The sequence below is a fragment of the Brachionichthys hirsutus genome, chromosome 14 (genome assembly GCF_040956055.1).
Source record: "Brachionichthys hirsutus isolate HB-005 chromosome 14, CSIRO-AGI_Bhir_v1, whole genome shotgun sequence".
Lineage (NCBI taxonomy): Eukaryota > Metazoa > Chordata > Actinopteri > Lophiiformes > Brachionichthyidae > Brachionichthys > Brachionichthys hirsutus.
This window is the reverse complement of record NC_090910.1, coordinates 11190387-11331887: the sequence shown is the minus strand read 5'-3', so window position 1 is coordinate 11331887 and position 141501 is coordinate 11190387. Positions and strand designations below refer to the sequence as shown.

Here is a 141501-nt window from a genome sequence, read left to right as displayed (position 1 = left end):
ATTTCACAAATGGAGCCTGTTCACATTGCATCTGGCCGCCTGCTCTCTTCCCGGAACTCTTTGGCGGTTCAAGATTTTCCATCTTATTTGCGCACTGTGTTGAATTCTATTTAAAATGAACAACACAGATTAACTTTAACGAACCGATTCATTTGCGGGTGCTCGCTGCTTTTCGGGGAAACTGAAACGAGGGATTGTTTCCTGACGCTCTCGCCTCCGTTTATCTGTGGAGGGGTGCCACATTAATGTTGTATGTCTGGAGCTGTGAGTCTCTCTCTTGTTTTCCTTTCCTTTATGTGTGTGTGTCTCTCTCTCTCTCACGCACACACACATAGAGACTTCACACAGGCCCTTTGCATAGCATGATAAAGGCTCATAACGTATGTTTGGCAACCTACCTCCACCTTTTTTAATGTGCTATATTATAAAAGGTGGTTCAGGTCATTTCAGACTACTTCCTGCTGTCGTGAGAAGTGAATCAGGTCGAATGCAAACCACAACAAGCGGTAGAACACCGCAAAACCTGGCAGGAGTCACAGCAAACAATGATATAGTTCCGCAGCAGCTTCCAGTACGAATCGCAGCGCGGAGACACGACTGTTCCGACAGATCCGAATGGAAAGAGCTCCGGTTTGCTTCCTGCAGCAGCTGCAGTACTTCCTAAAACTTCCATGAATCCCTAGAATGTAAATGATCCCCGTGTGAAGTAAAAACGACAATATCGCACAACAGCACGATCCAAACATGTGCATGAAACGGCACACAGAGAAGCCAGACGAGTTACAGGCTGTGATGGAGGAGCCATGGTCGTCGGCCATGACGACCACACCCAGGCCCAGCTGGAAACAACGAAGTCCTCTCTCTCCCTCTCTCTCTCTCTCTCTCCATCCAGCTCCTGTCCTCTACGGGCATCTCTTCTCAAAGCACCGAACAAACACTCCAGGATCTCCATCTTAAGTGCCTTTTTTCACCGCCTGCCTTTCTTTTGTCTTTGTTTATCAGACTGTTTTCTAATCCTCCCTGGGCCCCACGCTACAGAGAGGGAGTGTGTGTGTGCCCCCCCCCCCCCCCACATTCTCCGTCACCACAGTAAACACTCCGTCGACCGGTGAGCCATCCTCTCTGGCATGCATGCACAGGCCCCGTTAAAGAATGAAAGCCAAAGGAAAACAGTGAGGCAGGAACAGATGGATGTCAAGCCCGGCGAGGAAACTGATTGGACTTCTGTCAGCAATGCGATTCTGAAAAATAGCAAATGTGGTGCCATCTTCCTCCGGTGACCTCGCCCCCCTGGTGCCGTCAGACTGCTCTCATTTGTAATTCATCACTGTTGATTAGTCTATCAGGGCTCAGCCAGCCTCAGTCTGAGGACAACAGGTGCTCCGAATGCTAATGAGGTAGCATCTCATCAGCACCAGAACAAGAAAACTGTGCCCACGGACGGACACGGGACGGGACGGAAGATATTATTATTATTATCCTCATCCGAATCGCCGTGAGCCTGCGCTGCCTCGGCCAATCGCGAGCTCTGGCACTGAACGGCCAGCCAATGAATGCCACTTTTACTGCAGCGCCTCAGGGCTGCTGTGTGAGGAAAACAAGAAAATATGCCAAGCACAGGAAAAGGACACGTTTGTTAATAATCCTGAATGTTATTGATCCCTCCATCAGCTAAACGCGACAGAAGGACAAGCCGCTATTGACCGGATGACCGTCACACACCGGTGATCTCCGGATGCAGCAGGATTATGCTCCTCCCTCTGACCGCGCTGCGTGACGCAACAGCTTGTTTGAGTTTAGATGCGCCGTGCATCGCCGTGGGATGAGAAAAGGAAAAGGAAATACCCAGGGTGCTGAAGTCATTTATAGACTCACCTCAAGTGACAGAGCACACTTATAGACGGTAAAACACACACACACACACCCCCACTGGTGAGGCTCCTCCCACCACTGTCTGCATTGCACCAAAGAGAGCTGCGTCTTTCTCCTTCAGGAGACGCGGCAGCATCCACGCGCTCCTCTCTCCGATCCTCCTCCGTCTTCTTTCTCACCCTCTCCTTATCTTTTCTCTCGGTTCAAAGGAATCATGCATGTGGAATACGGTAGAAGAAAGGCTATTTTTTTTTATGTGCCATCCTGTACTGCGTTGCCATGGTTACATTCCAAGGACAAGGGGTTTCTTGGCTTTTCTGAGCCAAGCCTCAAAAATGTCTCTTCAGTCTGTCACCTGTAATTCTGGCACATGCACACAGACCTTTACAAAAAAAAAAACGTGCATGAATTTTATGTAAGTTTTGTACATATGTCGTATGTGCATGCATAGAGGGACACACACACACACACACACACACACACGCTGAGGTAACGTGAGGTGATTCATCTTTTTGTTACGGCAGCTTTTCACTACAAACTCAGCAAAACTGCTGAGGACCGCAAGACCATGACAGGAATTTATGACCACAGGCAAGGTTCAGTGGGAAAAAAAATACACAACCTGTTACTTAATCGTGTGACAACACAGCAGCAGTAGCCATGAGAGGTGTAGCTTACATGTATTCATACTGGGGGATCAATTGGGGCCGTTTTCTACTCTGATATTTGATTATTTTTCTTTGCTCAGAGTCTTAAAAGTGTAGGTCAAAGGTTTGAGTAGCTCGATCGAGTAGGCCTTCCCTCTGTGTGTAGACATTAACCTGTCTCAGTGGGGGGGGTACCATTATGGCCTCCCATCCAGATAAAGGCTTCATGCGTTACAGTCAATCATTAACAAGTACGTACTTGTCCTGTGTGCGATAATAAATAACACGGACGTTAAGGACAGAGAGCAAATGAGAAAGGTCAGTCCAGCGTCTTCAGCGGTGACGAATGATCAGACGGGGGCCACGGACACAGTTCTCAGATACGCAGTATCACACGACCCTTGTGGACGCTGCCTGGGACTGCATTGAGATGTCAAGCGAGCAAAGCGAATCCTTCAGACCGATGGATTTTACTCCTGAGGAAAGCGTACGAGGTGCAAGCGATACGATCGAGGTCTGGAGACGCTGTCATCGGACCAAAAGAAACTTACCATCAGGCTGCAGAAAGTTACAAATCAAACAATTTAACAGCATGTGTGACTAAAACTAAAAGGATGAGGCAGACAGGGCAGAACAAATATGTCCGTTTAGTGTTAAGGACACATTAGCCACACGTCTGATTAAAGTTCTGATGGACCAAATTAGAAGTTTTCGGACTTTTTCTTTCCCTCCTTTTTCCCCCCCCGCCTGTCTCACTGCTCCTCCGCTGCTTTCATATGCTAATGATCGCACAATTGTGTGCACAAATAGCCTGGAATTTCTTTACACAAAGAAGAAATGGAGATGGAAGGAGCGAGGGAAGAAAAGGACAGACGGACAGACAGTGAGTCCAGACAAAAGTGGGCCGATGCACATCAGAGGCCCAAATCACCTTACAAAGAAGGGCTCACGACAAGAGCACAAAGCACCGCAAGCTGGTTTCCTGCTCTGCCAGCAGTGCGTTGGTGCGCTATGCTAGTTTAGCTTCTTGAAAGGCTGCAGCAAATAATCATTTTAAGTTACTGAGCAACGGAGAGCGAACAAGGAAGCAAAAAAAGAAATGCAAACATTGCAATAAGGTGCATCAAAATGTAAGTAGTGTCTGTAAGCAAATTGAAGAAAGCAATGATCAACAAATCAACCGTCAATCAATCATTGAGAAACAGCTGATAGGATAAATATTCCTCCAATTACATAACAGAAATAGTTTAATACTGTCGTTTCTTGCTTGCCTTTTGAGTCTCTCTTGCAAAGTCCATGTGAGGCTTTTCCTGTTGTGATGGGTGCGGTCCGTTACTATGGAGACGTCATTTGAAGAGACTACCGATGCACAATGAGAAGGCCATCCCCCAGAGCCAGCGGCATCTAAACAAAGAGAGGACGACATCCAGCCAAACACCTCGACCCGACAACCCTTCAGAGACAGAGAGCAGGTGGGCCAATTAGGGACCCCAGAGGACCCCCACGCAGACGCAAGAAAAGGTCTGTATAATTGGTTTCTTCATCTATGAATTATTAATCCTGGTTGCTCTTTGATGGTTTTGACAGAGTAGGGTCATGACAGTGAACCTTTTTACACGGCCTATTGTTTAACCCCCTAGCGCCAAGTTATCGCTACAATAAGACACACACCAACCTGGGGTAGACCAATGGCATCTAGGATTGTTTTTGATCCATGATGAAACAGCCTCCAAAATCACTATCTTATAGCATCTCAAAGCATATTGTCCATTGTTTTCTGTATAAAAATAATTTTCAAATTGGTGCATGTTGGAAAAATATAAGGTGACGACTTGGTGACAGGAAGGACCCACTCAGCAAACAAGGGTCCAGCGGTCACTCGTACCGTGGAGCGTCAAACTCACGCCAGCCGCGTGTTGCAACAGATGGAACATCCACTTCCTTCAAGTACTGATGTGGACGTAGATTACCATGGCGACTGCGAGAGCTTCGAAGCATCTGCTCCACCTGAAATCTGTAAGCAATTTATATTGACGTGTGGCAATACAAAGCAGCAGATCCCGCTCGTTTAAGAAGTTCTGCTTATCCTGTTTTGTTTCACCGCGAGGAAATATTTCTCACGAGGATCCGACAAACCGAAAAAGAAAAGTGTTTTTGGCGAGCACTGCGGCCCTGCTGTTATTGGTAACAGCATTGTTGATTCCCTGGCCCGTCTCTCTCTTGGTCTCACACCAGGTGTCGGCCTGTAAATATTTCATGAGGCCAAATGTGCCGTGCCACCGGCACACAATGGCGGTTTTCAGCGCCTCAGACAGCAGAGGCTCTCTGGAAACAGAGGCCCATCAGTTCGGCTCGGGACGCGGACAATTTTCAGCACTGCTAAAATTAAATTAGTGGAAGGGGCCATGCCAGAGAGCGGCTCCGCCGCAATTCTTGACAAGACTACTTTACTCCTCACATCAGGCATTCCATGGCAAAATGAGAATGCAGGGGGGGGGGGGGTGTGTGAAACAACGAGCTGTCTGTGTGAGTTTCCAGTAAAAAGGCCGAAAATACATGTCAGAGCTATGAGGCATTAGTCAGGGCGCCGCGGCGACTTCTATGCAAATACATGCAAAGAAAAAGGCACCGCAGTGGGGACTGTACGATAAAGAGAACGTCCACATTCATCCGCTCCAATCCACAAAGCATTTGTCACTTTCTGAACATAGATTGGATTCAACCCGACAGCCTTTGAGCCAACGCTGTGTCTGAAGTTTGTAGTTTTATTCATTTGCCAATGGGATGAATAACTAAACATCGGATTGCGTCCGGGGGTCACGTGAGGCGGGATGCGTTTGAAAGAGCAGGGACACTCGGCGGTCAACGTGCTCGGCAATCCAGACTCTCCAGCTCCACGCCACGCTACCGAATGAGCGCCGGCTATTAATATACGAGATGTCAGGGATGCCTTTCCAGGAGAACTCCAGACAGCGACATGGGGGGCACAGGGGGGGAAGCTCAGAAAAAGGGTGAGGCAGGGTCACAGGTAGGAAAACGCAAAGAGAACCCTGCTGCAGTAACAACCATTTGTTATTACGCTGACGCGGTATCACCGCTATTCAGCCGGCGAGCTTTGCTGCAAGCACCGTTCTCACCGTCACAACCGATAAAAGGTTTCAAATGCCAGGAAGACTAATTCCGCTCTCGCTTTATCAGTCCTTCAGTTCAAATGCTTACCTGGCTGTTCCAGGCACAGTACAGATCACAGATCCGACTCCAGTTGTTGTTAAACATACAGTCCAGGGCTTTAACATTAGCCATTTTACACGGCAATTAAATAAATTATAATCCAATATGCCCCCGACACCTGCCCGTCCAGCAGCGGTTGTCACCCTCGGCTGTTCCTGGTGGATCCCTGCTGGGATGCCGCAATGCTACGCCGATGGAGAGGAGGGAGTACGGAGGCAACGGGGAATCCTCAACAGAAGGCAAGAAGTGCACGTCTGTCCCCTCGTGGGAGGCCAGCAGGCGTCCTCTCGGCTGGAGCAACCGTCCTCGCCACAGTCATTATCTTAGATGTAGCGCAAAAGGAAAAATGCATCAGCATCCTTCTTGAGAGAAAGAGAGAGAGAGAGAGAGCCAGTGGAAAACTGTCATCAGCACTTCAACCCGAAAAAGAAAAGTCCATTTAAGTATTGACCAGCAGAATGCTCACTAAAAGACGACGAGAGAATGTCCATTTCCTTGTCGTCTGCCTTTGCTCTCTCCGTCTCGTCTCCATCTGTGACGCCGTTTGGTCTCAGATGGCTGTGCCCGTTGACGCTCGTCTCCGTGGCGGTACCGGGCTGATGCAGGATCAGAGCGGCGCAGGCTCATCTGAAGCATCATTCATGGCGCCGAAACGCACGATGGCGAACCGTGTCCCAGAATGAAAACACGCGAGTCTTGTGACACACCGAGACGGTTTAGGTTGTGTGCGTGACGCCGCTGCATTTATCTGCGTTGAGCCGGCAATGCGGGACTCTGTCGCCGAGTTATTTATTTCATTACTCTGCAGGGTAAACCTTGCATCAGTTTGCTGCAGAGCAGGCAGCTCTCCTAAAGCAAGCAAACAAACATCAAGTTCAAGATGTCAAAGAAATGAAGTGTTAGTGAATTAGGATTCAGGGGGATTGATGCATGAAAATGTTCAACCAAAACCTGCAAAACTGACACACTATTCAAAAATACAGAGGTCAGGCAAATCTAACACAGCGCCTAAATGTAGGGCGACGATCCAGAGCGATAAACTCCCCTTTAAGTGAGATCTACTCGTTAAATCTACAAACTATTCATGACGCAACGTGCAAAGGCTCCTTCTCTCTGTACGAAACCACTATTGCTCCAAATCTGTGCAGCTGTTTGGAAATCGCTGGAGTGCAAACGACCTCTCGTTAGGTCATAACTGCAAACGACAGTAAACAGCCGTGACATCGTGCACAACCGTGCACGAGCTGCGGTTGCAAACCTGAACGCCAGCCATGTCAAAAGCGTGTGCACCCCCATGCCGCAGCCAATTAATTCCAATCAGGACTGAGTTATGGATCGTACGGCGCTCTCCGGACGGACGGTGCCGCGTAGCATCCCACGACATTCCGAACCACAGGGAGCACGAGCATGTTTCTGAAGACGTTGAGGTTCGGTCATTTCGTCTGTCTGGAAGGGAGAAGGCTGCCAGACGAGTTATAAAACCCAGAGGAAGAGGCTGTTAGTTGTTTTCGTCGACAGCTGTGCTCACTGGAGGTGGTCCAGTTCATTAACACAACTGATTTCATGTCGTTGGGATCCTTTTCGGGGTTCAATTTGAGGATTGATAGCATTTGAAAGTCATTTTTTGGGGGATCTCAAACTCAAAAAAACTGAGATTTAACTCACACATTGGTCTTCCTTTAGATAATACAACTCTGCGGTTTTTCTAGCAACGACGGTTGCAGGAACGACGGTTGCAGCAACGACGGTTGCAGGAACGCAGCTGCGCTCAGTTCAGAGGAATTAAACTTGAGGCCATTGATGATTCACTGCAAGTGAATTTGAGAAGCTTTCACAGCTGCTGACACGGCCGGCTAATATATGTCCTTATTACACCCGTAAAATCAGATAAATATTAACGCAGGAATAAGAAAGCTATTCTGAGGGAATGCAAATCTCACCTGAAATACCTGGACTGCCAGGTCCGATGGCTGCTGTCTGTAATTGTATTTGTAGTCAGTACATAGCGCATTACATGAGTTATAACAGTGACAGATGGTGAATAGCACCTCTATAAAATGTTATGTGGCTACACGGCGTTCTGGATGCCCCTCAGACACACGCCTGACTGGGGAACGTCATGTTTTGGAGCCAGAGACAGAGCCAGATGGGGGTCGAGTGGTTCGAAGGCGACGCCTCGGGCGTGCGTAATGGATAGCGCCTCAGCCTCACTGAGCATCAGGCCGGTTCTGATCTGCCTGTCGGCACCACCCACCCCTCCAAACCTCCGACCACGCTCTCTCTGCCCTCCCTTTAGGCTTCAGAGGGATGGGGGCATCAGGCAGAAACACAAATGATGGAACCCACACAAAAAAAAGGATGATATTAAAAAGGCGTGGCGTTTGCTTCAAGCATCCGACGCCCACCTCTCTGCAAGAGGGAGGAGATAAAAGTTTCGGTGACCCTGAATACGTCGCAGGACGTACTCAGTTTTCCCTTTTTGTCTTTTCCTGGATCGCTGGGAAGTTTGATTCGGACGAGAGATGCCAAAACACACAGACCGGTTTCAGTGCGGCGGTGCGAGGTGGATCCCGGCTTTTCCAAACCAGAGGAAATCCTTGAGGGAGAGCGTGTTACTAGTTATTCCCAAACCGCTCCCGCTCTCTGTGCGTGCGTTTCTGAGACAGAAGCCAGGCCGGATCCGGGTCAGAACCCTGATGTGCTGCACGACACACATTTGCCTTTCAAATGTATGCAAATCAAAAGCACGCCGCCGCTGATGGGTGGACTGTCATCGCTCTAAACCCCGAGGGCTGCGTAACTTCTCTCACAGTTCGGTTTTGTTCACTGTGAAAGTGTAAATTAAATCTGGTATCTTTAAAAAAAAAAAAAAAAAAAAAGGCGGTCGCATTGATATTAACTGGAGTTGGGATGGGAGACCTGAAGCGAGAGTTTGAGTACGCAGTGGAAAATCCATCTCTAAAACACAAAGCGACAAATACTAACACGGTCACTGCTTGTTACAGCATTCCAGAGAGAACAGACGTCGATCCCAGTTTTCCCTTCAGACCCACGAGTTAAATATAGCATCAATGAAAACACGCGGGCATAGAGGACGGGTGAAAGACAAGCATGCGGACGGGGGGGGGGGATTTATGGAATAGGGAGGGGCTACATTTACAGAGCAGCACAGAGCACCAGCAGCGCCGCCATCGCTCTCTCGCCCGCCCCAGCATGAACGAGGGATGTGATCGATGAAGGCTGAAGAGAGCGCAGGCCCCCCCCCCCCCCTTTATCCACATTTGGTGCCAGAAATGAGAGAGAGCGAAGAAGAGCGAGAGCAGACGTTATCCACGTGGGTGTTTGTCCCCTTGTGAGGGGGGGGGGGGGGGGGGGGGCAGCTGTGCCTAAATTACCCGGCGGTAGCAGGAGGGCGGGGCGGTGATGGTGGGTCTCCCTCATTACTGAGCCAAGATGATGCAAAGGGGAGGGGAGCCTCACCCCGCCGGGGATCTCAGCTCTCATTTGACCCAGTGGGAGGGGGGGGGGGGGGCACGCCGGTTTACAAGAACCCAAGTGGAGTTGGAGCAGATTTGTGTTTGCGGTGCACGAGGCATCAGGTGCATAAAAAGCCCCGCCCCCCTCCCACAGGCTACCAACAATCACGCTGAATCACAGGTGACTCACCTTCTGCGGAGACTTGTGCGCATTTATGCTAATGTTTAATAGCGTAGCTCGCCAAAGCTCCCACAGAGCCGGTCTCCCATCCTCAGCTAGTTCTGACCAAGCAAGAGGATTACAGATGTGCACACGCACACACACGCACACACACACACACACACACACACACACACACACATCTGTGTGTTGCCATTTGCTGATGGCGGATTAGTCCAAAACATGCCACCGCCGCAACGCTGCTGCGACCTGCATCAAGCCTGACGACGGCCGCGATGATGTAACCAGCGAAGGAAAGGGATGAGCGCTACAATGCGCCGTTTGTGAGTTTGGGCACGTCGACCCACAAAGGACCCAGTAAGATTAACGCCGCGAGAATAGAACTCTCTTTGTGCCCGTAAACAGTTGTCAGAGGAGGCGAACAAATGAACTTGGTCACCCTGAACACTGGCAGATGTTGTGCGCCGCGCAACGCTTAGCTCACGCTCGCTCTGTGCACGACGCTCTGCAACTCCTGCACCGCAAAATGAGTTTTCGGGAAACGCGGGAATACCTGATGAAGACAGAAAACGGTTCGGGAATGCTTCTCAAGCACCCACGTGACAGCGGGCGCGAGAGAATCCACATGCCGTGGACGTACAAAGAGCGCACTGTGTCAAAAATAGACACAAGATCGGGGGGAAAGGCCAAACATTTTAGGGTCATCATTCTTCTCTGCCACATTGCCAAACACCCCAAAGGCCAAAGGTCACCTACGATCTATTTAAGGTCAGGAGAGACCTGTAAAGCCATCGCGGGACAAACGGAGCCAGCGTCCTACCTCGCAGAGCGGCGTCACGGCTCTGTGTTTACGCTCTTCATCGTCCTGTTGTGAACGTTCTGCCATCGTTTCATTCAAGCCCGCAGAGGAGGAAGACAAAGTCCTTTAGAGACCACATTGAGGTACGAAGGCTGGAGCCAGAACAGGGGGGGGGGGGGGCTAGTCCACGCCGTCCTCCTTCTTCATCTTCAAACGAGGCTGAAGTCTGAACACAAAGTGCAAAACTTGTAATGAAGCCTCGATGAAACAATCACACGAAGACATCTGAAAAATACTACAGACATTAAACGTCCCTTCAATGCTCACCCGTTTCATATTTATAAAGAGCCTCTGCCATCTTTGAGTGAGGAAGACTGCCTCTATAGCTATATAAAGGCCGTTATAACACCTTATACCGATGTCATTTAATAACTGCGTTATTACGAGAGCTTTCAAAATAAAGTGCATTAAGATCAATAAGGTGAAATTCTGTGATTCTCATATTGAACGCGATGGTGGCAGGTGTTTTTAGGTTTGTTTGTTTTTTGTTCCGTAACTCTTGATTAAAAATAGAAATGCCTCTTTGCGATATTAATGTGCAAACAAGAGGAGAATACGAGACTTGCATGTCAAATAAAGGCAAACAGCCATGATGAAATAAGCCGTAAACTCATGTTAAGCATAAAGAGCCACGACAAGGCGTTAAAGGATATTTCTTGGGGCACAAATACAGCAAAAAAAACATATATATATATTTTAAAAAGAAAGCCAAAATGTTCTTTATTATTCGAGCACCTTGAAGGCAACACAATCTCCCGGGCTACGGAGGAGAAACGTTAGCTAACCAGGCAGGTTGTTTCTGAGGCTATAAATGTGTAAAATAAATCCAAACCTACCGGTTAGAAAGGAAGAAAACTATCACGAAATGACGAAAACAACACATATTCCATGTTTCCGGGGCGAACGGTGGGCTGGGTCGAAGGTTCCGCTGCTCCCGAAGATGGGTCAGAAAGGACAGAGCGGGACACTCAGCGCGGTTCGGAGCTCCGCTCCGCTACCTGTTAGGAAAAACACACCGACAGAAACACGGTAAACGCCCTTCGGTGTGCGTTCCCCCGTCCGGAGGACGGCCCCGGTAAATACCGACTGGTCTTCATTCATTTCCTCTCGTTTCCGAGCTTCAATTCGATGCTTAGACGGTCGAAACCGAGACAAAAAAAAAAAGAAAAGAAAAGTAATACGCACTCTCTCCTGCGCGGTCCCGTTTGGCTGCGCGCGACAATCTGTATGTAGATTGACGAATCTCCAGCCGAAGCCCCGCCCATCCACTGCCCGCCTAGCAGCGCGCTGTCCAATCAGATGGGCAGTTTAAATGTGGGATTTTAAAGCGGGCCAATTGGAAGTGTTGTTGCATATTAACTCTAATAAAGAGTGGAATAAGGTGAAATAAGGCACACACACACCTACACACACACACACACACTAAAGGAGCATGAAACGTTCCGTTTGTTTATTTCCACTTGCTGTCATTAACCTTTCCAGTGAGCAAATGGCACCGTTGCTGCTGAGGAAGGAACGTTCCTCCGCTCCGCGCACATGCTGAACACTCAATTTCCCAACGTTCACCTGGTGCAACATATTTGCCATTAACAACTGTAAAAGCAGCGTCCCTAACTTCATTATAGCGACATGTAGGGCACGGCAGCCACATGGAACTGCAGTGCGTGAACAAAAAGGCTCGCACAGCTGATCCAGACAGAGACAAAGGCTGCCAGTGTTCCGTTTGCCATCTACTCCAGCAGCACAATGGAAGATGGGACAATGGGACTCTTTTGACCTACGCTGTTGTAAAGTTCCCTGGTTTTAGAGCAGGGCTATTGTCTAAAAGAGCTGGTGCACCCTCAACCGGACAATGAGAACTTAAACAGATCTAAGTGCATGAGAGTCCTTTAATAAATGCATTTTGTTTATCAGATTTATACCTCTTTAACAATGCAGCGTCGCATCGATTAGATAACATCTTGCATTGGAAGCTAAATCAGACATATTCAGTTTTCTCAGGTGAGCACATATTGTGTGGAGTATAAATTGCATTTCAGCAAAAAATGATTAAATGAGCTCCTATACCTTTCTGGAGTACAAATGTGTGTAAAGAAAATGATACAAATGAGCCCTGCAAGCTCGCTGCGTGCAGGAAGACATCCATCACGGAGAACAAGGATGAAATATTTTTCATTCATAAAGTTTTAGCCGTCGTCCAATCGAACATTTAATAGGACGAGGATCGCTTCCCAGTCACGTTTGTATAAGTGGATCTGGCATTGGGTTAGACCGGATCGATTCCAGCGGGGATCAATCTGTCAGGCTCTCTGGCCCAGCTCGTCCCCGATTGGAACTCGATGGAGACCGGAGAGGATGCTCTTTATAGTCCAACAAGACGCATCGTCGAAACAGTAGATTTGGGATCAAGAGCGAACTTTCCTGAGAAGTTTCGTTAGGATTAGCTATTAGCTGCAGAAAAGCTCGTGTGTGTCGCTCTGCTCAGGATTGACCCCGGCCAGGAACTGTTTGGCTATTTTAAGATCCATCTTTCCCCTCAAATCAAAACACATTCCTTCTAATCTCGACTGCTGTGAACACCGTGAAGTAAAATCGGAACTGAAGGTTGTCGTGAAAGTTTACATTGTAAATACGGCTGCCAAAATGGATTCAGTCTTCAAACAGTACTAATATATTCTCATCTGACTCATGGCAGGGGGAAAAAAAAAAAAAACTTAATTAGATTTCCCAAAATGTCAAACTGTTCCTTTAAAGGCTGCTTAATGAAATAAAGCTTCCGGAGCAAACTGTGTGGTAAAGTTGAAATGTAATCCCACAGCTCCGTCTCTGACCACAGGCTTCAAATGTCAAAATCCATGCGTGGCCATTCAAATGGACAATTCCCGTTTTGTTCCTTTTGTGGCCGACGCCGTTTACCTGTAGCCTACTTCCCCCCCCCCCCCCCCCCCCCCCCCCCCCCGCCCTGCGGTTCCCTGACGGGAGCGAGAGACAAAAACGCAGCATGTGAAACCCACGGGGCTTTTTGTCCCATCTTGCTTTCACCAGAACTTGCATCAAGGTGAGAGACAATGGCCTCCGGGTTCCCAGGGCAGTGCAGGGGGTATTAGCGGCGGGATAAGCTAACCGCCGCCGCCGAGTGCTGGTGCTTTATGATGAAGGCAGACAGCCTTGGAGCCGGAGGTACAATGGAGGTCTTTGTGGTCGAGTCTGCAAAGATAGCAGTCGACCAAAAAGCTGTGTAATTTGTAGAGTTTCTTCCCCCCCCTGCTTATCTCGCCCCTCTGCACCTCAGGGGTCACGGACAAGTAAGGAAACCTGACTGGATCCCAGTTTCCTCTCAAAGTACCAGTGAGAGTGTTGTTCGCCGCCACAGATGTGAAACCGGAGCGCTCCAAACCTCCCAGAACTCTTTTGTTTGCGGTCACTCATACGAGCCGAATAGCAAGTCACTCGTCATCAGATCCTCGAACGTGGAAAAGGCCTCGGAGCCGGAGTCGGATTAGCTCTGGCTCGGAAGCACGTTTGTGGAGAGAGAGAGAGAGAAAAAGAGAGAGGGAAGAAACACAGTTTGCAGGAAGTGATATTTGATTTACTGGAATTAATCACTGCGCCATCTTTCATGTGTCCCATCCCAGCAGCCAGAACCTTTAAAAGCATCACATTCCCAGAATAATGCCTGTGTGTGTGCGTGTGCGTGTGTGTGTGTGTGTGTGTGTGTTTGCATTCCTGTTGTGTGATGTGGCGGCTGTTTGGAGTTTCAGCTGATTAAGAATCAAGAGTGCGTGTCCACATGATAACACTCCCCAAGTGCAAGTCAAGCAAGTTCTGGTCTGTTTGTCGACACGCACAATTGACTCTTCACCCCAACAATAGCAGCAGAATACACAAAATACCTGAGTGTGTGTGTGTGCGTGCGTGTGTGAATGCAGGGTGTAGTCGTCAGAGCAACATATAAATCTTGTAATAACACATTTGTAGTCGTGTGTTGGGGTTTTAATATGTAATTTCTAATTAATGTTGGGATACTATAGTCATATTTCATAAATATATACTAGCGGTATAATTGATTTGAATCAGATTTTCAATTTGTTGGTCATTTTGAACAATATTTATAATGATATTATTATTTCATTTGAAACGAGAAAAGCACTCAGAGAGCGCAGACCTCCACCAAGCAGCTCTCACGCAGGAGTTGATCCATAAATGGTTTTAATGTTAAAATGTAATATTGTTTTCCTCATTCTGCATCAGATCCCTCTCACAATTTAATGGGATCTGAGTTAGACCAAGACCCATCTTCAGATTTTGTTTTCATCAAGATCCTTCCAGCGGTAAAATCTTTTGTAATGTGTTGCAAAATGCTCGGATGAATTTTCCAAGTGAGGCCTGATCTAAGTTGGGAAAGAATGGAGGCGCTGCCTGCTGCACCTCCTGTGTCGTCATCCAGGCGGGGGCGATGCCAGCGCCCGTAAACGTCTTCTCCTCATGACCAGCATTCCCCATTTGATTTCTGTTTGTTTCCGACTTGCATCACGACAAATACAAAGACTCGGCAAACCATTCCACCACATTTGCTTTTCTTTTTTTATTAAGTTTCAAGAAGAAAAGCGCTTACAAATGTACTGCTGTATACAAATACACGCGTCCCACTTAAACAAAGGCGTGAACCTTCCATAGACTGCACAACAGTCGGCTTTGATTGATTGATCTGTTCCTCCTCAAACTTTGTATTTCAACTTTCCGGTCTGCTGATGACACAGATGTGCTGAAAGAAGAACAAGCGGGAGAAAGAGATGAAAAAAAATTAGCTGGTGTGTCTAAGATATTAGCGAGTTCCCTTCAGGGAACGATGGCGGCGATGATGATGATGATCGGCCAGCCCTGCGGGGAAAGATGAAGCCTGCAATCGTGTGAAAGCGGCGGGGAGGTAATCTATAAAGATACGATATATTAATCAATCTAGCTTTCGGCATCTTGAGGGTTCAACTCGTATTTCTGCTGCGGGATAAGAGCAGATAAGAGGGGAAGCTTTAACTCGACTTGATAATGAGGTCCTAACCCTCAACATTCCACACTTCCTCTTTCTGACTTTCATAATGAATACCACCCCCCTGTAGAATGTAAGAAACACACACACAAACACACAAACAGTAAAGGTAGATCACGCACCCATCGGAACACACACACACACACACAGCTTTGTGTTTCACATGAGTCAGAGGTAAAGCCAAGGCCACGTCTTTGCAGATGCAGAAATGACAAAGGTCACATAGGTGCGCGCTTTCAGCCTGAGGAACCTGGTCTGAAATAAAACGCCAGGGGTGCGGCAGAGGAAACAGGAATGGAATGCACTCCTCCAGGAGTAATCTGGGTTTAATCCAGGGGAGGAGGGGGACTTTGAGATATTTCACACTGGATCATAATGATGATATCCAAACCTTAATAATCCTGACTTCAGGGCCTCGTAAACAAAAGCTGGATGCAGATACGGGCTGTCTCTTATTCTGAAATGACAGATTGTCTCTATGTGGGTTGGCTGAAGATATGATGGAGGTTACAGGTAGCTAACGCACACACACACACACACACACACAGGTAGCGTCCACTCATGCAGCGAGGATGGCCATCCGGTGAGTTCAGGTTTCAGGAAGAGGAGAGCGTCGCTCTGATTTGTGACGTTCACCCCCCTACATCCTCTTTCATCTCGTTCTCTCAGCTCTTCCAAAGGTCACATGTTCCGTGCAGCGGCGGCCGCACGCTCTGGACTCACATTCAGGTCGCGGAAGTATTCGTTGTAGTCCAAGGCGTAACCCGACCACGAAGCGGTTCGGGATTTCAAACCCGACATCTGTCAGAGCAAACACAGACAGCGGAGGTGAACGATCTGCATGAGGCATTCAGGGTCCGCGTGTTCAAACGACATAGAGAACATATATTCTGTTCTTTAGGGCTGTAATGAAGGGAAGAACTCTTTTCCTGTCTTTCGGTTGATGAGAACTTCTTTCAGCTTCTCCTGGGACAGATGCTCGGGCATTTGGGGCAATTACCCTTGGAATTATCGTAATTTACCGGTGCCAGAGAAGCTGAGTTTAATCAAAGAGGAAGAGGAGTGTGGAAGCAGAGGCGGCCATGATGGATGGGCTCTGACACCTTATAATCAAGCGTCATAAACTCTGCCTCGACATGAGAAGAAAGACTCTAAATTCTTCCCTTCATGACAAAAGAAAGGTTGGAATTATATTTTAAGACAACAACGAAATTCATTTGCGCCGCTTGCGGTTATAAAGCAAGGCAAGATTATAACCTGTTATATAAACGGATATTTATGACTGGACTTCAGACGCCGCTCAATGAGACACCATTAAACCCGCAACGAGGACCAGGTGATGAGCGACTTACAGTCCGTAAGACTTCCAGGCATGTTGGGGACCCGCTTCACCAACAGACTGAAACACATGCAATAACGAGGAAAAAAAAAATATTAGACATTGACCCTTCTTCATCTGGGGAATCCAAAACAACAGAAGCACCCCCCCCCCCCAGACGCTAGAAACACCAGCTCACTCACCCCGCGACCTTGACCATCTTGGGTTCAAGGTCTCCACATGCTTCAGAAGGGCCTTCATGGTCTTTCCCGTGTCCACTATGGCCTGAAGGGGGGGGGGGGGGGGGGCAAAGGAAGAGGGGCAGATATTTGACTTTATGTTTCCACTAATTTAGTATATTGATGAAAACTCATTGAGTACATTAATTTGCTAAGTCGTTTGCGAAAGGTCCAAATAAGCTTCCAAAGGTCAGAAAGCAGAAACCTTCCCTGCGACATTCCCACTCTCCCACTCAGTTTTATGGATTAATATATCAAGGATTTGTGTGTAATCTACAACAACAAACAGAACTGTCGATACTCACCTCGACAATGAGCGCACTCTGTAGAAGAAAAGGAGAACTCGATCAGTGAAGTATCGGCTGCTCAAAGGCTTCACTGTCCTGTGAAATGTGCTTTATTACAGACGGTTTCTATGGAGACCATGTTGGCAGCATCTCTCAAACACAGCCGAATCCCCCCCCCCCCCCAGTACTGAACATCTGTGTTTCCAGCAGAGCCAAAAAAAAAAAAAAAGTCACTTCTAAGTGTCGGGCGTGTTGCACACGTTCCCCCGCTGCTTGGTTTCAAACGGGCCCTTGTTCCCCCCGGCGGGGTCTGTGGGGCTCTTTGTGAGCCCGGCGGAGTATCTATGGTTTGGGGAGCGCCATCGGAGAGAATGCAGGAAACCTGGCCAATGATCTGGAGTCGACGACACCTGAACGCTGTTACGCAAGCACGAGGAAAGTCAACGTTGCGTTAGCATCCTAGCTTTCCTGCCGGCCCTGGATTACAGCCTTTATGGGATTCCTGTAGCTCATCGTGGTTACGTTTTGGACCCGATGAGGAGCTCAGCTGCGATAATTCATCCAGTGGTGCCCAGTAATAAGTGGATTCCATGGCCATCTATCCAAAGGGAGCTGATTCAAAACAAGCTCGCTCTGATGCAATGTGAAACATCTCGGCCTCTTGGGAGCACCAATCAGCATATTTCAGACCATTGGTGGATTCTTGGAGTTGCGCCGCATTGCAGGGTGAACTGGAACGGGACACGATGGGGGTTTTTGTTACGGCGTCACATTTCAGGCTGCACTAAATCCAAACTGAGGAACTCAGACAACCACGATGATGGAGCCCAGAGATGATTGCGTTCAGATATTCCTGCGCTCACAAAGGCTAGCGGCTAATAAATGGTCTTTTGGGGATATATTATGCGGCTTTGTGGGAGGTTTTAGCATTTCCTGTGAGGTGGAGGAATGCAGCGCCAGAAAGAGGAGTGATTCATGCTTTCAGCACAAGGTGGTGGCCAGCCAGGCTGCTTCTAACGCCCACTGACCTTTCTACCCGCAGACAGAATGCGGCTTAACTCCAACACGCGCTGGTCTCTCGGTCGAATTCAAAAATGTGGCGTATTCTCAGGAGGAATCTGTTTTGCTTGTCGTCATAAAAGCGTCCTGAAAGTTAAAATCACCCCAACAGGAAGCGGAACTTTCCGTTTAGCCCACCTTCCCACGGAGGAAAGACAGATCCCGGCTTCCGATGATGTGCAGCTCCTCCGTGGATTGATCGTTCTAGGGATGAGAAGACAACAAGGTGAAGGAGAGCCGCCTCACGTTACCGTCTTTTTTCCATTTTGTGCCTTTTTTACCAGCTCATTTGACTGGGTTTGAATGGTTCTCGTGAGAACGTCGACTACCTGCAGGCGTGTTTTGGTCATTTTGAAAGATTGTCAAAGCAAAAAAAAAAGAATCTTTCTGACACTTCAGTGTGACTTCAATTTGGTTTAAACGATCCTGCAATGTCAAAAAAAGAATAATCAATAATTCAATTGAAATGGTTCACAGCGATTGAACCACCGTGAAGCCAGCGGTCGAGGTCGGAGTGGTGAATCCTGCCCTCTGCTGCAAAGGGAGGGAAGGAATGTTCTGAGAAATGTCGGTCCGAACTTTTAGAGTTTGAGCTAAAACACACAGAAGAAGAAGAAGAAGAATCGTTCATGTCGTTAATTCCTCAGGTTGGACTCTCCAGATGTTAGACCGGCCGGCCCGGTGTTTTAATGATCCGATTGTCCCTGAGGTGTCCTTTGAGAGGACGGGTTGTTAAACGTGAACAACAGTGACATCTGGTGAGCCTTCACTGAAGCGGGGGCAGCGACGCCACCACGGGACGGGGGAGGGGACCGGTCCAAACACAAATCAGGAACATCCTCTTCAAATAAAGTAAATGACGCCCATCACTAATTCTCAGATCACAGCCTGACAACGTAAAAATCAGGCCAGAAATCAGGCCAGAACCCAAAGACGCATCTCAAATTCACAAAGCGGGGAATCCACCTACCAAGTAGCTCTTCAGACGGATGAACTCCACCCGGGTCTCCAGGTACTTGTCGGAGTTGCGGCCGAGAACCTTGATGGACTCCACCAGGTCCACGCAGAACTTGAAGCCCCCCTTCAGGACGCACAGCACCATGATCTTGTCCCCAAAGTCGTCCATGATGTAGCGGGCCAGGCGCTCTATCCTGCAGGAGGAGGAGAAGCATCAGGACGGACAGAAAACAAGCTCACCCCGTAGGGGAATGGAGGCCTGTTTGTTTGTTTGACCTGTTCACGATGACGCCGTGGGGGATGTAGACGTTGTCGATGTCGTCACGGTAATGTTCAGGGAAGGTGAAGAGGTCCCGGCTGTGTCCCGGCCAGTCGTCTTTTATCTAGGACAGATAAAAAGAAAGGACATTTCACCTTTTTCAGAGCAGCGCGGCGCTATTAATGCACTAAAGGCAGAATTAATGAACATTTTCATCATCCCGGGCTCCGACTTTAACCACAGTTGGTGTTTAAAATGTGTTTTTAATCCACATGGTGGGAGGATAACAGGATTAAGTCATCTATAAGTAGATCTTTTCACCACCTGGGCTTCGTTCTCAGCTACGGCGAGGATGACTATGTGGGCAGAGGGTCCAAAACGCTTTACATTATGATCCTCTGGGTTTAGAATAAATAAATCTACAAAAGCTACTTAAATATGTGAATCAGGATTAGATCAACGGTACCACTATTCCTCTTTTTATTCCCACGTTGTCCATTTGCAGCCGAGCACAGCGGGGCACGGATGCAGATATCGGTGATCTTCAGTGGGAACACACTCTGAAAGGTTGAGGGAGGATAAGAAGTGAATTCACCTGACGCGGTTTTGGGATTTACAACACTTTAGACTAATAAATGATCTATTTAAGAATCGCATTGTGCCTGATCTGTTGCTATCGAAGCTGACTTACCGTTTTGCTGCCTCCTCTTCAGCGGGCCATTCACAAAGCGGATAGAAAAATAAAGGAAGTAACAGACATCCAGAGGAGTCCCCGTCCGACCGCATGTCCTCCGGGATCACGCTGAAGTCATTTGCGTTGCGAGGAGTGTTACAGAATTACAGAATTACAGAGATAATCAGCTTCATGTGACGCGACGCAGGCCTGTAGCCGAACCACAGGCCGCTGAAGCAGAGTTAAAGCCTACCGGCGACAAAAAGCTCGCTTTCAGAGTTCATGCTTCATGTTTATTGAGCCGGAGAGAAATTTAATTTACAGAACAATCCGGGAGGGACAAGTTGGAAGGTGAGAATTCAAAAAAGGAAATAGTAAAGAACTGATCTCAAGACTCAAGATTCAAGAGTTTTATTTTTATTATGCTAACATAACAAAAATCTGGAGCTACAGTTGAGCCTCTATGTCTGTGACAATAAAGCTGCATTATATTTGAAGGATTCCCTCAGGAACACACTGGGATGGGGGAAACAGGGAACATTCTGTTTCATCCACAGATAGACGACAGTCATTACGATATTCTTCCACAGATCTTCTCAAAAGAGAGATCCCTCACTCCTCCGGGAGTCCGGACGACGTGAGGCTCGCTTCCTTTTAACGTTCGTTGGGGATGAAGATGGTCTTGAACTTCTCAAATATCTGGATGTCGTCCTCCAGCTGCCTCATCGCCGCTTCCAGGCGGTGCTTGCGGGACCTCTTGGACACAGTGTCCATGACGAACGAGAGGCCCTGGTACTCCCGGTGCAGCTGGTCCCAGTTCTTCTTCAGGCCCTGGATGGTGGATCCGCTCAAGATGAAGACGGGGACACACGTGCACGTGTGTGTGTGTGTGTGAGTGTGTGTGTGCACCTCCAGCACGGCGCGTCGCTCCTCGTCAGACAGATGTTTCACGGCTCCCTGCTCCCTCTGTTCTCTCACAAAGCTGTTGTACTCCTCCTGAGCGCTCTGCTCTTCGTGGTTACGCTGCTGCAGGTACTCGGGAACTTCTCCATAATGCTGCACATCAGGAGAAGAAACATTCCACTTCATAAAAATGTTCGAGAGATTTGTTCCGGATGTTTTTACGTCTGAAAATGTCCTATTTTGTGTTGTTGTTGTTGTTGTATATAAGAGTGTAGAAAGTACCTTTTTCTTGATGTACTTTGGGACAAGCCCTGAATTCTCAAGGAGCTGTTTGTCTCCCTTCCTGGAGTCCACAGAGATCGGTTTGGGCTTCACTGGCACGGCTGTGGCCGTCTTTATGAAGTTCCTTTCGGTGTGAACGCCCATCGGTGGGACGTCCGCCCTGGTGGGAACAGGCGGCTTCCTCGTCGTGCAGGTATGAACTCCTTTGGAGCACCGAGTCTCTGAAAGACGATCAATAACGCAGCTCCAATACAGACCCGCTCGTCAATCCGGGAGCTGAGAGGAAACTCACTGTCGGCTGATTTGGCCTCCTTCGAATGCTTCTTCAGGAATGTGTCTGGGGACGGCATCTGGACTTCAGCCGGTCCCATCGTCTTCATCACATCCTTGACCGACTTCTCCTCGAGAAGGACCGCGGGCCTGAACTTTGACACGTACCTTCAGGTGAAGCACATTGGACGGGAAATAATCCGTTTGATTTCGATGATTTCACAAAGTCCAAAACATCATAGTTTATCTTTATTCCCAAGGCAAAAACATACCTTTTAAACCATTTTAAACCATGAATAATTATTTACCAAATAAGATTTATTTGCTCATTCTCACTTGCTTGTTTTGAATTTGTCAAATTTGAGGCATCCTTTGTTGGTGTTAAATGAAGTTATAAAACTTGCTCACTGGTCCAGATCGTTTCTTTCCTTTGACTAGCTTAGCGTTAGCTTCTTCCTTTTTTTTTTTTTTTTTAAATTCAAGCTAAGGTCATTTGTTTCAGACGCACCTCGGTGGTTTTTGGGAATGAACCTCGTCTCTTGGAAGAACGTTGTAGACGCTTTCCGGTGGATACACAACTTCAGACATTTTTAAGAACTTTAAACGGATTTAAAGGTAAATTAAAAACGCCTAGCTAACAAGCGATAGCGGTCGAGCTAACGTTAGCCATTTAAATTCTTTGGTGAGGGGGATTTGTTTGACAACGCGCTGCCGGACAGTTGCCAGGCAACTGTGGAGAAAATGTTGCATTGACGGACGGTTGTAAATAAGAGTTATTTTGTATTCTCAGCTGTTTATGCGCGATATTCCAGGTCTGGGTTTTGGGGAATCGTCCATTCGCTCAGTTCAGAAACAATTATGTATCGTCCAGTCAAAAGTGGGCTTCTTTTAAAAGCTGTGTGTCTCTCCAAACTGTTCAAAATGTCGGTATATATGCGTACAGAAGGTGTTAATAAAAACAAGTACATTGCGAGATGTTTGATTCTGACATCTTCTGTGATTACATTTTAAATAAAATTGATATCTTATAAGAAATGCAACCTACTTTGGGATTAGGAGTGCAGCCTCTGAATTTGGAAGTGGCTAAAATTCCGATAACTTTTAATGCAGCACCAACGTCATCGTTACCGTGCAATTCACGATACGCAACGATTCCGGTGTAATTTAATTATGTAAATTAAAGTCACATGCACGATGAAAATTATGGACTGTAGAAACATGCAACGTGGGAAATGGCATTCGTTTAATTAACGCAGGCCTCGGTGTACCCGTTTGTTTTCTAATGGGACCGTTCATCATTTTTGTCCCTTCGGGTCTACCGTAGCTACGTCAGCTCCATGCTTTACTGCGCTTCCGTGTATCATGCGACACGGAATCCCACTTTACCCTTCAAAACAAGCCATATAGCAATAATAATAATAATAATAATGATGATAATAATAATAATAATGATGATGATAATAATAATAATAATAATAATAATAATAATAATAATAATAATAAAAATGAATAATAATAATAATACTAATGATAATGATAATAATAATGATAATAATAATAATAATAATAATAACAATAATAAAGCGTTGGTTTTATATAGCGCTTTTCTGGACACTCAAAGACGCTTTACATTGTGCATTATTCATTCACTCCATACTTGGAGCGCTGCTCCAGGAGGTGGAAAGCATGATGTGGGAATCCTTCTTAAATGTGATGTAACATTCCTTCACCTGGAATCAGCATCAGAATTAATGATGGGAATGAAATACAGCAATATAACTTTAAAAATCAAGGTTAAATGTCACATTAATTCAATAATGAATGTCAATAAAGCCTTTTTTTTTTTTTTTACTTCCAATCAATTTTTATTGATCAATCCTCTGAGGGTCAAACTAAATGAACTATGACTCAGTGACTGGCTTTCAGTTATTGCCTTTTAAAACTCTCCGGTCGAACATTAACCCCTTATTTAAGAAGCAAACACACCATAAAATGATCGTTGCCGTCAGTTTCGGTCATCAATGTTGTCATAATCAAAGCCAATCAGATGATTACATTTCAGTACTTGCATCGTAAAGTAATTCCAGATGATTTCCTGTAAGTTTGGTTTTTACCCATCCTTTCTTCGGATCCCTCTTTGAAGCCATCTATTGCCTCTCTTATCATTTTATAGTCTCTACACGGCACGGCATTACCGTAACCTCATATGTTTCCCCAAACGTGTATTTCCTGATGTAATCATCAAGCCTTTACTGGACACGTTCCAGACGTAGGCGTGTGCGAGGATCCTTTAAAAGGTGCTTTTGTTGCACTTCTGCTACAAACCATCCTGCTTTTTAACAGTAAAATGGGCTGCAGACGCACAGATTGCCTGGAAAAGCCCCTGTCGGGCCTCTTTGAAACGCTTGGATCTGTCGTCGGCGCCCGTCCACTTCTCTTCTTTGTGGTTCCTCTTGTGCTCACGGCGGCTCTCGGCGGGGGCTTCGCTTTTCTCAGAGACAGGGAGGACAACGATTTGGAGCGGCAATTCACACCCAGGAATGGACCCTCAAAGACCACCAGAGCGTTCGTGAGGGAGAACTTCCCCTACAACGACTCCATGTTTTCAGAGGAGAGGATGTACGACAGCGGGGACTACGCGTCCCTCATCGCCGTGGCGACGGGCGACTCGGACGTGCTGGGAAACCAGGCCTTTGAGGACGTCGTCAGGCTCAACGATGAGATCCTCGAGATCAGGGTGCGCAACGGGACGCTGGGATTTAAGGAGCTGTGTGCAAAAGCCAACGGAGAGTGCGTCCCAAACGTCCTGGAGATCTTGCAGTCTGACCCGACAGGCGTCACGTTCCCCGTGTACGGACGCGGGTCCAGCTCGGTGTTCCTGGGCCCGGTCCTCAGCGGGGTCATCACAGAGGTCAACGGCTCCATCAGGAGCGCCACGGCCATGAAACTCTTCTACTATTTAGACAGTAGCAAAAGCGCAGCGGGCGCCTCGAAGCGGTGGCTGAGAGGCTTCAAAGACGTCTTTTCTGTCGAGACGGACAGCAAGGACATCGAGGTGAGTTTGTTCTTTGGTATTAATATTGAACCCTGATTATCTTTGGTAATCAGTCGTAGTGACGCTACAGCTGAATAAGAGGTTTAAGGAGGTTTACAGTGAATTTTGTCGTTTGTTTATTATTTGAATGTATTTATGGAACAAGAATGAAGCGGCAGCACGATGGCTCTATTGGGTCGTAATCTTTGCGTCCACCTTTACTTCCTTTACCCCCCCCCCCCCCCTTCTAGAATCCGGGCTGAGCCGTTTCATTACTCATGTCATCTTCTTGCCGCTGCGCTCTCCTGCAGGTGTCTTACTACACCTCCAAATCCAAGCAGGAGGAGATTGACAGTCACACCACGGACGGCTTCCCTTTATTCCTCATCACTTACGCCTGCGCTATCACCTTGTCGGTCGTATCCTGCCTGAGGTAAGAGCCGATCGCTGAGAGACATTTCCTGGACTGGAGGACGGAGAGACGAGCGTTTAGTGTTTATTTACAGTGTAAACAAAACTGTTAAATACTGCAAATCTGTCTATCTATTGATCTATCAAATGCAACGCTTTAAATTCAACTTTGATGCAAATCCATCCAACAGTCTCAGCAGGGCTTTCCAGAAACCCCCACCAGCTCTTCCTGGGGGGATCCTGAGGTGTTCCCAGGCCAGCTGAGAGACATAGTCTCTCCAGCGTGTCCTATAGGTCTTCTCCGAGGCCTCCTCCCTGTGGGACATTTCCTGAAACACCTCCCCAGGGAGGCGTCCAAGGGGCATCCGAAATTCAATGTCATTAAAAAAACGTTTGTATCCCAACTGCCGATTTCCACATCTCGGTTGGGACTGCTGGTGCATTTCCACGTCTGACCTTTCCTAAACCTGGAATCCTGCCTCGCCGTCGTCCGTGTTCTGCTAGCTAGCTAGCAGCCACCGTCTTTCCTGGAACGCTGCTGAGTGTCTTGGCAGGACTGGCTGTTCTGCACCAGCACGATAACAGAACGGGGGGGAACCGCACAAAAAACAATGCAGACAGCCGGCAAAAGTCTTGATTTTCTGCTGCCCTTCCCCCGTTTCACTGCTGAGGCGTGCCTCAGGGTGTGACGACAAACAATGAGATCGCTGCTGGGTGAATCGTGACCTTTGGATTTGCTGCAGCTGCACCCCATCTTTGTCTCCATGACAGGCTGGACAACGTGAGGAACAAGGCATGGGTGGCCGTCTTCGGCGTCTTCTCCTCCGGCCTGGCTGTCCTCTCCTCCTTCGGCCTGCTGCTTTACATCGGCCTGCCGTTCGTCATCACGGTTGCAAACTCTCCTTTCCTGATCCTGGGTGAGACCCTGCCGTTTTTTACGCACGCTGCGCGGTTGTCGAGGTTTTTGGAGCATTTTTAATTTTACACCACGGACGCATTTCTCCAGGAATCGGTCTCAACAACATGTTCGTCCTGGTGTCCGACTGGCAGCACACTCAAGTGAAAGACCCGGTGCCGAGGAGGATGGCTCACGTCTACAAAGAAGCCATGATGTCCGTCACGATCACCGCCGTGACCGACGTCCTCAAGTTCTCCATCGGCGTGACGTCGGACTTCCCCTCCGTGCAGTCGTTCTGCCTCTACACCAGCACGTCCATCGTCTTCTCCTACGTCTACACCATCACCTTCTTCGGCGCCTTCCTGGCTTTGAACGGGAGGCGAGAAGCCAGCAACAGGCACTGGCTGACCTGCATGAAGATAGCATCAGACAATGGCGATGACCGCAGCGAGATCTATAACATCTGCTGCGTGGGAGGCGGCTACGACGAGGACACCGGCGCAGAGAAGAGACACCCGGCCAGTAATTTCTTCAGGGATTACTACGGGCCGTTTCTGGTCAAACCGCAGGTCAAGGCGGTCGTGATGCTCCTTTATGTGGTTTACCTAGCCGTAGGCATTTACGGTTGCTTCCACGTCCAGCAGGGGATTGAGCTGTACGATCTGGCAGCCGATGAATCCCACTACACGACATACAACAGGAAAGACCGGCAGTATTTTTCTGACTTCGGTCCGGCCGTGATGGTGATCGTAAGCGAGGAGTTCCCTTACTGGGACGAGACGAAGAGGAGGCGACTCCAGGGATGCATGGAGGACTTTAAGAAGCTCCGGTTTGTGGACGAGGACATTTACACATCCTGGCTGGACTCTTATTTGTCCTATGGACGGGAAAGACATTTGGACCTTAATGTTAAGGAGGTTTTTATCAAAAATCTCCCTCGCTTTTTTGATTCGTTCCCTTTTTTCAGGCAAGACATGAACGTCACAGGAGATTCCATCCGCGCGTCCCGCTTCTTCATTCAGACCATCAACATCGCCAACGCCAGCATGGAAATCCAGATGTTAAACGGTCTTAAAAGCACAGCGGGCAGATGCCACGCCGCGTCTTTACTGCTCTACAACCGGAAATTCATCTTCTACGACCAGTACGGCGTCGTGGTGAAGAGCACCATCAAGAACGTCGGCGTGATCACGGCCGCCATGCTGGTCGTCTCGCTCCTGCTCATCCCGGATCCTCTCTGCTCGCTGTGGGTGACGTGCTCCATCGGCTCGGTGATCGCGGGGGTCACTGGCTTCATGGCGCTCTGGGGCATCACCCTCGATTCCATATCCATGATCGTTTTCACCATCTGCATCGGCTTCACCGTCGACTTCACCGCCCACGTGTCTTACGTTTTCGTCTCCAGCAGGAAAGCGCGTCCCGACGATAAGGCCGTGGACGCGCTGTCCAGTTTGGGCTACCCCATCCTCCAGGGGGCCTTGTCCACCACGTTGGGCGTGTCGGTCTTGGCGACGTCTGAGTTTCACACGTTCAGGACCTTTTTTAAGCTCTTCTTTCTCGTCATGCTCGTCGGGGTGCTTCACGGCCTCACCTTCATTCCGGTCCTCCTGACCTTGACGTCGTGCAATTCAGATAAAAAGAAAGACAAAAGCTTGGAAGTCAGCAAACTATGACTAAATTTCATTTTATAACAGCTTTAATTAGAAAACATCTGACTCATCTAATCAAAAGTAAGCATCTCTGTTTCAATAAAACCTTTTTCCATAATATTTCTGGAATAACTTTATATAATCTGGCTTGTTAGATATTTATTGTCTTTTTTTTAGTTTGTTTTATTTGACTTTATGCTTGATCTTTGTCTATTTTAGATGATTTTATGAACAGTTGTTTGCTATTTCGTTTTATATAAAGTTAAGTGTAGCTCAGGTTTAACTAAAAACTAAATAAAATAAGCATTTTAACAAGAGTCTACTGAACAACCGACAATGGAGTGAAGACGGCCCATGGAGTCTCAAGACACTGGTGGTGCTGGCGGCTGATGAATCTGCTGAGACCAATTGTGGCTGAATATGAAGTTTAGAAAGGTTTTCTGTCATGCCATTCGAAATGGTGTGCAACAAAAACTTTCACCTTATAACTCACAATGATAATTCAAGATTGTCAAGAGAAAAACGTGACGTTTCTTTCGGGTTTCATGAAATAGCCGAGGAGCCGAATATAATCCTAAATGTAAATGTTGAACCGCAGAAAAATATTTACCCACTCGAACCGCGTTTAATGAGAATAAATATTGATGTTTGGACAGACGTGCTATCGAACAGTCAGCTGCTGATGCACGGTTCTGTTTCTGCAGGGCTTTGAGCTGTTCACCTTTTGTACAGGGAGAAAATAGCGTTCTCGTATACTGGCTGCAGATGCACTGGGGGGGGGGGGGGGGAGTAATTGCAGTAATTGCCCCTGCTGGGTTTTATTTAGTGTTTGCTGGCAGCTAGAAAGATATGAAACAGTCTTGAGCTGCACGTCAAGAAAACTCAGAAGGTCTGCAGGTTCCAGTTTACATCCCAGTGCAACAGGAAGGCCCCGTCGCCCTCCGTCACGCCTGTCTTCCTCAGCCCCCCCCCCCCCCAGGATGAGATGCCTCTAAACCAGGCAGCATGACGTGACATGAGTCCACGGCCAGCGCAGAGCGAGGGACCTCTGCAGCTTGAACTGTCAACCGATGGACCGGGTTGGGGGGGGGGGGGGGGGGGGGGGTTCAACAAAACCCTGAGGGTCGTTTGATTGGTCAACTTATAATTATACAACATGTATTTCTCTCCTCCCTCAAGGCTCTTCTGATTGGCTTGCAGTAGGCGGGGCTTATTCCTCAATCCAATCAGTTCAATTCACTGTAATTCCTCTTTTTTTGACTGTCGTGAACAACAGCACACTAACACTTGTGTTTATTTCTAAACGGTTTGTTGCTTAAAAAAGTCTCTATCAATTGATCAGACTTAACAGCGATCGATCAGCCGATGCTGACGTCAGCTTCAGCCCTGGACGTCTCCTGAACAGCTTCATCAGCTTCAGCACCGGACAGCTCCGCCGCGGTGTCTGAGGGAATACGCGACCCAACGCGGATCAATGGCTCTTCTGGAGCCTTATGGGAGGATGAGGAGGGCGGGATGAAGGGCGCGCAGCTCCCGGTGTGTCTCCTACTTAATGCCCGTTGTGGTCAGAAGAGGGCGGAGCGAGATGTAAAAAAAATAAAATAAAACTCTAACGTGAAAGCGTTACCCCCCCCCCCCCTCCTCCTCGTTTTGATTCAGTGCGTGATGCCGACGCGCAGGAGGAGAGAGAGAGAGCGAGAGAGAGAGAGCGAGAGAGAGAGAGAGGTGGAGGGGGGGGGGGGGGGGGGGGGGGGGGGGCGGGGGGCGGATATTCAAGTCTGCATCTGTAGAGGAGCAGAAGGGATCTGGCGAGGCCGGCGAGGGGGTTCCTCACGTTCCCCTCTCCTCATCTTCCTTTTGATTTGTGGAGGCGCGACGCGACGCGTCTGCGTGGATTTCCGTGCAGCGCGCCCGCCCGACGGCACCGTAAGAATCCGCGGACGCGCTCCGGAGAGACATGTCTGTTCCCCGGCTGTCGCTGCTGCCGCTGCTGCTGCTGCAAGTTGCATTTGTGATCGGAGCGAAGCACAAATACGCGGAATGGACAACGCACGGGAAAGACGCCGCCGCGCCGGGCGCGACCCGCGGCGCGGCGGCGCACCGGCGGCAGCCGGCGCATCTCAGCGCGCCTCGGCTTCTTCCAGCGGTGACGGCGCAAGAGGAGCATCTCCCCCGGGTGGTCACGGCGTTTCTTCACACGGGGGACTCGAGCACGTTAAAGCACGCCAACTGCTCGCGGAGGTACGAGCTCACCTCCCTGCGGGGAAGGTCTCAAGCCGCCCCGCATCCCTCCCTGAGCGGCGTGCGGGACGCGGTGCTGCACGCCGCAAACTTCCTCAACGTGATCCTGCAAGCCAACAGGTCCAGGGAGCAGAGTCTCCGGCGAGACATCGAGTGGTACCAGGCTCTGGTCCGGAGCGTCCTGGAAGGGGACGACAGGATCCACCGGGCGGCTGTGACTTTCAGTGGGGGGTTGTCCCTGGCGGGGCCCCCGGTGCTTCTCCAAGCCACCAGGGCCGGTGGAGAGATAGTCCTCCAGGACCTGTCCGGGGTGGCCCACCAGTATCTGCACAACCGCTCCGCAGACTCAGAGTGGGACCACCAGGTGAAGAACCGGAGGAAGCCCACGTTCCACAAGCGGGTGCTGAGCCAGGATTTAGGATCAGCCGACAACTCTTTAAAAAGAGGCGAGAGTTTCACCGCCGATAAGAAGCACGCCAAATGGTCGGCGCCCTACCTGGAGTGTGAGAACGGGACTTTTGTTCCCCGTTGGCTTCTGACCTTATCAGCGGCCTTCTATGGCCTGAATCCCAGCCTGGCTCCTGAGTTCAGGTAAGAGACAGATGGGAGTGATGTGGACGGGCCGAGCCTCACCTTTACCTGCGTTATCAAGAGTGTAGATAAAACACTAAAGATACACGTTCGTGAGAGAGAATCCTCCTAAAGGTGAGCTCAGGTGGGCGTAGCCACCGCCTACACATCTCTGATGGGGCTTTTCTCCCAAACATACCGCAGCTAACCCCCCCCCCCCCCCTCCCACCTCCTCATTACACAAGGGGGGGTTTCTCCTCCTCCTCTATGACAAGGCAGCAGGATGCTAAAAATAACTCTGGATGTTACTGCATGTATCAGCGGCGAAAAGCTCCCGCTACAGGCCTTAATTTGTTTTTCAAACTGCTGCATGATTTACTACTCAGAAAAAAGAAAAAAGGCAATGTGCCCCCCCCCCACCACCACACACACACACACATTTCAAAGGGGGGGGGGGGGGGGGCTCTATCTGCAATGAGTCAGAACCTCCTTGAGATGAGAGGCAGCCAAATAGAAATGAACTAAAAGCGCAGCAGCAGCAGAGGCTGAGACGTGACTGGCGTTTGAGTCCGTGACCTCACGCCACCCCTGCTGCAGCCCTACTTGCCCTCCTCGTGTTTATGCCCCATGTGCTCCCGAGCGGTCAAGTGTAAAAGCTCCGTACGATCCCAACCGACATCTTCCCAATGAATGTTTCATCCGGATAAGGAGTTGCGTGTGTGAATTGTATTTTAGTTGATACAGCGGAGTTGCTCGCATGCAGGCTGGCAATCCTTGCAAACGAGAGCAGTAATTACACTGTAATAGACGATCAGCTGACCTGGTGTAATCCCATAGAGAGCCTCTCCTTCACTCACTTAGTCGCTGATATGAAATCAGTCGATCGACAGGCAAACCAGTTTCACACCAGAACTCTGGTTTACAGTTCATTTGTGGCGCCAGATTTAGATTGATTAGATACTTTATTGCCACTGACGGTGTTTCATAGAACAGTCTGACACTTTGGGAAATGTGCTGATTTAAACAAATCAATTTATTTGGCAAGAAATGCTTTTAGTGACTTTTAGAGAAACTAGGAAGTGAATTTTGCCGTTTTTGCTAGCTGTTTCCAAATTTTTATGCTAGGCTAACTAATCTGCTAACTTGCTGCATATTTAGTTCAATTCAGGAGCCGCATCCTCTGAAGTTTGCGTTTGAAGGCACAAATACATCATTTTTTAGGGGATCCATCCCAAGATTCATTGCACCTCTTGTAATAATATTCTCCACCCATGAACGATGGAATCTTACTATCACTGTTATTACTTCTACTTCCACTATAGCTTTTTACTATTGGGGGTTCGTGTTGCTAGGCGACAGATGTGACCCTTCATGGCTCATAGGTAAGGATGGAGTCTAGGACGGAGACAAAGCTGTCTATGATGCACTGCTAAGCTATCTTAGCCTAGAGTGCCGCTGGTATAAAGCAGGACCAGGTGTTTTACTGGTTTCATGCTATGCTAGCCTAACTAGCTTCTAAGCTTCCCTCCGAAAGACATCAAATGAAAAATGCCACAAAAGTCTTCATATTTAACTTGGAAATGTTGCTTCCTTCCTTCTTTATGTTCAGTCGTACTATTTCCATAAATCATTCCCCTCTCGGCGTCTTTCTAAACCGCCATCCTTCAGACGCTCGTTGTGCGTCCTTCCTGTTCCTCAGCACCCTGCAAAGATAAGAAACAGGAGAGGAGTGGATAATACAGACAAATACGCAATCAATACAACAATGAATTAATAATGAAAGATGTAGAGCAACAACGCTGCGAGGGCCTTCTTTGTCACTTCCTGTTTGGGGCGATGATGTTGTTTCGCAGCGAGGTGACTCGGTTTGAGTTCCTCTGTTGCAATGCAGGCGAACAGGAGGGCTGTTTGCTTTGCCGCTAAACAACGCCAGACACACAACGACAGGCCGACCTGTTTCTGTGAAGGTGTAAGAAATCGTACCTCGTGTACTTCACCTCCTCCTCCTCCTCCTCCTCCTCCAGTCACGGGGGAAGCAGCGTTAGACCACACAGACAAGACGTGCACTGCACATCTGTGTGTGATTGTTGGAGGTTGAGACATTCCTCAGGACGATACGTTCCGTGCTAATTGGCAAACCACTCAGACACACACGTCTAACAATTGCATAAAAACCAGTCTGAGCAAACACACAAAGTGAGAATCCACAGAGGAGGAAGGCGGCGTCAGCCGAACACACACCACACTTCAAACTCACCTTTCACAACGCGGCCCTTAATTGCCTTGAGGCTAAAGCTCAGGCAGCAGCGTCTCTCGCCGATAAGGCCGACTAATTGAAACTATCCAAAAAGTACAAGGAAATGTATATTTTTCAGTACATTTCTCCAAAGGCCAAACAGGTTCTAATTAGATGGCAGAGTCGTCTTCGTTTACGCTTGGCTTAGCGCCTCATTCTGCTGTATAAGCAGCTCAAGTCTGGACAGCGCGGGAGCCGTGAGACGCCCTGCCGTCTAGCAGATAGAGAGGCCCGGAGCGCCGGGAGGAGCCGGGAAGCATCTGCTGAGATGGATGCCATCCAGGAACAAATGGGAAGGAAAGCCTACAATTCCTGGGGCTAAAGCGATATAATATATGAAGTGGGATGCGAGAGAAAAATCCATCCGGGAGATTCAGAGCAGAGGAGTTCTGTGCGCTTGGCTTTCCTGCATGATTCAAGGAGACGATTGAAATCAGTAATATAATTAGTGCGAGTATAAACTAGATTTTCCACTTCCATCCTGATGCAAGGGTTAAAGATCCCTAAGGTGCTCCACCTCTCTCTCTCTCTCTCTCTCTGCTGACGTCACTGGGACTCTGCTGCTCGGCACGGTGGCCTGCCATAGTAAATGTCAAGAGAAAATCCACCTACCAGCAGCTCCGGCCTACCGTAAAGAGATGCTTTATTCCCAATAACGCTGCCAATGATAGGAATAATATCAGGGATTTTACCGGGATGTAATTCAGTTACCTCTCAAAGGATTATGAATCTGTAAATCATGTAGGTTTATCCTTTAGGGACCCGGTGTGAGCTGTTGTGCTGCAGAGGAGACCTCAGGATGGATGGAACTGTCAGACATGCCATGATGTCTGTCCATAAATAATCCAGCTATAAAACTAAAAAAAGCACTCGGAGAGCGCAGACCTCCGCCAAGCATCTCAGTCTCCCTATATTGTGATTCACAACAGAAATTCAGACATTTATTTTATATATATGTTTAGATTCCTTAACAGTAAAACAGCCCTTTAGCAATTGGATTCACATTATTAGTTTAGAAATTTAGAACCAACGTTGTTAGAAATCTCTATCTCTAATATTAAATCTAAAGTAGACCAAAACACAACCCCCCTTTTTAGAAAGATCTTGATAATAGCCCCAATCCTAATCCAATCCGGATGAAATTTGGTCGTAAAATAGAGATTACCACCTTACATGATTGTGCCATAAATTCCATAAACATGGGTCAATAATCAACAAAGATATTTAGGAACAAAGTTTGAAGCTCCATTGCCTCCAATATTATTGCCAATTTCAGCGATCTAGAATCCAGGATCTCTTCTGGATCATCACCAGAATTCAGTCATGTCTTCCTGGTACCATTCCCAACATTTCCTGAAAATTTCATCAAGATCCGTCTGTAACCTTCTGAGTTATCTTGCTAAAAGACAGTCAGACAGACAAACACCGGCAAAAACATAACCTCCTTGGCGGAGGTAATTAAAAGAGACAGAAAGGGAGAATTTTATTCAGTGCTGTTTTATCCTGCTGCTGTCAGCAATATTGTAAGATTATTAATTCAAGGACAAAACACAGAGAATGAAGTTGAACCAGACTGAATTATGCAAAGTAGCTGCAAAGTCACAGCTTTGCTAATTAATTGAAAATGGATGATATCAACTTTTAGGCCAGGAGGACGACTGGCTGTGTTTTACTTTAAAGCCTAAGCAATAATGTTTTAATTCGTATGAGGGTTGCCGTGAACGACACCGAACCGTCTGTTTGGTCTTCAGAGGAGCGCCTTTAATGACAACAGTGTCAAGAGCCCAGAAGTGCCAGCGCTCATAAAAAAAAGACATCTTTATTCGCTTTCTGTGACGGCTGCTGTGACGGAACTTAATAAAATACCTCGGGTTGCGCCGGAACGCCGGTGGACAAAGCAGCGTCACGCTCAGCCGCTACGTTCACGTTAAACTTCTACTTGTCCTGTCGGCTTGATGCGTCCCCATCAGATAGGAGACATTGTCCTCGGGAGGACTGCGCCCTTCTCAGAGGACGGCGATGTGTTCCTGTCGAGACACTGGGGCAGAAGTTCATCTTGGCGTGCGAGTATTCTAAGCTGCAGGATAATGTTTCAGCTTTATCTTCTTGTTGGTTTATCTGCACACCGCTAGTTCTACTGGAGACACCGGGGCTTGTTCATCTTCATTCTTTCATGTGCAAATACAGTTAATAAAAAATAAATAAAGCCTGCCCCTGCATTAAACACTCCAAAATGAAAACAGCTCTGCAGAATATTCTAATCGGCTGCTAATTTCACCTCCATACCAGCGATATATTCATTCTCAACAGGTTAGGAATGTGCAGTGTGCTTACGCTCATTCCGATTAATGTGTTGTTCACGCACGCCATTATTGACCTGCAGTGCGTTCGACAGAGAGACAACTTGCAGCGGCAATGAAATTCTAATAAAGCCAGACGGTGAAGAAAAAGCCCAATGAAAGGAATATAAAAACCATTACATCTCATTTGGCTTCTGCTTGTGAGATTTAATTGGGCTTTGTATCCCAGATTCATTGCTTAATGTTCAGAGCAGTCTACAGATTACTTTATAAAAAAGAAGCAATTATTTTCTTTGCTGAGTAAAGAGAGAGCTTTAGCTCGTGTTGCTGGACAGATCATTACTTTTTTGCACCATTTGGATGTTTTCCACTATCAAGGAACCGGGCTGTGATTGGGTGGCTTGTTATCTTTCATGTTATCTTTCACCACGCAGGCTTGAATTGATTTAGCTAAAGCGCTAAAGCTCGGACACCTAAAATAACAGCTAATAAAACTCGACATGGAGAAGCTAGCGTTCATTTATTGACTGTGAATGTGTGCTCTAGAAGCCACCGAACCCAAAGGAAGCTTCCTTGGGAAGCAGCAAAATCAACCTGAGGCCACTTCCTGGGCCTAAATAGCGAAGCTGAATATTCTTTTGTAGCACGCATGCACTTATCTAAATAAAGCCAGAGTGAGGTTGACAATGCCGGAGCTAACATTAGCACAGGCTAACCGGCCTGTCAGACAGACCTGGCCTTTAGATCCACGAAGGATGGAGGATGAAAGGAGAGAGTGCTCCGTTTCCTGGGGCACCACTATCTGCTGCTCTCTGTGATAATGGTGTCTTTATGCCTGAAGGGCTCGATGGCCACCACGAGGCTTCTGCGCCCCGGCCGCCAAACTCGAATTACAAGCCTTTCTTTTTTGCTGCACGCATTTCCAGTCCCATCACACGTGCCCTCTTTTTCGTTCTTTTTTTTTTCACAAGCTATTTTCTACGCCATATGCCCGCGGTGGCTGGGAGTCCAAACCCTAGCGTGGAGCGTTGGATGGAGAGGGGAGAGGAAAATAGCGAGGTCAGGTTGCCCCGAGGCAGGAGGCGCCGCTGGGAGCCGGGTAGCAAACCGATGCAGCTGCAGAACACGCCGCACCAGCAGCGTACGACTGCACAGAGCCTAGTGGATGTTGAGTGATGTCACTGATTGGGTTTAACGTCGTCTGCTAAATAGTACCAGGTCTTTTTTTTTTTTTTTGGTTTCTTAGTTCCGTTTAAAACAACAGGACGATAAGGAAAGCCCTTGTTCTCCTTGTGCCTGCAGATAAACAGCATCAAAGTCTACCTCAGAATATATTTTTAGTAAACACCTCGTCATTTTTTTTGAAACTCTTCTCTGTTCATGAATGAAATCCACGCGAGCACAAGCTCGTTTCTGAATATCCAATGAACACAGACGTGATGGGCAGCATTTTTAGCAGCTCTTTGTACCCGCTGCTGCTACGCCCAAACATGCATTCATGGCATTCGCTGCCGCGTTTCAATTCCCAAACCTTTATCCAGACCTGTGATAATGTGTTTCCATTCTCCGAACGGCTGCCGTAATGGCGTTCTGCTGTCTCTGCAGGGGCGTGGTGCGCGTTGACATTAATCTACAGGATCTTGATATCGACCAGTGCTCCACCGACGGCTGGTTTGCTGGAACCCATCGGTGCAATACGACCACGATGGAGGTGAGTGCGCCGAACGTGTGGATTAGGACGATTGATGCGCTCTGGGTTTTTGCTGCCACAGCTAGCAGCTGGCCTTCGGGTCAGCGCGTCTTCCTCGCGGGTTCATCCTCATCGTTGGGAGCGATAGATTTGGTAAGAGGCGCTGTAGATCAGGCTGCTTCATAATGCATGCGATGTAATGGATTGCAGCGAGCCCCTTTGAATAATTAATCCGTCTCTTTGTCTGAGCACTTCCACCTCTCCGTGGACAGTCAATGGCAGAGGCATCTGACATGGCGTGAGAGTGTGCTATGGATTTTAGCTGGGCTTGCACAAGCAACGATTCCTGCACGCTGCACAGTGCCAGGGTGTGTTAGGTTTGTGTTTGCTTGCAGCCGAATGATGAACCCTGGATGCCTCTGCGTCTCTACGTGGCTCATTACGGTCGGCTGGGTAAACGACACAGACAGGACAAGGAAGGGAGGAAGGAAGCATGGAGGTCACAAGGCTGCCGCGCTTCCCCCCCCCCCCCCCCCCCGTCTCGTAGCGCTTCTGTGCGTCATAATTGACATATTAAACGAGAAGAATGAAGATGAATTAGCCGTCTTCACTTCCTTAAAGTGCAACGGCAGGCGAGGACGACTGCAGCGTGATGGAACCCGCTGGGGTTCTGTTTGTGTGGTAAAAAATAAACGGTGTTGGAAGGGTTGCCCTGTATTTTGAGGCAGGGATTCATTTTGTGTTATTCTTATCACGGGGGGGGGGGGGGTCTCTTTGCTTATTGCCTTTATTTGGCCTCATTTTGATGAAGAAAAAGAGAACAATTTCTCCTATAATGGAACGAAAGCAGTTGCTTTAGCGATTCGTTCACTTAAGCATTGAATTGACACCCCCCCCCCCCCCGTCCCCCCTTGGATGCTCTTTTGTAGCAGCAGAAGTTTCCTCTTACGTGAAGACGCCACGATTACGCTTTAAACCCAGGATTTATCCAGCACCCGAGGATTCCTTTCCTCGCCGCCATTTCAGCAATTTCAGCTGACAAAATGCCGTCATTCCGGTCGGCCAGCCGTGTGGCTCCCTGGCCCTCCCCTCGTGTCCTGCCTCTCTTTGCCCAGCCAAGCATGCCTTGGCTGAGTTCTCCTCTCTCGCTCTCCCTCTTCCCGCCTCTCCTCTTTCACTAATATGACTTCCATTAGTGCGCTTCGCCATTCTTCAAAAGTCTACAACTTTTGCCGCCCCGGAGGCTCCGCTCGTAGAACACGGCTCTGGATGAGGATAAATGTTTCAATCAATTAGAGCTTATTGCTGAGAACGAGCGGTGGAACCCTGGGGGGGCAGCGTAGCCTACGAAAGACGGCGACACGTAACCTGAGTGATTGCTCGGTTCCAACCGGCATGACAAGGACTCCCGACTTTTCCCTGCTTCTTGTTGTTTGAGAAGAGTCTTATCTGTTGGAAAAGAATATACCGAACTCGAGACGGATGGGAAAACATCCGACTTTCCATCTTGTGGATCTATTTAAGAAAAGCTGAAGTGGATTTTCGTGCTCTGTCCGTCGAACCACTGCGATAACTTGACCTCGGTGTTCAGGGTCGCACCGTCTCAACCGCACGCTGATTTCTCCGCCGTGGGCTTTGTGTTGTTGAATTAATAACGCCATCGGAGTTACACAACCGCTGCTACCCTTCCGCACAACCCTTCTTTTCCTCTCGTGTGAGGACATTCTATTAACTCTCAGTCATTCCTCAGAGGCTTTATCCAACCACTAGTGGGTACAAAAAAAACCCACCCTGTCTTGAAAAACAAATTTTCTGCCGGAAAACAGTCCTCTTTGATGGAGGTGAAAATGGAAGGAACCCCTCTGGGAGGGCGCTGGCGGAGGGGATCCATCTTCCAGGATGAGAGTTGGTATCCTTGTTCATGCATAAAGAACATAAAAGCCAAATTTCCTTCTTTTTAGATTCTGGGCATCTGGTTCTTCATCTGCACCAGACCCCAGCTTGCCTCCCAGCAGCATCCCTCTAATCCACCCTCTTGATCTGGAGTCACCGAGCAGCTGTTCCTGCAGCTTCAGTCGCGAGTCCGATCGTCTGCTCTTTTTGCCGCCTCGGCGGTTTTAAGTAGCACAAACATGTTGCCCAGTAACCGCCCGGCGAATCCTCAGTTCACCAGTTAGCTCTCCCACTGGTGCCTGGCGCTTCCCTTTACTGGTCTCCTCCAGATAAGTCATTCTTTCCCTCGAGATGCTGCATGCTCCGCTCGCTCCACACACCCCTTTGGAGATGTGATACGTATTAGTTGAACAACTATTTATCTGATTGCAGCTCTGCCAAGTGTTCCCTCGGCAGCCATTCAACAAAAATGCTGACCTGTTAAGCTGCAGTTCACACTGGAAGACTTTTTTAACATCTTGAGAATTCCCCACCGTGTTTGAAATGTGCCATCATAGTCGGGCATGGATTCCCACAAGTGACTCACGAAAAGAGTCCTTTCACACCAGGCTATATGACCCTTTCAACCTGCTGATCTCAGATCAGCAATTAGGGTGGAGGGAATGGCCTTGAAGCGTGTCAATGAACTTGCCTTTCATGCTACGTCGTCGTAGTTCCGAGCCTATAAATAGGGTAATTGCTAATTATCTACTGTGATCTCACCAAAGCTGTGATTATCCTTCAGAGTTGATAAGGGTGCTTGATAAGAGGGAAATAGGAATACTGCTGTGCAGGGGCAGATTTAAATTCCCTCCCCACCGACAATCCAAGGAATTACGGCAGAAAAGATGGAGTTCTACTTGAGATCAGAAGGTAGAAAAGCCGAGAAATGCCTGATGGTCCTTTAATTCAATCACGTCAAGATCCATATTATTCCCTGAGAATTTACAGACAATGTTGAGGATACTGCTTCACAGTGTTAAAGGAAGGGGAAGACTATGCTGCCTCAAGACAAGACCCATCCTCCGAGCATGAAAACCCACATTTTGGATGCCCTGTTGTCGTTTAAGATTAAAACCAGAAGACAAATGTGCAGCTTGGAGACTTTTATCTTGGAATTCGTTTTTGAAAATGCTGGAAAGGATTTGATTTCTTTTGGTTTTAATTGCTTGAGCATTCTTACAAACTTCCTTCAGGACTGGCCACGTTTCATCGGATCGATATCCAAGAAAAGTTTGGATTGAGTCTCTGAGCTTCTTCTGCCATCCAGCCAATTTTTTTTATTAGAAAAAACCCCAAAAAAAACCCTGCTCTGTGGTTCTACCATGAAGGAGATGAACACATGAACCCACGACACGCTGGCGTGAGAGATCACATGGTACCTCTGGCTTCGAACCGGGCCCCGTCCAGCCTGTTTGGCGCCGTGGATGATGCTGGAACTGAATTTTCATGTGAACACTTTGAAGACTCGACACTCGGCCCCCGGGCGCAGTCTTGCATCTGCTCTGCTTAGCGTGAACAGAGCACCATGAACTGAGGCGGAAAGCAAACACCCAGTCCTGGGAGGATGGGGAAAGGAGAGGAATGTACGAGTTAATATTTGTCTAGGGACCCTTGAGATTGGATGTGAAATGAGTCCTTCCATACGCCTACAAAGAAATAGACAGAGAAAGAGTGACACAGACAAAAAGACATCAGAAAGACGATGAAGCTGTTTATGTAACGTCCTTCCCCTTGGCTACATCCTCGGTTCCTCCTGACAGATTCTGGGGCTCCCTCATGCCAGTCGGGATTACACAGCCATCCCTCCGGTGCATTCTGGGTCTGCTTCCGGGTCGTCTCCCAGTCGGACACGTCTGGTAAAACCTCCGCAGGGGGACGGGATGTGGTGCGAGCTTCTCGCCGATGAAAAAGATCCTTGCTGATCTCGTCCATTGACTTTCCGGCTCGAACAAATGTCAAACGGGCAGCGAATCTGACAAACGTCACGGTGCAAGGAACTGTTTGTTGTGTCAATGCAAGTCGAGTCATTTTATTTCAAAGTCTCAGCGGGTTTTGCAATCTGCGCAGTGCAGAACGATCTTTCTTTAGATGGTTGAGTTGAGTGAGGAAAGCCTACCATAAAAATCCATTGAAAAAAGGGGTGTCCTTGGACTCCGGCTTGCTCATGCAAATAAGTGGCAAGTCTATTTGCACGGCTGTCCATTGCAAGTTGCAAGAGTCAACATTACTGAGCATGGAATAAATAAATGCGCCCCGGCTGGGATCGCTTCGACGCTTACGTAAGCAGGGAATGCAATTATGAGAGCGATATCCCAGCGGTGTCTGCTGTGTGTGCTCGTCTCAGCCCGATGGCGATGTTCAGCTCCCTCCAGGCCGGCGTGTTTAAGCTTTAGTCTTTGGAATGCACCCAAGGCGAGGCCCCTGCTGTCCAGCCAGCTAGTTGACCTCGTTTTAAAGGGCTGGCCGCGCCGTTTGACTGTCCCTCCGAGCTTCTCTGTGGCTGCCGATGCTCTGTGTTCCACCGTTACAGCGATTGTACCGCACTATGCATTCGATTTTTGACATTTAAAATCAATAAAAATGTGTGCATTTATCTGTATCTAAATAATATTATTGGTCAACAAGAAAAGCAGACATCCTTCCCGACCTGGCGGTTGATAGCAGACTGTGTGACTGTGCTGTACGTGCAGAATAAATCGTTCTCCAGCTAAGTCTTCCTCCTTTCTCCTTCCGTTCTATAGCTACATCTGTAATTAATGGAGAACGGGCTTTCCTCGGGGTTTGCATTACACTCTGTGGGATCATTACAAATACCTTCAGAGGCCTATTAGCGGTTGATTCGGCACAAACCGGAGGAGTGTGGGCTCATTTCAAAGCGAGGATGTGTCCACAGCAGGTCCTCATTAGCCAGCAGCATCGAGCTACTTCCTGGTTTCCCGGCCAGGTGGACGATGCCCGGACTACACGTCAATTAGAGTGGAGTGGGTTTTAATTCCCCTGCTTCATGTCTCAGAGAGGCGAGCTGCTGTGTTTAAATATGTATGCATTTGGACTGAATGTTAAACAGTCCAAATGCAAGAGAAATGTCTGAAATTGAGAATGTTAAAAATATATAACCATGCAACAATATTATAAATGTTGCCGTATCCAGATTGAGCCTCAAAAGCGGTTCGTTTTTGCCACGAACCGGGATGGACACTGAAGACCATTAAATGACTTCACATCCGTCACATATGGGGAGTTTTATTTTACTGCATTACAAAAGAAGCCAATCTATAAACCTATAAAAAGAAATAAGTGGCTTTATTTTATCGTCCAGAGATAGTGATTCGTTTGTGAGCTATAAAACAAGTCAATTGTGAACCAAATAATAATTTCAATGTACTTTTAATTGAATGTAAAAACTTTATATACTAATGACGTACCGGGAGTGGGCCGGCTGGGGTCCGAGCACAAATACAAAACAGAAATCACAGGAGGAGGACAGAAGCTCAGAAGCTGATGGTGATGACGAGATGAGAGTCAGCTGCGTGGAGGCCGGTCCACCAATCCGCCAGCTGCAGCACAAGCACCAATCAGGACAAGGGGAAACAGGTGTGAGGCGGGAGAACGGGAAACAAACAGAACAGAAACATGCAGCTCTGGCACAGTAGCAAGAAATCAAACAGGGACAGATGGAGGTGATACACGTGACCGATGGCGGGTATAGCTGGGAGGCAAGGCATACCCCGCACCGCCGGGGCTATTTCCGGCTCCCTCCTGTCACACACAGACACACGCACCTGTCGTAGGCAGTTTCCTCGCCGTCTCTGAGAGGTGGGCATATTAACAGTGGCAGGTAGTAGCTGCAGCGTCCTCCACCTGTCCGGAGGAGACGGCTGTTTGGGAGTCAGGGATGAAATCGGCTGCCTGACTCACCTCGCTCCGCTGCAGACATTCAAAGCGGCATCAGGGAGAATGCGTGAACGCCTGGCGTGAAGCAAGAGTCGGGATCTGTCTGCTTTTGCCTCTGATTGGTGGGGATGGTGCTTCTCAGTTAGTTTGAGGTTCTTCTAGAGGCGTTCAGGGCACTGCGAGAGAGTCAGAAATAGCAGCGTCTCCAGAAGTGAGGACTCCAGGCCGCTTTGAGGAGCAGCGCTGTCACGGACGCTTCCTTTCAACGCCGCCGGCCTCGCCTCTGGATCTCACAGCCCTCAGGGATCAGAACTAATGGTTCTCTTTTACCCGTGCAAATACGTCTGTTCTTAATTTAGCCATTAATTATATCTCGGAAACAGCACCTCCATCAAAGATGCCCCTCGCTATTTCCCCTCCCTCTGTCTGCTTCCTATTCAATCAAATGGAGGAAGCTTAAATAATTGAATACTGGGTAGCGAGATGAATCCCACAACTTAAACACGAGACATTTGACCCCACACGCTGCATTTTATGCTACGGGTTTAGATCTGACGGATTTTAATTGCTTTAAATTCTTGTTAATCTGTATTATGTGATGACATGAATGCGTAAAAATCAAATGGTATTGATTATGTTCTCGGTATAGCTAATGCATATACCCCCCCCCCCCCCTTCTTACAGTGTGTGGCGATCCGGGGACACGGATTCGTCTTGGACAAGTACAAGTGTCACTGCAGGAAGGGATTCTATCATCCCAGCAGACTGGCTGTCAACGGCGTCCCGAGTGAGTCGTAACTGTCATCACCTGATTCAGCGATGATTGCAGCGTCTTCACGAAGATGATGAAGTCATCTCCCGTTTTATGTCGGCCACGTTTGACGACTCGAGGCAAGGCTAAGGGCTTAGGCTAGTTGAAAATGTCAAAATTAGAGCCGGTTTTGGCAAAGATTTGTGAAAAAGCCTTCCAATAAATCAGTACAAGAACAAATGAGGTTCTGAATGATTTCCATTTGACACTCTGCAAGCTAATTCCTGAGGTCTGCACTTTCATCCAGCGAGCAACCTTGCATTCCAAATAATTTAATTTCATGTGATGTGAAAACATAATGTACTCCGCTGCGTTACATTTATGTGTTCAGCCTATAACGGCACTAATGACGTCGCCCGGTACCTCAGGGGGCCAATCGGGTTCAAGATGGGAAATTTTAATGGTACTTTCCCCATTTTGCTGCGAGTTAATTACTAAAAGACTTCTGCAGACGCAGAACCCCTGTGGTTTTCACCTGGCCTCCGCCGCTCTCTGCCGTGGTTTCATTTTGATTCCTGCCTCATCCCACTCAAACCTCATACAGCAGGTTCCTCTGCCCCCCCCCCCCCCTCCCTCACCCATTTACCTCTCTAAATCTTTTTCCGCATCGTCTTCCCGCACACGTGTTTTTATTTCTCACAGTTTCTGCTTCTGTCTTGCTGCGAGCTTTCACACATGAGCTTGCACACAAGCTCTTGTGTGAAAGCTCGGTGTGTGTGTGTGTGTGTGTGTGTGTGTGTGTCTTTGTCAACGCAAAAACAAAGAGGAGAGGCAAGCCCGTTAGCGAGGCGCAGTGCCGCAGTCTGGCCCGCCATGGGGCCAATAACAAGCCCGTTAATCCACAAGGGGCCATCCCTGACGCTCCTTTGCAGCTCGCTTTCCTTTGTTTCCGCCGATCTTCCACCGTGGATCTCACGCAGAGATGTGTGGCTACTATAGCCGCCGCTGTCAGCCAGCTGCTGCAGGGACCAGCCAATGAGAATCCTCTTAAGGGTATGACTCATCGCCACGGAGATAAGTAGTCCTTTCAAAGGGATCAATGATGTGCAGAGTCATAGCTTTGAAAAATAGGCCACTTTATTTTTAAAGGCAAAATCCCTGCAAATCTCTGAGACAATGGCCGCTTCCGGCAAAGCCTCCGTAAAAGCTCGGCATAAATCCGCCGTTCGTTATCTGTCCGACCATACGGGCGACTCTCAGGGGATTCCTCAATAAATCAATGATTTCTTGTTCCCAGAGTTAGTTTACCTTTTTGTTTTAGCATTCCCAGCCGTCCAGTGTGACTGAACACTTATGCTTCCTTTGCCGCAGCGTGTTATCGACCGGTTTATGCCGAACACACACACACACCACCCACACGTATAGCATATAAATTAGCCTAGCATCCTCAGGCTCTCCAACACCAACACAGAACAAACTTCTGCCGTGACCTCTGTGTATTTTTACTGCCGCCCGGACAAGACAACAGCAACGTTGACTTTTCACGTTCGCTCATATAGATCAGTCTTCCCCGTGTTGAACCGACGAATCTTTGAAAGGTCAGAGAGGGATGAGCGCATATAGACTCAGCAGCACTTCATCAGGTTCCAACAGAGTCGCAGGGAAACGCAAATCTTGTGTTATATAAAATAATCATAATTCTTCTTCTTGTGAACGGGAGGAGCCACAGTATCGAGTATCATGTCGTCCATCTTTATTTTACCGTCCATACAGCTTCAACTGTACGAACATTACCGGCCTTCAGCTAACGAAATACAGACGATCTATTAGCTACCTCCTAGCTAACGGTTTTCTACCTCACGTCCTTGTGAGCATTTTGTTTTCTTGTCTTTTTCGTGCAATGTCCATCTTTAATGCGTTCAGTGATGTCATCCATTACAGATGTCTTCGACCATTTATCTGTTTGCTTGTTTTGCACCTGAAACGTTATTATTGTGTTTCCCAATTACCCCTGATTTGGAATCAGCTTCACCTCCCTTTTGTTTCTCAAAGGGATGGGGAGGCAGGGAAAGACCTCCGGGAGCGGACCGACCGTAGACGAGGGGTCGTCCAGCGACTGCGTGCCTTGTCGGCTGGGCTGCGCCTACTGTAAGGACGACACCCCCTGCGTGGCGCCGGAGGACGGCGCTCTCCGCCTGGCCGTCCTCTCCTTCCAGTGCCTCTGCTTATTGATCGTCTTCGTCAGCATGGTCCTCGTCTACCACTTCCGTAGGAACAAGGTACGCATTCACGATCATTGGACAGGTCCCCATAAAGGATTTGAGTCATCGTGATTGAGCTCTTATTTTTTTTTGATTAACAGCTATTGATTAATACAGTGTTCTATTTTAACAGTTACACATTTCAGCTTTCACGGGATTTGTCATTGGATTGAACTTTTACGAATTGCACAAGTGAAAAAAAACACAGATTCAATTGACAATTACAAAGGCGGGTTACCTGTTTGATGTTTTCCGGGGCCGAACGGCCCCTCAAAGCCGTTCGGTTCAATAAACCCGTGGATCGGTACGTGGGTGGTCACGACGACGCTTTGAAATCATTCCAAGCGGAGTAGACTCAACGTCAAACCGCAAATCCCATCTGAACATCAGGCGCCGGACCAGTCAGGAAGTGATAACACAGACGCACAAATTGTGTTGGCATCTAATTCATCATGTATCTTTGTTGACTGTGACGGTGAGACGCGTTGATTCGGTTTGTAGGCGCTCCTCCGGCTGACGACATCATCCCCGTTGACTTTAATCCTCTCAGTAAATAATGTTTTCTCTTGAAAGGTTATCATTGCATCGTCAAAAACTGCTTCACAAGCACGAACCTGAACGCTCCGTGTGGAAAGCAAAGGCTCAGATTTAGCTCATGCACTATTCATAGTCCTTCAGGAAGTATCAAATCTCGGTGGTACACTGCAGGGGAGGTTATCGTTACTGACAATTTGCTAAGGTGTCTACCGAAAATGCTGGAATGTACCCTGTCCGGGTTTTTTAGGGACGTAAATGGTTCTGGTCAACGTAACCGCGGTTAGAGTTTCATGTTTACGACATGCGACACAAATGTCTTCTGCTCCTTGAAAGCGCCCTCGGGGCTAATGTCAGTCGGAGGATGATGTGTCGTTAAATGTCTGACGCAACACATCCACAAAAGGGTCTGAAATGGCAAACCTTTCCACGGAAAAGCCCTTCAGGCGGGAGCTGCCACTTGACTTTGTTCTCTTTCAAACGACATAGAAGAAGAAGAAGCTCCAGTCCCCTTTTAATTCCTCCTGGTACATTCTGATAGAGTGCAGTGTTTTACAGCCCCTGGCAGTTCTGCTGTCTGATCCTTCCCTCCGCAAAGATTTGTTGAAATAGGTTTAGTCATTTTTGCACAATTATCTCACAAAGTAAAGAAAAACAAGTGTCCAGTCCTTCGTCTGGAATCCCATCGTTCTTATCAACGTCTCACCCCTCCGCAGAGTTTCATGGAAATCCATCCCGTAGTTTATAGTTAACAGAAATACAGAACATAGTTTGAAAGATGCTAGCTCGACATTAGCAACTAGCAAGTTGAATGGGCAGCATTTTAGCTTTCAGCTGATGAGGAGCCAAAAAAATTCCCTCTGGAAGAAAACTAGAGTGAATAACAGACCCAAATTTGCAAAGTCGCTGACAACATTAAACCAAATGAATTCTAATTTAGCTCCACGTCTGCTCGATGTGCTAATCAGTCACCCAAAACAACTTAATAAGGAAGCAGGATGCCATAGCCGCAGCTTGTCCTGCCAGTCCTCAGCGGACACAAGCAGTTCATTAGTGCATTAATGAGAAGTTTAATATTGGGTATATCTTTCCTTCTTCAGACGATCAGAGCATCGGGCCTCGTCCTGTTGGAGGCTATTCTGTGTGGAGCGCTGCTTCTCTATTTTCCGGTAAGCCTGACACACTCCCTCGGTGTGTGTGTGTGTGTGTGTATGTGTGTGCGTGTTCCGTGTTGCTTTCATGTGCTCATTTCTTGACATGCTTCCTGAAATCCCTTATGCTAAAACAAAAATCTTTCCCTTGACTGAACGTTGGCATTCAGTTGACCTTCACTTGACCTTCACTTCACGCTGTCGCTCATTCGTCTAAAGCAGAATCATAGCTCAGAGCAAAACGTTTCATATCTGAGGCAGGGTACGGCGGGGGGGGGTCGTTTGCCTTGTCAAAGAACACAATTCAGGCATGTTTTTGGAGGTGGGAGGAAAGAACGTAGAACCCAGAGAAAAACCACGCAAACACACACACAGGACTCAAACCCAGAACCTTCTTACAGTGATGCGACAGCTGTAGCAGTCCAGGTGCAGAAATAAAGTTTGACTCTGGCAGGACTCGAACCCACAACCTTTGAATCACTTCTCCTCAGTGTAACTAGAAGTCCAAGGCACTATCCATTGCGCCATTTACATGAATCCACCGATGCATCATTCTCTTGGGTGCTACTAGGGGCACTGGCTAATTGAAATTCACTTGCAATCATGTGGCGCTATATGCTTAGCGAAGCAGTCCAGAGTCAATGTCATTAAAGTCAACCTATTTAAAGCCGGCTAATCAATACAATTTGCTGCGACATGGTCCCGGAAAGTAATAATGTTTGGAATTTGCACAACGAAAGCAAGACGGGAGACAGATGATTGGTTCGTGAATGAATGAATAGTGGATGATAATCCTGTATCCAGCTGGCGTAGCGATGGCACGGCTAAAAATAGATAGCTCGGCTCTACAAAGGGAACTTAACTTTGTAGTTTCCTCTTTGAATCCGACGTCCTTGCCGATGCTTTAGTTACGTTCAAATCCGGTTCAAATCTCCCTGCAGAAAATGGCTTTGACAAAATGTCTGCATCATTTGAAAACGGCGTCTTTCTGCAGCATGCGAGACTGATCTCCACCATGATGCGTCCCCGTGTCCCCTCCCACATGAGCCATGGTGAGACGCATCACTCCCAATCTAAATATAGATTCAGAAATATTCCGCCGCCGCCACTGCTTCTATTTTAAATAATTCCACCGTTATTAATCTGCCGGAGATGCATGCCATCCCGCTCCCGTGGAATTCGGCTTCATGGTGAAATGCAATCGCCACCCTTTCTCTCTCTCTCGACTGTGTCGGATGCAATAACTTCAGCCCCCCCGCTTTGCAGAACAGCGACTGCAGAAATAGAGAAGCACATTTACGGGTAGTGCTATTTCTGGGGAGGTGAGAAGGGGGAGAGCAGACACACATTTGTGTGATTCACAGTGTGATCCCTGGGTTAGCTTAGCTTCCCAGCGATGGTGATTGGAGCAAAGTAAAGGTCTGGATTAATATTGCTGCTTGTTTTTTTTTTTTTTACGGGCTTTTCCGGTCACGGCAGCAATGCAGTCAGACCGAGTTTTGTGTTTTAGAGGCCTAACCCGGTTTAATCCACGGATCCCTTCACTACTTTCACAAACATGTCCAGGAAATCGGCTTTAGAAATTGAGCTACTGTAGAAAACCGACATTAAAGACGCTTCGTGAGACATCAGAGCCGTATTTTCCCGTCGCTGTCTCTAAGGCAGCACGAGCTGCCTTCCTGTTCTCCCCAGCGAGACGTGTCACACCTCCTGCTCTCCTGCTGATGCATACATGTTAACTCGTACCGTATGTAAAACTCTTCATCTGCATTGCATCTGATTGTGGGAGGCGAGCAGCAACCGGCAAAGGTCTTGACCGTGCAAAGGCTGAGCTGGATGCAATTTTACACTCAACCCACCTCAGGGAGCAGCGGGAGGAGAGGAAACCATTACCTCCCTCCAGGAAGCGGCCCTTCCCACGTGGCAGTGAGTGTCAGCTTCCATACAAAAATGGATCGGTTGATGTTAGAACACTTCACCTCCCCTCCGCTCCGACCGGTGCCTCCTCCCACCATCTCACACTGGAGGTATTTCTGTAGCTCGGAAGAACAGAGGAGGCAAGGAATGAGCGGGAGATGATGACCGGAAGAAGCGGGGGCATCAGCGGACCGGCTGGCTGCCACTATTTTGCACTAAAGCAGCGACAGATCTGTGTTGTGACAGAATGACTCCGAGGCTGAAAGCGTCCCGCTCGCTACTCGTACGGGCGAAGACGCACCAAATGGCTGAACGATATTCTTCTCGCCTTTCGCTCGGAGGAGTTTCCAAAGAAACTGCGATCACAAAAGGCTGAAATTCACCATCTGTTCCTCCGAACGGACGGCTACCGATTTCCAGTTTCTTTTTTCTTTTTTTTAATCTCTCAAACTGATGTGTTTATACTGCGTCATTGACAGATGACTAATATATGATATTTTATTTTGGCACTTTAATTCCAGTAAGTGCTGCATTAGAATGAGATTTCTCTTCAAGCTGTCGCAGCTTTCAACCCTTGTAGTAATTCATAATTCTAGCAGAGACATTGAAGCCATGTGGGCGGCGCCATCAGCATCTAAACTCGGTTCTCACTGTCTAGAAATATTACTTCAATTATTGGATTCTTCGTGACCGTCTCCAACGAATGTTCCACTTTTCCATCAGTTTTTGATGCACTTTATTCGTTAATTTATATGAATTTAAGTATTTTTACTTTTATGGCACGGGACCATAAAACCAATGAGTGCAAAGTTAAACATAAGGCATCGCTACAATTGCACCAAATTCACCCCAGATTATATGCATTTGACATTAACAAAAGAAAATATTGAGGGACAGGGTCCTACATCCTATTTGATCGATGCCCTGCGGGGACCCTGACCTTCACGGTTCAGTCCCTGCATCGACCGCCCTGCACAGCCATTTGCCTTTTTATTATCTACACATTACAAGTTAATTACACGGTGCTGCTTTGTGTTGTTCTTTTGCTAATTGCATTAGTCTAATAAAAGAATCCACCCACTTTCTTTTTAAAGTGTTATTTGTTGAATATCTCCTGTTTGCCTGACAGCGAGAGCTAATTATCTAAAGCGGGCTAGCACAGAATGTCATATTGTGGTTGTGAGTGTGTTACCGTTCTGGGATGAAGCCTTCTGGGACTGCTGAGCACCAGGGTTTGTGTTTTCACGACATTAGCGCTGTTTGCAGGACAAACATGACTGTTTTCCTTACTCTTCCTATGTGTCTAAAGGCAAAACAAACGTTTAGCTAGCCCGAGTAGCCACGATCTGAGGAAAAGACACGAGGCGGAGCTAGAAGTGGCGGAGCTGAAGGTGCTGAGGTAACGGTTCTCCCAGGTTGGATAGGATTAGAAATGAGGGGCAGTGAAGGTTAGACATTTTGGAGACAAGGTCAGAGGCCAGACTTTGATGGTTTGGACATGTCCAGAGGAGAAGAAGGACGCTGAGGATGGAACTGCCCAGGAACAGGGCTAGAGGACGACCCAGGAGGAGACACATGGACGTAGTGAGGGTTGGACATTTGCTCAGCTGTTGCAACACGCTGCAGCTTTCCGTCGTCTCCTTTGTCTTTCAATGGCTGCAATGAGTCGGACACCGGAAGCAGATAGGTCTGAATAAAAATAGAAAACCAGCTTCGACAGGGGATCCGTGCGGTACGGAGAAGGCTGCTGGCTCACACCACAGCTGGCCGGCTTGCGTCGCCGTCGGATGGAGAGGGACGAGCTGCAGCGGGCATCCGACCGACTGTTTGTGTGCAGCCAGCTGGAGGGTGCTAAAAAGAGCAATGATTAGCAGTGAAAGATAACTGAAAATGAAGTGGCTGAGCGTTGATTGAATAAGTAAGTGGGCGCGCGTGTGAATGTCGCTCTTGTCACGCTCATTGTTTTCAGCCTCCCGTCACTCCCACTTCTGGCAGCGATAGTTTTTACTGATAGCTCAGCCATCTTTTGACGTTAACTCATGATAGCTACGCTATCTGCTGCGAGTTTGAGTCCGGAGGTGTTGCTCTGTCATCGGAACTGTCTTTTTGTCAGGACGGGGTGTTCTCCGTCTGTATCACATTTTATATTCCCATCGACACCCATCATGTCCCGGCATCGTCCTCGGATCGGCCACCTGCTTAGTTATTAGAGCTTCAATGAAGACCCTCGGATGAGTCTTAACATCTGCCGTCTGGTGGACATCGTAGTCTCAGCGAAAGCATTTTCCCCGTTTCATGAACTTACATTGGGATAGGCGCTTTGTGGTCCCGTTGCACCCAATGACGCAGATGCCCGTTGGCCAATAAGCATTCGGATAATTGCACCGTCGAGGTTTTAGTTTAGTTAGTTAGGGTATAACCTGAGAAACAACACATTACAGTGGGGGCTCTAGGCGTCAGAGGAGGTGAGCTCCATTACAGATGTGTGTAGAAAAGAAAGGAGTGCCACAGGGAAATTGAAGCTTGGCCACAAATTGCATTAAGAAGCGATTTTAAGGTGTAGGTGCAGCATCAGTCCAAACACATATTCCTCGCACCTTAATCGATCATGAGAAGGAGGTTTAACTGAAAACACAATCCCAGGCAGGTGGCTGGTAAAGACTAATTTCAAATCAATAGAGAATAATTCTTGTAAGGAAGGTAAAGAAGCGAGGAATTGCTCCCGTCAGCAGTTCCTAGTTTCCACCAAATGTGCCGTGGTGCAACTTCCACAACTTTTGCCTGCCTCCGTAGCAACTGCTCGTCTTCTCAGGTGTGCATCTAGAACACGCTGTTGTATAACGTCCACATATACAAGGCTGTGTTTTAAGGGCATGCAGAGGCAGGTTGTGTTAAGTCAGGTGTCTGAGGAGGCTGGTTAACACAATATTCAGCTGGGATGTGTTCACCTGCCTGAAGCCAGAATACGTACGTAAACCCTGGAGTTGTGCAAAAATGATTTGCTGATTTAAAAATGCTCGCTCTGCGTTTGTAGAAGCCTTTACTGTGACTAAGAGAGACGAGGAGAGGCATCCTAGCGTGTTGATAATCGTCTCCTACCTATCAATGTCCATTAGATAGGTGCACAGCATCCTCTCTGTTCCTTTTACGCACAAGTCTCAGAGCGACACCTGATCCCTTTCCTCTTCCTCGGTGCTGAGTCGAAGATACCGAGCACTTAGCATCGATTCTAAAAGGGTGCAAAAGAGAGGCGGGGGGGCAGAATGTGATCTAACTCTTTACGATCGCTGGCGTTAAGAAGAAAGGATCTGAGGTTGAGGTGCAGTTCCCTGAAACCAAACCGATGGGAGGAGTGAGGCTCACGTCAGCGTTTTCTCATCAGAGGGTCAGGATTCCAGCGGACCAGCCTGTGTGAGCCGGCGATGATGTGGGCCGCCCATTCTCTCGCGGGATCCTCCGTGTCCCCTGACTGACTCAAACCTAGGGAGTAAATAAATCTCCACACGCCTGCGTCTTCTCCGCCGCCTGCGGGATCGTAATAATGCCTCGGCTAATCCGATTAACATTAACAATCCCACGGGGGAAAATCGCTGCACATCTGCATCGGACAGATAATTATGTTGCCTCAGATGTTTGATTCTTTCTTTGGTGTGTGTGTGTGTGTGCGTGTGTTTTGGATGGGCACCGTTTCAGTGTGTGTCTCGGTCTTTATAGCGAACTTGGATTGATGCCCTCCTTCGTGTCTCGAGGGCAAGCTTTTCATGTTGTTAGCAGGCTCAGATGGGATTACTTTCCTTTCTTCTCATGATTTAAAGGACGGCTGTGAAATGACGCTTCACCGTTACGGAAGAAGTAGCTCGTACATTTTCTCTCTGAGAAGTGAATCTCAATGGTTTTATCACACGTGCCAGTGTCTGTGGGACAGACATCGACTAGAGTTCCGTCCATCCGTCCATCCGTCCATCCTCCCGTTCATATCTGTTGATCTCCAGTCGCTGTGTTGCTCACTTCGTCCCCTTTGGTCCTTGCGCTCTTGCAGGTCGGGATTCTCTACTTCCAACCCAGCGTTTTCCGCTGCATCCTGCTGCGATGGGTCCGGCTGCTCGGTTTCGCCACGGTGTACGGGACCGTGACTCTTAAGTTGTACAGGTAACACAAAAACACTCACGCAGTCGCACGACACCGTTTGTGCAACATCATTATTCATCCCAAGAAATGCCGTCAATCGAATCGCATTGACCTCTTTAAGTGCAATTACTCTGTGCTACACCTTATTTCCTTGTAAATGTAAGAGTCTGGCTGTTCCACGGCTAATCTATCGGCAGTCGGCGCTTTTCTACTCGTTCTCCGTGGTACTATTGTTGTTCTCCCTGCAGGGTTCTGAAGGTGTTCCTGTCCCGTACCGCCCAGAGGATCCCCTACATGACCAGCTGGCGAGTTCTGCGTCTGCTCGCCATCCTCCTCCTCATCGTCTGCTGGTTCCTGGTGGCTTGGACATCCGCCGTGTGTCAGAACCTGGACAGGAAGTCGGCCCTCATCAACGTGGGCCGCACTCCGGACGGGCTGCAGTTCGGCATGTGCCTGCTGGATCGCTGGGACTACATGATGGCCGTCGGTAAGCTTCTGCTTCCTGTAGGCGGGCGGTTTGATGCCTTCTTGGCGTGAAATCAAGAAGTCATTTGTCAGGTGTGATAGAACTCGGACTTCAAAGAGAGTGGGGGGGCGATGGGGAAAGGAGGCTGAGTTGGATGAGGAAGAGTTTTCCTCTAACTACATGTGGCAACATTTCCCATTAGCAGACATCAATCCTCTCCAGCTCGCCACTTTTGGATGCTTGCCTGGCTGCGCGTGGAGGAGAGGGCAGATGAAGACAGATGAGGAACCAAAGAAGCTCCGGGGGGGGGGGGGGGTCTCTCGTGTTGAGGACATTCACATGCTGTTTTACATCTGCCGATTCGGGCCTCGTGAGTTAGAGAACGAGGCTCTTCTTGACTTGTGAGGAATACTTGTGTGACAGCGCCGAAGTGTTCACTGGCACCGGGTGCCCATTGTGTTGGTTGCCGTGGCGCTGGCGACCAGGGAGACATTAGATGGAGGTAATTGGTGACTCGGCTTTTGTCCAGAGAATACAACCGCAGCTGTTCCAAATGGGTTTGATTGGAGCTGCGTGCGAGCAGCTAACTGTGAATAACCGGGTGGCCCTTTTCTGTCCTGCATTGAAATGACTCCATGGCGCGTTCGTCCTGTTCACCGTGTCTTCTTCTTCTTCTTCTTCTTCGCGCCACAGCTGAGTTCCTCTTCCTGTTGTGGGCGGTGTACCTGTGCTACGCTGTGAGGACGGTGCCGTCCGCGTTCCACGAGCCTCGATACATGGCCATCGCCGTTCACAACGAGCTCGTCCTGTCAGCCATTTTCTACGTCCTCAGGTAACAACAGCCGATGTCCATCGCATAGCGACAACACCTCCGGGTCCCCGTTCCCCTGGGAGCTGTGGGTCCGTTTTATTTTTGTGATAATGCTGCACCGTGCAGTTTATAAATGAGACGTTTCAGCTGACAACAACGCTTCCACTTCCCTAATTGAGCGGCTCAGCTCCATCACATTATTTACTAATGAACTGTGTCAGAATGATTTGTGTTTTTTCCAAGAAGGCATAAACAGTTTGAATCGTTGGTGGTGATACTCCAGTTATAAATTGGCATCCGTTACCAATAAAGCGATGCACGCTGCGCTTCCATGCATGGTAACGCTTCCGGTTTCATTTTCTGTCTCTCCCCGCCAGGTTCACGCTCGCTCCGGAGCTCCACCCGGATTGGATGCTGCTGCTGTTCTTCACCCACACCCACTTAACCGTAACAGTAACTCTGGGTCTGCTCCTCATTCCGAAGGTAATGATGACAGACATGCAGCAACAGTCTTTATGGGATTTGTCGACATGCCGAAAGGCATAAAAAAAATTTTTTTATAAAAAAAATTGACAAATGAGTTTGATTGTGCCACTCCACCAGTTTCTATTTGCCGGCACCCACATGAGAGACGACATTGCGTCTGAGGCCTACGAGGACGAGCTGGACATGGGTCGTTCCGGCTCCTATCTCAACAGCAGCATCACTTCGGCGTGGAGTGAACACAGTCTGGATCCTGAGGACATTCGGGTATGTGGCGTTTCCTTCGGCCTGTCGTTTTCCCAATGAATAACCTGGCGAATAATGTGAATCCTGCCAAAAATACTGAGCCACGGCAGTTCTTTATTGCAGACACCTGACGAAATGGGCCAGCTCAGTTCTGTTAATGGCTGTGGTGTCAGGTCTTGCGACAGTCTTTGGGAAAAACGTACCAACGTGAGCAGAGATTTCTGTTTGTCTGTTAGAGCTGAAGAAGTCTCTCCATCAAAAAGATTTGGGCAAGAGTATTTAAAAGAAGGAGTCATTTTTATGATGCATTCATTCTGCGGGATGATCATGGAAACAAAAGTACAATAAATTCAAGACCGAAGCTCAGAGGCTGTTTCAGACCTAACATTAAAACGCAATCTGTTTCCTTATTTGATGCCGTCCGAGACTGTCTTGTCTTTACTTTTTTTTCAGCAAGCATGTTATATTCCGTAGTGCATCATTTACCAGCCGTTTGTCCTGAATTTGTGCTGCATGTTCTCTGTGCAGTCGAATGTCTGTGGGGTTTGGTTTTTGTGCGTCTTAATTAGATTCTGCTTTCAAACTATATGAATAAAATGGTTGGTGTGAACACTAATGCGATCACTTTGCATCTGCTCTCCATTGTAGGAGGAACTGAAGAAACTCTACTCCCAGTTGGAGATTTATAAGAGGAAGAAGATGCTGGCAAACAACCCTCATCTCCAGAAGAAGCGAAGCTCCAAGAAAGGTTTGGGTCGTTCGCTGATGAGGCGCATCACGGAAATTCCGGAATCGGTGCATCGGCAATGCAGCCGTGAAGACAAGGAGGCCGGAGAACATGGGAGCAACCGGAACAGCATCTGCATGTTGAAGAAGAACCCCTTTGACCCGACTCAGCCTGGAAAGACAGCAAAGGATGAGACCTTAAAGAACAAGATTTTCTCCCTTAAGAAGTCTCACAGCAGCTATGATCATGTCCGCGACCAAAGTGAAGACACCAACAGCCCGGTGGCAGACAAGATGGAGATGACCACCACTGAAGGCTCCCTCCTGGATACACTTATGGGCAAGAAGTCGGTCAAGAAGAAGTCCAATGAAAATATTAATGCCCCCAGTGAATCTACGGAATCAGTTCCTTTAGTCTGCAAGTCGGTCAGTGCCCATAATCTCTCTGCGGACAAGAAGCCGATGCATCCTAGAGCCTCCATGCTTCAGAAGTCTCTGAGTGTCATTGCCAGTGCCAGAGATAAGACTTTGGGCTTGACTGGAAAGACTCAGAGCATGGAAGACAGCAATAAGAAGAGTCAGCCAAAGAGCAAAGACACAAAGGCCAATGCAGAGCCAGAAAATGACTCTCATCCCAAGATGATTATGAGCCAATCAGTTGAGTACAAGCAAGGCGTGGAAAAAGGTAGGATCACGAAACAGCCGGTAGGTGGAAGCCAGCCGACAATCTCTTCTGATCTCGTCAAGGGAAAGGATTTATACGATCTCTCAGAGGTGTGTCCCTGGGAAGTGGAGGACCTCCCCACGCATTCTGAAAACAAGGTCCAAAAGCATGTATCTATCGCACCAAAGGAAACGACAACAGTTCACGGAGGTAGCACCAAAGGAGGCAAATCTCAGCAGCAGAAACATAAAGCCGATCAGTCGTCTAGTGGCGGGCATCCAAAGGAAATTCAGAGGACGTCCGCCATACGACCGGAGGTGTGTCCATGGGAGGATGGAAGTGTAAGTCAAGTCTGTCAAGTAGAAAGGTCAAAGCAGCAAACATGCAGTCAGGCAAGCAATCCTGCCAAGACCAAGCAATCTCTTTCTGCACCAGAGAGTTCCAAAACTAAGCCAATTGACGTTTACCCATTGGACTTCGAGGGAGCTCAAAAGACCACGGAGTTAGCTCACTCACCAGATATGACAAAACAGAGTAAAATCACCTCTCCTGTGGATGGGAAAGGGAAAAATACTCTTTCAGATCCATCCAAGGCAGTAGGCTCTCTCCAGCCCCCATGTACAAAAGCCGATGTATGTCCCTGGGACTACGACAGTACTGCTATATCTCCAAATTCTGGACAGAGGACACCTAGTCCCTCTCAAGCATCCCAAACCAAGGAATTCCCTTCGAAAAAGAAGGGTATTCCTTCAACAAGAACAGTTGAGAAAGAGAAATCAAAGGACAGTGATGACGAGAAAAATAGAACAAAGGCTAAGGACAAGAGTAAATCTTCAGAGAAATACGTGAGCCAACAGAAAATGGCTGAGGTATGCCCTTGGGATGTAGAAAGTCTTCAGGAGGTACCGTTGGTAGAAAAAAGGAAAAGTGCAAATGTCGGAGCAGCCAAAGCAAAGCCGGCTGATGTCTGTCCGTGGGATTTTGAAGATGCGGCAGATAAAAAAGCTACAGACAAATGTGGGAAGCAGAGCAATCCCAATCCTAAACGTGAAAGTGGAAATGCTGCTAAAAAGGCAGATGTTTGTCCCTGGGATTTTGAGGATAGCACATCCAGCAAGACGGCATGACACTCGACCTTAATGGACAACTGAAACTATAGTTATTGATGTGTACTTTTTCCACTTTGAACTAGTTAAATATGACCTTTTACAATTAGTACGGTGGCTTGGAAGAAAGGTTGATCAAATTCCACAAGTTGCCTTCCTTTCCAAGGTTTTGTTCCTAGTTTACCTCTTTTGAAAATAAGTAAAATGTACAAAAACAAAAAACAAAGTCACGATAAGCATTCCAGATTATTCCAGGAAGATCCTGAAGATAAATCCTAGACTAATTATGCAACTTTTGATTCAGCCTTTTTACTTCATGAGCCATGCTGAAAATCTGAATTTATTGTGTTCTCTATCCAATCAACAGTTCTTGGTTCTTTCTGTGCATCGATGCTATCACTAGCTGGACTGGGATATGACAACGGGAGGTGAAAAGGATGATGGTAATTAAAGGGAAAAGTGACAGCTAAAGAATCAGGCTGAAAATGCAAAGAGGGAGTTCTGAAAAGTCAATTATTTAATTTGTGTCCAACTCTCAGCACAGAGGGAAGGAATCATTTAGGAAATGAAGTCCATAGCACTTTAGCTAACTCCATTACTGAGGATGGGCTTTGTCTTCTTGTACATTTTGTCTTCTTATTCTCAACCCTATGGCATGATGTCACACTGGATATCCACAGACCAAACGTAGATATTATTTTCTTTGTCTGTTTGTTTAGATCTATTTAATTGTAGTTCTCTGCAGATTTAAAAGCTTCCAAGTCTGCAGAGATGTACTGTATGTGCCTAACTAACCAACTAGCATTGTCTCGTATCAGTCTGAAGTGAAGCGAGGGGCTTCTTCCTTAGCATTTTGTGACTGGTTTATATAAACAGCATGCACACCCAGGCGTCGAGAGCGGACTAAAGTAGCAAATATGATGACAGATATATAAACTTTCTCTTCATAACAGTAAAATCAGGAATTTGGAAAGACCTGCCGGGATGCAAAGGAAAAGAGTTGCACCAGCTTCGTCTATGAATCCAGCATGGCTCTTTGTGTGTTTGAGAATTACAATATGTAAAAACGTAACGCCGGGAGGCAAACTTCTGGATCCTGAAGTCCTTGGATCGTCCTTCGGTCGTGGCATTCCCTGTCAAAGTTCAAAAGTGAAGAGCCTGCTGCTGAACGGATGATATTGATAAGAATTGGGCTATATCTTTACATTTTGACCCCCCCCCCCCATGCATATCAATACTTATTGAAACCATAGTGAGACCTGGAAACAAGGCAGCTACAGCAAAGTCATTTTGTGCAAGACCTGCTAACAATCAGACAGGCTGATAGGACGGCAGTGGCAGCTGGTCGACGCCGTAAAGCTAACGTTTTTAACAATGGCAGGAAATACTATCATCTGCTAATCGTAGTAAAATAAAATAAATCATCAATTCCTGAATTTCTTTAGCACAGCTCAAGTGATTTAGATGCTGCCCCGTCTACCTGCCTCTGACCGGTGGTGGGGGGGGGGGGGGGGACTGAAAATACATCAGAGGTGGAAGTGTTTGCCTTGCAGCCTTAGATTCGTCACCTCTCCTGCTTTATGAGCTCCTTCAGGCGCGGCCTCTGAGCACTTTTTATTTTTTACCGCTCGTGGATTGATCGTGAAGCGATGACGCGTCATCCATCACATGTATTGTGGCTGCAGGAACACGCCAGGGGACGGAGTGACGAGCATTTTATTAAAGTGACTTTGGTCTTCGGAATCACTGCCTAGTTGAATTGTACTGCCCTGGATGACTAATGTGTAGAAACGCTTTTTCAAAGAGGATGATTTTTATTTTGCAGATTGGAGGTAGTTGGCGCACAAAGGAACCACGGTTACGGTTCTATTCGTGCAGAGCTGCAGAGACGAACAATGAAAATATTGACACGCGACGGAACGTGTCACAATCTGGGTGGAACCCTTTGATCTTGCAGAACCGTTCCTCAGTTCATAACCGGTGTCTTACCGTCCGGGTCTCTGGAGATCGTCGTGTTTTAGCCGTCTCACCAATGAATCTGTGAACGTTTCAACATTTACTCGGGTGTGAAAATCCAACCCAAGCGCCGGCGGTTCTCGTACCCGTCTTTGACATAGGCGATCCCGTGTCCCGTAGCTCTTCGTCCACCAGTCGCACCTTACCCATGGTGCATTTTGTCGGCTAGCTGCTTTCGTTTGAACCCGACTTCTCTTCAAACCGAGTCACCCGATGGCAAATAAAAGTACTACTACTCTCGCTACTAATACTACTCGATGCCGTGACGTTGTAAATCTTGTGGTTTCTGCATGAATTCATGAAAATAAATAATAGGACCGATGTTTCACTGCCCTTGATAGAACAAAAAAAAGATATTTTATGGACTGTTACCAGTTGTATAGTGAGTGATCCACTGTATTATGTGCTTGTTACGACTATTGCTCTATGACAAGCTTATAGCATCGATATATGGGAATATTCAGTAGATTTATATTGTGTTATATTGTGATAGCATGTACATAAAAGATACCTCCTCTGCAATAAATATTTATATGAAATTAAATGTGTGCTTTCTTTATTCTGAATATATTTACCTGGGGGGGGAAAAAACCTTTCAAGATGTTCCTCTTGGAATCAATCAGTGTTCCCCTTTTATCCCTGGATGACCTTTGCAGTCCCGCCGGGACGCGCTAGCGTTTGTTTGCTTCGTCGTCACGTTGGCACGCTGCGGAAGAAAGCCCGGCCTTTAAAAGCCTCGTGCATCACAGCCACTTTAGGACACGCGTGCCTTGGCGACTGTCTTGAAATGCTTTTACGGCTTGTTGTGGTTAGTTTTTAGACGTCGATCAATGAGGGCTCTGCAGGAAGTGAGCGAAGCGAGACGGTATCAAATGCTGACTCCAGAATCCTGCAAAAAAAAAAAAAGCTGCGCGCTGATGTCATCATCCAGGTAACAACCGGCTGAGGTGGAGTCATCGATTCCCGGAGTCAAGGACGCAATGCTTATCAATGTTCTTTATGCATCGAACGAGGCGTGAAATGTCATCGTTGGCGCTGAACCGGGCATCGTCTGAATCTGCAGCTCCGCTCGGCTTTATTGAACTTTAAAGACTGACTTCCTGTTCACTTCCCGTTTGGTGCGAAACCGCCAGGAGCCTCATTTGGAGTCCAGCTGGCGATCGTAGCGGATCACTTTGCAGTCAAGTCAAGTATTCCTGCAGATCCGACATTCCCTGATTTGCCTTCAGGGGACTGAGCAGCGTTTAATGCTGCCGCTAAACGTCTTATATTGATCTGACATATGGCTGAATGTGAATCAGCGTTCGGGACACGAGCACTCAGAGACATATCTCGAGAATCAATGTATTTTACATCCAGACGTCCTCAGCTGAGGGAGCCGGGCTGTAAAAAGCGCTGCAAAGAATGAAAAATGTGAATGCTGATAAAGTTCCATTTATTGCTGCAAAAAAACCACAGAAGTTCTGTGAATCTGCGTTTTGTAACCCCATCCAGCATCCCCCACGGCTTCCCCCCCCGGTGAGGATCGCAGTCGGATAGTTGTGTTCCACTTTGTCTTTGCAGGACAGCGGGATGCATCCTCCATCGTGCGGGACATATTTTTATACCTCAGACGGCGATCGGAGCATGAATCACAGTCTTTTGTGGAAAGTCCATGTGGGCAGAGACGGAAGGAGGAGGAGGAGGAGGAGGAGATGAGAGGAAGCTGGTCTTGAGGCTCAAGCTTCCCGTGCGGCGTCACTGACTCATCTGTCTTTCAAATGCAGGGACGATCGGGAGGAAGGAGGAGGAGGAGGAGGAGGTGTGGGGCAGGACGGGGTGCTGTGACTCAAAAAGGAGATTTGGGGGAGGGTGGAGTCAAGTGGGTGGGTGGGCACAGAGGTAAGTGCACAACCTGTACAATGTGTGTTGCATCCAGAGAGCAACTCCAGCCAATCCACTGTGAGTTTGGTGTCAGGGGCAACATCCGGTCCAAAGCGGTTCCACACCTTCATGAGCCGGTTCCCGTTAAAATACCGGTCCTGGGTTTTTGCCCCCCCCCCCCTCAAGGTGCAAAATTCTCCTGCTGCATCATTGTGTATTTTTACAACACAAGTGTGCGCCGTAACGTTTTACCCGTCTTCATTCTCGCCTGTTTCACTCCGAGCTCCATCGTGACGTTCACTTGCAGCGATCCGAAGCACAATAAATCTCCATTTTCTGGCGCGGCCGATCCATAAGTGACGCTAACGATGCATCCGGATAAACAGACGATGAAAACAATAACGTGAACGTGCCCTTTGATTATTCTAAAATGAGACAAGTCTCCGTTTGGCAGCCATTTACACGTGACTGATTATCCTAAAGCCAAAGAGGCACAGAGGCCTTTTATCTGCGCCGGTTTGGGCTCCTCTCTCGCACCCAATGAGGGATTTTGGCTCCTGACGCATGGACGATGCATCGGTTTTTTTTGGGAACAGACTCTTAAATGATTGCAGATCAATATCGCTATAGCAACCTGGGATGTCATTAATCACAACTGGACTAATTGATTGGACAGTTTGTCTGTTTGTCAGCAGGATTCACTCACCAGGGCCCCCGACATGCGCCATCATGCGAAGGTCGGTCCCTCTCCCCGGTTCTACCTGAAGGAGCAATCCGGGTCAAAGGTCACCGGTGACGTCATCGTTTCCAGCCTCATCATCTTCAGCAGTGATGAAGCTGAGGATGAGTCTCCCAATAATTACTGCCCCAGCAAAAAACACACCCGGGCCCACACGCACACACACACACACACACACGCACGCACACACACACACACACACACACACACAACTCGTTTCATCTAACTGACCTTGGGCAGGACATGAGTGGGCGGCTTCCGCGTGGACGAACCCGTGAGAACAGAATCAACACCAGACGGGAGAGACGTTCTCCAAAATCATCCATCATTTTTATTTGTGAAGGATTAATTAATTCTCTGTCAGACACACAGCTTCACCTCTGCAGCGTGCTTGTAGTGACCAGATCCGACCACTAGATGCTGCCGTCGAGCCAGTGAACGATGAGATGCGTCACCGGAAAGACTGCAACTCCCACAATGCAATTTAACATCTAATTCACAGGCTGCGTCCAGTCAATTCATTACTGCGGGAGACTAAATGAGGTTAAAATAGAACGTGTTCACTTTTTTTCATCTTTTAAACATGCTCGTCACTGATTGGTGGAGAATGTCTGAATATAATGTGAACTATTAAATTAATACTACTAATATTATATAACTACCTAAGGGACATTCAAACCGACGGCTGGCCAATAACCGCGTAAAACCGCAACAAGTCCACGCAGGATAAACCGCAGGCTGGAGTGGACCGTGGACGCAAACGGTTAACTGTACCGGGGCGGTGACGTCACACACTGGCATCTGCCTCCGTGGGCCTCAGTTTGCTCAGGAGGAAGACTAAAAAACGACTCCGCTTCTCCTCGGGCCGGATCAGCTGTTCCCGGTAAACGCACCCGAAATGGGAAACTGCCAGGTCGGTACCGCCGAACGGGTCGAGACTCGTAAAGACGCGCCCAGAATTCAGTCCGATCGCCGGACATAACGGACGCGTCGTGACGCGCGGGGCCGTGGCACCGCCGCCGCGTCACCGTTCATCGTGACAGATCTCCGCTTGTTCGACGTTACCGGCGTCACGTGGACGGTGCTTCGTGTTTCTTTGAGGCAAACGTCGTGAACGAGCCCGGGCCCGTGCGACAGGGACCGGTGGCCGGGTTTACGCGCAGAGGAGGAGGGGGGGCCGCTAAACGGCGTGACCGTGGATGAATGAGCTGCGCCCCGCTCGTTACGCAAGAGCTGAGTGGGGGGGGGGGGGGGTCCAGTGTCCACATCTCACAGGCATTTATGTCAATTTAAATTCACAGCAGCGGCTAAAACTGCCCCCCCCCCCCCCGCTGGGGGGGTAAATATTTACTCAGTGCCGTGCGCCTTCCTTGCCGCTTTACTTTCAGGAATCTTGTCAATATTTTGGAGTGGAGACTTAAAAGTTTTGTTTTTTTTCGTCATTTATTTTTGGTGGATTTTTATTCTGGAACAGCAACGAGGAATTCTCTTCCGGATTTGTCCTCATTTGTTTTTATTTTCTCCCCCCCCCCCCCTGAAATGAATTAACTGGAACCCTGATCCATTTCGTATAATCAATACCATCTCCGTTCCCTCTCGTAGCCCACAGTCGTGCCCTTCGAGGATTTCGACGTCGTCGCTGACATCAAAGCCATCCGCAAAGCGTGCAAAGGGTTCGGTGAGTAGAACCTGCCGTTTCATCCGGTCCCACGCCAAACCGTTTCATCCGGTCCCACGCCAAACCGTTTCACCCCCCCCCCTCCCCCCCCCCCTCCAGGAACGGACGAGGAGGCCATCATCGACATCCTGGCGAACCGCAGCTCATCTCAGCGGCAGGAAATCAAACAGGCCTACTTCGACAAGTACGACGACGTGAGTGTCGCTCGCCGGGAATCCCCGGAACGCCGTCCTCCTCCTTCCTCCGTGCGACCGCCGCTAAACTCCTCCCCCCCCCCCCGGACCAGGAGCTGGTGGACGTGTTGAAGAGCGAGCTGGCGGGGAGCTTCGAGAAGGCCGTCCTGGCCATGCTGGACCCGCCCGTCGTCTACGCCGTGAAGGAGCTGAGGAAGGCGATGAAGGGGGCGGGCACCGACGAAGACGTCCTGGTGGAGCTCCTCTGCACCGCCAGCAACGACGTCAGTCACGGAGTCCGGCGACGGCGCGTCTGAACCGTTACGCTGACTTCCCGGTCGCTTCTTGGACCCTAAAACGGTCCGGCGGAGCGACCTGTGCGTTTTAGTTTTTAACGCTCGCCTCTTTTGTTTGATGTGTCTCGCAGGACATCGCCATGTTCAAGGAATGTTACTTCCAAGGTGAGCGAGGACGAGACGGAGCCTTCGAACAACGGGACAGTAACGCCTGAAAGCCTGATCGAGGTCCGGCCGCTCTGACCTTGTCTCCAAATCGTTCGACCTTCATCCTATCCAAGCTGATCGTTATTCCTGCTGCTTCCGCTCCGCTCCGCCCCCCCAAACCAAAAGGAACCTCCCACATTTATCGAGTTTCGGCGTTCTATAAAAATACAATCCAGTCACGAAATCTGAAAATGAATGAATAAACACACCGCTGTTTATTGTGTGATTAAACAAACACACTTTGGTTGTGTCTCCCTTCCAGTGCACGAACGCGACCTCGAGGCCGACATCGACGGCGATACGAGCGGCGACGTACGGAACCTGCTCACGGCTCTTCTGCAGGTCGGTGCTCTCGCTGTTTCTCCTCCCGTGTTTTGGCTCTGGGACTGAAATAGCGCTGAGACGCGCCGGACAGTTTCCAAACGGCCTCTCATTGGTGAGGCGGCGGCCAGATGGTGTTACGAAGGGCGTCACGCACACACACACACACACACACACACGCAGCTGAAGCCGTCTTCACTCGCCTGCTTTCAGGGCGGCAGGGACGAGGGCTACGAGGTGGACGAGGAGCTGGCGGAGCAGGACGCCACCAGCATGTTTGAGGTCCGCATGCGTGTAAACGCATACAAATGCATATTGATGATGATGCCGCCGCAGCATCCTTCATCCTGAGCGATTCTGATTGGCCCGCAGGCGGGCGAGGGTTGTTTCGGGACGGATGAGTCGGCGTTCAGCTTCATCCTGGCCTCCAGAAATTACCTGCAGCTCCAGGCCACCTTCAAGATCTACGAGCAGGTCGGGTTTCAGCTTCAGTGATCAGTTTTACATCTTTTAATCATCCTTGAGAATGTCCCTGGACGTTAAAGATTCCTGGCACCTTTTTAATTATACTTCCCTGCGACATAAATACTAACCACAGACCTGGGCAACGAATGGTAAACACCATTTAGATTCAGCTCACCGGTTTTTCTTTTTTTTTCTCTGAAGCTCTCTGGAACTGAAATCCTGGATGCCATCGAAAGCGAGACTTCTGGAACGCTGAAGAGGTGCTACGTCGCTCTTGGTTCGTATGAATCTGTGGAATCTGTGCCCCAGCCTTTTTAGTAAATAATACAACTGCAATTAATAACAGCAGGTGAGATAACACCTGACGGGTACGCGGTGTTGACATTCTTTCACATGAAAATTGAAAAGCATAAGGTTGGAATATAAACTTCAGATAGAGGGGTGTTTGGGAATGTTGCATCTCATTGCATGTAAACATGATATGCTTAAATTTGGTTGAATAATTGATCAATAAACATATTTCCTGTAATGTATTTAATGATTATTCCTTCTCCTCAGTGAGGGTCGCTAAGAACCCCCAGCTCTACTTTGCCAGACGTCTGAACGATGCGATGAAGGGAGCAGGAACCGATGAAGGCACCCTGATCCGCATCATCGTGTGTCGCTCTGAGGTAATTGCGCCCACAGATCAGCAGGTGGCGCCAAAGCTCCTGACTGTTTTTCTTCATTGTGTATTTTTGGATGAGGTAATGGGACTTTTTCCTCTGATGTATGACATCACAGCTATATTTTGCTAGTATTGAATTTTGAAGGCTAGTTTCTACGTAGCACACGTGCATTTCTTCATGTGTGTTCCCTTTCACTAGTTTTATATGTATTTTTAATTAGTGCAAAAACCACAGATATGAATAACATTAAAAAAAAATACTTTGGCTGAGATGAAACACTTAATGTAGGAAAAAAGAAGTTAAATGAAGGCAGAATTAGAAGATGAATTATGATGTAGGATTTAAATGTCCACTAAATCCTCAAATTTAAAGATGAAATAAATAATGTTCACAAATAAAAACATCACATCTGTGCAGAGAAATAAGGAATTTAATACAAATTAACACAAAATAAATTCAATTCACTTGAATTCACCAAGCACGTCTTTATCCTCTTCTTTATTTCCACAGTATGATTTGGAGACCATCAAAGACTTGTACCTGGAGAAGTACGACGTGTCGCTGAAGGATGCGCTGAAGGACGAGTGCAGCGGCGACTTTAAACGTCTGCTTTTGGCCGTCTGCCACTAAAAGCGCTGTTCTTTGTTTACTTTGTGGAGAACGGGCAGAAACAGCAGATTGTGTTTAATCTGCTTCTGGCTAACAAACTAACCCCACTCCGCTAATCCATGTGACATTATCTAAGTTGTCCAACCCTAAATGACTAAATGAGGAAAGTTACTTTAAACTGCAAGTTTCAAATACTCGTCGCGGTTTTTAAACACATTTACAACAGGATTTTAACTTTTCTAGTTTGGGTTTAGCTTTGAAAAATCTCTGCTACATCCTCAGTATGTCGTTCTGCTGCTGCACGATCTGAGGTAGCCATCGGTGGCATTGCTGTAGAAGTGTTACACTGGTTTGAAACGATGTCTTTCACATTTATCTGTCACTAATACACCTCCGTGCTGCAACAACTAATACAATTAAGACATATGGCTTGAAGAAATGTGAAGGTCTGCAATGAAGGAATGTATGATGTGTATCATGAAGGCTATGCAACCTCATATGAGCTCACACAGCTGATTCATAGAAGAGTATATATATAAAAAAACTATATACTATTAATTTACAGCTTGTTTTTATCCTACAAAAACTTGACACACCCGAATCACGCCTCACCTTATAGTATTTTTTCTTCTATTTTATAATTAACACCGTAGAGTTTATAATAAATAACATTATTTACTGTAAGTAGACCACAGTTTCATCTGGCCTGTCTGATGTCTCTTTATGTGTCTCAACAAGGCAGCTCAGATTTATTCAAATTACCACTACTGTAAAGGTTTTAGCAAACAGCTGAGTAGATCAGCCCATCGGACATCAGGTGGGACATCAGGTGGGACAGGTGTCTCCCTCTCTGTATCCAAAGAGTTTTAGTCTAACTGCAAATAAAGTTTCCTGACATCCTCCTGTCTGCTTTTATTTGAGCTTTTTCTGCCTTATTTTCTGCGACACCTGATCATTCCTGTTGCTGGCCTGCCTGGTCGTGTCGTTTTTTGTCCTCCGTCCTCCTCCCTTTATTATTATTATTATAGGTGCTGGTTTATTTAATAAGGATGTGGCATTTAAAGGCATCACGGCGGTTTCTCTAAAAAGTAATTTCGGACGCAATGCTAATTAAAGAAATAAGTCAAGCCGATATACAGACGCGTATCATAAAATATGAGCTGCATATAGATGTGTAGTAAATATTAAAACAAAGTAAATACTTTAATGACATAAAACGTCTGAAAACATTTGAGTTTGCTAGTTTCCGTTACTCCCTTGAACGCAGCACGACGCTATGTGTCCGCGCTGCTTGCCCCCGCCTCTTAGACGTGAACGCCGCTCGTTTCCGTCAATCATTTATTTATTTTTTATTGTTTTAAGACAACGGAGCTAATTTTATTATTTCAGCTCACAGCTCCAGGAAGAGGGAAACGTCCCGCGGCAGGTTCGGGCTCGTCTTGAAGGTTCGTTATTCCGTGTTTCACCGGCTTTGTCTCGTTTGGTGCTCGTAATTGCAGTCATTAGCATCCATCTTAGAAGGACCTAATTAACCCAGCGGAGGGAGACACATCTCGCCCTTTAGCTAACTATACAAACAATGTATGTTTATGAGACTTCTGTCACATCAAATGTGTCTTATTTTATAAATTTAAATACACATTTAGTACTGAGAGTGTTTGCGACACTATAAATAGGGTTAGCGAGAAACGCCCGCCGTCTATGTTATGCGTTATCGCGCTTTATTAATATTTTAAATCGCGCGATAACGCTGATGGCATGTGTCCCTCCAGGCTGCCGTAGATTCCGGATAAATCACCGCAGCACTCGCTCCGCTTGTGTTGAGGCGCTGCAGCCTGCACATGTTACACACCAGCACCGTCTCCATGGAAACATTAAGTAAATAAACCCTGCAAATAAACCAAGCGCACAGATTCGTGCTTTTAAATATGTCTGCTGTTTGAAATGTTGCGTCCGGGTGTGGTGTACCTGAACGCACCACCTGTGTACTCTGTCACAGGACTCCAGAGCGCAGCCTGAAGAAATGCATCTAATGCATGATTATAAGTCACTATTAGAATAATGAGCTAATGTCTGAGGGGATAATGTAGGTAAATGTATTGTGTAAATCTAACAATAAAATAATGCTCCCATTGTAATAAATGCAGCTTCATGTAAGTATTTTATTAATATGTGGATGTCTACATTTGTGTAGTTTAGTAACCTGCATATATATTGTAAATGTTTACACAATATAAAGCATAATCCATCAGATAGTTATTGATGACTGATTCTATCACAGCTTAGCGGATAAACGTAACCACACAATGCGCCCTGCATTATCTCATAACATAATGCTTAACATTTTATCCAGTGTGACTTTATGAGATTACTTCCTTGTTAATTTTTGCTCAGTCGCTGGACATGTAAATAAATCTGCAGACAAAGCTGTGACTGTAATTATTCTGGGAGGATGACATTTATATTTTACAGTTGAAAAGGAAAATTCAATGACCCCTAATAAAGCCACAGATCCCCCCCCCGCCCATTCTTAATTAATGCTTCTCTGCCTCATGATTCATGGCCCACGTATCGGGGTCCGTTAATGATTAGATCGATATCGTTTCGCTTTTTAGGTTTTCGGCACGAAGGTGATTTTATTTTTTTGTTGGCTTCGCTGCCGAAGTGACACGGATGCAACGCGGTTTATATGCTAATCATTAACTAAGTCACCGCTTCATATCAGATATTATTAGTGATGTCTGCGGTGAAGGTGCGCTTGATTTGTTTTCGCTCGCTGCTCCGGCGAGTCGGACGGCGAGGAAGGCGGGGAACGCGACCGAACGCGATGGAGCGTAATTAAAGCGAGTGAAACCCGATCCCCCCGGTTCTCCCACCAGCTCTGCGGGGATGTCGTCCGTGTGGCAGCAGGAGCCGTCGGGCTACTCCCCCTGCGTGGAGATCGACTCCAGCTCCGTCAGGTGCAAAGACAGACTCTCCTCTCCGGCCTGGCTGAAGCAGGAACACGATGAGCTCCGCATCATCAAATGGGAGAACCTTCAAACGGGAGGCTCAGCCGACGCTGTCCAGGACAACACGCCCAGCAGCGCCATGTCTGGTCAGAGCACGCTCTTTATCGTTTGCTTGGATCTCCTGGAGCGTCGCTGAGCACGGCTGTCTGGTCTTCTTCTAGCTGCTTCCTGTGCAGAAAGCCTTCCTCCCAGGGTGCTGCTGACCATCACCAAACTCCAGTGCATGCTGGAGAGCAAGCAGGAGCGCATCGCCGCCCTGGAGAGGCAGGTGGACGACCTGATGCAGGACCGCAAGTTCCTGAGGAGCCAGATTGAAAACCTCACCAGTAGCCGCTCCGTGCAAACGTTCGCCTCGCCCAGTCCGCTGGTGGAAGGTTCGTGTCTGGTGCTCGGACTCCTTCACGTCCTCACCCAGCGGATCGTCTCACTCCTAAATGTCTGTCCTCGTTTCCCCCGCAGTGTTAAAATCCAGCAAAGTTCCGCACTCAGACAACAAGTCTCGAAAAAGAGAACGAGCTTCCTGTAGCTCCTCCGGCGGCGGCGGCAACAGCGGCTCCGAGGAGTCGGACTCGTCGGAGGTGTCGGCCGCCTCCAGCGAACACAGGAGGAAGAAACACCACAAGGAGAAGAAGAGGTCGAGGAAAGGAAAGGACTACAGCAGGAAGAGAGGTGAGAAGCATCTCGGGTACCGGAGAATAGAGAGACCGCTAACAAGGCTAACGCTGTGCTGCTGGGCTGAGAACCCGTTTAGCCGTGGTGGAGTTCATGCATCGAGTCGTGGAAAGTAACGAAAAGTGTTTATTTAAACATGTATTTGTGTAAAAGACAGACGAATCTCCTGCTGTGGTCTGTTGATATTTTAAATGCTTCGAACCCGGTTTCTGACGGGCTGCTTTACTGGAGGGGCAGAAAAAATCCTAACGCCAGTTCACTCACCAACGCTGCTTACGTCGGTTTATTCAACCGATGCTACAAGTTCCCATTAAACAGATTCACAGATATCCAAGAACTAATCAATCGACAACAGGAAGTCTCTTTCTGTGGGTCGCCGATCGAGATCTGATCCACACTGTTATTGGATTAATGCACACACGTTCTACTCGACTTAGATAAGTCAAGCCTGCGATTACTCTGTAAATGATTTATCAGTGTCAAATAACGGGGCAAGATAACCTCCCGCTTAAAGATTAGCCAGACATGCAAGAAAAAAATCAAAGTGCTGAACGCGGTGCGCGTCATCATGTGACTTCTCCCCCAGCCACCGGCGTCCAGTACGTCATCCACCGCTACAAACAAGTCCTGTCGGCCTTCGTCAAGAAGAAAAGCATGAGCGAAGCCTTCCGCCATCTGGGAATCGACCGGAACACCATCGCCAACACGGCTTCCATCGCCGAGCTCCATCTGGCTGGCAAAGACATCGTCCCCTTGGTGGGAATGTTTCGCCCGGGAGAAGAGACTCTGGTCAACTACGCCCAAAGGTGCACCTTGGTCATCGACAGTGACACGGACCTGTCCAGGAAAATAGACCAGATGAAAGCCAATGGCGAGATGCTGCCCATCTCGGGCAAAAGAGCCAGGGGGTTTCACTCTCACCTGCAGCCACTCGGGGGCGCTGCAGACAGCATCTTAATAGGTTGAGGATTGTCTTTTTTGTTGCTGCATGGAAAAGAGAAATTCTATGCTTTCACTAAAATATGGGCTATGATTGTTTTGACCCCAGTTTGAGCGGCTTGATTGAAGTGATCAATGTAGCACATTTACATTTCTCATAAGAATTTATTTTCTTTTTTTTAAGGCAGAATTATTTTTTATGCCCACAAGAGGGCAGTGTTTACATATTAAATTCACAAACCTCCGAAATTCCAAAATGAATCCCGTTTGTTTTGCTTTTGTTTTTTCATGCTGTAACTGAACCTAAACTTTTCAACAACGTTTGTCGATGTTTCTGTACTTCTAAACGAATGAAAACATTTCATGGAGTTATGCCGCTTAAACCTTTTTGATGAAAGAATTAAAATCATTCGATCACAGGCGGGTAAAGAAATAAAACCTCAGCATCTCATCAGCACCAAATCTGTGAGTGTTTTCCTCCGTCTTCTGATCGGTACCGGTTCTGCAGACAGATGGAAAGCTTGTCCAGACATCCGTAGGCGCTCGTGAGTGTCGGTGCAAAGTGTCACCGTCGCCATCCCTGCAGTTTGCTTTTCACGTGACGTGACAAATGACTCGTGCAAATGACTCGTTACGGCGCTGCAGCCCGGCCTTTTATCTTTGCACGGGACTCTGTCATTGTCGCTCTCGTCCACGCGCCGGCTATCTGCTCATCTTTCACACCCCCATCCCAGTCTGACCCCCCCCCCCCCCAAACCTCCACCGCCTCCTTTATGCACCCATTCAGTCATTTTGCATTAGCTATCACTTTCCCCCGTCCCTCCTTTCCAGTGTTTCACCCAAATTGAGAAGCGGGTGACGTTTTTGAAGGTGTAGAAATATTTGGCGACAGCAGAGGTGACCTGGACTGACGTGGACGCCACAGCCAGAGGGGACAGGTGCATGCTGGTCCTCTCAGCAGTGGGTGCATCTCATCTGTTCCCTCCTCCCGAGGCGTGCACACGAGACGTGCGAGGGTTGCTCCTCTGCAGACCCTGAGATGAAAGGACCGTGAATGTTCCTGATATGTGCGACTGTCTCATTTCTGCACCCCGCCCCATTTTGGTCAGCACATCTCTAAATAGCTGCAGAATGCAGCCTCCACCTGCTAGTCCTCCAGAGTGGCAGCTGTGAATTCGGTGTTAATGACTCGGGGTGACTGTGGATGGAGATAGGATGTGGGCCTAATCGAGCCTGAAGCATTCGCCCCCTCCTCCCCCAGTCTTTTGACTCACCACTGTGGGACGAGGGTGTGGGGCCAGCTGGGACTCCATTCTGTCTTTCTCGGCTGCAGGTGCCGGATACAAAACCAGCGCCTTCCTCCCTGACCTTGGCGACGTCCGGGCCACCTCGCAGCCTTTTAACCGAGGACATTTTAGCGTTGTAGTTGGATCCGTCTGCATATTTTCCATTCATAACGACCGTTATGTTTATGACTTGCTGTTCAAGGAGGGATGGAATCATTTATTATGTTGGGAGGTCTGTCCTCTGTCATCACACGTTGTGCTAAGCTAAGCTATAGCTAACCAGCTGCATGCTCCAACTTCATATTTAACCACAGGAGTAGCGTTAATCCTTTCAGTGATGCTGAACCATTTCTTTAAGGTATAAAATATATTTTTGACTAAACTATTTGCATAATTTCCCGTCTGAAGAACGGGATTCCTTCAGCCTGACAGCTCAACCCTCCTGGATCTGCGGCTAGTCGGAACGTTCTGCTCTGATCCGTACGTCTGCGGGGAGTGTCTGGTGCTTTTAGCGTTACTCCTAGTGACAGGATCAAGCTTAAAATCTGATGCCCCACCAGCGAATACATCTCTATTCCTGCAGGACTAGACGGCACTCATCAGAGTGGCTCATAGTTCATTCTAAACATGGACGCCCTCATTTAGCCGCCGCCGGTCGGCGGCAGGGCTGCGGCGTCGCTAGAGGACGGTGTTGCATCCGGTCTCTTTCTTGTCATGTCCTTTTGTTTGTGGCGTGGCAGACACACCGCCATGCGCAGTTCTCCCCGCTGCAGCTGATTAGATTTGTTCTGATGCCTCGATAGTAAAACGCTTCCACCGCCATGTAGCTTGAGTCTCATTATAGCCTTTAAATATTCACAAAAAGCCGGAGACGTGGACCGAAAGGCACCGTGAGACATTCTCGGACAAAAGCGGCATGTTTGCTGTGCCTGCTGTTCTTTTAAATAAATCAAGCCCCTGTTATAACAGTCATTAATAAGACGTCTCCCATCAATAATAAAATAGAGGGGGAAAAAGCTAAGATGCTAATCTGGAACCGCAGAACTGCACGACAACGGCGTCCTTTCTGCCAGCGCTGCTCAATCAACAAGTCTTGGGCTTCTGCTGGCGTGTTTTCCATCTGGCTGCCGCTGATAAGAACTTATTGGGGGGGGTTGGACGGATAATAGTCTCACAAGCATGACAGCGGGAGGGGGCTGGTGGAGGCATAATGTATTCTGAGGGGAAAACGGGACCCCATAAAAAGCCAAACCTCACCCCCCCCCCCCCCTTCCCTTACAGCGGCCTCTCCGAAACAACCAGCGGGGGGGTCGGCGAGGACGTCACGCCGCTGCCATCATGATTTGTCCAGCGCGATTGCATTCCTGGAGAATCAAAATGGCTGCAGCACATGAGCTATAAGGCTGAGCTTCTACGTTTAGCATCTCTGCTAGCAGCATGTTGTTTCTGTGCATCATGGAGGTATGACCTCTATTTTCAGGGTCAGAGGCACCGACTTTGTTTTTACCCCCCAGGTGTCCTCTGACTGACAGAGCTGCCTCATAGGAGACAAATACCCCCGCCCACCCCCCACCCCCCTGGAAAAAAAAAGATAAATGGTTTTGTGCTGTAGGCTTGAAAAGGTTTGCAAAATCTAAGCAGCTGTACATTATATATTTATCCTTTTCTGACACGAGACAAAAGGTCCAGCAAAAAAAAAAAAAGCTCGGCGTTTGTCTATTTTTATTTTACCCCCCTTCCCCAGAAACTATCAATCGGGATTCATGTGACACCGTGGTCCTCGAACGCATCGTTTGGAGCAGACGATGGAATGTGACGTAAAAGAATACGCAAGACAGCTTGAAGGGGCCCCACCCTCAAATCCTGCCGCGTCCAGTGACGCAGGACGAAGACGTCCTGACAATAAATAAGTTGAAGGAGGCTGGATGCAGGCAGCATCACGATTCGCCTCGGAATGTTTGCCGATGAGCAGGAACGAGCGTCCAAGCGGCCGAGTGAATAAGAGGAAGCGTTGTTTTAGGAGACGGTCCGGCTGCGTTTCAGCATGAGAGGCTTTTTCTCAGCTGGGATGACTCTGTAATCCTCTGCAGGATCAATAATGAGACAAAAGTGAAAGCAAAGAAGGGTAATTGGAGGAGTGGAATTATTCTGGCCATTAACTGCAGATCAGAGTTGTCAAATTATAGAGTGACAGGTATATGGAGCGTGTCGTCCGGTTGTATCTGCTTTTCTTTTTGGGGAGCGGATGCTTTGTCGGACCGGGTTTTGTCCTCACTTTGACCTCTATTCCAATAACAGTTGAGAATTACACTGAATGAATCCACCCAATGTGTTCACAACTCCCTTTCACGGTTCTCTGTACATTTATGCAGCAGTAGAGTCGAGCCTGTTTTCATTTACGTTTCAGGATTGCTGCTGCGTCACCCATTTAGCAAACAGCGGAAGAAAAGCGGAAAAGTTGGCATGAAAGGAGAAACAGAGAATCTAAATGTGACGAGTTAATTCACAGAAAAAGAGGTCAAAACAGACAAAATTCCACTTGGAAGACATTTGGAATTCCGATTTATCTATATGGAACATTTCATTACCTGATGACAAATCATGACAAACTGCTGTTAGTGATAAGCTATGGTGAGTGTTAATCCGTGCTTTGATGCTTTGTCCTCAATGAGTCAGGAAACTCCTGCTGTGGGGGGGGGGGGGGGGGGGGAATGCAACATGTCCTCCTTTAAACCGGGGAGAGTCGTGCTGGGCAGCATCAGGAAGTTATGCAACTCGTCTCCACTGGGAGGGAGGGAGGACAAACCGCTTTCATCATGAGTCACTGATGGAGTCATCGTCGAGTCACGGATCCAACCGAATTGTGTGAGCGGTTTCTGGCTGCGTTTAATTCATTTAGTTGTTCGCTGAGTGACGTGTTCAGGAGGATGGAAGCTAAATATCCTGATCATGGTTCCCAGAGGATGAACCCGATACGTTTCACACAAACGTCAACGTCTCGGACGGTTTGCCTTGAAAGTTTTAGGACTAAATTCAATTCAAATTCAAAACAAATGGCATTCCCCCTCAGCCTAAGTGTTAATGCTTCCATGCTAATGCTTCCATGCTAACGCAAAGCAAAGAGGGTGGAAGCAGCAAACACATTAGCTTCAAAGCATCGGCTTGTTTTTGCTGTTTCAGCATGCGGGCATTAGAATTTTTGCGGAAGGTATCGCTGAGCCTCTTCCAAGGCTGATGCTGATATTTACATTTTGATTCTATGACATTTACAAAAGTCAAAACGGTCATACAACCTAAATGATCTTACAGCGAGTTGCAACAACATCGAGATGAAATTAGTGTCTCCAGAGATGCTAAAAAAGGAACAGACGTCTCAAACAGAGCAAAAAAAAAAAAGAGTCTTTGATATTAGGCTGCTCACATAAACCTGCAATAACGTTCATTGACATCGCATGAAAGGAAAGCCGATACTCATTAGCTAACTCCAGCGTGTTACATTGAATAAACGCCTGTAGCCCTTTCTTTTTCTTTCACCTTGAGCTTCTTTTCCTCACGCAGCTTAAATAATCACCAAACAAGTTGAAATGCTTGCGACGCTTTGTCCCCTTTTCCAATAATGAGACTGAAAAGGGAAATGAATGAGAGCAAAACTCATAAAAATGTTGTAATGAGCAAAGAGAGAACAAAAAACAAAGCACTGAAAACCGCCCCGCGCACGCGCGCGTTTGCACCAATGACATCCTAATGATCTTCCTATCAACTGCTCAATCCCAATACTCATTTAAGTAGCTCATGATACTCTATATACCACAGCTGGGGGAGTCACGGCCCGGCGGTTCGCCACAATGGCAGCCAGTCATTGACGGCAGGCCTCCCAGGCATTCTCGCCACGCGTCTCCAGCCACAATAGCCTCATCAGCCGCCTTATTCAATCAGCCTTCACGGACGAGTCGGGCGCCGCGGCCCCAGCCAGCCGTCCGCTGATCTGCATCACGGGGGGGGGGGGGGGGGGGGATAAACAATCAGAGCCGCCGTCCTCGAACCTCCTTGAAGTGATCCCTGATTTCGTTGGCATGCCCGTTATTCCACTCGACGCTCTGGAGTTTGACCATGTGCTTAACGAAGGGAGCGGAAAGGACAATGGCACGGTTTGTCTTATTGGGAAATAAGCCGCCAAGAAGAGGCGTGGGAGTCAAGTCAGCTCTCAGACGGCGTAGATCTGAGGTGTAGGCGATATTTACATGCATGTCTGCAAACCTGGGGGGGGGGGGGGGGGGGGGTTCACGCTGGATTAACCTTGTAATGGCGGTTTAGAGCAGAGCGGGGTCCGGTCGGCGGGAGAATCGTTTCTCGCGAGTGCGGACACACAGAGAGGGAGTGAAGCTGTTAATCAAGGTTCTTATCGATCAATCAGTCGATCCTCACGAGCAGCTGCTTGTCCTTCAGACTAGTGTTACCGCTGCAGAGAAACTGCAGTCCGAGCTCACGCAAATATTTATCGGCCTTAGGTTTTACAAGTCCCTCAGTAATCTGATTTTTTTTTTAAGCACACTGTCGAATGAGCATTAACTGGGAAGACAGAAATAAACACGAGACAACCAGAGTGTCTGTTTATTAATCAAGCAGCAATCTTTCATAAAATGAGATTTCTCAGTCAGAGACAACGATCCTTCACGCCGTTGAGACTAGCGGCTAATTAGTGGGTGGGAAGCGAGCAATGCGGCGGAGCCGTATGCAGGTTACCTGTCAGGAAATTAAGCGTATTAACAGCTTATAGAACACGTCACACGTTTGACCCGAGTGTCGCACACGGGTTCTTATTCATGATTTGTAGAGCAGCTAAATGCAGGAGGTTGCTGCACAACATTGACATTAAGCCTGCTACAGAATTTGTTTTTCGTGATGGGATAATGTTTCCAGCTGTTATTGATGCATGACATTTTAATTACGATAAATAATATTCCAATAACACTGATTAATCACCTTCTGACACATATTGCACCAAGCAAATCAATGTATCTTTCTCTGTAGCATGAGTAATTGGGGAAAAATGCTATGAAGTTATGCTAGTAGAAATTAGTGCTTACATCAATATATTAGCATGCTAAAAAATATTATACATATCCATACACAAGAGTTGTAATAATTTAATAAAACCAAAACACAGATTTTAACCTCATGGTGGGGCTAGCTGGAAAGTCATTTTGTTTTAATCATCTTCTGGGAACCATGAATATCTATAATAATAATTATTTAGGCATTTCACTATGGCAAAAAGAATTAGAATCACGAATGTCAATTATCACCAAGAACCAAAGACGACTGACTGATGCATAGCATTTAATTAGAAAATAAATCTGATATAACCTCCAAAATCTCATCAATAAATCAGATCACTTAATAAAACTGTTCTTTTGAAAGTGTAGAAATAATAATCCACAATATCTGCTCAGGAAGTAAGGTGTCTAAAACAACCAATGGCTATAATATTGATTATAACAGATATCTTCCACTATTATTCTCTAATTGGTCAAATAGTGAGTCAGGAAGGCGTGTCCAATACGAGCACCAATGGGCAGCCGCCCTCCTTAATCATATGGCTATTATGGCCGTCAGCGTGTCTCCATCCTCGCTTCTGGCCCGGCTTCCAGGATCCATTTGTAAAGCAGCGGAGCAGGAAATGAGGTTGGCGAGCCTGGCGGATGTGCTTGAGGGAGCGGCGTTTAAATCGGGACGTTGATCATGTAGGCTCCTCCCAGACAGAGGGGACGGAGGGATGGCCAAAACTGAGTGTACAGTGTATCTGTAATAGACAAAGACATCACCGGCCTCCAAAAAAAAAAAAAAAAACCAGGAGTCCCGGAGCCGACAGATTGATGAGGTTTTACTTCAGGGTTGAAGTTCCGGACCTGAAGTCTTTGAGTTATTCATCTGTAGCTGGAGAGATCACAACCGGGAAAAAGGAGCTCGTACAGCCAATTTGTATCCACACTTCCTTGTGTTGTGTGACATATGAATAATTTACAATTAAATTCCAATAATCTGCAGAGAATATAATATGTGGACAAATACAAATTTACGCCGGCACAACAAATAACTCGGTAAATCACATCCACAGGTGTATCCACACCTGCTCTACCTGCAGCCGGTTTAAACCCCCGCTAGCTACGAGCTAAACCAACAGCTTGGGAGTTAATTTTCCTTAAATCAATGGCTCTGAACTGTGCGACTCTGACATAAACTCTGCCTGGCTCAGGCCCGCGGCGCCCGTGCCTCCGCCAGCGCCGGTGTAACGGGACACCGCTGAACGACGCCGGGAGCCCTCCGGTCCAGTCATGGCTTGTTACACCTGACTCGCTCCTCGCCCATTGTTAGCTCGCCGTCTCCAGTCTGATTTCTGACACAGCTTTCAGCTTGCCGGCTTCTGGACGGCCTCACGCTAAAACCGATGACTTCAACTAATCGGTACAAGCCTGATAACTTTAGCATCCTGTGCTGTTTTGCATGCCTTTTTTTGGAGCACACGGTAGCAGCCACCTGAGCTGATAATGCCATCATCCATATAATCAATCAGAGTAAGTATGGCGATGACCTTTGGCTTTTTATCTCTAAACGTGCTATAAATGCTCAAACAGATTTGATTGGCTGCCCTGCAATACTTCCTTGTTTTTTTCATAGAGGTAGAAAACATGGCTGCTTCATTTGTGTTTCTTATTTGCAAGTTTTGGGAGTGGTTTAGCAGCCGTGTGTGTGTGTGTGTGTGTGTTTACCTGTGCTTTACACTGTGTGTGTCTGTCTGCACAGCTAACTCTATGCGTTACCATTTCCTTTCACTTCCTTCCCTCTCACCATCGGACATCAAAGGTAAATATGAATGTTGACATCATTTACAGGATCGCTTTGCTGTTTTAAAAAGGAGTGAATGTCCATTGTAACTATTATTTTACTCTGCAAACACCACGACAACCATCACCTTGATACAGATGCAGCTATTTCCAGTTTTTTATCTGTCCAATCGCTGAACGCATGCTCTGCTGGACATTTCCATTACTCGTGCACGAGTACGCCGACTGTGGTTAATGCCACATCCCAACGCCACTAACTTAAAGTGACGGCTAGCCAGCGCTCCGGGGCGCGCAAGGTTAGATAACAAACACGCACACACACACACACACACACACACTCTCAGGGGTTACTCCCTTAGCAGCCCGTGCTCCTCCTGGAGGTGTCCAGTGTGAGTCCTTTGGTTTCGCTGTCCTGTCTCATGTGTCACAGCGTGTTGAGGCGGAGATGTATTATTGAGGACGTCTGCACCGTATATTAGATTAACACAAGTCCTGTTACCTTCATGTGGGCGCAAACCTCGGGGTCTAATTACCCCACACTAGCAATAACCGATATCCCTGCACCGCCGCGTGTGTGTGTGTGTGTGTGTGTGGCGGTGTTATCTCGTTGTGCGATGATTTATTTGCAGTAAAACTGATTGTAATCATCATGATCACAGCTACTTTAGATAAGTAACGGGCAGCGTGTCTGAGGCAGCATCCTTGGATGTAGTCTTGGGATGTAAATGAATGAATGGGACGGCGAGCGGCCCTCTGGAGCGCCGTGCGCTCGGGGCCTTTAACCGGCTTTCCTTTGCGTATCAATGGGGATCTATATGGGGAGAGGCTCATGCTGCGACGGTGGCTAATTCCTGCTAATCCCACTGTATCTCCTACCGCTGTTTCCAATGGCAGCGCCGGGAGCAGGGCGGTGAGATTATCCGGCGCTGGCTCCTCCTCCGTGGTTTACACTCACCGTCGGGTCGGGGCCGGCCTGCCACCGCTCCCATCCTGACCTTTTGCGCAGAAATGGAGTAATTGCTTTTTTTGAAAATGTCCGGCGTCGTGTTGAGAGAAAGATGTAAATCTGTTGAATGCGTTCTGCTTTTATTCTGGATTTCACGGTATCCTGCGACATCAGAACCGGACCTCCTTGTCCTGATGGGTCTATGATAGGTGTGTTTGGGGGTGTTGTTGCACCACTTGGAAGTATTTTATTGACTTGTTTTTGTATTTTCCATATTCCTTCCCAATTATAGGACATTCTTTGATGACTAACTTTCCTTTGAACATTTCCACGCGAGTATAAAATCCTGTTTTCACTGCATTTATTAACCTGGAGTTGACATTAATGTTTGTTGCATTACGACGAGCTTTAAATAAAATAAATACAGTTTTAACGCGCTGACATTTATATTTTTAGACCAATAGCATGCAGCTTTAGGGACGAGGGTTTCCCTAGTGTTTAGACCCCCCCAGCTATGGTGCTAATCCACTTCATGCGCTTCCAGTTTAATTCCAAAACAAACCAGCATGACATCACACCTGACACTGGATCTGCTCATCTGGTGCTGCTTCACTGCACAGTCGTAACCTTTGGAGTTAATATCGTCATCTTCATCACCATCATCTTTACAGGGAAGGTACTTGAGAACAAGCTTGTTCTTTACTCTCCTTTATGCCACTTCTTCTGTCTCCCGCAGGAGATCTCTCCTGAGGATGTTTCCACAGTCAGGGAAATCGCTTGTCTTTGACCACTTCCCAGATCCCACTGACACCTGGGATATCGTGGAGACAATCGGGAAAGGGACGTACGGAAAGGTCTACAAGGTGCTCAACAAGAACGACGGAAGCAAAGCGGCGGTGAAGATACTGGATCCCATCCATGTGAGTTCTTATCGGGAATGTTCCGTCGCTTTTCACGTTAAATTACTCGAGTCATCCGGAAAAGGATGCGAGCCTGTCGCCGTGAGGCATTTATAAAGGTGGAACAGGTGTAAGGAGTAGATCTCCAGAAGACGCCGTTAATCAGTGTAGCGAGCCGCTCTGGCAGATCATTTCGTTCTCAGCACATTTAGAAAAGGAGCGTTCGTCCAATCTGCAGCCAGCAGCGAATTATCTCCGGAGAGGAACCGCTCTCCATCAGCGGGACGCTCAATGCCGGTATTCCATCGACTCCCGGCTACTTGCAGTAACAAAGTTGACCAATCACAGACTCTAAATGGACGAGAGGCGTTACGTTGAGAGCATTAACCAATCATCTGACGCTCGTCATGTAAAAGAACATAAGTTGAATTTAGAATATATGCATTATTAATATTGAAACTGACAGTTAGCCTAGCTTAGCTTAGACCACTGCCCAAAGGCAACAGAATCTTGCATCTATCCGGCTTCGTGTTTACACAACTTGGTCATGATCTTAGTTCTGTATGTTTAAATCCGATTTTCCGCGTCTTTTTTATTCATTAATTTCACCGATGCAACTTCAAAAGTTCAGTTTCTACAATCATTCTGCTTTTCAGGACATCGACGAGGAGATCGAAGCCGAGTACAACATCCTCAAGACTCTTTCTGACCATGCCAACGTCGTCAAATTCTACGGGATGTACTACAAGAAGGACGTGAAATGCGGGGACCAGTTGTGGCTGGTTCTGGAGGTAGGCTTCGCCACCAACCTTAGATTAAACGTGTAGAAATCACCTGTTTACCGCGGCTGCAGACAAAGAAGGCGCAGATTAAAAGGCCCATTGTACTTCACGCAGCGTGTGTCGCCAGGTAGATGCAGCAACCAAATCTGTCCATGGATTAACCGGTAGTTTAATCCGCTGTGAGCGGTCTAGGAGTTTACCTCCAGGCCGCCCGTCTGACCCGGGTTCCCTGCTGCTGGGGTTTCTTTGTGCAGTCCTGTGTAAGTGCATCAGTTTATGCACCTGGCGGGTTGGAGCAGCGCCTCATGTGGCTGATTCCCATTCGGGTTTTGGTTAAACGTGGAAAAGATGGAAGATTGTTTTCATTTTCTCACAACATCGCTGCGTTTGACTTTGAGACAGATGTCTTGGACCGACGGCGCATCGGTGGCGGGCTTTACGTGTGGTATTTCAGTTCAAGGGGGCTGCAGGCGCTTTCTGCACATCTCTCATGTCAGTTCTCCGCCTTTCATAGTCCATCGCCCTGCTTTTCAAATGTCAGGCTTCAGACAAATGTGTAATGGAGGTCAACCTCACGTTTGTGGGGTGAAACGCAAGCGGTGATTGTGGGTTTTATGAACGTGTTATTTGGGTTCTGGCTTTGATAGCGGGTCGCACAAACCTGGAGATATCAACAGCATCGATGCTACGCTAACCCACAGACTCACCTTCCGTCTGCAATCACCGCCCTCAGGCATCGAGGGCGATTTTTATATGACCTAAACGACCGGACCGAACGTTGTGTTGTGGGAACAAACAAGAACCGGGATCAGGACTGGATTATTGAGTCAGAATACAAATCCTGCAGGAGTGGATTTCACTCTGCGTCTTTGTTTACTCCCCGTTTCCTCATCCACTTTATAACATTTGCAAAAATCTGCAACCAGCAGTCTAAATCTGGCAGCTAATCCGCATGCTGAAATCACCGCCTGACAGTTCCGTAAGAGGCTGCGTGTGTGTGTGTGTGTGTGTGTGTGTCCTCTGAAGTAGATGCACAAGGGCTTTTAGCGGTGAAGAGACAGGAAAGCAGGCGATGAGGTGGTCATTCACCATGGTTACTGCCCCTCCTCTCTAAACTGTAATTTTCCATCCTTCGTCTCTGCAGAGCGGAGTCTTCCTCAGGCCTGCACCGACTGCAGACCCTCATTATGAACACTACTCACACAAATTGCATCCTCTCCTATGTTAGCCCCTCATTGGGGGGCGCCAGCTTTTGGCTTTGCCGCTGTAGCCGACTCCTTTATGGCGACGGATGCGGGCAGAGATGAGACGGCTTTCATGTCCCGACGCTTAATTCTACTCCCAGAGAGTTTAGAAATACTTCAAAGAAGACGATGACGGAGCGACTTTTATTCTCTGATTGGAAATACAAGCCTGATTTGGAGGTGCATGTCATTTAAGAGGTCCCGCGTTTCATCCAAAGACCCTGTTAAATGTCAGTCCGGCATTTAAGAACTAATCCCATCCTTCTCATAAGAGAAATAAAAAAAAAAGATTATGTATGAATATGGTTGTTGATAGTTAAGATGAAGAAATATTAAAATCATTTTTACACATTTTTCATATTGTTTCATTGATAAAGAGCTAAATGGTAATTCTGTTGGAATAAAGATTCCGCTCCTTTGTCCTCTGTTATTTTATGTTGGACATTTAGGTCCCTTTAGTCTTCGCTTGACATCGTCCTGCCCTCCTGCAAACTCTGCAGTCATTAATTGACAACAAGGTTTAAAGTGGTCTTCCTTGTTGGGGCTTTTGGATAAATGGTGGCAGAAAGTAGACACCGTTGGCGATTATCCGGGTGTAAACGATAAGGCCGCGGTAAGAACAGGAGCGCCTTCGTCTGGAGGCCGTCCAGTTTATCACACAGTGTTTATCCAGTGTTTCAGATGCAGCAAGACGTCCACAGACGGGACATTTATGTTTGTAATTCCATCAAAGAGGAAGTAAAAGTCAGCATCTGTGCGTTTGTTTCATCTTTACATCCGTTTCATCCACGTCTTTCATTGACCGCCTTCATTTGCATGACTGAAAAAGCACCTGAGCTCATTTGGAGTGGAGAACATCCCCCTCACTATGAAGCAAATTCAGGTTTGAGCTCTAAATCAGGATAATCAGATACGTCTAAATGAGCTGGTGGTACAAAACAAAGCTTTGGAAATTAACCAGAAGCGCGAAAGGTTTTATTTTTTTTTGTTTAGAGGAAAATGTCATCGTCACATGAACTTGACCTGTTGGACTCATTTCCACTCTGGAGATTTGAGCCGTCACCACATCTCAAATAATTGATGCTCATGTCTGGCATCACTTTCTGGAAGTTGGTGCTGAAGCTACGGTGGGAGTGCTAACATTTAGCCGCGCTAAACCTCTCATTAGTTTGGCTTTAGCTGTCTGCCCCACGTAATTTAATGATGACAGGTGATATGGCAGCAGCGATGTGGACCGACGTCGGGCGCAGCTCATCGCCCGTCTGCGGAAGCCTCGGCGGTATTCTCTGCTTAACTGCTGCTTGTCTGCACGTCTGGTAGCAGAGAGGAGTGATTCAGGGCCCCGCGGGGCAGCTGAGGTACACGCCATCCATCCTGCAACACCTCCCTGGGTTTCTGACGGATGGGTGGCTTGATAGACAGATAGAAACCAGACGCCTGCCATCGCATAGTCAAGGTCAAAAACGTATTTCAGCATCAGGATGCAAAGAGTAGAAGGTCGGTGACGGGGCCCTGTTTGGAGACACTGTTGGAAAATAAATCAATAAACACACAATGACATGAGAAAACAGCTACAAAACTAGAAAAGCACTCGGAGAGCGCAGACCTCCGCCAAGCAGCTCGTTCCCCTCCTAACTTTACACCGTCCGCATGATGATCTGGATCAGCACCAAAATGTAATTACATGTTACTGGTAACATTCCCAATATTTCCTGAAAATTATATCAAGATCCATCTGAAAGGTTTTGAGTTATGTCGCTAACAGACAAACATAACCTCCTTGGTGGCGGTAAAGATCAAAAAGAGATGTAAAAACAGCTACAGGAGACACAAAAGACATCATAGGTAGATGTGAAACAGCTACAAAGGGATGCAAAGTAACCACAGAGACAAAAGCAAAATACAGAAATCCACCACAACTACGCTGTGACACGAAACAACCACAGAAACGCAAATCATCTGTAGAGGGACGCAAAATAATCCCAACCAGATGCAAAAACGACCACAGACGAAACCAACGGGAAACAAAACAACAAAAATAGGAATTTAAAAATGAGAAAAGTCTAACTTTATAAAAAAAAGAATCAGTAGAATAACCAATAATTACAATATTAGGTGGTTAAAATCAAACAAATTTGATGTTTTGTTGTAAAAAGTGTGACGCCACTTATAGCTGGGGTCTCCTGCGGCTTCCTCAATTAGCTTTTGCTGAGCAGAAACGACTCAAAACTCAAAGCACGTGCGCCGCAATCAACCCGTCAGACGACAAAATGGGTTCCTGTTCAGAGGTTGGCGTGCACAGCTGCAAATACACTGCGGCTGCGTCACGACGCTCCGGCCTGAGCCGGCTGCAGCTTTCTGTTAGGAAGGCAGGGGGAAGGCACTCGGAGCACAGAGCTGCTCGCTGTGGCGCAACACCGGTCTCCAAATCATATGTTGCCTTGACATTTCAGGGGAGTAAATGCTGCCTTCGTTCCCCACGCTGAGCTGTTGTCTGCAGCATCTCCTCGTTTCAAGCGTGTGGAATGCGTCTGCTGCAAGGAGGGGGATTGGTATCCTAAATAAACACACACACACAGTTTCAGCTTTCAGCTCTCAAGTGCTTGAAATTAGTGTAATTATACATGAATACGTCTTTAATCTGAAATCTTCCATCTTGCACAAAATACTGCTTTTTTTTTGCATGCAGTTAAGATTGAATATGTGTGGAAATACGCAACCAATAAAGAGGAACATCTGGATTATATAGATTATATATATATATATACAACATCTACCAGTTATCTCCACTCAGCATTACCGACGTCTTGTTCTTCATATTCCTCTCACGGCTCACAAAGAAAAGACCCAAATGAAGGGTTATTACTGTTGCCATGGTAACCCGCCAGGTAATTTCCAGTCATTTCCCAGGGATTGGCAGTTGTGTCTACATCGACTGGATGCTGTGGTTCACAAGAAAACACCTACAAGTGCACAGAATAAATGGTCATTTTTTGTGCCGCGCGACGGAGGCGGGGAGGGGGGGGCACCCCCAGATTTTTATTCTTGGTACGCTCCATTTTCAGAATGGAAGACTTTGCTGTAAACAGTTTGTGATGTACAATATTTTGTTTTTGCACTGTTTGAACACATAAAAAGATCTACTTGATTCATAGATCATGTTTAATATTTACTTCATCATTGGTCAAACACGCTAAAAGGACCCCCCCCCTCGTCTTCGGGCAGTAACTGTTGACTCATAGTTTCTTCTCTAATCTTTTTCAGCTCTGCAACGGGGGCTCTGTGACGGATCTGGCTAAAGGCTTGCTGAAGAGAGGATGCAGGCTGGATGAACCCGTCGTCGCCTACATCCTGCGCGAGGCTCTCATGGTAAGATGACCCTTCGGATGTAGAGGAGAGGTCAGGGTTTCAACCAGATCATTTTGAAGACAGGCGCCGCCCGGGTAAAGCTGAACGTGGTTTTCTCCTCAGGGCCTGCAGCACCTGCACGTCAACATAACCATCCATCGGGACGTCAAAGGCAACAACATCCTCTTGACGACGCACGGAGGCGTCAAACTAGTGGATTTTGGTAGGATTCGCTTGGGGTCTCTTTTTTTTTTTGTCCTCCTCTAATCAGTGGAAATGATGTTCTATTTAACGGAAAAAGGTCAAATCCATTACCGTCAGCCTCTTTCCGAATAAATTGCCCCACCAATTAGCTTCCTCCTGGGGCAGGAATACATTTACCCAACCCGACAAGGTGGCAGATGATTCTACTTTTCCATTAAACCCCGTCTTTAAGAGACAGCGCCGGGCGTTGTTGCGTTTGCACTGATTTGCTTTTGGGTTTTCTTAACCAAATGAGCCACTCGAAATGGCACAACCGACCATTCTTGGTACATGACAGGCAAATCCGCCCTCTTTTCGGGGCGGTGACTCAACCCTTGTTTGTCGTCTGCAGAATAAGCAGGTCCCGACAAATACAATCTGCACTTTGGTTCGCATTTAGCCGGCTAATTGTGTGCTTCTCTTAAAAGCCTTTTACATGTGCTGGGCACATGCAAAGAGGGGGGGGGGGGGGGCATGAAGGGAATCGCTGTATATGAGGATGAGAGGCAGCAGGCAAAGATGAATGAACTTTCGATCATCCTCTCCTTTGAAAGTCTGATCGACAAACACAAACCTTTTATTTTTTTCCAAAGTGGATGGATGTGTCGGATCCGTAGTTACAAATATATGACAAAGATAACACTAGAAAAGCACTCCGAGAGCGCAAACCTCCACCAAGCAGCTCATAAAAGTGAATTTATAGCATTTATCTAAAAGCTAACTGGCAAATGCGGCGGCAGCATCTCAGTCTAACTGGAAGAAGAGGAAGTTTAAAAAAAAAAGATGAAACAGCGTCTGAATTTGCATTTAGATGTATAAATGTGTCACCAAGTCGGTCTCTGCTTTAGCTCCACACAGGAGGAGAAAGAAAGACACGATCCATCCTTAAATCTGAATCTGAAAGGTACGTGGCGGTTATGACATCATCAGAAAAAAAAAAAAAAAACACTGAAGCAGCAGTTTAGAAATAAAACTTGCAGAGTGACAAAAACCACACAAGGCGGCCCGCCTCCTGCTCGCCGGGGTTACACGCCGGCTTTTTGCGTCACGCTGGGATTAATGGATTTTCTCGTGGAGGGGTGTCACGCTACGCCGGGCAGCTGAGGAGATAACGCCCCCGTCGTGACTCATCACCAGCAGAGAAACCGAATAGCAAAGAGATGGACCCCCCCCCCCCAAAAAAAGGATGAGTGAGAGGAGCCGAACGTTCACGGGTCTCTCATGAATATGCTAATTGACAGCCTTCTGTGTGTGATGATTATTAAGAGTGGCCCGCCAGGCTCCTCTCTGGGCTCCTCTCTGGGCTAATGGAGCAGAGCGAGGGGGGGGGGCTACGAGCCTTTAATGGACGTCTCTGTGCACCGCCATGTAGAAACGTTCATCACTGCAGATGTCGTAGGTCTACGCATCACGTGGGTCCATCGTTCCTGTGCGTGTCGATGTGCATTCTTGCTTCGCTCTCCTCCTACATGCGTTTTTAATCCCTTCTGACGTCATTCCCACCCCTGGATTTAACTCGCAACCGCCAGCGGGCACCTCAGAATATTACCGCTCTGCGACAGCAACGACAAAAACCATTCAGAACTCAATGCAGGATGGAACCGGTTGCTGAAGCTGTCAGAGGTGCATGCTGGGTAAAGCACATCTGCACACGCATTTACGAACGCTAGGACGCATTGTGCGTTGGAGAAGCGTGCAAATGATATTCCCCTGAAGGAACGCACCACATTGAGGTGAGACAGGAGGACTCAGGATGGCGTCCGCGCCCCGACCGGGTCGCTCGCTGCCTTCTGTCCCGAGGCGCTGCTTTTGTCCCGGTTGCTGCTTCAGTAGAGACGGCCGTGGGAGGCGTAACGCTGATCCGTCTGGACTGCAATGAAGTCACGATTGTGGGTCAGCATGTTCCTTGTCAGGGGTTTTAACCACACATGAAGTCCACGCACAAGCCCTCGTCTTTCTCCATCTCTGACTCCATTCGTTGCCTCTCGATTTGCTCCCCAAAGTGTGACACAAGCTAATAAATCAGCGGTCGCGTCCCCGGCTGTCAAACGGCCGTCCACGCTCGTTTTGTGGTCGAATATTCCTGAAATAATCTCCCGCAGCTGCACAAAAATGTGCGACTCAAAGTAATCGATCATTTGCTTGATGGCTTTGTGAGGGCGTACTTCTGTTGTCTTTGTTTGCCCTCCTTGTCACCATGGTGACAGCTTCATCAGCGGTACACAAGAAAGCTTTTTGATCCACTCAGCCTCCTGTCAGCTGTTTACCGTTTCCTCTTTCACACATCATAAGTTTTATCAGCTTCGCCTCTGATTGAGAGGGGGGGGGGGGGGGGGAACACATTCAGAGGAAGTTTCTGCAAATAGTTTCACACACACACACTGCACGCAAGGGTAGAGCATCTGAAGTGTGTGTTCTCGTCCCCACAGGTGTATCGGCCCAGCTGACAAACACCCGCCTGAGGAGGAACACCTCCGTGGGAACGCCATTCTGGATGGCACCCGAGGTAGAAGCAGCCCACTCAATTGTTTACCGAGTTGCATTGTGGGTAATTTCGGCCTCATTATTTGAGAATAATCTCTCAACTGCATTTTAAAATCGGTATATTGCTCATTTTTGAAAAGCTACCGCAGTTGTTACCTGACCTAAAGCACGTTTGCAGAATAAATATCGAGCCGTCCGCCGCAGGAAAAACAAAAATCTCTGCGTTAAATTCAAAAATAATAGGTTACTAAGACAAACTAAACCAAAATGATTTGCATGAGACTGAATGAGCTGTTTTAGTTTCCTGTCTTACATTAAAGGAGTGTATTATTTCTAAAGAGTGGCATTAAATAGTTTTGGCAATAAATGTCAAAATGTAAAAAAGACCCGAAACAGAAAGACCAGACGAACTTTAGGAGGAAGAACCCGTCTGTGTCTTTCGGCTGTTGCCTGTAAAATGAGCCGTGCCCATTCACTCTGATCAAAATGGACATTTTTACATGAGGTTTGCATGTCGTGCAAATTCTGTACTAGAATTCAGTCTCCGTCAGGTGTGGTGTTAAGACTCCGGGATCGTCATCTGATTTGTGTAAGACGCTCGAAAGGACGTAGCTCCAGCGGACGCCTAAGAGATTTTGTGAAAAAGGTTATTTTTTTATCATTAATAGAAAAGATTTTTAACGGATCTGCGCAAGTGGACACATTTCAGATTATGTAAATTTTAATTTTTGCACAGAAGTAAATTTGCCTACATTCTTGAGCGGCGCTCGTTTTGCGACTGAGCTGGGAGGTAAGTGGAGCCTCGTCTGTCTGACGGACTACAAGATGATGGTTGCCTTCCGTTGTAAAGATATTTACGTTTCTCTGACATTGTGATGCACGTTTCCAACATTTTGTGTCCAAAGAAGATGAAAAAGACAAACTTTATGACGTCCCATTTAAGAATTTGCTTCATAACAGGACATCATCTGAAATATTAGAGCTCCGTTATTAATCTTTTTTTTTTTTGCATTCTACTTATTCTTAATTCTTAATGGAAAATAAAGTGAAAAGAGCTCAACTGTCCACAGACTTGCAGCCCAGTTAAATAGAATGTGTCTTTGCTGTCTGTGTTTGTCCCTCGTCTTCTGTCCCCTGCAGGTTATAGCATGCGAGCAGCAGCTGGACTCGACCTACGACGCTCGTTGCGATGTTTGGTCTCTGGGCATCACCGCCATAGAGCTGGGCGATGGGGACCCGCCCCTCTCTGATCTTCATCCAATGAGAGCCCTCTTCAAAATACCTAGGTGATAAAACTTACTGAAGTGTGCAGAAAAGCCGTCTCCTGCTTCCCTATTCCGACTCCTGCCAGACAAAGTGCAGTCTTCCCATTCCAAATGCATTTTATTTGCCATCTTGAAGGGGCTCACCCATTAACCCCTCCCCTGCTGGCCTTAGCTCACAGCCTTTTCCTCATCTCTGTGGGCTGAAGGTGAAAAGTAATTGTTTACCGTCTCCTGATTCCGTCCCTGTCGCCTTAATGGCACGGCACTTTGTCCACCACTGCCGCCCCCCCCCCCGAAATGGTCCACACGCAGTCGCACGTCCGTGACACACAAAGCCGTCCCTCTTGCTGTGGGAGTGGAGAACCTCGGGCGCCGTCACGCCGCTCTCTCAGAATCTATGTGACTGCTGCAGCCAGAGCTCCAGGCTGTCTGTTCACACTCGTCTCACTGCTGTGGGTTCGTTCTGCATGCAGCAAAAAGCAGCACAAAGGCCATCGCTGCAGCCGAATTACAGTTTTTTATTAAATTAGTTTGACCTAAAAAGGAGAAGAGGCAAATCGAGGTGCTTTGATTCGAGGCTTTTTTTCCGACACACAATCAGCACACCAGAATCCAAAGCATCGTCAATCGCTCCAGTGACTGACATATCACACGTGTCGCCCATCGGTATTGATTTTCACGGTAATCCTCCTCCTCATGGACTGTTACGACCTCCTGATGATGTCGTCCTGTCGGCTGGAGGTCAGAGCCGCTGAGTCGAGCTCTCACCTTTTGGTGTTTCACCGAAGAATTTCAAAGCTTTTTTTATATCCATCTTAAAACTATAGCCCCGCCCTAAAATACTTTCACAGTGGGACCCTAAATAATCCGTGCACGTGGTCTATTATACCCCCGTGCCTTCTGTTGAGCAGCACGCCCTTGCTATCTACTGACGCTCGCTCTCTCGTCAGCTGCGTCAGCGCCACCCGGCTGCGCAGGTGGAGCGCCGTTTGCTGTTGGCACAGGCCACCTCAGAAACACCTCTGGATGTCTCGGATGATTAATAGCCCAGATTCCGCTCCGCCGTTCCACTCGGCGCCTCGGCCTTTTGTTCTCCGGCCCGCCTGCTTAAATCTTATCTCATCTTATCTTTCCATTTATCTTTTCCATTCCTTCGGTTAACAGAAATCCTCCGCCCACCCTCCACCAACCGGAGCTGTGGTCGCACGACTTTAACGACTTCATCTGCAAGTGAGTGCGGCCGTCGCGGCGCCCGTTACGCCTCGGCAAATAATCCATATTTAGGCCGAGAGCTCATTTTCAGACGCACCATGAGCCTCTTCTTCCTCCTTCTCCCTCCTCTGCAGATGTCTGATCAAGGACTTTGAGCTGAGACCAAATGTCCTAGACCTGCTCCAGCATGTGTTCGTCAAACAAATTAGCGGCAGCGAGAAGATCTTGCAGAAACAATTGATGGAGCTCATTGATCTGAACCAACAAATAGGAGTGATCGAGAAAACAAGGTACCGTCCGACCTGCGTTTTTTCGGATGCTCCCTCTTTAAAACCTCACATTTTTACACTCCCATTTGTCTCGCAGCTCAAGCAGAGCGCTCGCACTCCGTTAAGTGTTTGATGGATTTTGTTTCCAACCCCTTAAAATAGCCTGGAAGCCCTCCCGTCAGTGGGTTTAATCATTTGATCCACATTACCCTCCATGCTGGATGTTTTACACTCAGATACAAACCCCTCCTGCCTCAGAGGTCACATGACGCCGAATGTTCACCTTCAAAGTGTGGCTTGAAATGAAATGATCCTATCTCTGTTGTTTAAGCCATCACGGAATGACAGACAGAGGCGCAGGCGGTAACGACAGGTAACAAAAAGCCTCCCTGACCGTTGTGCCACAGTAGGAATAGATCGCAACAGACAGAGCGCCGTCTGTAGATCGACCGTGTGTTTGGAATCAATACATGATCTGGTTTTAAGTTCCTTAAAAAAATTGTGGTTTGTTGCTTTTGTCACGTTTTCCTCCACCTTTTTGATGCTTCGGCGCAACAGAGGTCACGACCTTTACTGTTAACCCAGCGACATCAACCCGAACAAAGATGGCCTCCGTGTTTCACGCTGTAGAAGCTCATAGCTGTATTTTGACCTTTGCCTATAGCAGGAGCTTGCGAGAGACGAGCCGTAGACGGCGCTGCTCCGGTAACTCGAGATGACTTACGATGTTTGCGTAAAAGCCCGATTGTGTGTTTTGTGAATTCTAGGCATGAGCGCATTCACACGAAAAAAGGAAGCCACATGACGTCGCAGGATGAACCGGGAGAGGCGGACAACCTCGCCACCATAGAAGTTCTAGATGAGGTGAGCAAGTCGACGTATATTTGGACTTGGAGGCTCGTTCTCACAGCAGACACGGTTCCATATTTCAAGATTAGAATTGAATCTGTCTGTTCCAGGCCTCAAATTAATCTCAACAAAATGCCAAAAAGCTTTTCTCCGGAGCTTCCAGGTTCATTTCTCTGTCTCGTCCTCGGCAGGAGGATTTTCCCGGCTGAGGTTCATTTTTTTTTACGCTTATATACAGAGTCAGTTTTGTTTAAAGTGTTCGTGTGATCCTACGTCATTCCACATCCGACGGCGGTTTCTGCACAAATAACATTTTAAGCAATTTGTCATATCTGGATTCCGCCTTGACGTGTTGAACGATAGGATCGGTCTCGGTTGCCAGCGGATATTTCCACCCATCCCTCAGCGGGGAAGCAGCTCTGGAACGAGAGGGGGGGGGGGGGGGGGGGGGCAGCCCTGTTGTTGATGTACCTGTCCTATCAGCAGGAAGACAGGAGAATGAATCACTGCCTGACGTGGCAATAATGCATTATAACAGGACATAAGCTGAACTCGTGCGACGCGCCTCTGATCTGCGTCACGCTTGCTGCTCCTCCAGAACACGGTAACAGAGCAGCTCCAGAGTCGCTACGGGAGAGGGGACATTTACACGTATGTGGGAGACATCCTAATCGCAGTCAACCCTTTCCATACGATGGACATATACACTCCTCAGGTATTTTGTGCGTGCTCCCATGATGCACCTGGGCCCGTACATGTGATTGCACTGATTTTTTTTTTCTTTTTCAATCCCACAGTACACCAAGATGTACATTGGCGCTAAACGCGCCGCTAACCCACCGCACGTCTTCGCCGTGGCTGACGTAGCGTACCAGTCCATGGTGTCGTACAACGCAGACCAGGTAACGTGGGCGGCGGCGAGTGCAGACGGGGGGTTCACATCTGCTTTGTTGCTGTCGATTTGAATCCGTTGGGAAACCCTTAGTGTCGCTATTCGCTAGTTTCCGCTGTGTTCCCGTGCGCAGTGCGTTGTGATCAGTGGAGAAAGTGGAGCCGGGAAAACAGAGAGCGCCCATCTGTTGGTGCAACAGCTGACAGTTCTTGGAAAGGTGAGTCACGAGTCTCAGATCCACCCGTGAGGCACGGAGGCCTTTTTTAAACGTCAGCTCAATTCCGTGTCGTTCAGGCCAATAACCGGACGCTCCAGGAGAAGATCCTGCTGGTCAACAGCCTGGTGGAGGCTTTCGGGAACGCCTGCACCGTCATCAACGACAACTCCAGCCGCTTCGGCAAGTACCTGGAGATGAGGTTCACCTGCGGAGGAACGGTGGTCGGAGCGAAGATATCCGAGTACCTGCTGGAGAAATCCCGAGTCATCCACCAAGCAGTGTAAATACCTTTCTTTTTGTCAGCTGCCCCGTGTGTCTGCGTGACCTTCATGCGACCTTCAACGCCGATCCTGCTCATCAACGTTTGCCAAGGTCGCTTTCCTGTTAGGGATCAGTCATTAACAAACTCTATCCCGTCCTTTCACACTCAACTTTTTCCATTTGATGCCGGTGGCATTTAAATTCAACCTGCACTTCAGTCCATCTATTTTTCCTTCTTATCGAGCGTCTGCAGACCGAACTGGGTCAAGTGGAAGGGCTAGCTTATTTCCTGTTTGATCAAAGATTGCGGCGTTTTGAGAATCCTCGGCGGCGCTTCAGAAGCAGATTCAGGAACGCCATCAGGGAACAGAACCGCGGGTCAGAGGGTTCGATCGGGGACGTGATAATTGAGTGCAACTACACCCTGGTGTTTGACACTAATTCTGGTTCAGGCAAGCCTATCTCAAGATGGGAAAGCACAGGAGAAAGCTTTCTGTGATGAGTCTAACAAACCTCGGCCGCAGGAATCCGGTACTTCAAGTTTATTCCCTGGACTACCGGCCTGTCGTCCAGTGTGTTCGCTTCGCTGCTAATCCTCCAGCGACTGTTTGGGAAACATCTCTTATTGTCACTCCATCCAGATCGGGAGATCCTGGGCGGTGGGATTGGCAGTGATTCTGCGATTGGGATCGTTTCTCAGTTCTTGTTTTGTACATCTTTTGTTTCTTGCATTTTCATCGTCTTAAATTCACCCTTTAAGATCTGAAGATGTTTCCGTGTCTTTCCACAGAGGGGAGAAGAACTTCCATATCTTCTACTACATTTACGCTGGCTTGGCGGACAGGAAGAAACTTGCCCACTACAAACTCTCTGACAGTAAAACACCGAAGTAGGTTTGGCTGCCGCTTCGCTGAAACACTTATTTCCTGTTCACGCTGCAAATTCCCGATGGCCCAATCCCGATCTTTGTCTTTCTCTCTTTGAATTATTTTCTTTGCAGGTATTTGTTTAATGAGAACATTAAATTGGGGCCTGACATCGTGCGTAACGCCTTCTACAAGGAGCAGTTTGATGCAGTGGAGCAGTGCTTTAAAGTGATTGGATTCACGCTGGAGGTAAAAGCGAAAGCCTTTAACACAACAGGAGTGCAGTTAGCGCTCAAAGGTCAAGCGTCCGCTCCGTCTTGCAGGAGCTGGGCAGTGTTTACAGCACGTTGGCCGCCATCCTCAACTCGGGCGACATTGAATTTTCTCCGGTCGCTTCGGAGCACCAAACAGACAAGAGCGTCATCTCCAACACTTCCGTCTTGGAGAACGGTGAGAGGAAAGCGAGAGGCACGGCGTGGGATGATTTTGTAACCCAACCTGACCCCCCCTCTCCCCCCCGGCAGTGGCGTCGCTGCTCTGCATCCGATCAGACGAGCTCCAGGAAGCTCTGACGTCCCACTGCGTCGTGGCCCGGGGTGAGACGATTGTCCGGCCCAACCCGGTAGAGAAGGCGGCGGAGGTGAGGGACGCCATGGGCAAGGCTCTCTACGGTCGCCTCTTCAACTGGATCGTCAACCGCATCAACGTGCTGCTGAGGCCTGACAGCAGCTCAGGGTGAGGAAGTGCTTCTGGTTTGGGAGCTGCTGTCGGAGGGAATTCGCCAAGCATCGTTCCTCTGTCCCGCAGAGAGGAAGACAAGGGCTTGAACATCGGCATCTTGGACATCTTCGGCTTCGAGAACTTCAAGAAGAACTCCTTCGAGCAGCTCTGCATCAACATCGCCAACGAGCAGATCCAGTTCTACTTCAACCAGCACATATTTGCATGGGAACAGGTAAAAGCACCAGTGTTGATGGAAAACCCCCCCCTGCTAACAAGCCGTCACTCTGCACCTTAAGAGAGGAGGCAGTGCTGAAATATTCCTCTGTCTTTATTTACGGGTAATGAGGATTCCGATTCTCCTTCCACGCGGTCCTGGGGGGTGCGTTTTGCCTTGGGGGGGGCGGGGGCAGAGAATGGTTGCTACTGTTAAATGATTTGGCCTCACCCACGGCGAGCAGCTATAAATCATCCCAAACGAGGGTCAATTAAGAGTTGAAGACAGTGAGCATTTGACTTCATCTCACTCTGGGGCATTGTTGGCACCGGGCCCGGGTGCACATTTGTTCTATTGTGGCACCGTGTGCACGGAGCATAAGGGAATCGCTGGGGGTTATAATGCAAAGAGGCGTCGCCTTTCTCATCAGCTGATCGCCGTGTGCGGCTGCAGACTGTCTCGGGATGTCGCCAGGCCTAAAGATTTGCCGCTGTGGCTCATTTGCACGACAGGAATAAGAACGTTTACGGCGCTCCTGCTTCATCCCGTCCGTCTCCCCCCCCCCCCCTCACGCTGAGGATGAGTCCGGTTGACTGATGTCATTCGGGGCAGGATACGACGTATGTCTGTCCACTTCTGTGCAGGACGAGTACCTGAATGAGGAGGTGGACGCTCGGATGATTGAGTACGAGGACAACCGGCCTCTCCTGGACCTGTTCTTACAGAAACCGATGGGGATGCTGGCACTCCTGGATGAGGAGAGCCGCTTCCCACAGGCGACGGACCAGACCCTTGTAGGTCAGTTCTCATCCATCCAACGTTTGTAATCCGTATTATGAAACGTTTCCCTGTCAAATTCATATGTTTTCTGACATTTTTAGAGAAATTTGAAGATAACCTCAAGTCTAAAAGCTTCTGGAGGCCGAAGAGGGTCGACCTCGGCTTTGGCATCCACCACTATGCTGGAAAGGTAAGCCACGTTTCCTTGCGTTAAAGAGACTTCTAGCGATGTCTGCTGGCTTCCGTGCAAGCGTAACCCGCTCTACCGAACTTCCAGGTGATTTACAACGCTGCAGGTTTCTTGGCCAAGAATAAGGACACTCTTCCGGCCGACATCATCCTGCTGCTGAGGTCCTCCGAGGACGACCTGACGTGCAAGCTGGTCACTCACCCGCTCACCAGGACAGGTGACAGAGAAAAGTCTTTCCACATGAAGAATAAGAGCTCTCTGTGTGCTTTTTTTAATTAAAGAGTTAATAAATAGCAATGAATGCTATCTCGGCTCGAAACAATATGCTATTGTTGCTTCACTGCCTGCTGTAATTTGCTGGAGTCTGCAGCGAGGGTTGATCGTGCCGGCAGAATAGGCCGCCGAAATCAAATCAGAAATCCAATAATCATTCCGTAATGACGGGAAAAGAAAAGTCCAATGGAATGAAATTTTCTTTATGTGCACAAAACATTTTGTTGGGCTTGACAGAAAAATGCTGCTGCAGGATCCAAACCTAAAAGATAACGACTGATTTGCCACCAGCTGATAAAGCTACGTGCCGAGTCCCTGCATGGATGACAAACTGGTTTTGTAATGTCCATCGACCTGCTTTTTGTTTATTTGTTTACTTCACAGGCAACCTCGCCCAAACCAAGGGTAAAGGCGTAAACACGATGCGCGGCCCGCGGACCCCGACACGCACCGTCACCTTCGCCAAGGTAGCTGCGCCGCCGTCTGTGTTATCGCCGCGTCGTCGTCTGCATCTCTGAAAAGTTGTTGGATCTGTCTTTTTCTCTTTTCGTGCTCGCCAGCAGAATTCTACCTCCAGCCTTCTCTTATCTCTGTGTCTTTCACGCCTGCCTTTTGTTTCTAATTGTGTTTCTGACTTCTATTTTTTTGGTCCTTTCTCTGCTTTTCCATCATTAAAGCTGGGAGTCCTGAACTTATATAGTCATTTCTCTTTCAGTGAGGTAATCACATCTCATACTTTACAGTCGTAGACACCTGCTAGTCTCTCTACATCACCTGGATTGGAATACATGGATCCGAACGTAGCGGTTCTGCTCTGTAGATGCTCAGTAGCTTTTGTAAATCACATTCCAATATGTGCATATTGTGTTTGCTGATTGTCTGTGTAGATTCTCAGTCATCCAGGTCATGGTAAATCATGGCGAGCAAAAAAAGGAGCGTCAACTGGACTCGTTCAAGTTAGATAGAAGATGATTAACTTCTCATCCAAGAGGCGTCTTCACTTCTGACGGACTGGAAGAGAGTTTAGATACTTATACTCTTGTTGGAGCATAAAACAAAGAAGGGACCGAAATCACCAAGGCAATCATATTTCCTTTATGAACGCTAACGCTCCCCGGCAGTCATGAAACACGACTAACGAATTGCCTGGAGTCGACAAGCGATTGGTTAGTCAGCTTTCACGACTGCATTAGCATTCATAAAGGAAATGCTAATACTCCTGGGGAGTCTGATTGCCTTGGTGACTTCGGTCCCTTCTTTGTTTTCTGCTCTAAACTCTCTACCAGTCTCTCAGAACTGAAGGAGCCTCTTGGATGAAACGTCTTCTAACTTGAACGAGTCCAGTTGACCCTTCTTTTTTGCTCATCGTGATTTGTTCATGTCATTGTGCTGTATTGGATCAGTGCTGTTTATCGCGCTAAAATGTAAAGTCATCAACCTCCAGCGTGAATTACTGTGAGTTCTATGTGTGTGTGTGCGTGTTTAGCCCGGGGAGCCCGGAGACACGCCTTACCACCCAAGAGAAACCACGAACATGAGAACGCAGACGGTCGCTTCCTACTTCAGAGTAAGATTCCGATTTTTCCGACCCTGCCTCAACCCTTCGCCGTGGTTCCCCCTGGATTCACGCTTCGTGTTCTCTCGACAGTACTCCCTCATGGACCTGCTGTCCAAGATGGTGGCCGGCCAGCCTCACTTTGTTCGCTGCATCAAACCAAACAACGATCGCCAAGCCAACAAGTTCGACAGGGAGAAAGTCCTGCTTCAGCTGCGGTACACCGGCGTCCTGGAGACGGCCAAGATCAGACGGCAGGGCTACTCTCACCGTATCCTGTTTGCCAACTTCATCAAAAGGTCAGCAGAATCCCGCACGGCACCGAGGAAGTGGCTTCGTCTGTTTCTGATCGTCTCCCGGGGATTATGCTGACCGTTGCAGGTACGCTATCCTGGCTTTTCACGCTCACGAGGAGCCGGCCGCGACTCAAGAATCCTGCGCTGCAATACTGGAGAGGGTAAAGCTGGAAGGCTGGGCGATGGGGAAGACGAAGGTCAGTGTGTGTTCTGTTCCGTGTTTGATAATGCGGTTACCTTTATTTATGGGGTAAGGGCGATCAGACTGAATTAGGACGTCCTATAAAAATGAATGTGTCACTGATCATTTAGAACTCTTTTAAAATAGTATTTTTTTTTTTTTTGCATCTGACATTTTATTTACCTTAAAGTACGTACCGTAAATTTCCGGACTATTGAGCGCACCTGATTATAAACTGCAGACACTAAATTAAAAAAGGAAAAAAGATTTTCTACATGCAATTTTTATGTTTAATTAAATACAGCCAAACCTTGATTCACGAATTTCATCCGTTTTTTTCCCCATTTAAATCCGTTCTCCAGCTCGAGAAACACAATCCAGCGGGTTTTTTTTCGATAATCCTGTGAACAAACAGACAAACAGCTTCAAAAACAGAACCTCCTACCTGTTCCCACCTCCTCTCAGGTGTTCCTCAAGTACTACCACGTTGAGCATCTGAACCTGATGCTGCAGCAGGCCACGCAGAGAGTCGTTCTGCTCCAGGCTTACGTCCGAGGCTGGCTGGGAGCCAAGCGGTACCAACGGATGATAAAAGAGCGAGAGCAGAGTGCGCTGGTCCTGCAGTCGGGTTCGTAAACACTATATGTTCTCATCTCCCTGAACGCCAACGAGGCGCGAAGCTGAAAGGCTGACCTTTCTCTGTTTTTGTTTCACACTCAGTTTACAGGGGTCAAAAAGTTCGGAAGAAGGTGGCTGAGGGCAAAAATAAAGCAAAGTTTGAGGCCTTCATCGTCCAGTTTCAAGCGGGTAAGAGTGACGTGAGGTGGAATGAGTTTCCACGGCGACGTAACTTTTGCATATTACATTGATTTTCCGTTTCTTCTTCCTCTTCAGTTTGCAGGGGCCACCTTGCAAGAAAGAAATACAAGGAGTTGGTAGATGAGAAAAATAAAGCCGCAACCAAGATCCAGGCCCGATACAGGGGTCACAAGGAGAGGAAAAGCTTCAAAAGAAAGAAGTACGAGAGAACATTCCGGAGATGTAACCATTAAAATTAAGATTTTAATGGTTACATCTCTGTCTGTCCGTAGGGAAGCCAAATCGAAAGAGAAGGAAGTTCAAGAAAAAGAGAGTGAAACTGAAAAGGTCGCCACCGAGGAAGAACCCTCTGCACTCGTCAATGAAGCGAAGATCGAGGAAGAGGAGACGAAGGCGGCTGTGGTTCTCCAGAGCAACTACAGGGGCTTCAGAGAGCGGAAAAGGTTTGAGGAGAGGAAAAAGACGACAGCACAGGAGGAACGACAAGGTGGACAGGAGTCAGCCAGCAAAGACGAAGACAGGAAAACGCCATCTGGTACCCAAGAGCAGAATGATGAGGAAGAGGAAAGTACCTACGAAGCAGAGGATAACGATGGCAGCGATCACACGCAGGTGCCAGACGATGACGAGCATCCAGAAGGGGAACAGGAAGCAGGGATTCAGGATATCCTGGCAGGAGAGGCAGGGAATGAAAACCAGGAGGACGACACGAAGGAGGGGAATCTGCACGGACGGGACGAAGCAACGGCAGAATCCCAACCGCACTCGAGCGCCACAGGACTGGATGAGGGAAAAGCCGCTACGGTCATTCAGAGTAACTTCAGAGGCCATCGGGATCGAAAGAAGCTGAAAGCGGAGAGAGAGACGCAGGACAAACCGAAGGAGGAGGCAGAGGAGGAGACTGCAGGCGAGGAACCCAAGGAGGATGCAGAGGAGGAAACCAAGGAGGAGACTGCAGATGAGGAACCCAAGGAGGAGGCAGAGGAGGAGACTGCAGGCGAGGAACCCAAGGAGGAGGCAGAGGAGGAGACTGCAGGCGAGGAACCCAAGGAGGAGGCAGAGGAGGAGACTGCAGGCGAGGAACCAAAGGGGCAGGCAGAGGAGGAAACCAAGGAGGATGCAGAGGAAGAGACGGGGGATGCAGAGGAGGAGACTGTAGGCGAGGAAACCAAGGTGGAGACTGCAGATGAGGAACCCAAGGAGGAGGCAGAGGAGGAAACCAAGGAGGAGACTGCAGATGAGGAACCCAAGGAGGAGGCAGAGGAGGAAACCAAGGAGGAGACTGCAGATGAGGAACCCAAGGAGGAGGCAGAGGAGGAAACCAAGGAGGAGACTGCAGGCGAGGAAACCAAGGTGGAGGCAGAGGAGGAGCCTGCAGGCGAGGAACCAAAGGAGGAGGCAGAGGAGGAGACTGCAGGCGAGGAACCAAAGGAGGAGGCAGAGGAGGAAACCAAGGAGGAGACTGCAGGCGAGGAAACCAAGGAGGAGGCAGAGGAGGAAACCAAGGAGGAGGCAGAGGAGGAGACCAAGGAGGAGGCAGAGGAGGAAACCAAGGTGGAGGCAGAGGATGAAACCAAGGTGGAGGCAGAGGATGAAACCAAGGAGGAGACTGCAGATGAGGAACCCAAGGAGGAGGCAGATGAGGAACCCAAGGAGGCGGCAGAGGAGGAGACCTTGGATCTTTCTCACGTGGTGATAGAACGTAAGGAAGAGGCAGACGCTGAAAAAGAGGAAAAGGAAGAAGAGCAGGCTGCCGTGAAAATCCAGAGCAATTTCCAAGGCTACAAGGAGAGGAAGACGCTGAAGGCCAGCGAGCGATCGGCGCAGACGGAAGCTGCTCAGCTGGAGACCTTCTCCAAAGAGGTGACACCACGAAGCCACGCCTAAAACCGGCCGGTGTGTTTTCATCCCCGTCGTGTGTTCCTCCAACAGATCTCCAAGACCTCTCAGCAGTTTGTGGCTCTGCAGCACAAGTTGAACGAGATCATCAGGGCTCATCAATCAAACCCCGAGAGCAACGGCATGTTTGTGAGAGGGAAAGCGCTCAATGGCTACGCCCCCCAGAATCACAAATCAAGTACGCTCATTCAGATTCGCTCTGGGGGGGGACCGATTAGAAAGCAATAAGTATAATGCAGAACGCTGTGGATTGACCCGCTGAAACATCGAGCTGGTTGAGAAGTCCTAAAACTCAAACGTGTCATTTCCTGCTGCACTGAAAACAAATATTATTATTAAGCTTGATTAGATCAGAAAACAGGAGGAAATCAAGCAGCGGGAACGAAAATAAACGCTTCCCGTCCGATCAAATCCGACGTTTTGATTGGGCCAGGTGAAAAGTGTAATTGCTTTTGGACTATCGTGTTTGCAGAATGAAAATGGCAGCTTTAATGTCGCCGTCCTCTTGAGTTCAGGAGTCTTGACAAAATATTGTAATAATCCTGCTTCTTCATTCGAGGTTTGAAGTCCATTCCAACATTAGTGCCGCTTTACATCATCCATTAGAGCTTATACGTGTGGGAGGCGGGGCTTAGGTTGATCACCCACTTGAGAGCTGCGCTCCTTTAATGGAGGCATGTTTTGCCCTTTGCAGCCGTTTCTTTGTCGCCTGAAGGGAAGCAGGATGAATTAGCCGCCGCTGAAGTCTCATCTCATACCCGGGGGGGGGGGGGGGGTATGAGATGAGTCCGAATCCGTACTCGTCAATTCCATCAAGACAATAAACGTCAAAATCATTTGCGGCACCTGCGATGGGAAAGAAAGGTCGTCAAATGTCAATCACGATTCGGGCGCAAGCGTTTCCAACAATTATGAATTTATAAGACGCTGCGCTAAGTTGGCTCTCGCTCGTTTGCGCGATGCAGAATGACCTTTCGACCTCGTTGTTCAATAACGGCGTAAACTTTCCTCCCCTTTTACCTTTGAGCTTCTGTGATTGATGCTTTTTTTTGCCCGTTGCATCAGAAGTGATTAATGATGAGCGGCAAGCAAAGGTCGTAGGAGTATTGGGGGAGTATTGCAATGGCTTCTTTAGGCGTGACAAATGTAATAGATTACAACACTTCTACTGGAGTATGGTCTTTTTTCATGTTCAGTACAGTGCAGGGAGTCAAAGTGGGTGGAGCAAAGCTATCAGACAGTTTGTGCGAAAGGCTGTTACTGGAAAAATCCAACTAGCCAAAGGCCTCAGGGTTAAACTGCAGCGAGCCAGCAAGCACGGCAAAGTCAAAGGTCGCGGTGTCAGATCACACCAGCCATGTAGGAAGTGATGCGGTGGGGGGGGGGGGTCTGGTGGAACATCATAGCGTGCTTCAGGCATGCATAGAAATATAAAGTGCAGAAATGCAAGAGAAAGCTGACGGACTGTTTCGTTCTATCTCAAATAGACAAACGTCAGCGTTCTTCCCCCCCCCCCCCCCCACGATGCTAGAAAACGCTTGACATGTTCGGCAAATCCATTTTGAAGTCGTTCCTCAACGATCTACTCGCCAATAAAAGTCCCAAAACGGCACAAAAAACTTCAAATACATCCGCGTCGCATCCACCTCCTGTCTGAAAATGAATTTGACGTCGTAGATTGATCCGTCGTTCACGTAAACACAGCAGGGAGCAGAAACCATTTTTATCCGCTCTCCAGCGTTTTCCTTTCTGCCTTTGTTGATTCTCAGGTGACGTCAGAGTTCCCCGGACCCCCCGCCGGTCGCAGCAGCCGAAGACCCTCAACACACCGGAGGACTCCACCTATTACAACCTGATTCATGTGAGTCGGGAACGAGACATGGGGGGGGGGGGGGCGAGCTCGCCATTGTCTGAAGCCATGTGACACAGGAACGACCTCGCAGGGAACTATTGATCAGAAACGCTTCTCTGTCTGTAGTTATCTTTAACCGATTTGTTCCCATTGGGACGATTCCCAGTCGAACGATTAGACTGGAAAAGTTTCTTTCTGACATTTTTTTGTGATATTTCAACACCTTCGATTTTCCGAGTATTTTGTCCAAAAGAATTGCACAAAATACCGCAGATATCAACCTCACCGTGGGGGGGGGGGGGCTAAAGGGGCTCTGGTTCACCCTCCGGGGACCATGAATTTGATGCCAGTCCACCCAGTAGTTGTTCAGATCGGCGGTTTGGGAGCCGCCGATCTGAAAGCACTTTTTTCTCTTGCTAGCGATTAGGAGCGCTTGATTGATCGCTAGTAATCTGTCCTCTGTGTCTTTTCGCTCAGAGGTCTGTCCAGGATGAGAAACGCAAGCCAAGGAACGCAGAGTAAGTGGCCGCTGCCGTTTTCAAGCTCGTCTAGCAACCGATCGCAGAGCGGACTTGGTGCACTAGTCACCTGTTGATAAACCCGAGCTTTAAATACGACTCCTGTGTTTGTCTGTTATAAGAAGCGTTCTTTTCTCGGAGGTCGGCGGCTCCTCCTCTTCCTCCTCTGTTGGCCTTTATAAGGAAGTTCTCCAAAGACGTTTGTTTTTTACTCATCTTTGCTAGTTGATGGCGTAATTTATTTAGTAACGTATCACGCGACTAAGAAAATTCACAGGTGATTGTTACGTTGGAGAAAAGCTGGTCGTTTTTTCAAAATAAAACACCTGTCAGATTCTAATAATCAATAAAATGGAAATTATATTTTTTCCTTTCTGTTGGGCTCAGTAACAAATAGCTCACGGACCGGTGAAGGGTGGCGGCCCGGTTGACTATTACCAACGACATGTAAAAGCCATTACATGAAAGGATTTGGCCTTTTACAGGTAGCAAAGCATGAATATGCAAATGACAGGGAAAAGGTTAAATGAATGAGGTTTAATAATAATACAATTTAATTTCATCATATAATTTTGACAAATTCGGTGGGTCCCGGAGTTTGCCCACGTCTGAGTTAGACCAATAGATGGGAAGGGGGCGGGTCCTACTTTATCATACCTGTCTGAGGAGAGGCCCACAGCACGACGCATCAAGGGTAATAATTTGTGTGCATGCAGACAAATAAAGGCAGAGATGGGCAGGAGCAGTTTACATGCTTCATTAAGGAGGAGAAGGTCAGCAGGACGGATGGCGTCGGCTGACGGGGGGGGGGGGGGGGGGGGCAGGCGTCAGGAGGAGTAAACAATGCTGAGGGAACGATAGGAGGAACTAGGCCAGGCATCAGGGCTGAACCAGGAAACACGGCGAGCTCGCCATCGCGCTGTCCCACGCTCGCAGTCCAGACACCGATTTCCAATAACGGCGGTCGTCCGTCTGTTAATAATCCGTGATATGTATTGACCTTCTCGTGGAAGTGGCCTTTTTCTCGCTCCTGCTCAATGGAGGTCGGATCGTTGGTTCTGGGTTCATAATCGTCCTCTTTTCTTCGCCATCCTCACCTTCATTCACTGCTGGAAAGTTTGTTTGCACAAACACAAGGTTTAGTTGTGTATTTCCACATTTCATAGGGAAGGGGGCTCTTGATTGATTGTGTCTTTGGGTTATTTGGTTGTTAACGCTGTCCTGCTGACGTCTGTCCGTCCCGCCTGTCTCTCCAGTCCAGAAAAGCTGCTGGAAATTGACGACCAGTACTACGGGGCACTGTCCACCAGCAGGTCTTCATCCTCCGTCTCTACCGAGGACACGTCGCTCGGGGACACACCTGAGCCCACGGACAGAAGGCCGGCAGAGCAGAAGCCATCTGCAGCCAGTAAGCCCACCAGAAAGCGGGCCGCCACAGAACCGGAGCTTCTCGAACCTGCCGGCGGAAACAGGTCCGTCCTCCATTTGAAAGTCGTCCCCTGTTTGTCTTTTATCTCCTCCTTTCCTGCTGGTTATTTGCTGCTTGTCCTGTTTTTCCATCCTTGTGCTGAATCCATTGTCCCCCCCCCCCGTGTTGCGTTCAGGCGCTCCGTTCCCAGGTCGGCCTCCACGGAGAGCCGGACGGAGGAAAACCCGTTCGACTACAGGCATCTCCTGAGGAAGACCTCCCAGAGGAAGAAGCTCATCAGGCAGTACTGAAGGGTCGACGTTCCAGCCGGTGTCACGCATCGGATTCATGCAGCTTCTTCAAGAACATTTGAATGTGTTCGGCGATAAGGAAATAAAATCCTGGCTGGATCAAGTCCGCTTGATCTAAATGTAGATTTATGTTCGCTTTCCTTTCAGGACCGTCGGCGTTAGAGGTTAAACATCAAGCCAGCTCCTCTTCATGCATCTTTTCCCAAATTGGCTTTGGGAGTCAACCTGTGACATTTACGTGACATTTTAAATGAGAGGAGCGCTCCTGACTCCCAACGCGGCACCCTGGCACTAAAAAAAAAAAACTAACATGCACTCCAAACGGACGAAGCAAGGAAGGAGCAACTGGCAGAATTTGACTCCTCCTGCCTGTCCAGGCTCGGGTGAGGAGGTACACGGATTAGGAGGTGCAGCCGGGGCCGGTATTCCTTCTTAACATTTTACTTTGGAATGACGATTCAGTAATTGTTTGCCGAATCTCAGATGACTTCTCCTTTTAGCGCTGACTGCTGGGAGAAACTTGTTAGCATTAACGTGGACGTTTTCGTAATGGGCTTCCCATTCCCAGCGGATGCTCTTGTTGTTTGGAACTCTATAGCTGCAGAACCAACAGAGCAAAACGAATTAGAACACACACCCTAACCCAAAGTAGCTAACTCTGGTGCAGCACAGGCCTTCTGGAAGTCTCTGACTCTTCAGCCATATTAGATATTTCTTTATGTTTTGGCTTTGTTTCCTTCTGTGTGTGTGTGTTAAAATGTCATCCAGGGTGGGGTAAAGAATACAAGGAATACTTGGATAAATACCATTATCCTGTGTTGAAAGGCTTATTGATTACAAAGACCTAAAACCAATAAATCTGTGGAGCGGAGTGGAACCGCAGACCCTCACGCACAAAACAGTTTCATCATCGCTTTGCCAGAGGGTTCAATTTATTTTAATCAGTCCTTTTTGGCACAAACGGTTGATGGCGACTGCGTTCATAAATCATAGCAGACGTGGCTCCCGGTAGTTCTGATGCCCGCGAGCTCCGTTTGTTCCCGTTCCTGGAAAACCGACGACGGCAAAGAAGGAGTGGCGTTAAGGTTGAATTAACTTTTATCATCATTTAAATATATATTCCTATTTCCTAATTAGTCATTTTAATATTTAAAATCTAAATGTATGTGTGATTTACTATGTTTTCCTCTCAATACTCCTCTTAAGTCGTGACGTTTACGTGCGCAAGAAAAAAACGACCAAATGCGCAACGGCGCGTAATGGCGCTCCCATGAGAATTGAGCAACGAGTAATGGTACTTTTGGAGTAACGCGCCTCTGATAGGCGAGAGGAGGGACCCGTGAGCCCTCCGTCCTCCCCGCCCCCGCTGTTCCCTCCACCGGGGGCGGGCAATTGGAACAGCCGGTCTCCGAGACGCAAACCTGCGGCAGCGCTGCGCGGATGAATTAGTCGCCTTTGACCGTCTGCATGGAGGGTGAGTTCAGAGTGTCGGGGATGGATGGAGTCACGACGCACGACGCACGACGCGGCGCAGCTCGTCGTGCGCTGAAGTAAATCACGATGGGATTTCTGTAGTGACGTGACATTTAGGTTAGTTGCAATTACGCACGGCTGTGCCGCTCACGCGTGTATCTGCGTGCGTAACGCGACTCCTTCACATTTTTACTTCATTGTCCTTATTTTTTATTTAGAACATTTCGATCCAAAAAACATTTTTTCCCCTCTGAAGTGAGGAGCTTCCCTTTTTTGCGTGGAGCCGCTGTTTGCGGATTTCCGTGGAGGAGGCGCTTTTTTTATGCGCCTGTGGACGCGTTTCGTGTTTTTATCCCCCCCCCCGCACTTAAAAAATAAAAACCCGTCTTATTCCAGGAGCTTTCCAGAAGCAGAACGCGCGTGTCGGATGCGCGATTGCTGGATTCGGAGAGGTCCGGTCAGACTCAGCTGCGGGTCGTCGCTGCGTGTGGATGGGCTCTTCCCGCGGCTCCTAACTACCGGCGACGATGGCATCACCGGGCTTCTGGTCTCTTGGCGGAGATAATGAGAGCACCGGGAGTCAGAGCCCCAGTACGCGTGAGTGGATTTTTTTTTTTTGTCTTCACACCACCTCTGGGGGAAAAGAGCGCAGCGCCGATTCCAGCGCATTGTCCGAAACGTGAAACCCAAACGGGCCTTCTGACAGATCAGCCTTCATACATCACGTTTTATTTTTATTATTATTATTATTATTCCACCATGCCCGGTGAATTCATTTCATCCAAATGCTCTGCGCATCTTCGATTCCGGCTTTTGTCTTAAAGTTGGACGATGAACCCGAACGAAGCCTCTTCATCCTCTTCATCCTCTTTTATTCCTCCTCTCTTCCAGCTCGGGCTTGGTGCCAAGCGGCGGCCCAGAAATTTTCCGGAGGAATTGGATCGAAATTATGTGGTACGTTCGTGGGGGGGTAGGGAGGGCTGGTGGGGGGGGGGGGGGGGCTGCGCCATTATTTCCATTTTTCTATCGTCGAAAAGTATCATTAAAGATGCATTGATGTTGTCTTGCGTCCAAAAGCGCTGCTCAATGTCGGGGAATTGGACAAACCCGCAGATCCGACCGCCACGCAGCCGCCGCAGAAAGAAGCTGCGGGAACGTGCGGCTGCAACAAATCCTGCAACTGCCCCAAACCAGCCGCGGTGTTCTCCGGCCTCTACTCAACAGGTACCAAAGGCCGAACTTCCTCCGGAACCAGAACGCGGCCTTTCGATTCGGTGCGGATTTATTAGGTGTAAAAAAAATATTACAGAAAAGACGAATTAGATGTTTTTTTTCTTTTCTGTATTTTTTTTTTTAACAAGAGAAACCGAAAATGTGTATAAGAACATATTATTCTGGTAATTTGAAAAACGTTCTTTTGGTCTGTATTATTTGTTAAAATCATTATTTGTTTATTTTATCTTGAAGAGATGCTTTATTCTATTTTTCCCCACCTTCAAAAAACACGAAAAAACCCCAAAAATTAAGATAAATTATACATTTACACAACAAAATTCAACATCTGTTAATGTTAATATTTATAATTCGGTGTATTTTGATTTGCAGTGATGGATTTGTGGAAAGGTCACCTTCAGCAGAATCTCTCGTTCTGAGACGCATCCATTTATTTACAGACCTGTAAAATATTCTTGTTGTTTTTTTTAAAGCATCGGCCTGATTCTCCAGCAGATTCCACGCGTGGCTTAAACACGTGCATCTTATGAAAACATCCGACCCGTAAATCACTAAAGATATTCCTTCCACAGACCTGCTACCTGCCACGGACGGCGACACCAAGACAATGACCTTCCTGCAGGAGGTCGTGGATCTGCTGCTGGCCTACATCGTGGAATCTTTCGACCGGGAAACGAAAGTCATTGATTTTCATTATCCGAACGAGCTGCTTCAGATGAACAACTGGGCGCTGCAGGACGAGCCGACGACGCTGGATGAGATCTTGTTCAGCTGCCGCGCCACCCTCAAATACTCCATTAAAACCGGTAGGTCTGGATTCGAATGTTGGGTACAAGATTTATATATTTATATATAAAAAAACCCGATTTATTTATTACTTTAAAAAAAATCCATGGGAAGGAATGAAAGGAAAATTAGCGTGGGAGCCGCTTTGGCGTGGATGCAGGCCTTAATTCTTAAGATGTGTCCTGAAATTGCCAACGTCACAATAAAACTAGAAAATATTGGAGAAAAATAAATAAATTAAAACTCACGATACTCGTTAAAATATAACCGGGAACATCATTATTTTTTGATTGATTATTATTTTAAAATTAGGATTTAAAAAAAATCATGAATGCATTTAGAATGCCTACCCAGTGACGCCATCCAGAAATAACAGGGAAGATGCGATAAAATAAAGGGAGAATGTATTTTTATTTTTATATAAAACCTCAAATGAGGTCAATCCTCTTCCTCTTCCTCCTCCTCCTGCCCACCGGACCGATGAACGCAGTGACGCAGTAAATCTGCTTCACGGGAGATAACGGGCTAATAAATAGGACTCACGGGCCAAACCCATTAATTCCTCCTGCCTGACACGCGCAGGGGGGGGGGGGGGGGGATCAGAATTCACAGCGATAAAAACACATTGAAACGGTAGTATATAGATGCTTTATTATTATTATTTATCATTTATAAATGTATTTATACTGCAGCGTTACTGCGCGCACATTTAAGCATCAATGTAGAATTGATAATTTTCTCTTCCAACATTTTACGCACACGTAAAACATTTTTTTAATCTACTTTAGCACATAAACGATGACGTCACCTCGCGTTCCTGTTCCATTTTTAAACGTCACCGGATCAGACGCTGCTTTCTCCTCTCTATCCAGCCCACCCGAGATACTTCAATCAGCTCTCCACGGGACTGGACATGGTCGGGCTGGCAGCTGATTGGCTGACGTCCACCGCCAACACCAACATGTAAGTACGCGCGGCCCGCGCGCCGCCGTGATTTTAAGTGGAGATAACGGCAATGAATTCCATTTCCGGTTCATCCATATGCGCCCTGCTCCGCGGCTGATAGCAGCTCTTTTTACCTCAAATGAAAAGGATGCAATTGTTACGGGGAGCACAAAGGGACAAGCACAATGACGAAGGGTTACCAGCATTTATTACAAAATGACAGATGGAAAGTCACTCTTCACTTTATCCCGTATTGCCTGCCAGTCCCCAGTCCACCCCGAATAGCACCGCACTACAAGGCGGAAGAAACCCGCAACGTCAACACTCCAACTCACTGCAAACTTAAAAGCAACACACCACAAACCCATGCACTAATAAAACCACACGTAAAAATAGGATCGGGTATGGTGGGTATTGGAGTGCTAACGGGATACAAGGGAGGGAAGTGACAAAACAAAAGAAAAGAATGAAACAAAAGAATAAACAAACAAAAATAAAAATAGGTAAGAGAGTTAGTCCGCTCGTACAAGCTTACACAATAAACAAAACACAGATGTACGACACTGAGCGGACTAACTCAAAACAAAACTCGAACTAAACTTAATACAAAAAGACAGCAGGCAGCGGCGACATGAACACTGAAACAACCAAAACAAATACAACATTATTATTTGTTAAAACACATTTAATAAGATATGCCTAAAACTTTAAAAGACCGCATACCTGAGGCGTCGTTCTCCCACGCCCAGTCATTCAACCCTTACGAATCCGAGCTCAAATCACTCCGGTCTTCAACAGACCCTATCAAATAAAACACACTTAAAACCTAAAACATGATATATAAAATCAACATATTAAAATATTCACCGAAGTAAAACACATTTAAAACCTAAAACATGATATATAAAATCAACATATTAAAATATTCACCGGCTTAGCTCATCAAATGCTTCGACCATGCATGTGGGCCCAGCAAACAATCTGGTCACCCGACAGGAAATTGGCATCACCTTGGCCAATAGCCGCTCCCTTTTTAAGGAGAAGCGCCCCAGGAGAGGGCGACACCCTGTGGTGGCCTCCAGCACCTTCACCCTGTGGTGTCCCCTGCTACATTCCTCCCCCTCAGCGTGCATCGGCGACCCGACGATGTACTCAATCAGCAAGTTATTCAAGGCTTGACCTGCACCGACTGAGGCAGTCGATGCGGATTTGAATGCTGCCCAGCCGTTCTCCTCTCCGACCTCCTAGGCCCAGAAACTAAAGATGTGTCAGTTTCTCCCATGGGTTCTTGGTCTGAAAGAACCTGATCCGACACATTTCCAGCATTACAGTTTCCGCTCTCTGATCCAGGGAGGGATTTGAGTTCATCCTGATCTATGACAACATTGGTTGGGTCACCATCAAAGGGAGGATTCTCGTCAGAGGGAGGATTCTCTATCCCCCCGGCTCCAGTCTCCTCCGCCCCTCTACTTTCAGGCACACTCCTCATCTCAGCCCTATGTATCTGTCGCAGAGGACCGTCCTGACCTGCAGGTGCTATAGAATACACTACTCCTCGAGCCGGAGGTGGATGGACTATTTGATATGGAGCTGGGTCCCAAAAGTCCTGAATCTTATTCCGACCCCTAACAGCATGATTTCGTGTGTATACTAGATCTCCCTGCTCAAAATCCGGTGCCACAGGTACATCCTGCTTCCTTGAGTCCCTCTGAGCCACTTTATCATCCACCCTTCGTTGTACCATCTCATAGGCTGCCGCTAGAGATTTTTGGTGTTCTTCTACCCACTCTTCCATAGGAAGGTCCTCCTCCTGGTTGTTTCCAACAAGAGAGTCAATGGGCAGCTGTGGCTCCCGCCCAAACATTAAAAAATATGGTGTCCTGCCAGTAGTTTGGTGTACAGCGGTGTTGTACGCAAATGTCACTTGTGCAAGATGGCGAGGCCACCTGCGTTTCTGTTCCGGTGGCAGGGTACGCAACAAATCATGCAAAGTGCGATTGAAGCGCTCACACTGGCCATTCCCCTGGGGGTGGTATGGTGTAGTGCGGCTTTTCTCGATTTTATATAACCTGCAGAGCTGCTGAACCAAACTACTCTCAAAATTCCTTCCTTGGTCCGAATGAATGCGACCCGGGACACCAAAAACCTGAAACCAATTTTTTACTAATACCTCTGCAACTGTACTAGCCCGCTGGTCTTTAGTAGGGACAGTTTGCGTGTACTTAGAGAAAACGTCCGTCATTACAAGGACATTTTCCCTGCCGTCAGTGGAGAGCTCTAAAACTGTAAAATCTATTGCCAGAATCTCATGAGGCCGTGACGCCTTGACTGTGCCCATGTACGTTTTGACTTTTGGCTGCACAGCTTTCGACAACACGCACCTTTCACAGGTTTTACACCACCTCTCTATATCAGAGTACATATTTGGCCAGTAGTGACGAGCACGCACCAACTGAAAAGTCCTTTCTATGCCTTGATGACCTTGCCCATCGTGAAGGGAGCGAAGAATGTTTTCTTGCAAACACTGGGGCAATACAAGTTGCTCAAGCTCAGCCTGTCCATCCGGGGTACAAACACGGCGATAGAGCACCGACTCTCTCTCTCTAAGACGACCCCACTGCCTTATCAACTCCCTGGTGCCCTTGGTAAACTTATTACGCTCCCTAGCATCAGGCATCCCACCTCTCTCCCAACACTCCAAAAAAGGGCCAATATTAGGATCCTGATGTTGGAGTGTGACAAGATCAGACCTTAATAACCCAGGCAGTGTACTGATCTCTTCCTGCAGCCCCAGGACCCCTTCAACAACATCAGAGCTAGTCTCAGACTCCCCTAAAACGGCATGTTGGCGGGACAACGCATCCGCATTAGTATTTTGTGAGCCGGGACGGTATTTCAGTGTGAGGTCAAAGACTGCCAACTCGGAGGCCCATCTCTGCTCCGTCGCCCCAAGCTTTGCTGTGGCCAAATGACTTAGTGGATTATTATCCGTGAAAACTGTACATTTATTTCCCAGCAGGTAATCCCTGAATTTTTCCGTTACAGCCCACTTCAGCGCCACCAACTCCAACTTCATGGAACTGTAATTTTTCATGTTCCGCTCCGTGGGCTTTAGGCTACGGCTCGCAAAAGCTATAGGACGACGCTTACCCTCATGCTCCTGGGAGAGAACAGCTCCTAACCCTCCGTGGCTGGCATCTACTTCCAACACAAAAGGTTTCTGGAAGTCTGCATAAGCAAGAACAGGTGTAGTGATTAATGCATTCTTAAGAGTCTGAAAACTCTGCTCACATTCTGCATCCCAAACTTCACTCAAAGGTTTTTTTGGCGTTTTTCCTTTCCTGCCAGGAGGGAGGAGCCTAGCCACTAATCGATTTAAGGGGGAAGCCATGTTAGAAAATCCTCCCATAAATCTCCTATAGTAGCTGGCAAATCCCAAAAATGAGCGAAGCTCGGCCAGGTTAACAGGACGCTTCCAGTCACGCACCACAGCTACCTTCTCCGGATCAGTAGAAACCCCCTCAGCTGACACCACATGGCCCAGGTACTTTACACGTTTTTGGAAAAAGTGGCACTTTGAAAGCTTCACCTTCAACCCTTGTGTTTTGAGTCGAGAAAAAACCTGGTCTAATCGTTGCAGATGTTGCTCTACAGATGATGAAAAAACAATAACATCGTCCAGGTATAACAACAGAGACTGATGACGGCAGTCTCCAAACAGGCGCTCCATGAGACGCTGAAATGTACTTGGCGCATTACATAATCCAAATGGCATACGATTAAACTCAAACAATCCGAAAGGTGTACAGAATGCAGTTTTTGCCTTATCTTTCTCCGCCATCTCAACTTGACTGTACCCACTTGCCAAGTCCAGGGTTGTAAACCACTGGGCCCCGCCCAAAGCATCAAGGGATTCATCAATTCTAGGTAAGGGAAACGCATCCTTCCTAGTTCTGGCATTCAATTGCCTGTAATCGACACACATCCGTAAGGAGCCATCTTTCTTCTGTACCAACACAATTGGTGATGCATACGGACTACTACTTTCTCTAATAATGTGGCTCTGTAAAAGTTGTTGAACGTGGGAACGTGCCAAATCATATTGGGAAGGGGGAATGCGTCTATAGGGCTGCCGTACTGGTGTTTCATCCAATAGTGGGATTTCATGTTTTATTAAGTTGGTACTGCCCACATCTAGGTCATTCCTTGCAAACACTTGGTTGTACTTTAATAACAAATCGCTGGCTTGCTTTTTTGCCTTCCCTTGCAGATTTTCAAACTCTGGCCAATCCAATACAGTGTCGTCGACAGTAATCTCCTGACTGGACACATATGCCATGCAACTCTGAGAGTCAATGGAAACCTGTATATGCGGGTCGGCCGATACAACAGTGGCTGTTTGAACCGTAGCAACAACTCTTCGAGGTGTCAACCATACGTCTGTTTTACCCACATTAGTAATGGGGACAAATGCCTTGCCCTTTTCTGCCTTTACTAAAGAGGGAGAAACCAATAGCCCCTCAGGTAAACTGCCCTCTCCAGGACCAAGAGGCTCTACGAACAGGTCTATGGGTTGGTGTAGAGGCATCTGTGGACATGTTACCGGGACATAACAGAGGCTACCTGCAGGGACGCAGAATGGTTTCTTACCCTGCACTCTGATGGAATAAGGGTCCGGAGAGTTGGCCATGACCTCCATCATCTCGCAGTATCTGAGGGCCAGCCTCCATCCACGAGGGGCTGCTGTGAGCACTGGCGCCTCCCACAGGTCGGGACCATATCTTTTACACAGCTCAACATAAAGAGAGTTCAAGACATTCATTCCCACCACCCCAGGAACATGCGTCTTTTTCTCTTTCATGTAATGGTCGCTCGGATCTTCAACAATCAGTACTCCCAACCGTGGAAGCGTCACACCCAGCACAGTAATATCGAACTCGATATAACCAAGGCACGGGATTCTCAACCCATTTGCAGCCCTCAGACCCAACCAGCCACAGTCTTTGAGTTCTTTATCTGACAAATGAGAAAATCTTTGCTTGAAAGAACTTTCAGTTAGAGTTGTTACCATGGATCCACTATCCAACAAAGAATTTACATTGATCCCACCAAAATCCACCTCCCCCTCCAAGCACTCACCAACCAAAGTAGATACATTTGGACATTTGGACTTGGACTTTGGACTTATACACTCACTAGAGCCCTGCAAAGCCCCCACCAATGTCTGGCTCTGAACACTGGCGGGTTCTAGTTTCCCGATGACTTTGGGAACTGGGTTCCATCTTTAGGATGGATTGTAACCGCAGGACAATTACGTGCAATATGCCCAACTTCGTTGCATCTAAAACAAATTGGTCTTCCATCTGCGGCTTTTGAGGGTCGAAAGTTACGTACTCTTGGGGGAGGTGCACTACTTGGGACCAAGGCCTTCATGACCAATTCCAACTGCGTCTGCTGTGCCTTTAACAACGACACCAGCTCACCAAACTCTGAAGGACGAGACACAGCACTTTCGCAGGAGACAGACATTTCATTTAAGACTGAAGCATTATTGCATTTGGATTTGGGGGACTGATTTTCCTGTTGTGCCATCCATCTTGTGGCTTCACCTCTAACATCTCGTATAGTCCAGTGGGGGTTAGAATTCACTAAATCTCCCAGTCTCATTCTGAGTGCCTGGTCTCTCACCCCATCACAAAACTGGTCACGTAAATCTTTAATTGCAACGTGCACATCAGCTTTGGAAACCTGATCCAGTAAGTCCATTAAAGCATGTGAATAATCAAGGAAAGACTCTCCCTCTAGCTGTTTACGGTTGTAAAATTTACGTTGTAATGTAATACGGGAGTGCATGCAACCATACACTGCCTTAAGAACATCAAAAATGAATTCGACATTCTCTCTTTGAACAGCTGGCAAGAACTTTATCTCTGTACGGGCAGCGCCCTCTAGGTGGTCAAAAACTATTTGGGCACGTTCTTTTTCAGTGCGCCCTCTCGTTTGCACAAAGTCTCTCACTTTCTCAATCCACTCGTCCAGTGTTAGCGCATCGGAACCATCCACTTTACCCGAGAACCGAGGCATTCTTCTGTCCTGCTGCACGTAAATAACAGAGTCTGTGTGTCTCACATTTCGTGCATCTCCACCCGTTGCTCCAGATGAGGTGGAGGGCATTTCTGGATGCGTGGCAGCTTGTGCAGTTCTTAACGTGGCGAGTTCATTCTCCAAGTCCTTGATTCGCTGAGACATGGCCTGTCTGTCCGGCTCCTCCCGAGCCACGCCGCTGTCACTTCCTGAATCCATGCCAACGTCGCAGCGCGATGAGGAATCACTGCGCTGCTGCCGCTCCTGCTGTCTTACCAAACAAAAAAAAAGTCACTTCCCCCTGTTTTGCTTTGTCGACAACGCCAAATGTTACGGGGAGCACAAAGGGACAAGCACAATGACGAAGGGTTACCAGCATTTATTACAAAATGACAGATGGAAAGTCACTCTTCACTTTATCCCGTATTGCCTGCCAGTCCCCAGTCCACCCCGAATAGCACCGCACTACAAGGCGGAAGAAACCCGCAACGTCAACACTCCAACTCACTGCAAACTTAAAAGCAACACACCACAAACCCATGCACTAATAAAACCACACGTAAAAATAGGATCGGGTATGGTGGGTATTGGAGTGCTAACGGGATACAAGGGAGGGAAGTGACAAAACAAAAGAAAAGAATGAAACAAAAGAATAAACAAACAAAAATAAAAATAGGTAAGAGAGTTAGTCCGCTCGTACAAGCTTACACAATAAACAAAACACAGATGTACGACACTGAGCGGACTAACTCAAAACAAAACTCGAACTAAACTTAATACAAAAAGACAGCAGGCAGCGGCGACATGAACACTGAAACAACCAAAACAAATACAACATTATTATTTGTTAAAACACATTTAATAAGATATGCCTAAAACTTTAAAAGACCGCATACCTGAGGCGTCGTTCTCCCACGCCCAGTCATTCAACCCTTACGAATCCGAGCTCAAATCACTCCGGTCTTCAACAGACCCTATCAAATAAAACACACTTAAAACCTAAAACATGATATATAAAATCAACATATTAAAATATTCACCGAAGTAAAACACATTTAAAACCTAAAACATGATATATAAAATCAACATATTAAAATATTCACCGGCTTAGCTCATCAAATGCTTCGACCATGCATGTGGGCCCAGCAAACAATCTGGTCACCCGACAGGAAATTGGCATCACCTTGGCCAATAGCCGCTCCCTTTTTAAGGAGAAGCGCCCCAGGAGAGGGCGACACCCTGTGGTGGCCTCCAGCACCTTCACCCTGTGGTGTCCCCTGCTACACAATCAAAGGCAGGACCTCCTGCCCCCCCCCCCCCAGGCTTTTATTTACCCCCCCCCAACCCCTCACCTCTGATCCCCATGGGGAGGGAAATTAGCTCTGAAATTAAAGTCAGACTAAACCGACGCTTGTTTGTGTGTGCGTGTGCGTGTGCGTGTTTGAGGCGATAGGAAAAAATGGAATTACAACGCAGAGAGGATGAAAACAAGAGACGTACATTTTCAGAAATTAGTGGAATTTGATACAAAAGAATGATCTTAAAAATGACAAAAATCCTTCAAATAGTTTGAATTATTTTTATTTTTCTGCAATCAGGCGTCGATTTCACCTCCAGATCAGAAAGGAAACCAAAGTGCAGGAGAAACAAACGTTTACCGGCTGTTCGCCGCCTCTCCCGTTCCGCAGGTTCACCTACGAGGTGGCTCCCGTCTTCGTGCTGCTGGAATACGTCACTCTGAAGAAGATGAGGGAGATGATTGGTTGGCTTGACGGAAGAGGAGACGGCATCTTCTCTCCCGGTACGTACCCCGCCCCCCCGCCGCCCCCGCGGCGTTCCGCTGAAAATGGAACTGGCACTCCTTATGCGCGCTGCGCTGCGCTGCGTCAATTTGCATTTTGATGATATAACTGGAGGTAATTAGCATAAAACCATTTTCATTTTCCATCTCACCCCCCCCCCCCCCCTCAAACAGTGACTGATCGGCGCCCTCCTTTGATGAACGGCTGCGACAATTATTGTGATTTAATTAAATGAAACATAAAAGGACACTTTTAGAACTGTTATGTGTTGTGTCATTTAGAAGCCCTGCATCGTCATCATCATCATCATCATCATGAGACTGACGCTGCGCTGCCCTGTCCGTCCTCTAGGCGGGGCTATTTCCAACATGTACGCCATGCTGCTGGCCCGTTTCAAGATGTTCCCGGAGGTGAAGGAGAAAGGAATGTCCTCTGTCCCCAGGCTGGTGGCCTTCACGTCCGAGCACGTAGGCGCCCGTCGTTGCGTTTTAAATAGCAAAGATCTTCCTCTTTGCAGCAGGAATCGTTTATTTTGCGCCGGCGCTGATGCGAAGCTGGAATAAAGGACATTTTAAAGATGCTGGAGACAGAAAATTAAAACACACGAGGCTTTAATAAAGGGATTTAAAAAAAACAGCAGAAAATTAAAAGCTGGAAAAACAATCTGTTTTCTTTCAGAGCCATTTTTCAATCAAAAAAGGCGCAGCAGCTCTGGGCATCGGGACGGAGAGCGTGATCTGCATCAAAGCCGATGAAAGGTAGACGTGTTTTAATGGCCCATTTTCTGTAGCTGCACGCATCTGCCCTATCAAATAAGAGAAAACACTTCACCTCCCTGATATCAGAAGGAATGCAAGTCAAATATGTGCTAATACAAACATTGAGGTTCTGATTTCTCCCCTAAAATGTCCAAAATCTTCAGATTAAATTATACAAAATATCACATAAAAGTTTTCAACAGCAGACATTAAACGTTTTGTTTTATTAACGCGAGTCTCAAAGCGACTAACGCTTTTCTCTGCAGCGGTAAAATGATCCCAGCCGACCTTGAGAGGAGGATACTGGAGGCCAAACAGAAGGTAAGGCGATTCTGATGAGAGGAAACCCCGGAGATGTCGCTCTGCTCTGATTCCTGCGTTTGTGCCCGTGCAGGGTTTCGTACCTTTCTTTGTCAGTGCCACAGCCGGAACCACCGTGTACGGAGCCTTCGACCCTCTCATCGCCATTTCAGACATTTGCAAGAAGTACAGCGTCTGGATGCACGTGGACGTGAGTGACATGCGTGGAACGGCCGCAGGCGTGCTGCGCTGCTGTGGCCTAAAATGTCACAGTGGGAGTTTTTCCAGTGAAGGAATGCAGAGCTCGCCTGCGGGTTTGACAAATCTATTACGTCTGTCTCGCCTCTAACCGCTCCGAGTTGACCCAGATAGGAGCCAGCCATTTCCTATCTAACACTGGGTGTTAGAAAAACTGGAACAGACGCTGTAAATCATCTCCTCCCCTGACTTTGCCATCACGGGCCCTCTCACCGGCGGCGCTCTATCTATTAATGAAGGTGATTTAGCCCCCCCGACAGGCGACGCCTCTATTAGCAGACGTTTACGGCCTTATCTATCATTCCTCCGCTGGAACGAGACGGGAGGAAAACATCTGGCTGTGGAGCGTGTTGTGCTGTGTTTAGATTAGATGTTTGAATTGGACTTTACTTTTCTGAGGGTAAATATGCTTTGACGAGCTAAAAAAAGAAGTGACATTTATTTTTAATATCAATTATTACATTCAGCAAATAATCATTTAATCTATAAACTAGAAAGGCAATCAGAGAGCGCAGACCTCCTCCAAGCAGCTCGTTCCCCTCCTGACTGGATTTACACCGTCCACATGGTGATCTGGATCAGCACCAAAAAGGTTCTAGATTGTTCTTGGTATATTTACACACCAACCATGAATATCGGACCCCTTTATAAGTGCATTGATTGTATATTTTAAAAGATCCATCAAGCAGTTTTTTCGTAAACAAACAGACAAACAAAGAATCCCTGTCAAAATCATAACCTCCGTGGCCGGAGGTAAAGATACGAATACTACGACAGAAATGCTCGTTGAAATTCCTAAAGGAGTCGACGATGAGACAAAAACGAGGCTTGGGTTCGAAGCCCTTTGAGGAGAGTGACCTCCAGCAGCTAGCCGGACACGGGAGTCACGTTTGCAGGATGAAATAAAATGTCACTGCGGGTTTATGGAGGGGGAGTGTCATTGATGTGGACACCATGGCGGGGGAGGGGGGGGGGGTGATTTATCAGCGGGGACATCCAAGCAGAACGCGTTTCAGCATGACCTCTAAAACATTTGAACACTGGAATCGGCTGGTTTACATGGAATCATGTTTTAAGATACAGATATTTCTCTTTGCCGGCATCTACCTGATGTGTGTGTGTCTCCTGTTAGGGAGCGTGGGGTGGCAGCCTCCTCATGTCCAGGAGACACAGGTGGAAGCTGGACGGAGTCGACAGGTGAGACGAGTTGGACGCAAAGCTGCCAGGAGTAAGAGGTTAATGATAAAAATGATGGATGACGGTGGGTTTTCTTTACATCAGGGCCAACTCTGTCACATGGAACCCGCACAAGATGATGTCCGTCCCTCTGCAGTGTTCCGCGCTGCTGATCAGAGAAGAGGTGGGCCGCGTCCCATTTATCCATCCGCCACGTGCCGGGAATGCTTGTTTTTGTGATTCCAAAGATTCCTGGTTTTATCTTAGGGCCTGATGCAGAGCTGCAACCAGATGCACGCCAGCTACCTGTTCCAGCAGGACAAACACTACGACCTGTCCTACGACACCGGAGACAAGGCGCTGCAGTGCGGACGCCACGTGGACATCTTCAAGCTGTGGCTCATGTGGAGAGCCAAGGTGAGGTCGTTGTTGTCGACGTTTAATCACTTTATTGGGGACTAAAATTTTTTTTTTTGTCATAATAGAGGTCCCTAGGGATTTGATTTCCTTTTAACAGAATTCTGTTAAAAACTGTCAAACTGTTATGAACAGAGTCTTTATTTTGTCTTTTCATGCTCTTAAACTATTTTCTTACATGTGTTATGAATAAATCTCCTGTTGCATCACTTTTGCTGTCCTGCAAATCTTCCAGGTCTAACGATCTCTCCTTCGGCAGGGCACCATCGGGTTCGAGGCTCAGATTGATAAATGCTTGGAGCTGTCGGAGTACCTTTACAATAAGATTAAAGACAGAGAAGGATACGAGATGGTCTTCAACGGCAAAGTATGTCCTTCTTCTTCGTCTTCCTCTTTCGGCTTGCCCCGTCAGGGGTCGCCACAGCAAATCAACCTTCTTATTCTGCCAGAGTTTTTTACGCCGGATGCCATTCCTGCCTCAAATATCCTCCGAGGCCGTACGTCCTTCCTCCTAGGATGCCTTTCCTCCAGAAATAGCCCACATTAGTCCTTTTGCTTCGGTGTGTTCGGTGCCGTTATGGGTGACTTGATTGCCACGCTTGTGTGCTCTTGCTTTGTGTTGGATGAATGCCATTTTTACCTCTAGCTGCAAGTATAATGCCCTGCTATTATGTTTAATGAATAGCATAATGGCCTGTAATTGCTCATATGCATATGAATAGCACGGCGTCTCCGAAACATCCTCTGCCGAGCAACGCTGCAAACACACGGGTGCGACGGCGTTATTGAGCTAAACCACGCGGCAGAAGGAGCACTTGGACACCCAGAGTCGGTTATAGTCAAAGCTGTTTAAACTTTCAAAGGCTTATTGTCCTCCTGCTGAGAATAAGAGCATCAGAACCAGGAGGATGATGGGGGGGGGGGGGGGCAAGTCCTCTAGGCGTCAGCCCAGGTGCTCACTTATCTGATGTTGAATACGCTCGCGCCGAGCCGAGGCCTGTTGCATAAATGAGGCTGGTGTGCATGGCCAGTCAGCTGTCGGTAATGAATGCTTTTAGCTCGCAGGCACTCGAGCTGCTCCAGCAGGGCTTCAGGTTCCAAAAAAATAGACCCGTGCTGGCTTTTAAACGCCCGAGAGGAAGGGAGGGAGGGAGGGAGGAAACCGCTCTAGAGCTGAAACGACAAATGGATTTGCTTTTTAGCTCAACAGTTCTGGCTCGTTGGAACCGATGGGCTTCGGTTAGTTTCAGAACGTGTATTTTTTTTTGGGGGGGGGGGGCGCGAGTCAGGGTAAATAGGACGATGGGTAAATACGTGGCGTTTCAGATAACTCACAGGCTGGGAGCCCTTCCCGTTCTGCGTCCTTCGATGCTCTCCACCTCTAGAAGTCAGGACCGGTGAGTTTATTCCTCTCATCTCTGGTTTCCCACAGCCTCAGCACACCAACGTCTGCTTCTGGTACCTCCCTCCGGGAATCCGCTACATGGAGGACAAAGAGGAGCGGAAGAAACACTTGCACAAGGTGGGTGACTGCTAACTATTAGTTCGCTATTCAGCTAGCTAAAGCAGCCTCCGTTCAGAGGGTCCCGGAGCGGCGGGGGCCTGGTAATTGTCAATTAGGACAAGCAGATGGCGTACGTGCCGGCCGTACAAAGAGATCCGTCCTCCTGTAAGACCTCCAGAACTCAAATCACGCCTATGTTTGCCGATAGCACATCCGGTGGACAGATTTCCGTCCGTTTTCCAAAGTCGGAGAGAAAAATATTTGTTTGGACAGTTCGTTCTTTCCCTCTTTGAAACTGAGATCAAGGGATGACGTAATTTTAGCTACGATAATTCCATTGTAGCTAAATGTCAAGTTTAGCCTTTGCTTTTTGTTTTTCTCTCAGCTGTGAATGAAAAATCAACATTTTGATGAATTTACGTTCCGTTTAACGGCATCGTTCCTTTTCTTTTGGTTTGAGCGCAGCAGAAGAAGGCATTAATAAATCTATCCCAGGCTTTCTTTTGCGCTCCGCTATAACAACATGAACCCTTCGGGCATGTAGAGTGAAAGGAATGATAGAGAGTGTCTCCAGAACAACTTGGATCTCCTCCCTGACTGGATCTTTCAGGTGGCTCCAGTGATCAAGGCCAGGATGATGGAGTACGGGACCACCATGGTCAGCTACCAGCCACAAGGAGACAAAGTCAACTTTTTCCGCATGGTGATCTCAAACCCGGCCGCGACCTTCGAAGACATCGACTTTCTTATTGAGGAGATCGAACGGCTCGGCCAAGATCTATAAGACTTGTCTCGCCGAACCCTCTCGTTCTTTTTTCCCCTTCTTGACGGATGAATTGTTTGTCGTGAATGTACTGGTAATTAGTTTTCTCTTCTTTCTTTCCGCCAAAGTCACATATTTAAAAGTATATTTAAGAAAAAAGACATCTAGCTAAATCCATATATTAAGTATTGTAGCTCTTCCGTGGGCCGACGTGGTCCAAAGCTATGTTGAAGTATTTCTATCTGCCTTTCCTGTAGTGTAGTCGATCCCTGAGTAGTGTAAGTGGTGTAACTTCACGTGTATTTTGTGATATGAAATGCTCGTGCAATAGGTCAGTGAGGAAGAGCTTATTTTTCAATCATCTCTCATTTGCCGACTATGTTGTTAAGTGGCAAACGTGGTTGTGTTTTATCGTAAACTATACATTTTTAATCTTCTGGTTCGAATGGCGAACAAAGCACTTCACCTTACCTCAGCTTAATTAACTGCCTTTACATCCGCACGCCGTGGGCTTAAACCAAGTTTAATGTCGCTTATCGTAAGACATTTTTATTTCTTTCTTGTGCTTCATTTGGACTGAGGTGCGTCTACATATCAACCAGGATGCATACTTAGTTACGCTTGCATGCGCTTTACACGTTATGATCATCTTAAATGAGAATAACCAACAACCGCAGTTAACTTAAAGTTATAATCCTTAAAGATGTGCTTGATCTCAGAGGCATTTTTAGCACAGTTGTTTCCGTAATCTTTCGAATACGTTTTGGGTCTTTCGTCTTCCTTTACAACTCTGAATTGAAATCGTGAACCCTTGCTTGAGGAATTTAATTTACAATCATTTTTGACTAAATCAATACTCAGAATACCCCAAAAGTGTTTTAAATATTTTTAGAATAACTAAGGGTCGGTTGCCAAATCGAGCAAAGCGGGCAGCTGCTACGGGAACGGCAAGACAAAGGGTTTGGGTAAAATAATGAAAAATGAAGTCCTCTTAAACTTGTGGCCTTGTCCTTTAAAGGAACAAGAAAGATCCCCCCCCCCCCCCACCAGGACGACTCGCAGCTTCGGTTCCGCTGCGGCAAAAACAAATCTGCAAAAAAGACCAGCTTTAGCCGCTTGGATCGGAATCTGGGACCTGTGTTATCGGAAGCAGGATGAACTTTTCAGGATTGTAACTTTAAAGATGCAGAAGTCACAAGAAGCTCTTCTTCTGTGGTTTTGGAGAATCCGAGAACAGGGCAATAACGGCGTCTGGCCGCCAGATTTGCAGCTGCGGTATATCCTGACGTCACTTGCACTAAATCACAGAGAGACGAGGGAGGACGGACGTCCCTCAGCATTGCAACTGAGATTTCTTCTTCATTCATTCACAAGCAATATTCAAGTATGGGTCCAATCTATAAACCCTGCAAAATATATATATATATAAAAAATATATATAATACATTTACAGTAGATACTGATAATCAAGTTTGCTACTAATGATAGTTGTTAGCAAAAAAATAAGGTAAACGCATGCTTACTGTAGGACGGCTAGTCGATGGGACGCGAAGACGCAGAGGTTCTGTAGCGTTGTTATTAGAACAAGTTAGAAAAGCACAATTCGCTCAACATGGTCTCTCAGTGTACAATCACTTGATCATAGATTGTAAATAGTATTTCCAGATGTCCTATGAGTACATATCTTTGTGTATACATATCTGTATATAAGACGTATAACCAGAGATTATTTGTGAGGTCAAATTATTCATATTTTCTCTATCTCTAATATAGATGACTGTATTTTCATCCGTTGTTTAGTCCGAAAAGCTTTTCCCGTCTGTGCGTTTGTACGTCCGATACTTGACTTGGTTCGTGTGCTCTTCTAGCTATTCAAAGAAAACGTGTTTCAGGGACTGGCTTTAAAGAAAAGGACAGATTTCACCTCGAAATACTTCCTGGTCTTGCCCAGAGACTCCGGTGTTACGGTTTTAAATGAATATGCAAAGCCATTGTGACTCTGAAGCACTGTGTTTTTTGTGCACAAGTGATACTTGACGGTATGTGCCATTGTGTACCTTAGTGTGTTTGTGACTGTATTGCCTTAGTAGAAATCTGCCAGTATTGTCTAGTTTCCCTCCGAAGGGGAGGTTGTGCACTTTAGCGCACACACATGACTTAATAACGTGCGACGTCCAATGGTTGTTAATGAGTTGATGTTAAAAAAAAAAAAAAAACACACAAAAAAATATAACTTAAGCTCTTTGATCTGAATGTTTCATGAATCAAGGGTCCATTTCATTTCTAGATACTGTAAAGCTCCTTATCGTCAAGCAAACAGAGATCCCCGGATATAAGAATCCTATTTTTTTTTTTGATTTAGCCGCCTCGTTTCTCGGTGAAACTGGCGCCGTGACGCAGACAACGTCGGATTCATTACGGCGACAAAGGAATCTCGCTGCGGTCGCCTTGGAAAGCCTCTTGCTGCTGCTGTTAGATTCGCTTCCTTTGCACGTGCATGCATTGCCTTGCCTGTCCAGCTTGTTTGCGTCTCCTATATACCGATGTCTATATATCTATATTTATATCAAAGCAGTACGTGTAGCTCCTGTAATCAGCGTTAGTGTCCGACGTATAGCTTTTAGCCTGTAGATTAGTGCACCGTCGCTCTGGCCTTTACGTGTGATCGCTGTGTCTTGGGCTTCCTGTGATGTTTCTCTGTGCTGCAAGCATGCTAACCTCCGCCTATAGCATTGTACTCCTATCTGCGCTTGATCTGTTTCTATCCTCCGTCTTTCTTCTTCTGCTTGAAGACTGTCGCCGCTTCGAATGTATTATATCTATGTGTGTCGTCCCTCAGCATGTCTCTTGGAACACTTTCCTCTGCTCTGCGCCTTGTAGCAAACTTTTTCCTCTCTTTCTCTTTCGCTTGGCCCCTCTGGCAGCAGCGACGTTTGCCCGCGCTTTCCGCTAACGTTTCCCGGCTAACCCTTTGTCGTTCCGTTTGTGTATCTGAAACCAGATGAGGATGCGTCGCCACGCCAACAAGTCACCGTTTGTAATTTTCGCCCCCCCTTGATTCTATGGGATGTCGAAACAATTTAGATTTGATTGTCCGAATACTTGTCCGATGCAAGTGTTAGCCTTTAATGCAAAAAGTATGGAAAAATTAAACCCTGCGTTTTTGCTTTCAGGAGATATTTCCGGGTCCAGTTTAAACTCCTAGTTTTTCAGTGATTTTGATCACATATTCTGCAAAATACTGTTCTACCTTCTCTCAAACGTTTGTTTGTCCTGGAATATATGTTAATGTTGGAAAAATAGAAATAAATATTGTTCAAACAATCTGGATATTATTTTCTTCTTTCACACTTTCTCATTCATGCAGTACAATTCATTATGCTTCATACTAAACGAGGGGGGGGGGGGGGGGGGGGAGCAAATGGAAAAATGGAAAAATAAACCTTACCTTAAATTGTTGAATTCGCCGGTGATGTAATCCTTGAACAACCAAACAGACCAGAGCAGCACGAGTCATGTTGATTTAGTCGTCGTTTCAGGGACTCTAAAATCACATTTTCTGGTGGACACAAAGCAGAACATCAGCGTGGAGAGGAGGATTGGAGTTTCTAGATTATTTAACTAGCTATAACTGGAAAGCAACAAACCTCTGCCAGCAGATTTCTCATTATGATTTCAGCAATCTGGAAATTGTTTCCAGATCAGCATCACATCTTTTTTTTTCATTCACACCTGCAACTTATTTATTGATGAGGTCGCAAAAAAAAACAAAATTCAAAGCAGTCCTATAGTTCTGACAGACCAAAAAAAAAGAAATCCTGGATCTGAATCAAAACGTAATCAGCTCCTCATTGGCTCGCAGTGTCCATCTTAACAAAGTTTAGAATGTGTCTATAGCTTTATAATATTGAACATGACCAACACACAACAAACAAACTCATCTGCATTGGCTGAGGTAATTACGACAATATTTCCCTAAAGATGTTTAATTTTCAATATGTGCATGAGGAAATGTTACCATCCATTTCAAAGAATAAAAACTAAAACCTAAATAAAACATTCATATAACAATGACAATATGCATGATAGTTATAAATATTGTGCTCCCCCCCCCCCCCCTCCAGTGATATTCACAGTTGTAGATCAGTAACATTTCTCTAGGTGGCGCTGCTGCTCCAACATTTAGTCACGACACAAATGTGTCTGGGTTTTTTGTTATTTTCTCTGAATATTATTGTCTGTATTTAATTTTATTTTCACATTTCCATCTCAATCATTTCTGATGTCACCCTTTTATGTCTGAGCGAAGAAAGGAAGGATGAAAAAAATGACAAAAACTAAGTGAAATGTTCCCAGATGGTTCGCCTCATCCACAAAGAGAAAAATACCACATGGGAATAATTATGACGTCTCCAGCAGAAGACCCTCCACAAGAACAGACACACAATTACGTATGTCTATCTGTGTTTATTTGTTAGTTTCAGCTTGTATTTCCTGTCCAGAACAGCAGCAATAAGATGTTCCACATAAAAAAAATCCTGAAACGACTTTATCTAGATCCACTCCAAATTTTTAATCCCAGAGAATTATGCAAACCAACAAACAAGAATGTCAAGAATCAGGACATTTGCAGACTTTGATCCCTCTTTCATAATCCTCTCTTGTCAGATTCAAAAACTTTAAAAGCACTTCAGTCAAACACGGATTTGAGGAACAATGATGGAAAGTTTGCAGAAGATGAGTTTAAAGAGTCAACAGAGAACAAAAAACAAGGAGGCAGTTTTATGTCATAACCTCATGTGGAAAAAACGGAATCCAAGACAAATCTCAAAACACAACAGCCTGAATGAGCTTCTTTTTGTTTTTTTTAAATTGTACTCAAAGAAAAGCAGCATTTGTGTCTCCAATAGCAACCCAGACTTTTCTCCTTCAGATGATGTCCTACATGCTGGCTCCGAATGGCCGCTCGCAAAAGGCCCTGATGGTGCTGGAGGCACAAAAGCCACACACATGAGTATGAGAACCTGAACCCGGTGCAGGAAAAGAACTTTAGTGACTTTAAAGCTTTATGTGTTCAAAAGAATGCATTCAAGAAAAAAAAAACCACAGCCCATATCCAGTGTCTGGATATTCAGGATGCACAGGTGAATTCATTATGTGCGCTATCCTCGCTTACAGCCCACATGGGGGGGTTTAGTCTAGTATTCATGCTGCAGATGTAAATGACAGCTCAGCCTCTGTTGAATGAAACGACGCTTCGCTCTTCAGTCTCAGAACGTAAATATTCTCAGCGCCGCCAGAAATGATCTCAAAGAATAATAAGAATGATGACAAATGAGCAGGTCTGTCTTTCCTCAGAGTTTCCTCCACGAGGTTCCTTCCTGTCGGAGATCAAGAGCCGTTCCCACATGGGCAATCTATTATCGGCGCAACCTGGATGATCTGCTCAGCGTTTGCGACCGCCATTGGCCAAGCGGCGCACATCGTGGGCTTGTAAAGACAAGGACTTTAGTCCTACAGGTGATTACGCACAGAGGAAAAACTCTCCAGCGGCAAAGGACTGCAAAGGTGTGTCAAGGTCCGGGTGGAAAGAAGAGCCTCTTTTTATGAAACGTGGCAGCGATTTGGGAGCAAACCAACAGATGGTAAAGTCGGGGCGGCTGGCTCGAGAGGGGCTTCGCAAAGCATTCTGACAGAAAGACCGAAAGGATTCTCGTACTTTTGAAAACGACTGAAGTCTTTCCCCAAAACGGTCCGTGCGTATTTGTATACGGAGCTGCTAAGTCAAGCCAGATGTCCACATCTGCAGGAATAGGCGGCGCTCACCTCGCTGCCGTACGTTTTCCCCAGAAGCTGGTAGGCCGTCCGTTAGTGTTTGGTGTCCCATGGAAGCCTGGTCACCTTAGAGGAGAGTCTGCACGCTTGGTTGAAGACTCAAGACGATGCATTTCCCTGGTGTTGTGTCGTGTACGGGTTGTCCGGCCAGGAGTCCGGCTGCTGTGGATTTGTCCGTTTAACATAAACGGGGTCACTTGGGGTGTCAAACCCACAGTGGATTTTCACATCTTAGCTTGTCCTCGTCTTTACAAATCACCCCAGCGTGCTGGTTTCGTTTCGCAGCTTCAACTCTGTTTTGGTCCACTCACGCTAGTCTCATAGAGGAATGTTAAAATACAGTGGGCAGCTGTTTCCACTAAAAAAAATGAACCCACTGTAAGCTACTTGCCCAGCAGCAAATGACAGATAGAGGTAAACCCACCAGCGTTTGATCCTAGTGGGGGGGCATTTAGCTTAAGATTCAGATCACGTCTTCAAGAGCAAAGAAATTCGAGTATAACGTGGACGGAAATGCGACTTCAAGTGAAAGCAAATGTTGGTTTGTGAAGGCTGGGTTTAGAGAATAGCTATTATAAGCTTGTTTTATGTGCAAACAGAACATTTTGGGTTGGGTCTCTGAGGGGGCTTTGCTTCAAAAAGGGCTATAAACATTCCAGCAAAGGGTTTGGCTTTTCATCTGCCGCCATAAATGAAACGTGGACCGGCTCCTTGCATCCCGTCCATTCATGGAGTTTTGTTTTCTGCACTTAAATTGAATCCAAATCCTTCCTTTATAAAGCATAAAGCAGCTGATAAAAGAATAATTTACACCTACAGAAAAACATTCCTGAGGCTGTTCCTCTGTTGGAAACGACTTATAGCTCCAAACCTTTCAATGAAAATGTGTCCTATCTGACTCCCGAACTCCGAATGCGTTTGATAATTAGATGGAAAATGGCTGCAGAAATATCCTCTTCTTCCCAGATGCTCCCATCCACTTCAATAATGCCAGATTATCGTCGAGGCCAAAGATACTCTGTTGAGGCCACTTTGTTCGTCAAAGTCTGTCTTAGTCATCAGCTCCTCTGACCTCGCAGTGCCCTCCCCCACCCGCCTGCTACCTGACCATACATGACGTTCTGCTGCAACGTGCTGCACACACACACCGCTCTGCACTACTTGTTGTGGCGTATGTAGATTCATTTGTATGGATGCATTGAGGGAGATAGTTAATCTGTAAGCGCCTGCCAGAGAAAGCAATTATCCTCCCGGACCACCGGGGAGACGATACGAGGGAGAGAGAGCATCTCGGCCATTTAAATATACACCGCTGGGACTCCCTCGCTCACGTTCAGCCAACCCATTATTCATCATCAGTGCTTTAAATGGCCTCTTCATGAAGCGAGCAAGACAGGCCTGCCTTCTTTTTGCACACACACACACACACACAGGTATTTATTTCCACACCCAGACTGACTGATCCCTGCGGATCTGGAGGTTCAGATTGCCCTTGATGCAGAAATGATTAAGGTCAGCTAAAGAACAAGACAATTAAATGCTGCATTCCTGGTGATCAGGGAATTTACCGGACTCTGGAGGAAACTATGCCGAGTCCTCTTGCCAAGTGTGGAAAAAGGAGATACAGCATGTCCAGCATGATTACTCGTAACGGGAATACAGCTTGTGGCCGGGCGAGTTCTGCTTTAACTTGCAAGAGCCGCTTGCGCTTCACTACAAAAGAGTTTTCCTTTGATGCACTTCCCTGGTCGGCGATGTAGAAAATTCATAGAGCTCGATTGTAAACTTTTTTTGTGTGTTTGTCAGACCGAGAAGCCTTTCACAAGCCGTCGGATATGAATCCCGCTTTGTGTTTGCGACCACTGGACCGCCAGTCCGTTCCCTCATGCATCAGTAGCCTCCCTAATGAAGAGAAAAACGGCGGCACTGCGAACGAAGACGAGGAGACGGCGACAGATGAGTGCGCAGGGAAAGGGAGGATGATGGCGAACTCATGGCGTGAAGAGTGGAAGTAACTCGTTACCGAGAAGGGAGAGATTTGCATGGATTAACGTTAGCATCACGTTAGCTACCGACTCTACGGATGTCGACGTTTGTAGGCCAGTCGGGTGATGAATATCTGAGCGACTATTTACTGACGTCTTTTCGACATTCACAGTGACGCAGTGAGGCCGACGTCATTAAATCTAAATATAATCTGGACAGATACCTGCAAAACTGGTGACATCATCACCATCTTTACCCTAGCGTGAATGCTAATCGTCCAATCTAGGCATGCTAATGTGCAAAATTAAGAACATAAACATTTTCATAGACACTGTGAGCATATCAGCACACAAAGAGTAGCATCTAGTCTACTAGCCTTTAGCCCGCTAGCCTTATAGTATTGCACAGCAGAAAGAGCCCAATAATTCGAACACGCCTTTGATGAACCGGGTCTGAATCCGCACCAAAATTCATAAAATAAATCCATGCATCCATCCCTTTGTCTGGAGCCACACTGAAATTGAATCCGGCTTCGGGTCTGGATGATGTTACCTCTGTTTGCAGCCTCGGAACTCACTGGAGGGATTACTCACCTATAGCCAGGGAATGGCTGGGGATCTCCTCGGATGAGCTGGTGAGTGTTGCTCAGGAGAGGAATATCTGGAATACCGTGCATACCCTGCCGCCACCACGAACCGACTGGATGAGCAGGAATGGATGGTAGAAGTTAAAATAGATCATGAAATAGTTATTAGTTGTGATTTATTGTGGCCAATGACCATTTCAGGTTAAAACTCACTCACCTACATAAATTAGCCACAGCTACAATTAATAGCACATTGAAACACTTGGATTGTTGAGAGAAAGATGAAACGCAATGCACAGAAACGTCTCTCCTTGATCTTCAAAGAGGAGTTAAAATGTTTCAGAGCAAACGTCATCACTTACCACCAGATTGATCTGCTCTCCTACCTGAGCTAGACTCCAACAGAATCTCTTCAGCATGCTCAGAACCCGACATCTGTTTTCTCGTATGAAGCAACGAATCCGCTTCATGACATCCAAAGAGAAAGATGAGTCTGTACTGTCTGCCGTATTCAACCGAATAAAAACTCTGAAATTTTTAGCAACCCTAACATAATTGTTCTGTGCAGACGTGGCTTTCAAATACTCAATGCATTTAAAGGGCCATATTTAGTTTGGATAATCCAACAAGCTTCATTATTCCAAACCTTTGTCACACCTCATAAACCACCATAACACTGGAGGACTGCAGCGTCAAACTTGACCGCATGGTTTAGGCTTTTCCCTGTAGACAAGCGGCCTTGGCTCTTACAGTAACACCCGGTTCTGATTAAAACAAGCCCGTCTCCTGCTTTGTCCTTTTTAAGTTAACATCAGTGCAGACTGGGGTCAGCTCCAGTTTAGGAGAGCGATCTCCTCGACCCTGAATCAGACTGATGGCTCTATTCTCTAGCATTTAGGTTTTTCGATTCAGATTTGCATTACAGTATTTAAATGATTTCTGCATACAAAAAGGGATGATATTCAACACACTGGGTGGTGTAGATCTTGAAACACTTGTCTCTTTGGAATAATCACAGATTTATGTTGGGTTAAAGTTTCTTCCTCATGTGCCATCAACAGCTCGAGTGAAATCCCCCCCCCCCCCAAAAAAAACCCCTCAAAAAGCAAATAAACTCACAACAGATGCACCGTGGTGATGGCGGATGTCTCTGTGTTTTACCACACATTGCACTGGTATGCGAGTCTGCGGTCCATCCAAATGCATGACATCCTTTTCTGTTTTTAGATCACTACACACACACACATATATATATATATATATATATATATATAAGTTGTAAGGATCATTGTGAATTCAGACTAACTTTAGTTTAACTAGATAAAACCTTGTTTTACTCCCAGTTTTGCATTTTCTCCAGTGACATTAAATGCTGCAGGTAATCCAATCACTCTGTCACATATAACACAGCATCATCTGTGTAGAGGGTGATATTTTACTTAGCATACAATAAAATAACAATTACATTTCCAAATACGTGGCAGAAGATCTCGCCCTCTGCTTGGAGGATAAAGAACTCCTAGACCTTGTGCTCATCCCAGTTGGATATATTCTTCTTCATCGAAGTTAAACGCTAACAGCAACTAGCTGCTTGTTAAATCTCCTGGTTGTACACGATATGTTGTTAATACATCGCATCCCCATCCTGTTCTATTGTCTTTGGTGTAATAAAGGCAGGGGTTAAAGAGTCGTGTGGGAACGTGAAGTTCAAGTCTCTGTGGTTTTCTCAACACTAATGAGCCCTTTCTCATCGCATGTCGTCATTTGAGTCATCGTAAACTACAAAACATTGATTATGGGAGCTTTTAAGACATTTCAAATGTACACATGCCCATCCTTTGTTGTTTTTCCTCATCTTCCCTGCTTTCTCTGTCTGATGTCTCTGATACTATTCAAATGCCATGGGTCTCATTTGATCTCCAATATCAGACATCTGGAGCAAAGTTCTGCCAAAACACCTGTTTTCAATTCAGACAACCAACAGAAACATTAGATTGTCTCTATCACAACCAGACCTTTTTTTCTCTCGCTCCGACTCTCAAGGCTTCTTATGTTTAAAGCAAATAGCAGCTTTTCTATAAGTTACAGAAGGATGAATAATTTGAAATTGAATAAAAAACCATTGGGGGGGGGGGGGGGGGGGGGGGGGAACAGCGTATCATTTTCAGGGTATTAAGTTTGCAATTTTGGCACTGCTGAATAAGGTTGCTTTGAAATAGGTTCAGCATGTTTTCCATGAGTAAAGTCTCAATTTGAAACTTTTACCCATAACTTAATGGAAAATAATCAGTGTTCACTTTGAAATTTTGATTGTCAAGCAAATACATTAATTTTAGTGAGAGGTGGAATAATTTGTCTGGATAGGCTTTGATTGTGCTAAATGTATTTTCATGCTGTAACTGTCTAGGTTTGCAGTTGATCTTCTTTGGGAAGAAAAACCTGACATGTTTATAAGCTAGTGAAAATGGAGTGGGATTTTATTTCTGGCCAAATATATATTCATTTTATTTGGTGTTGAACAATTATGCATGCATTGATGATCCAGCCATGTGCAGGGAGAAAAATAAATCACTAAACACAACAAAGTGAGAATAAAGTTGACATTTCACTGGTGGCTTCCGCCATATCCCTGAAACAATGGCCTGTGCTTAATTGTTTAACGGGCATATATGCACAGGTACAATGCCATAATATAATGTTAAACTAATATGACCATTAAACATGATTGAGGCGATCAATGCACTTATTTCAATATAAACTGTCTCCTCGGTGCTCCACTATACCGCACATGTATTCTTAATTTTCTTGCGAATACAGGCATTCTATAGTATAAAAGCTAAAGGTAAATAAATATAATCACATGAAAACAGTGTAAAAAATAATCACCGTATAGTCCTGAAAGTTAATAGCAGTTAATACTGCACATTTCATGCAGTAGTTTTTGTATGCATTTGATATGTGCTAGCTAGTTAGCAATGGCTAAACCCCTATTTGCCAGGCTTTGCGCTAAGCTAAGCTACGCTAACCAGCTGCTGAGACATATCTATCGTCTCTTAACTCTGTAAAGTGAAAAAGTATAACTCCTACAAATGCCTAATTATACAACACATAAAGGTCTACAATTACATACAAGTTAAATATGTGCCGCAACAGAGGGATACACATGTCAAAGCAGTGTACACACACATACACACACACACACACACACACACATTTCATATGGAGTTGGTCGCTGCTCAACCAGCCGAAGTACTTCCGAAAAAAGCAGTACTTACACTTAATGAGTAAATTATATAACAGATTTCACAATAAAGGTCTGAAGAATTACTTATTTATATGACAAAATTTATGTAACAGATGAATAACGTTAATTTTCATCATTTTAATTTCTTCCTAGATTTGGTTGTTGAATCTGCTCTGCAATTCAATCCCGTGCAAACTTGTCATAAATGTGGTAATGAAGTTGTTGTTTTTGTCACACCGTCACCCAGACGATTGAAATGTTAGTACCGCCCTCGTGCGTTATCTGGTTAACTCTTCCACGGATGCAGTCCAGAGTTACGTACACCGCCGTCCCATTCTGGACCTGAACCGAGGCCCTCAGACCGATACTGGCCCACTGGCTCCCTTCCGGCATGTACCCAGACACCTGCTGCGCCAAAGGACCTGACTGCCCGCCTCGACCCCCATCCTGCTGCAAGGTGAGCTTTATTATATTGCAAGAGTGTATGAGCTTCAGGTTAATGGCTATGTTTGCAGTTCCTTTTTCGTGGAATATAAAATTCATCCGGTAATTCGGCTCCCCTGAACGGGATAAACGGACCTGCGGTGTGTCCGGGCTGATCCGCTGGAACAACAGCGGTTTATTCCTGACCGCTCCAAAGGGCAGACCGGTCCTGGCTACGGTGGCGGTCAGCACTGATGACACCGCCGAAGGAATCCAGATGAGGCTCAGCATGCTGATCCCGGTGCTGTCCCCGAAGTAGCGGATGTTGCACTGGGACGGCGATGCGACCTCAAAGCTGAGTGTGTCCCCACTGTCCACGCTAACGGCGCCGGACAGGCTGATGGAGGTGTCCCGGTAGTTGACGCCCGTCTTGAAGGTCTGCATCACCTCCTGGCCAGTGCCGTTGCGAGTAGTGTAGGCGATCAAGGAGAAGCCGTCTCGAATGCAGGTGTGGCCCATAGAATAAAGTGCCTGTTGGAGGACAAACTTCACAACGCCGCTTTCCGTAAAGCGCACGCCGCGGTTGTCGTGGGTTAGGATGATCATGTACGGATCAGACACTGAGGTCAGGCGGAATGTTGGGCGGTAGCTGGTTTGATAGTGAACCAAAAGGGTCATCTGGGCCGTCATGGCCACGGCGCCAGTGTCATGTGACAACCAGAGGAGGCTGAAGGAAGGGGCGGCGACATCATAGACATGAAGATCCTTACTCTGGTTGCAGTGTTGATTCGGACTCCTCAGCAGCAGAGACAAGGTGTTGTTAGGCTCCACCTCCACGCCGCAGCTGACGCTAACGCCCTGGAAGTACTTCCCGTCTGGCTGTTCGATGCGGACGCCGCTGAGGTCCTGACTCTCCTCCTCCTGGCTGCCGTTGAGCCTCATCCCCACCTGGAGGAAGTTTCTGCAGCTGTGCTTTACGGCGAAGTTGTGATCCAACCACACCAGGCCGTGCTGCAGAAACGTCACCTGCCCCGCCTCGTTGGATAACAGGTCGGTGTTCTCTTCGCCGCGGATGTTTAGTCGGAGCCCTGAGAAAACACTGGCGCCAGCCATCCGCGGAGAAGGAAGCCCCACATTGGCCCCCCAAGACTGGGAGAGGCGGCTGTCTGGAGCCAAGCCGCAGACCGCATCGCTGGCAGGTGTGCAGGGAAAGGCGACAACTTCTCCATCACAGTCGGAACAGGCCTGGCACTCCCCCAGCTCCTGGTTGAAGAAGTAGCCATGGCCACACAATCCCATCACTGCTTCCCGCTCGGACACTCCCAGACACCTGAACCCCCCTGGGGAGGAAAAGGGCAGTCAAAAGGTCGTCCATTCAGTTTCTTGTAGCTGTCTCATCTACAGCCGCTTGTCTGCCTTGCAGTTCACGGTGCACCCCGAATGTGTCGCCAGCACGCCGCGGAGACACACAGAGACAGACAACCACTCACGCACACACTCGTACACTTTAGAGTGCCCAATTCATCTAAATTTGAAGTTTTTGGAGGTGGAGGGGAAGCTGGAAAACCCGGAGAAAACCCACACAGACATGGGAAGGACATACAAACTCTGCACAGATGGGATTCGGAACCGCTACCTTGTTAGCGTAAGGTGACAGCATAATTTTTACTCTGCACCACTAGGGGCTACAGATGCTAATTAGCAATTCAGATAAGGAATGTGTCGAACTCACCTGGAGTGTTGAGGCACTTCACTCGTTCTCCACAAATGTGCGGCAGTTCAAGGCATTCGTCTCTGTCCTGTAATTAATGCATTTTAACGCTCGCAATACTTTGAAAGGCTTGAATCTCATAAAAGGTTTATAAACAAATGATGCTGATGAAAGGGTTTAAGCCCCCCCCCCAAAAAAAAGGGAAATACCTGGCACATCCTGTCTGCACTGAGCGAACACTGCGAGATCAGAAAGAAGCCTGGCGGACACATGGTGCACTTCTGACACTGAGGTGGGTCCCTCTGGAAATCGCAGTACTCCTCCTGCCCACAGGGGGAAGCGCAGCCCAGCAGAGGCTGAGGAAAATGAGCGTCTCCAACTACATCCACCACCTTCGAGTCCGCGCCCGCTTTGTGCACGGCGTAGGACTTCTGCAGGTGGCTGCGGGCTTGGCTTTGCAGACCCGCCAGGTGGTTCTCGAAGTAGCTCTGCAGCTCGCCCTGCAGGCCCTGGAAGGAGACCTGCTTGATGGTGTCCGAGAGGAGGCCGTACTGGGCCTTCACCACGTCCATCTGCTCGTACATGCGCCGCTGCTGCTCCAGGATGCCCCTCTGCTGGGACAGCAGCGCCTCCTGTTGCTCCGCGAGCTTCTGCTGCAGGTCGCGGATGACTCCCTGCTGGGTTTGCAGGGCCTCCACCAGCTTCTCCTGCCCCTTGGCCAGCTGGAGATGCAGGATGAGGGCATCTTCTGAGGGAACTTCATTCTCCCCTGGAGGAAAAAATAAATCAATTTGAACGACAGGCTCAGACAGAGAGTGTTGTTAGCGGAGCTGATCACGTGGATTGATATCCATGACCACTGACTTCGCTCTCGTCTCGCCGATATTCATCGATATTTTTTTACTTCCTTAACCATGAAAACCAACATTTAGCAACTGGATTCACATTGATGTCATCGGATCATCAGCAAAATGACAAATTATCTCTTCCTGGTAACATTCCCAACATTTCCTAAAAAACATTCATCCAGATTTATCCATAACTTTTGGAGTAATGTTGCTAAAAGTCAGGCAGGCGATGACGAGGATGATGAGGATGATGATGATAGCAGACCTGGTTTAATGTCACACGTGAGCTGGACACCCAAAGGCGCGCTGCCAAGTTCCGTCGACGGATATCCGAGTTCAGGGAAGTCTCCCAGAAACTGCGCCGCTTTGTCGGACACCTGGACGGGGGCCCGCTGGCTGGCGGGGGCCGAGCCGCTCTCCTCCGGGCCGGCCAGACATCCCTCACCCGCACAGGACCACCTGGCTCGATTGATTTGCCGTATCCTCAGTGGAAGTCTGCACTCGATCCCTTTGCACTCTCGGGTGTCATTGGTGGGTTGAAAGTGTCTCCCGTGCGTGGCGCAGTCCCCCCCGGTGCAGCCTGCAGGTAGGAATCCGTGCGCTCCGCTCCGCGCGCCGTCGCCCTGCCGCCCGCGAAGTGGCAGGGCAGCCGGGTGGACTTCCGGAACTGCGTGATGCTGACTGGAAACTATCTGCGGTGCTCGCCCCTTCGCCGTCGGGTTGAACTGCCGCGCAGGTCTGGAGGATCTGCCGCCCGGACAGTGCGCTCCGGCGCACGGGTTTGGATCGCTGGTTTCCGCGCCGTAACAGCGCGTCCCGCGGCAAAACTCCGCGACAGCACGCGTGGATATCCAAGACAGCAACAGCAGCAGCGTGGGTGTTACTAAAAGCATCTTTCGCTCCAGAAGGAGAAAGAACGCGTTTTAATCTCTGGATTTTCTAGATGATGCGTCTGGAGAGGTGCGACCCAACAACTGTTGTAGGAGAAGTCAATCCCTTTCCGCCACAGCTGCAGACGGAGGTTTGGGGTTACCTCCCGCCCCGGGATTACCTCCCTGCTCCGGGATTACCTCCCTGCTCCGGGATTACCTCCCGCTCCGGGATTACCTCCTGCTCCGGGATTACCTCACTGCTTCGGTGAGACTCGCTTTCCCGACTGGAATAAGATCATTCCACGCACGCACCGCTGCTCGCCGTCTCCTGCCTGACCCGCTCAGACTCAGACTGAGGGCTGTGGCATTCCTCAGACCTATTTAGCATCAGACCCCCCCACCGCCCCCCCGCCAGTGTGGTTTTGTTCAGAGCATCCCGATTGTTGGGACAGCTGCTGGTCCAGAGTGTGCACACAGCGCCCCACCTTTAGAGACAAAGCCAGCAAAGGTCAAAGTCTTATCGTGGGGACCCAAGGCCGAGGCCGGGAATGTGATGCCCACGGCTGTGTTTTTATTTTTTATTTTTTATCTTTAGTGCTACAACACAGCCACATGTCCAGCGGGAGGTTACCTGAGGCTGATGTGTGACGGGAATGTGATGTATGATGTCATCCTTCAAGGTCAGGCAGGTATGGAAACCAATGTCCAGGGAAAGGATGACGAATGACTCGTGATTTAGTCACACCCATCCATATGTGACAAATGTGTCTTAAATGAAAATCCAATCACATATTGATTTGTATTTATTTATTTGTGGGTACCTTATCCGCTGATCAGCGTAACAAGCAGCAGCAAACTAATACATCTACATTTTCAAAGGCATTAAAGTCATTTACAATGCATAGACTACAAAATATAATCAATTTGGCTCTTATTTAAAATTTTTATGATTACCGTTAGTTGAAATATATGAGTCATTATTTCATAATTTTGACTTTCTGGAATTCTTTATTTCCCTTGTTTTGAGTCACAGTGAGTTTTTAACATCTTGAAAACAACGATTCAAACTTGGTTTCACTCACGCGTGAAGTATTTAGTGAACTTCCGGCACGGTGGCGTCGACGCCGTCGCGCCACCCAGGAGTTTGTGGTGTACAGTTCAGCCGAGTACAAACAGAGGGCAGTCCAACACTCCTGTCCTCGTCCCGTTTCACGTCATCACAATGACAGTTTGTCTTCTGCAGCGGAGCCTTCGAGAAACGCTTATCATTTTGCAAGGTGCACGCTGGTTTTGTCATCATCACCCCGTTTTCTTTCAGCTCAGAGAAACTGGAGAAAGGTATTACGAGGTGTGTCGGTGCACATGGAGACTTTACTAGCCAGCTATTATGGCAGGGAGGACTTAGTTTTGGAACTTATATAAGCATGTCGTCTTTGAAAAATACCCTAAAGAATAATCCCGCACAGTTTGTTTTGACTGTGATGTTTGAGCAGAACCAACAAGGTGGAAAACACATCCCTCTCTTTGCTGCAGAGTTCTTACTGCCTGGATCTGTTTGACAAATATTCTGCTGGCGTTGAGGAGAAACTCGCCGCTAATGGGAGCCGGCCTTTGACCATCTGCTTGTCAACCCCTTTAAGAGAAAGGAAATGAGTGACAGTCGGAGCACATGCCTGTACCCGGTCGTTTGCTTAATACATCACGAGCCATGAAAGGCTCTTGGAGGTGTTCAAGGTTCTTTGGTTTCTCCCCGTGGCGCTCAGCTTCTCGGATGACAGGCTTTTTTCCCTAGAGAGGGCGGTCGGCCATTCCCATTGGAGGCTGCTTCTTAATAGCAGTATTTTCTTCTCTAAACAGCCTACAGAGCTCAAAACCGGACCAGAAATGAGTGGAGGTCAACAGACGTCTAGTAATGGACCCTCTGCCAGATGAGAAATCCTGCTTTTTGGCCTCCCAGGTTGACTCAAGGAGAAATGCAAATTAGCAGCGCTATCTGCCTCCGCGTCGTCAGATAAGAGCCGGAGGCTATTCAGAGCTCCGCAGCTCGACTCTCCGCTGAAGATAACTGACCTTGTTGCGCCACACCAGTATCTCAAGATACTTCCTCCTTAACTACAGGCAAAAAAGTGCTCAAGTGTAAGTGAAAGCATTTCCTGTGAGTGCTGGAGTGTGGTGCGACAGATCCAGGCAA

At 47.5% G+C, this 141501-nt stretch overlaps 8 protein-coding genes across 8 annotated transcripts; 6 read left to right on the top strand and 2 right to left on the bottom strand.

Moving 5' to 3' along the window:
• Positions 1-14984: 14984 nt before the first annotated feature.
• Positions 14985-19931, bottom strand: prtfdc1a (phosphoribosyl transferase domain containing 1a). The gene is given in 12 exon segments (XM_068747857.1): positions 14985-15013; positions 15016-15031; positions 16037-16078; positions 16080-16114; positions 16666-16712; positions 16835-16865; positions 16868-16916; positions 17176-17193; positions 18355-18420; positions 19187-19367; positions 19450-19556; positions 19899-19931. Coding segments are annotated over 12 exon segments (654 nt in total).
• A 623-nt stretch (positions 19932-20554) lies between these two features.
• enkur (enkurin, TRPC channel interacting protein) lies at positions 20555-22148 on the bottom strand. Its single transcript, XM_068748121.1, has 5 exons — positions 22069-22148; positions 21548-21728; positions 21291-21467; positions 21015-21161; positions 20555-20936 (listed from the first exon to the last, which is right to left on the bottom strand). The coding sequence occupies exons 1-5, from the start codon at positions 22146-22148 to the stop codon at positions 20760-20762; spliced, it is 762 nt and encodes a 253-aa protein (XP_068604222.1). The 3' UTR covers positions 20555-20759.
• A 1759-nt stretch (positions 22149-23907) lies between these two features.
• Positions 23908-27576, top strand: LOC137903977 (patched domain-containing protein 3-like). The gene is made up of 4 exons (XM_068748149.1): positions 23908-24615; positions 24906-25027; positions 25777-25922; positions 26012-27576. The coding sequence occupies exons 1-4, from the start codon at positions 23908-23910 to the stop codon at positions 27574-27576; spliced, it is 2541 nt and encodes an 846-aa protein (XP_068604250.1).
• Positions 27577-29509: 1933 nt separating this feature from the next.
• Positions 29510-57743, top strand: gpr158a (G protein-coupled receptor 158a). The gene is made up of 12 exons (XM_068748042.1): positions 29510-30384; positions 36565-36670; positions 43163-43265; positions 45282-45508; positions 47125-47193; positions 53132-53241; positions 53469-53707; positions 54380-54518; positions 54875-54980; positions 55101-55247; positions 55350-55433; positions 55875-57743. The coding sequence occupies exons 1-12, from the start codon at positions 29510-29512 to the stop codon at positions 57741-57743; spliced, it is 4074 nt and encodes a 1357-aa protein (XP_068604143.1).
• A 5410-nt stretch (positions 57744-63153) lies between these two features.
• Positions 63154-67657, top strand: anxa13 (annexin A13). Its single transcript, XM_068747884.1, has 11 exons — positions 63154-63253; positions 63943-64018; positions 64118-64212; positions 64305-64475; positions 64619-64652; positions 64957-65036; positions 65229-65297; positions 65388-65489; positions 65682-65757; positions 66039-66151; positions 66659-67657. The coding sequence occupies exons 1-11, from the start codon at positions 63239-63241 to the stop codon at positions 66776-66778; spliced, it is 951 nt and encodes a 316-aa protein (XP_068603985.1). The 5' UTR covers positions 63154-63238; the 3' UTR covers positions 66779-67657.
• A 1989-nt stretch (positions 67658-69646) lies between these two features.
• Positions 69647-71777, top strand: zgc:174877 (uncharacterized protein LOC570025 homolog). Its single transcript, XM_068748179.1, has 4 exons — positions 69647-69854; positions 69930-70142; positions 70228-70437; positions 71027-71777. Exons 1-4 carry the CDS (start codon positions 69647-69649, stop codon positions 71404-71406), a joined length of 1011 nt encoding a protein of 336 aa, XP_068604280.1. The 3' UTR covers positions 71407-71777.
• A 9422-nt stretch (positions 71778-81199) lies between these two features.
• On the top strand, positions 81200-106326 carry myo3a (myosin IIIA). The gene is made up of 37 exons (XM_068747790.1): positions 81200-81376; positions 82012-82146; positions 86646-86750; positions 86853-86952; positions 89402-89478; positions 90597-90742; positions 91886-91951; positions 92068-92223; positions 92534-92575; positions 92970-93066; positions 93650-93766; positions 93849-93953; positions 94077-94160; positions 94238-94440; positions 95212-95310; positions 95422-95536; positions 95611-95737; positions 95812-96022; positions 96095-96242; positions 96869-97022; positions 97106-97194; positions 97282-97411; positions 97852-97934; positions 98145-98186; positions 98954-99034; positions 99116-99321; positions 99404-99515; positions 99965-100127; positions 100220-100306; positions 100394-100517; positions 100591-101272; positions 101576-102181; positions 102251-102395; positions 103987-104078; positions 104547-104587; positions 105844-106059; positions 106192-106326. Exons 1-37 carry the CDS (start codon positions 81209-81211, stop codon positions 106304-106306), a joined length of 5469 nt encoding a protein of 1822 aa, XP_068603891.1. The 5' UTR covers positions 81200-81208; the 3' UTR covers positions 106307-106326.
• Positions 106327-108306: 1980 nt separating this feature from the next.
• gad2 (glutamate decarboxylase 2) lies at positions 108307-123826 on the top strand. Its single transcript, XM_068748311.1, has 16 exons — positions 108307-108376; positions 108671-108733; positions 108857-109003; positions 109585-109818; positions 110671-110761; positions 118516-118628; positions 118981-119096; positions 119308-119387; positions 119654-119708; positions 119782-119898; positions 121078-121142; positions 121227-121305; positions 121389-121538; positions 121798-121905; positions 122971-123060; positions 123653-123826. The coding sequence occupies exons 1-16, from the start codon at positions 108307-108309 to the stop codon at positions 123824-123826; spliced, it is 1752 nt and encodes a 583-aa protein (XP_068604412.1).
• The last annotated feature ends 17675 nt before the right edge of the window (positions 123827-141501 follow it).

Excerpts from the sequence above, each read along its gene's own strand:
- enkur (XM_068748121.1), bottom strand. The coding sequence starts at position 22,148 with ATGTCTGAAGTTGTGTATCCACCGGAAAGCGTCTACAACGTTCTTCCA. Across the intron at positions 21,162-21,290 it reads CAAAGTACATCAAGAAAAAG|CATTATGGAGAAGTTCCCGA; the intron begins GTACTTTCTACA and ends CCTGATGTGCAG. Across the intron at positions 20,937-21,014 it reads AGCGACGCGCCGTGCTGGAG|GGCCTGAAGAAGAACTGGGA; the intron begins GTGCACACACAC and ends TCCACCATCCAG.
- LOC137903977 (XM_068748149.1), top strand. The coding sequence starts at position 23,908 with ATGGGCTGCAGACGCACAGATTGCCTGGAAAAGCCCCTGTCGGGCCTC. Across the intron at positions 24,616-24,905 it reads CGGACAGCAAGGACATCGAG|GTGTCTTACTACACCTCCAA; the intron begins GTGAGTTTGTTC and ends GCTCTCCTGCAG. Across the intron at positions 25,028-25,776 it reads TCGGTCGTATCCTGCCTGAG|GCTGGACAACGTGAGGAACA; the intron begins GTAAGAGCCGAT and ends TCTCCATGACAG.
- gpr158a (XM_068748042.1), top strand. The coding sequence starts at position 29,510 with ATGTCTGTTCCCCGGCTGTCGCTGCTGCCGCTGCTGCTGCTGCAAGTT. Across the intron at positions 43,266-45,281 it reads GGCTGTCAACGGCGTCCCGA|GGATGGGGAGGCAGGGAAAG; the intron begins GTGAGTCGTAAC and ends TGTTTCTCAAAG. Across the intron at positions 54,519-54,874 it reads GCCATTTTCTACGTCCTCAG|GTTCACGCTCGCTCCGGAGC; the intron begins GTAACAACAGCC and ends TCTCCCCGCCAG.
- anxa13 (XM_068747884.1), top strand. Across the intron at positions 64,019-64,117 it reads CAAAGCGTGCAAAGGGTTCG|GAACGGACGAGGAGGCCATC; the intron begins GTGAGTAGAACC and ends CCCCCCCTCCAG. Across the intron at positions 65,490-65,681 it reads CCTTCAAGATCTACGAGCAG|CTCTCTGGAACTGAAATCCT; the intron begins GTCGGGTTTCAG and ends TTTTCTCTGAAG.
- zgc:174877 (XM_068748179.1), top strand. The coding sequence starts at position 69,647 with ATGTCGTCCGTGTGGCAGCAGGAGCCGTCGGGCTACTCCCCCTGCGTG. Across the intron at positions 69,855-69,929 it reads GCCCAGCAGCGCCATGTCTG|CTGCTTCCTGTGCAGAAAGC; the intron begins GTCAGAGCACGC and ends GTCTTCTTCTAG. Across the intron at positions 70,143-70,227 it reads GCCCAGTCCGCTGGTGGAAG|TGTTAAAATCCAGCAAAGTT; the intron begins GTTCGTGTCTGG and ends TTTCCCCCGCAG.
- myo3a (XM_068747790.1), top strand. The coding sequence starts at position 81,209 with ATGTTTCCACAGTCAGGGAAATCGCTTGTCTTTGACCACTTCCCAGAT. Across the intron at positions 86,751-86,852 it reads TCCTGCGCGAGGCTCTCATG|GGCCTGCAGCACCTGCACGT; the intron begins GTAAGATGACCC and ends TTTTCTCCTCAG. Across the intron at positions 101,273-101,575 it reads AGGAAACCAAGGAGGAGACT|GCAGAGGAGGAAACCAAGGA; the intron begins GCAGATGAGGAA and ends CCCAAGGAGGAG.
- gad2 (XM_068748311.1), top strand. The coding sequence starts at position 108,307 with ATGGCATCACCGGGCTTCTGGTCTCTTGGCGGAGATAATGAGAGCACC. Across the intron at positions 119,097-119,307 it reads TGGCCTTCACGTCCGAGCAC|AGCCATTTTTCAATCAAAAA; the intron begins GTAGGCGCCCGT and ends GTTTTCTTTCAG. Across the intron at positions 119,709-119,781 it reads TACTGGAGGCCAAACAGAAG|GGTTTCGTACCTTTCTTTGT; the intron begins GTAAGGCGATTC and ends GTGCCCGTGCAG.